The 103,139-nt window shown below is 38.3% G+C and overlaps 8 protein-coding genes across 16 annotated transcripts; 5 read left to right on the top strand and 3 right to left on the bottom strand.

The window, feature by feature from the left end:
* The first annotated feature begins 302 nt into the window (after positions 1 to 302).
* LOC137126145 (AT-rich interactive domain-containing protein 3A-like) lies at positions 303 to 11,067 on the top strand. Of its 2 annotated transcripts, XM_067502627.1 has the most exons (10): positions 303 to 937; positions 1,593 to 2,204; positions 6,044 to 6,115; positions 6,210 to 6,282; positions 7,148 to 7,331; positions 7,883 to 7,977; positions 8,065 to 8,133; positions 9,049 to 9,309; positions 9,391 to 9,480; positions 9,815 to 11,067. In XM_067502627.1, exons 1-10 carry the CDS (start codon positions 914 to 916, stop codon positions 9,952 to 9,954), a joined length of 1,620 nt encoding a protein of 539 aa, XP_067358728.1. In that variant the 5' UTR covers positions 303 to 913; the 3' UTR covers positions 9,955 to 11,067. The 2 variants fall into 2 exon arrangements, with proteins under 2 accessions (XP_067358728.1, XP_067358727.1); XM_067502626.1 differs by having other exon boundaries at positions 306 to 937; positions 7,883 to 8,133.
* A 5,253-nt stretch (positions 11,068 to 16,320) lies between these two features.
* Positions 16,321 to 24,399, bottom strand: LOC137126295 (early endosome antigen 1-like). Of its 4 annotated transcripts, none has more exons than XM_067502916.1 (24): positions 23,855 to 24,399; positions 23,715 to 23,779; positions 23,343 to 23,616; positions 23,126 to 23,223; positions 22,903 to 23,041; positions 22,679 to 22,804; positions 22,494 to 22,598; positions 22,252 to 22,398; positions 21,942 to 22,156; positions 21,570 to 21,834; positions 21,415 to 21,482; positions 21,262 to 21,325; positions 20,889 to 20,994; positions 20,359 to 20,401; positions 20,192 to 20,261; positions 20,027 to 20,100; positions 19,850 to 19,934; positions 19,658 to 19,745; positions 19,491 to 19,573; positions 19,321 to 19,407; positions 18,583 to 18,714; positions 18,317 to 18,469; positions 17,300 to 17,360; positions 16,321 to 16,997 (listed from the first exon to the last, which is right to left on the bottom strand). In XM_067502916.1, exons 1-24 carry the CDS (start codon positions 24,005 to 24,007, stop codon positions 16,786 to 16,788), a joined length of 2,913 nt encoding a protein of 970 aa, XP_067359017.1. In that variant the 5' UTR covers positions 24,008 to 24,399; the 3' UTR covers positions 16,321 to 16,785. The 4 variants fall into 4 exon arrangements, with proteins under 4 accessions (XP_067359017.1, XP_067359019.1, XP_067359020.1 ...); XM_067502918.1 differs by having other exon boundaries at positions 23,126 to 23,220; XM_067502919.1 differs by lacking the exon at positions 18,583 to 18,714.
* Positions 24,400 to 25,038: 639 nt separating this feature from the next.
* On the top strand, positions 25,039 to 28,054 carry edc3 (enhancer of mRNA decapping 3 homolog (S. cerevisiae)). The gene is made up of 7 exons (XM_067501640.1): positions 25,039 to 25,197; positions 25,439 to 25,604; positions 25,708 to 25,934; positions 26,038 to 26,376; positions 26,576 to 26,729; positions 27,049 to 27,266; positions 27,419 to 28,054. Exons 2-7 carry the CDS (start codon positions 25,441 to 25,443, stop codon positions 27,751 to 27,753), a joined length of 1,437 nt encoding a protein of 478 aa, XP_067357741.1. The 5' UTR covers positions 25,039 to 25,197; positions 25,439 to 25,440; the 3' UTR covers positions 27,754 to 28,054.
* A 730-nt stretch (positions 28,055 to 28,784) lies between these two features.
* Positions 28,785 to 46,199, top strand: LOC137125731 (tyrosine-protein kinase CSK-like). 2 transcript variants are annotated; one of them, XM_067501642.1, is made up of 13 exons: positions 28,785 to 30,015; positions 38,851 to 38,948; positions 39,052 to 39,165; positions 39,344 to 39,456; positions 41,552 to 41,771; positions 42,859 to 42,952; positions 43,083 to 43,148; positions 43,419 to 43,518; positions 43,608 to 43,698; positions 43,778 to 43,851; positions 44,248 to 44,443; positions 44,525 to 44,611; positions 45,132 to 46,199. In XM_067501642.1, the coding sequence occupies exons 2-13, from the start codon at positions 38,934 to 38,936 to the stop codon at positions 45,339 to 45,341; spliced, it is 1,380 nt and encodes a 459-aa protein (XP_067357743.1). In that variant the 5' UTR covers positions 28,785 to 30,015; positions 38,851 to 38,933; the 3' UTR covers positions 45,342 to 46,199. The 2 variants fall into 2 exon arrangements, with proteins under 2 accessions (XP_067357743.1, XP_067357742.1); XM_067501641.1 differs by lacking the exon at positions 28,785 to 30,015 and adding an exon at positions 30,324 to 30,809.
* Positions 46,200 to 47,171: 972 nt separating this feature from the next.
* Positions 47,172 to 51,236, top strand: adal (adenosine deaminase-like). Of its 2 annotated transcripts, XR_010914249.1 has the most exons (11): positions 47,172 to 47,327; positions 47,415 to 47,545; positions 47,743 to 47,803; positions 47,906 to 47,993; positions 48,309 to 48,390; positions 48,575 to 48,701; positions 49,915 to 49,995; positions 50,080 to 50,218; positions 50,301 to 50,401; positions 50,725 to 50,846; positions 50,994 to 51,125. XR_010914249.1 is itself a non-coding variant. In XM_067502323.1 (10 exons), the coding sequence occupies exons 1-10, from the start codon at positions 47,283 to 47,285 to the stop codon at positions 51,234 to 51,236; spliced, it is 1,098 nt and encodes a 365-aa protein (XP_067358424.1). In that variant the 5' UTR covers positions 47,173 to 47,282. The 2 variants fall into 2 exon arrangements, 1 of the variants encoding a protein (XP_067358424.1); XM_067502323.1 differs by lacking the exon at positions 50,725 to 50,846 and having other exon boundaries at positions 47,173 to 47,327; positions 50,994 to 51,236.
* Positions 51,237 to 51,313: 77 nt separating this feature from the next.
* nat10 (N-acetyltransferase 10) lies at positions 51,314 to 60,457 on the bottom strand. 2 transcript variants are annotated; one of them, XM_067502321.1, is made up of 29 exons: positions 60,319 to 60,457; positions 59,987 to 60,113; positions 59,810 to 59,901; positions 59,541 to 59,712; positions 59,312 to 59,434; positions 59,163 to 59,224; positions 58,965 to 59,079; positions 58,421 to 58,528; positions 58,091 to 58,224; positions 57,908 to 58,001; positions 57,718 to 57,816; positions 57,496 to 57,632; positions 57,072 to 57,196; positions 56,847 to 56,997; positions 56,144 to 56,240; positions 55,918 to 56,034; positions 55,523 to 55,624; positions 54,656 to 54,730; positions 54,450 to 54,566; positions 54,205 to 54,338; positions 54,063 to 54,111; positions 53,601 to 53,697; positions 53,412 to 53,519; positions 53,158 to 53,330; positions 52,962 to 53,081; positions 52,738 to 52,836; positions 51,950 to 52,023; positions 51,746 to 51,826; positions 51,314 to 51,650 (listed from the first exon to the last, which is right to left on the bottom strand). In XM_067502321.1, exons 2-29 carry the CDS (start codon positions 60,098 to 60,100, stop codon positions 51,506 to 51,508), a joined length of 3,114 nt encoding a protein of 1,037 aa, XP_067358422.1. In that variant the 5' UTR covers positions 60,101 to 60,113; positions 60,319 to 60,457; the 3' UTR covers positions 51,314 to 51,505. The 2 variants fall into 2 exon arrangements, with proteins under 2 accessions (XP_067358422.1, XP_067358421.1); XM_067502320.1 differs by having other exon boundaries at positions 59,987 to 60,110; positions 60,319 to 60,454.
* Positions 60,458 to 61,209: 752 nt separating this feature from the next.
* Positions 61,210 to 73,771, bottom strand: caprin1b (cell cycle associated protein 1b). Of its 2 annotated transcripts, XM_067501742.1 has the most exons (18): positions 73,612 to 73,771; positions 71,963 to 72,127; positions 71,733 to 71,795; positions 71,529 to 71,615; positions 71,189 to 71,427; positions 71,000 to 71,082; positions 66,993 to 67,154; positions 66,823 to 66,875; positions 66,649 to 66,732; positions 64,791 to 64,958; positions 64,611 to 64,719; positions 64,445 to 64,506; positions 64,251 to 64,343; positions 63,885 to 64,031; positions 63,368 to 63,521; positions 63,055 to 63,231; positions 61,869 to 61,975; positions 61,210 to 61,769 (listed from the first exon to the last, which is right to left on the bottom strand). In XM_067501742.1, exons 2-18 carry the CDS (start codon positions 72,125 to 72,127, stop codon positions 61,683 to 61,685), a joined length of 2,040 nt encoding a protein of 679 aa, XP_067357843.1. In that variant the 5' UTR covers positions 73,612 to 73,771; the 3' UTR covers positions 61,210 to 61,682. The 2 variants fall into 2 exon arrangements, with proteins under 2 accessions (XP_067357843.1, XP_067357844.1); XM_067501743.1 differs by lacking the exon at positions 73,612 to 73,771 and having other exon boundaries at positions 71,733 to 71,790; positions 71,963 to 72,103.
* A 5,352-nt stretch (positions 73,772 to 79,123) lies between these two features.
* lmo2 (LIM domain only 2 (rhombotin-like 1)) lies at positions 79,124 to 83,815 on the top strand. The gene is made up of 3 exons (XM_067502539.1): positions 79,124 to 79,775; positions 81,118 to 81,333; positions 81,864 to 83,815. The coding sequence occupies exons 1-3, from the start codon at positions 79,735 to 79,737 to the stop codon at positions 82,087 to 82,089; spliced, it is 483 nt and encodes a 160-aa protein (XP_067358640.1). The 5' UTR covers positions 79,124 to 79,734; the 3' UTR covers positions 82,090 to 83,815.
* The last annotated feature ends 19,324 nt before the right edge of the window (positions 83,816 to 103,139 follow it).

The following is a 103,139-nucleotide window of genomic DNA, read 5'->3' as shown; positions in this document are numbered from 1 at the left end:
GTTTAAAACAGCCACGCTGCTATACTTTCTTTATCACAATTTTTTTTATTGTATTACAAAAACCCATTTCAAAGTGTAGGCCAATACTTTTTATTTTTCCATAAATTTATTTTGGACTGTAAAAACTATCAGTCCTACGAGTCAGTGTTAAATTGGCAACTGGAAGTTCGTACTGACTTAGGCTAAATGCCAATTAGGTCAGAGTACAACACATATTTACCATAGCCTAGAGTATTTGATTGTGACACCTCGTGTAGAAATTAATGTTGGACCCTTTTGGAAATTCACTGAACGTTTGGTAACACATGACCCAAGTGAGTCTCCAGTCATTTCGTTGGGAGACTTTCATCTCAGCTAATTCAAAAATAATGGACAGTGACTAACGGACTGTGAATTTCCATCCAGGCAGGATACTATTCCATCCGTGTTTTGGCTGTGAAATGCTGCCAGTTTAACAGTTAGAACAAAAACAATATCATGTGGGTGTAGAGGTCAGAACTGTGAATGTGAATGAAGACGCTCCACACTAAAATACACCTTTTTGTGTGTGAGCTCGGTTAGCCCACAGACGTACACGATACCAGCAGAGGATTCATCTTTCGTCTGCAGATGCTGGAAAGAAAGCCCACTTCCCGAGTTTTACGCACGGGGCGGGCCTTTTCATTCATCCAAGTTGGGGGTGTAGACCACACAATCCGACAATCAAAGATGTTTCCATGCGCAGCGACCAGGGAGGTAAAGAGCATTTCACCCCTCCTCCAGCTCCGATCACTCTCCCCTCCTCACTACAAGGATTTTTATTTATAATCACATTTGATCAGAAGAATCATTTCTGTCTGGAAAGGACCTGGTGCCATGTGATTTACGCCTTTCGGAGGAAAGAGTAAGAACTAGATAAGACCTTGTCTCGGTGATGAATTTCTCAAAGGCACAAACGGTGAGTGTCGACGACTGCTTGGTGGCGTGTCCACTCGTGTTTGTTACACTAACAAAGCAATCGAGGATTAATCTGGACTTTATTAAATGCATTTACACTTTTACGGTGACATTTTTGTTGTGGTTGTTAATGGTGTTAGTATGTTGGTGCAGACGTTCTGTTTAATTGAATCCACTCTATGAAATAAAAGTTGAATTTCCATTTAACCGAAGAATAGTTTTCTAAAATGGGTCATAGCTGTTCACAAACTGTGGACGCAGAAAATCTTTCATGAAACATTTGTATCATGGAACTAGTGTATTCTCAACTAAATTAACTTGTTTCTGTTAAAAATTATCTCATGTCATTAACCTTTGTTTTGCTTTAATCTTCCATTAAGCTGGTTTCTGCCCAGACAGATTTTCTTTAAAAAGTTTCATGTAACCATGTTTGAATAAAAAAAACACAAAAAACAACAACAACATTCTTTTCATAACTTTATTCAAACAAAACAATTCAGTTATTTGGATTTACATCGTTAGTTTAGGCCTTTTCCTGCAGCATAACCAAAATTACTTATTTAGGATTTGAGCTATAGAGTCAACTTCTCTCTGAAGTTGGTCAATATTATTTATTATTTTTTAATTAATTTGTTTGTTTGTCTTTGTGTCTGTAGTCAAGCTTATCTGAGGAAGGCAGTTCAGCTGGGTTTCTTCAGTTCAGTCCTGTTGGGCTTAAGCTGGAGGCGGTGATGGAGCAGCTGCAGAGACAGCAGGAGGCCAAGCTGGATATGAACCTGCAGGAGAAACATCTTCTTCAAGCTCAGCTGATCCTCGCTCAACACGCTGCTGCAGCAGGAGCCACTGGCTCCAAACTAGACTCCGCTTTATTTGGCAAAGCAGGTGGACAGAATTACCAAGCAGCTCAACACACTTTAAACAACCATCTCAGCAGAATAGATCCAGGGGAAGAAGAGGAAGACTCAGATGAAGAAGGACAAGAGATGATAGAGAATGATAAGATGGATGATGATGACGAGGAGGAGGAGGAGGAGGAGGAGAACGGGCTTCATCAGCAGGCAAATAAGCCTAGACTCCAGCAAGTTCCAGGCTTCTCCTTCCCTTCTTATTCCATGACTCATTCATCTGCTGCGAAGCAAAGGTCTGAATCTCCACCTTCAGCAGTGAAACAGAAGCATGAGGAGAATGGACTGCTGTCTCCTGCAGGTCAACATACCTTCACAACACCGAACAGCTTCACTGACTGCTTCGACGACCCATTTAAACAAGTAAGTTACGTTTGTTTTAATGTCTCTTTTGAAATGTTTCTCTCCATAAATCCTAGACACATTGACTCAGATATATTACATTTATCCTTAGTATGTGTTCTGCATCTTATAAATTGTGGATTTCTGATTCCAGTTTGCTCATGTGAAGGAAGGAGTGCATCCCATTTGGAAAGCTAATTGTGTCAAATCACTGGCCATGGCAAAACTCCTCCTGCCGCCATTCTTTATCTCCTGTATCAGAATTTTTAGAATGTAGTCTCACCACGAATTGACCTAATTGGTCTTGGCCATGGTCCAGTTCCAGGTAGCTAGTTCAAGCCTGCAGAGTTTGAGTTAAATGAGCAGAGGATTATTGAAATAGCTTCAAGCATGTAATTATGGAGAAAGTTTGCTTCAAGGAAAAACTGCTGCAATGACATGCAGGTTGGGTGTAAGATTTTTAAATCTCCTTAGCTCACATTTATATGCGTGTTTTTCAAAAGATGTGTTAAACTGCTTTTGGAAACAGAGTGTCTAGTCGTGGATTTTTTTTCCTTATATATGTGGGACGATGTGATTGGTTATTCAGTGTGTATGTTTCCCTTTTAAGGCCCCACTTCACTACAATGCATTATGATTAATGAGGCCTGTGGGCAGGGGGGGCAGCTAGTGCCTCACAGCATACCAGTAAGCAGTGACCCATAAAGTTTACTTAACTGTAGTTTCAGCAGAGCAGAATGGCCTTTACAGACTTCTTATCAGGGGTTGTACACACCTCTTGTTCATTATTTACAGATATTTCATGTTCTCTCATGTTTTTCTTTCCCCCGCTATTACCTGGTTCATGGGAAGTGTTACAAACAGAGTCATCAGCTCTCTTTAGAAATGTATTATCCCTGATAAGTCAAAAACTTGGATGTTTATTAGCCTCTGTAAAAACCTCAACAAGTCCAGAAATCCACTGCTGATTCAGCTGTAGCTCAGTGGATAGCTTTGCATAATTTAGCTGTTGCTTGGCAACACTAAATGGCCCCTTAATTCAGCTACAAATAATCAATACCTTATTACTGCAGTGAGAATGTGTTTTCTTTTTCACGGCACAGCGCACAGAACATTTCAACAGGTTTGATGAAAGCACAATAATCAGATGTGTGACTATAATATGTAGCCCTGGAATTCATCATCAGTCAACTGTAATTTACCATCTTAAAAATAGGAGATGATACTTTTACAAACATCTTCACAGCAAAAAATGCATTCACATTTACTTTGGCAACTTTGACATAATTCAGCACATGTAGGTTTTAGTTTAGTAAAAACTGCAGCCTAAAAACCATTCAGGACATTGAAATGTCATCTTTCCTAAAATTTAGACATTAAAACAGGGTCCATCCCTGTCTCATCCTTTGGTTAGCAGCAAGTTTAAACTTTAAAATGGGGATATTTCAGTTGATTACAGTGAAGACCTGCGATGTGTGTAAAGTTCAACTTGCTATAAATAGACTGGAATTGTGTATTTTTGAGGTAATTAGTGGCTGCCCTAAATAATTGTGATGTTTACACGTCTCCTACTTTTTTCCCTTTCTTTTTTACTTCTTCACTTTATTTTTTGCTCATTTTGTCAGCCAGTTGTCTGTGTTCACTAGTAGACGTGATGTACAAGCCACAAGCTGGACAGCCATTGTTCACTCTCTGTGTGCTGTCACACTTAAATGTAGCATGGGCGGAGACAGAGACATCTCAGCACAGCAGGGAGACAGATAAATGATTTGTGGAGGTGACTAAAGGCCTAATAATTTGATTTGAATTTAAAAACCGGGTCATGGATAGGGATTGGTGAGAGAGGGGTTTTCACTGTTGCTCAGCTGGAACACATTAATGGTTTAATTTAAGCAATTTATAAAAATTAGTTTTCCGTTGTGGTTTTATATTTTAATGGGACATTTCAAATGTTTGATTTGTTTTTATCCTGGTGGCCTGGTAACTGGCTTTTCTATAGTAGTGAGCACCCCCACATAAAGTTGTAATTTAAATACATACATTCTACAACCCAATAAAAACAAGGCCTTTTTAACAAAACAAAAGAAACCTTTTCCTGACCTGAAGCTGAATACTATCAGGATTCCCAGGGCCAGATGTGTGAAAGCTTTGTGAGCAATTAACTGAAAGCTCTTTGTTAATAGATCCACAGTTGGTCTCAGTTGCTCATCAATAAGGGGGGGAGGGTTTTATTTCCATTTGATGGTGAAAAGACTGGGATGTTTATCTACCTTCACATCAATAGGCTTTCTGCTGGGGGAGTAGACATCTTTCATTAGAAATTCGAAGCATGAAACAGTTTATGTTACTTAGATTGATGAACAGCTTTTAGTTTCATTACTAAAGTGAATACATACAGTTATATTATTAAACTATTTAAACAACAAAGAACAGAGGATAAAAAATAAGTTTCTTGAGAAAAATTTCCTGTGCATCACTTCACTGAATTCACTGTGCATTAGCCAACTTCTGCAGTCAGGGTTATGTGGAAAGCTTTTGGGTTTACCTCATATAAAAATAGGAAAAAAAAAATAGAAATTTAAATTTGTGCTCCTCTATGTCCTGCCCAGGGATTCAGGTTGTTATTGTTAGGAAATCCATGTAAATAAGAATGCTGCAATGCTGTCACTGTGTGTTAAACTGTGTCAAAGGTTACAAGGCAATATCCACTAAATAATAATGGTTGGGAATCACTTTAAACTGTCAGTGTGAATTATGTTTTTTGATAAACGGCAGGGTACAGTTAGTCTGTTAGCCAACACGTATTTATTTTATTGTGTTTTCTAGCTCAGAGGATGAGATATTTGATCAGGTTTCTATATCAAGCAGTTAAGTAATGTAATGATGTAAAATAAAAAATGATACATTTAAATGGAACTAGGAAGGAAAAACAAGGAAACCTGCCCAGTATTTTGATTAACCACATGCTTCAACCATTTAATTTTGCCACAAACAAAAACATGTTATGTTGTCCAAAATACTCAGTCCTTGTTATAATATAAAACAAGATAGTGAACTGAATGGTACATGGTGCCTCTCATGTGATGCAACCCTAGATAAGAAAAAAAAAAAACACAATTTATAAGCCACAACTAATACTAATACACAACAGTAATCCTGAATAAATGTAATTTAATTTTAATTATAATAAAGGTGATGGAAAAAAAATAACCTTCTTAGTTGTAATAACACACTATTTATATGCTTGATTTTCATACTTAATCATTATCGTATGGCTCTCTATGCACATAGCAGGACAGTAACCTGATATAGTTGTACACACACTAGCCTCCACTCACATTTCTAACTGTCATGTTAGGGTGGCGGTGATGAAGGAAGCAAAGAGCACGCTTCCCTTTGGCCAGGTTGAAATCCCTTTTAAAAAACATGCGTAAACACAGTGGTGCAGGCAAAACTATGCTTACACTGAGCAGCTGTTTGCTGCAGATGGGTGAGACTGTGCTGAAGGAAAAAAAGCGTGCATACAAGACTCAGGAAGCACGAAGTAATAAGTCAAATGTGAGTTACAAAATGTGATAATTAAAGAGAAGCTTTAAAGAAAAAATTATGAAACTGACGCAACATTACATATTATTAATTTTGATAGTTTACTCCTTATTAATATTGTGTCAACCATACTACATTGTCCAATTTCTCTATTAGGTGTCTTTGTGTCTGAAATGAACCACTGGAAATCTCTTTCAAACTTGCTTGTGTTTGTGCTACACTCTCCGTATTAATGTGGTCATGTAAAGCAGACCTGGGGCAATCTGGAAGACACCACTGCTCATTGCTGTTACTCTCTGTGGGTGTGTTTACAGAGAAGTGCCATCTGGGCTGAAGAAAATGACGGTGGAAAAGTAAAAGGAGAGCCATCCAGGGACTTTGCCAAGGTCAGTAGACTTGTTTGGTGTCAGTAGAAAATGCTTGAAATCATCACAGGTTTACAACGGACTTGCTTGTTGTTAATGGGGTTTTCATTTTTAGCTTTACGAACTGGATAATGATCCACAACGGAAGGAGTTTCTTGATGAACTCTTTGTCTTCATGCAAAAACGAGGTCAGTTTAGGCTTTTTGGTCCTTTGGTTTTGTTTTGGGTAACTAAAGCAGCTCATGTTCTTTATTGCACTCAAACATCATCAATGTGCTTTTTTTATGTTACTATAGTTTCCAAAATGCCTATTTATTAGTATTTCTTTTTAAAGTTTGTGCGTTTAAATCCTTCACTGTGTTATCTTGTAAATGTACAAATAAATACTGCACAACGAAATCAGAATCAAATAACTGAGTACAACCCCTATATAAAAAAAAGTTGGGACGATGTGTAAGAAAAGACAGAATGCAATGATTTGCAAACCTCATCAACCCATATTTTATTCACAATAGAAAATAAGCAACATCTCAGATGTAGAAACTGAGATATTTTACCATTTCAAAAATATTAGCTCGTTTTGAACTTAATGGCAGCAATGCATCTCAAAAAAGTTGGAACAGGGGCAACAAAAGCCTGGAAAAGTAATTGCTGCAAATCAAAAAACTAATGGAGGAGCATTTGACAACTAATTAGGTTAATTGGCAACAGGTCGGTAACATGACTGGGTATAAAATGAGCACTTCAGAGAGGCAGAGCTCAAAAAAATGTCCCTCAACCTAAAATTGTAAATACTTTGAAGACGCCGCCAATGACCAAATGTCTCAGTTTCAACATCTGATATGAAGTTTATGTTCTATTGTGAATAAAATATGGGTTTATGAGATTTGTAAATCATTGCATTCTTTTGTCGTCCACGGACCAAAGGGGCCGGGCTTCTGTCCATTGTACTTCTCATTAATTGTGGTTTTACAAGAAAGCTCTTGTTTTGTGCCAATGTTTAAGAAGGAGAATTTAAAAAAATGAAATGGTCTTATCTTCCCTTTTGTGCAGGAACTCCTGTAAACCGCATCCCAATCATGGCAAAGCAGGTGCTGGACCTGTTCAGGCTTTATAAGCTTGTGACAGAAAAAGGAGGCTTGGTGGAGGTTATTAACAGGAAGATCTGGAGGGAAATCACCAAAGGTCTTAACCTACCCACATCCATCACCAGTGCAGCCTTCACACTTCGCACCCAGTAGGTGTCTTACAGAAACGCTGAACCATTGACTGACTGGGGTAAAAATGAGCTTTTCAGCTATACTGAGGCTGATTATGTAATGCAACAAATGACCTTTTCTAAAATGCAATAAGAGCTACAGTTTGATTTGTTAATTTGCTTGAAACTTTATTTGACAAAATTGTATTTTGGAAATATATGAACATTTAAAATTTGATGCCTGCAACACATTATAAAAAGTTAGGGCAGATGCATCTGGCATATGGTGTTTTTGTGCCATGCTACCCTCACCTGTTATCACCTCATGTTAATTCATTTCAGAATAATCCAGAATGATGGTAATTAAGTATTTTATAAACCTTTCGCTCACATCTGTGCTGACCTTTTTTGAGTGTGTGGCTAACATCAAGCTCAAAATGTGTTTATGTATATAGAATACAATCAGGTTGTTCAGAGAAAACACTGAAAATCCTTTCTTTGTACCTTTTGTATAAAAGATGCATTGCATTTTTAAATATTTCAAATTATTTAACCCAACAATGCGACTCAAATGAAACTTTTTCTTGTAGGTATATGAAATACCTGTACCCGTTTGAGTGCGAGAAGAAGGGGCTGAGTTCTCCTGGTGAGCTGCAGGCTGCAATCGACAGTAACCGCAGAGAAGGTCGGCGTCCCAGCTACACAAACAGCCTCTACCGCTACTCTCCCTCTCCGAGCTCCACTCCACATGCTCTTCTCTCTTCTCCCACAGTGCAAACCAACCTGACTGGACAGAATGGTCTGAATGCGTCTCCTAGTCCAAATCTAAAGAGAAACACAGGTATGATGTTATTCTGGCTGTGTACTAATGGCATTTGGAGAATTTCTATTCTTTCACAGTAGAAAAGAAAAGTAAGATCACAACATTGATCTGCAGTTCAAAGTTTTCACTATGGCATTTAAACTTAGTGTAATCACAGAAGCACTTACAGTATACTGTTTTGGCAGCAAGATGAGTGGTCTGTCTCACTAGAATAGAAGCTTTGTCTTTGAGCACATATACCTGTACCCGTGGAATTCATTATGTGTATTTAACCCATCTCCCTGTGAGAGCGATGGCCAACTAAAGGCAGGACATGGGGAGATTAAAAAAGTACAAAAGTAATCCAAATTTCTTCTTCATTGCACTAATTTTTAATGTCCAATGGGATATGGAAACCCTCCCATTGTCAGATGGGCTTTTGTTTTTTGACTAGCTGCAAGCCCCCCGACACAGCTGTTATTTCTCTGAGGTCAGGTGGCAACTGAAAAGCTGCCAGGTCAGTTGGCGAACATGGAGTGACCACTGTTGGAACAAAAACTGGATTAGGCTTCATGGTCACCCCAAGGCTATCAGGGATAAACTGCATCAGGATGCACAGACCGACCGGGAATGTCACTCACATGTTAAGCTGTGACTAACACTGCCTTAAGAAATGACATTTGCATATCACTCAGCCAGATGGCCAGAGAGGGCCTCTGGAACGACAAGCAGCATTCTTGGTGTGTAAGGACATTTGGTTACATTCCCCATCTTACTCATAAAAAGTCCTACCCTTGTGGTGAACCAGGGACCTCTAGTGGTTTCAATTTCCACATTTGTTTGTAGCACAAATACCTGTATTTGTGCTACAAGTTTGAAAAGAAATTAGCAATTTTCCTTTTCTAATTTAATGACGTATTTTATAATGATTTTCACTTGCATTTTCCCCCCCAGATGAGACACCTACACCTCTAATACCCAGTCGGCTGCCAATGACTATGGCACTGGGGCAGCAGGGACAAGCTGCAACATTAGAGCATCTCAAAGAGCGGCTGGAGCGAGGAGCAGGAAGAGCTGCAGCTGAGGGTCCAGAAAAGAAAATGATGAGGCTGGCAGAGGAACAGCAGCGCGTCCTGCAGCAGGCCCTACAACAAAACCTCCTGGCCATGGCCTCTCACTTAAATCCCATGAATGTCAAGATAACAAATGGACATGGTGAGCCGCCTCAACATTACAGACGGTATCAGACAGGTCCATAAGAAAGTCTAATAACTATGGATTTTTGTTTTCCCACAGAAAGCAAACAGGATTTGTCTGTGAGCCTCTCCACTAATGGAACAGCCAGTATCAGTGTGTCTGTGACAATAAATGGTACCATTTACTCTGGTAAGTCATTAAGATTCCTGTGCAGTGAATCAAAGCTGACAAAAAACAACAACTTTGGTTTACTCTTTTCCCAAAACATCACACTGTTCCTTTTATACTACTAATACCCATTATTTTCTTTGGTGTGAAAGCTCGGGCTATAAAAATGGAGATGCACTACTGAATGCAGAGGACATTGTATTGAGAAATTGACAACACACAATACGTGACATCAAAAACTACAACCAACATTTTCCATTAAAATGAGTCATTTATGCAAAAACAAACAAATAGTACAGGTCACACTTTCTAAAGGCTATTGTTTCAAAAGTTTCCTTTGATTGCTGCCCTCTAGGTACGCTGTTTGCCCAGACGTCCGCTGCTCCTGTGGTGTCTCAGACTGTAACTATGGCAGGGACGAGTGGTTTTAGTGCACTCTCCTCCTCCCACAGTCCATCACCTTCATCATCCACCTCCTCAAAAGGACAAAATTGAGGCTCACTGGCTTTAAAATCTGTTCAGGGCAAACATATTACAAATAACATCTCTTGTCAGGCAAGAACTAAATAAACTCCAGGGAAAGTCAGCTGCAACACATGATGTAATTCATTTTCTAGCATTTCTATTAATTTGACTGCATGTGCTTTAATTAAGACTTGTCAGGAGAGCATTAATATTTCCCCTCAAAATTTTAAAACCGTAATGCATATTCCTATCTAAGTTTGCCTTAGTGCCTGTTTATTAAATGTAGTGACAGTCATATCTTAAGGGCTTTACAAGGTTTGCTCAGTAGTGTCTTTGGAACAGAATAGCGTTTGTTTTGAATCAGTATTTAGGCTGCTGCTTGGGTGTTTGCTATATTTGTGGGTAAATAATGAACAGTCCTGCTGCTGCTTTTTCCCCATTCAGAAATCTATCTGCTGAAGCCATTTTTGTACCACACCTTGTACAATATTTTTCATCAGCAGGTTTCAGGAATCATGTGTATCATCACTTTCCACAGAACCGGTCTCATGAACTTTAAAAATGTATTCCATCTTTGTTTATATTTTTTATGAATTATTTGTTTTGTGTTTTTGTTTTCTTTTATTTTTTATTTAATCATTGGGCATGGCCTTAAAATTGAGGAATATTTATCTCACATCAGCTGTGAATCAAATCCAAAATGAGAATGTTAAGCTTTCTGCTGAGAGCCATATGTAGGGGGGAAGTGACAACACTGTTGGCTGGTAGGTTTGTTTGGAATGTTTTCTGGACAGAGGAATGTCCTCGGGACTGTATGTCACAATATATTGCTGTATTGCCTCAGTATAAACGCAGGGAATGTATCGTTAATGACTTTAAGCTTTTGACAATTGAACACTGAAACAGTGCTACCTCACTCTCCTAGATAAATATGCAATACTTAATGCAGCATGGGTTTATTTATCCGTCTGCTGGAATATACTGTATGTTGACAATCAGGTAGACTTATCATTGCAAACGATTGTCATTGCAAACTTGACAACTGTAAAAATCAAATATCAAAGTTTATGTTGAACTCTGTTTTGATCTTGAATTAATGTATGTTGCAATGAGGAGTAAAACTATTGTGTGTTGTAGAAAGAGTGTGTCCTTGTCTCTGACTCTGCCTTGGTTTTGCCTTCATAACTATAAGTCAAATGGTCATAATGTTTGAGTAGAATGCTGAGCTTTAACTTGTGTACACAGACAATGATTTAAATCTTTTTGGATACAAATACGTTTTGCGTATAAATCTTTGCGTATAAATTTGAATAACCAACATATTAAGAAAATGTTACACCTGTTTCTTCACAACAGTTGGTTAATGTGATGGTTTATTATAGATCAACTTTCCAACAGCACATCAGATTAAATTGGCTCCATCTTGAAAAGCCACAACATTAAAATGCTAATGATGCATCATTAATTGTAATCAAATAATGCAATTATGCACTAGCATCACATTTACTGTGTCCATTTTCTGCTTTACGAATACTTTTTATTTCAGGACTTTAAGTAGAATATTTTTACACATCAGTATTAACATTTTTCTACTACCTTATGAGTTCCTCCACCAATAAAAAGAACGTTCAAAGAATGCGTGATTCAGTGGCCAGATGGGGGTAGCATTTCCTCCTCTATAACTTGCTACTCACCATCTTTTGTTCAGAAGTTGTATTTATGATTATTTTTAGAATTTAATTATTGCAATAATGATAATAACTGATTGTCAGTAGTGATTTTCACCTGACATCACACCTGAGACCTCCAGTAAACAATAAAGAAGTGGATTGTTAAACAATTCTTGACCTGGATTTTATTTTAAGTTAGGTTTTGTTTATAATGAGAACACTGATGACAAATTGAATTTGTTCATGGTTTTTTTTCCCCCATATATATGATATGTATTTCATGTCAGATTAAGTACATCTATAAGGGGATGTACAGAAATACAGTCTTTACTGAGATGTTAATTCCTGAACACTGATGTGCATTAGACTGGCCATACTAATGAAGATAATAGCTCATGGGGCAGAGGATAAGGATGGGGGTTGGGTTGCAGGATTTACTGTTGGGTGGTTATTCTATAGCAACACTGCTAGACTGACATCTGGACCAGTATGGAATCATTTTTTAATAGAGATGAATTGTGTTTGAAGATTTTCAAATACCTTATGTACATTATGTTTCGTCATACTTCATATATTTTATTATGGTTGATAAGTTGGGTTTATGTAGTTTGCTCATATTATGTAGTTTGCATGAATTCAAGTTGTATGGCTTGGCTAGTTTTGCATTTTTTGTTGTTTTGCATGTTACCTAATGTCACATAAATGGGCAACTATTAAAAAATATGCAGTTTTTTTGTGCGATATTATGAAGTTATGTCCCCGCCCATGGTCCCCGCCCATCAAAGGGGATTAATACGGGTCATGTCATTCAACAGATGAGGAGATCACCAACTTGGAATAAATACACCATAATGTACTGTACGTAGAGAATTCTGACAATTCACTGGCGCTTTTTCCAGCTGTAGTTGCCGAAGAGTGCTTGATTCCAACTTGTGGAAGGAGGTCCATCCTGACTGATAAATCCTTTTTATGGAAAATGAGGACATCATGTAATGTGCAAAAACTAAATCTAAATGTTCTACATGATTTAATGGGATATAGAAGTTTTTGTGCTTTGTTTTGTCCAGAACAATGGATTTGGATGATCTTCAATAGAAGAAATGTATGAAGAGGTCGTCAGGACTGGCAGCCAGAATGCATTTTAATAAGAAAAGCAAATGATCTTCCTTACAGGAGCCTCAGTGGATATTGTGTTTGTTTAGGAACCATTTCTACAGACTCTTAGCACACAGTGTTCACCATGCCTTACCATGATGAGGAGTATCCAGGTCAACCTCTCTGGCAATCTGTTCTGCTCTTCTGCTGTAAGGGTATGATCGAGGGAATAATGGTTATTCTCTTCTCCTGGCTTCTGGTACAGGTCCTATTCACCAAAAACCTAGAAGGTATGGTCTTAAAGGACAGGTTCAACTTCCAAAACCATATATGCATGCCAATATTTAATTTGGAGTTAAGAGGATTGTCTGAGATAAGTGTAAATTACATTAAATGAGTCATTATTCTCTTTTATGTTTGCAGTTCACCTTCAAGTTCTTCTTTTGGTCGGACTGATCATCTTTTGTCTCTCTTTGATTCTGGGATGTTTTCTGTGTTGGAGGAAAAGTCCCATTTGTCCAGTGTGGGCCAAAGATCCTGTGACATCAGCAGCAGCTCCTCTGGATCCTGTGACCCTTGCCAGCGCCCCGCCTACTTCAATGGCAACGACACCAGGCAGGCAACAATATGAGGAGCTGGATGGAGATTTACTGGACTATCCCTCTTCATTCACCAGTCCTGGTCCTTCAGAAGTTGTTTTTTCTTCTCAGCAAATTTCTGCTCAAGCTACAGTTGCCTCTGAGCAGAAGGAACAGCAAAAATTTAATTTCTCCCTGCGCCGCCTCAGCACACCACTGCTGACATCACCCCTTTATAAGCCAATAGATGCCAGCCATGAGTCCGTGCTGACATTTCCGAAAGTGGGACTGTTTTCCAAAACACGTAGGCCTCTGCAGAGACGCTGCACTGTCACTGGGGATAGTTTATCTTATAATGAACACAGCAGGCTTACTAGCTCCAGTGCTGCCTCTTGTTCAATGCTGGAAGAAATGGTCCCACTGACTCCACTGAGCTATGGCTCCAGTGCTAGATACAAACAAGTAACATCACCAAAACCTTGCCTCCATTTCACTATGGCCTTCTCTCCAGAGCAGCAAACCCTGACAGTCACTGTCCTCAGCCTGAGTGCGACAGCATATACACTAGAGGACGTGGTTGTGCTGGGTAGCTTGCTACCTCTGTACCCCTGTCCCATACAAGCCTCTGTTCAGTGCAGCCTAGGCCATAAGCGTCACAGCCTGGTGCTGCTTTTGAAGGTGAGCTCTGTGAGTGAGCTCCAGAGGTGCACCCTCAAAATCACTGTATACTCACAGGAATCACACAGAATGAGAGACACCGCACTGGGTGAACTGGAGGCTGACTGCGGAGGAAGAGACTGGAGAGCAGAGCATTTATTTCATGTCTTGCAAGAGCTTAACCCAAATAAGTGGACACTAAAAAAGGTATTCGATTTATTTCCATTAGCAGGTGCTGACTTTACTTCTAAGCTATACAAAGGTTTGGCTGTAGATTATCTACTTAGTAGATCTCTTGAGCATTTTTAGGACCTAATCTTGAGTTTGAATGAATATTCAAGTTACATTAAAGGTCTAGTTAAACACAATGAGCCAGGGGTCCTTTGGTGTCTGGGTTCTTTGCTGTGTACTTTTCACAGACTAAGATAAAGGCCACAAGCTAAAATGTGTTTAATAATAAAAATGCAGTCTGCAAGTGTAGCTGTTTGATTATTTCAGGCGGGGCCTGGGTACCCAGAGTCCATTGCCTGCTTTGCTCAGCTTAGTATTGCTAAAATTTGCCAAATTTGAATGATTTTAGTTTACTACAAAGTAAATCCTCATGCTGCATTTCCACCTGACTGAGGTTCCCTCTCTTAACTTTTGTCCTGTGTCTGATCACCCAGGGTGCACCAATGTACAGGGGGCTTAGCTGTCCTCCACAGATCTTCATTTTGCTTCAGTATCAGACTCAGACCCACCACATCAAAGCCACGGTCCTGAGAGTCGATAATTTAGACAGCCTTGTTCACAAGTCAGCAGCAGGTAAAGCCAGAGTTGAAAAACAGTGTTTTTGAGGTACTATGCAGACATACATGAACAGAATACACTTCTTTCTTTGAGGGGCTGTGTTGAAGTAATGCCCTATGTTTGCTTTTAATGTTTAGGGGATTAAATGATGTCTTACAGGATGTGACTGCAGCAGAAGATGATCCCTTTTTTTAATGACATTGTCATTTAATCCCTTACTATTCACAGTTCTCAGGAAAAGGTTCCAATTTTTCTCTGGATCTCTGATCTGGAAAATCTAATCTTTGTTTCCATTAGCCTTTCTAAGCATTATTTTTAGTACACAGAAGTAAATCCTGTACACCGTGCCATTAGATTTTATATCTGTTTCATGTACAGTATGTCACATAAGAAGGCTCTTTTTGTTTTACATCAGATTTCAAAAGTATTTGTTCAGAAATATTTAGACATCATAGACTTGAATTGCAATGGACAACAACAGGGAAATAATTCTTTATCTTTTTGAGCTTCGCTTTGTACGTGACTACGTGTAATATTGTCTTTAGCGGAAACCAGTTGGTGTATGGGGCACTAAAATGTGTTTGAATTGTGTTAAATATTTGTAAATGGACTGTGATTTTGCAACATTTGCACCTTTTGATGCACATGACGGACATTAATTTGCAGATCTAAATAATTAGAACAGAGAATTTATCCAACAAAAATGTTTCTGGCCTTGTGGTATGTCAACACAAGGACTTTAAACTATCATATGGTGTTATCTCATCAATGACTGTTTTCCTAATATTCCCTTTTAATTTCCTATTAATTTTAAATACTTAATGTTTTTTTACAATAAATTTTATCACACTTACTTATACCCACAGGTTACAAGGTTGTGATCAATCTGCATTATGATGGAGTTGTGATCAGCAGCAGAGAAACTGAAGGAAGGTCCTGCACTGTGTGGAATACGTCTTTCCTGTTTGACCTTCCTCCAGGAAACATGAGTCAGTTGCCCCTCATGCTCGAGTTCATAATCATGCAGGTAAAGTCTCTTTAGAGCTCATAACGAATAAAAGGATGTCATGCCTTTTCATTAACTTAGAAAGCATGAATAATAAATAGCTAGCAGCATTAATAATGATCTTAATCAAATGTCCATTCTCCTTTCATATGTGAAAGAATCAGGTACTTTCAGAAGGAAAAGTTCTCGGTCGAGTCCTCATTGGAGCGGCAGCTGCAGATGCAGGACGTGCTCACTGGAGGGACATGTGCAACCTGCAGGTGGAGCAGGCACGCTGGCACACAGTTCAACCAGAACCACTGTAGACCTCTGGAAAAACTTTGCAACCAGTGGACCAGATGTACTGTATGAACTGAGCTGTCTGAGCTCACTGGGAAATCCATAATAAGCTTTGACATAAAAAAAAAACACACAGCTGACGCTTAGGTGTATACGAAGGGATTGTGTTTACTGACTTTGCAACTTAAATGGGTGGCGCTCCCAGCAATGCAGTTTTAAAACATGGCCTTATTTTAATGTAGCAGTTCATCAATTTTCTAAAGACTTGTGGAGTGACACAATGAAATTTCAGAGTGTGTATAGGCTTATTATATTTATATATACAAAACTCTGTTACCTTGGACAATGGTTAAACCTGAAGGTCCTTGAACTGTGAAACAGTCTTTATCTATTAATACTAAAGAGTTACTCTAGTATTGTGAATAAATCCATTTATTTATTTGATGTGTGAGTAACTTGTCATACACAGAAATTTACTTCGCACATTGTCATGTAAATCTGTAATACCAGCGTTATTTTAGGATAATTTTAAAATCATTTATTTGCTGTTTGGTTTTTTGAATGTAAAAATGATGTGAAGAACCTCATCATGTCATATAAATAAAACACACTTTGGCCTGGAGTAGTTCAAAACATCACAATGGTTTGACTGATGGTTAAATTGAATTAATGCATATCATCATATAGCAGATCATTTATACATTTTAGATATGATTTAGTTAAATTTAAATTAAGGAAAAAAATTGACATTACAGCAAGCTGTTTATACCAGGTCTACGTAACGACTTCAAGAAACAGTTAATTTGTCCCCACCTTCCTCTTCATCTTCATCAGGGCTACAGATATTCACAAGCTCAGCCAGAAATATTCCATCAGGATAGTGAAAATAAGGTTTTTGCTGCAGGTCACACTTGTTCGAATAGTCACGTAGGTTTGGCACCTCAACATGCGCAGTAGTCTCGTCCTGTTCAACCTGGAGTGGTTGTTCGAACCTTAAGGCTTAATCAAAAGAAAAAACAGGAAAATGGAACCAGATTCATATTTCCTTTGATAAATTGTAAGTATTAATATTGTATACACACATGAGCTGGAAAGCAAAGGCAATTTAATTCAATCCAGGGCCATGGCCACTAATGAGGACTATATGTTCTTCTATTTGTATTTAATTTAGACATGGCCATTTGTGGATATGTCCGTGTTTGAGAAAAAAATAATCTTGTAATCTATAGGAGCTACAAACATGGAACAGATCACAGCACACACAGCTAATCGACGGGTTACACAGATTCATGCAGTGTCACCTTGTAGAAGATTCTCATGTTTTGCCTTCACACTGATGTGTTCTGTACTCATAGCTGACATCTGGCAGAGGAGAGATTTATTTCAGATATATCAGTTCATCCTCATATTTGTTCCTTTGCACTTCACATTTTTTCTTTGTTTTTCAAAATTAATTCAAAATTTAAAATTATTTCAATTGCACATCTATCTTATCAACAGCAGCAAAACAGTTCATCCATCTGTCCATTATCTGTGATCGCGTATACTGTGCAGAGTCGTAGGGGGGCTGGAGCCGATCCCAGCTGTCACAGTGTGTACACCTTCGACAGGTGCCAGCTATAAAATGTGACTTCCACATTAATATTAAAGATGTACTGTTTTGCACACTGTGGTTTTTAGTCAACAGTATGTGCAATTTTTTGCAAAGATATTTTAAAAGTGTGTCAACTTTGAATGTCACTGATCTTTTATTTATATTTGTTTATTGTTGTTGACTGGTCCTCTGTCATCACAATGGTAATCACAGGCCTTCAGTCTAACACAGATGCTAACTTTTGTCTGTCTTATGGCTGAGACAGATGTTTTCCAGCTGAGCTTCTCAGCTTTAATTCCACTAATTCACAGAGTACGAAGAATCCTGTGTGAGATTATAGTTTAATTGTGTTCCACGTGAACCTGCAGTGCTTATATGCAGCCAGGCTCTTTGATTAAAGTAATAGCTGGGATTAGTGCGTATGTGTGTGTATATGTAATAAAACAAATGTAACTGTGGTTGTGTTACGTTCAGGATATAAATTGCGTGACATGGTTATTCCATTAATCTTATTAGTTTGCAAATGCAGTCAGACATGCAGTCAGACAAATATAAAGGATGTTTTGAGTGGTCTGTTCGCTTTATGTTTTAGTTATTTAGCTGCTGCTATGTACAAAGTGATGAAGGAACAACAGGAAAGCTAGGTTAACTGGACACATTAACGTATACACTGCCCAAGTTTCAACTTAGTAACATTTCTTGGTGTAATTTAATCATTTATAACCTGGTCTCTCTGGTTGTGGATGCTTTCTTGAGCACAGGCCTCTTCTTCTAGCTCTCCCTCCTCTTTTCCTTGCAACTCAATGTCCTCTTCATTCTCTTCAAACACTGGTGTCAAACTTGAGTTTGGCTGCCAGTTCCACCTGTTCACTGCAGTCTGGATGAAGATGATACAGCCATTATGTTACACTTAAACATGTTAGTGTTAACCCATTAAAACAGTGGTGGATTCTGATATTTATTTAGCCTTGAGTTGTGGAGGTTTTGTACCCTCACAACTGTAGGATTAGGAGTCCAGTCTTGAGTCAAGGATGCTCCAGTCTGAGCTGCTGCTGCTGCTGTGGCTGTGTTGTCAACCTTTCGCTTCTCTTTTTCCTCTCGCTCTTTAAACAGATTCTTTAACTGAGATAGAATATAATAAATACTTTTTTTCTTTTCATTAGCAGCAGGTATAAACTTGCTCTATGATGTTATAACCACAGTGGTGCTTTGGGCTACATAATATTAACATTTTAACTTGCCCGGAATAAAAGCATGAAGATATTTAAAATGAGCTGTTCAACTTTGTAATCTTCTTAGTTTAGCTTTTTAGCATATTAACATCTGCTTGTTAGCAATGGTGGAAAAAAATACTAAGGGCCTTTATGTAATGAAAAGAAAAACACAGAATGCCCTGTGTCCAAAATGTTCAGTAAAACAAAACAAAAAAAAGTTATTATAAAGTTATTACAGAATGAACCATTTCAGAAGACTGTGTATTGATCTGTTGAATTATAATTATTGGTTGCAACCGATACCAAAAATAACCATTTATGTGTTTATTTTATTTTATATTTGAACATTGAGAATCTCAAGAGAAACTACAGTTATCAACTGTAGTAACTGAGATGCAAAAGAAGTGCAATAAGAAGTCCAAAGGAGTCTGGACTGAAGTATTTTGACCATCCATCTTTAGAGCCACACTGCTGCATAAAAAAGTGAACTAAACTCCCATTTTACAGACTTTACCTGCTCAGTGACTGCCCTCCTCTGCTGGTCTGTCTCTAGATAAGCACTATTATCCTTCATGTCTTTCATAGCATTTTCATCTTTGACCTGTGGACAAAATGTTTGTTATTTGTAACATTTATCACCACACTGGCAGGCATCGTAACAGATGTCACTTTTATGAACTTTACTGGGTAAAGCTGTTTTAGTGTTTGAAGCTTCTGGACTGCCAGAATTTTCTCCTGTTGTAGCTGGTTTACCCTCCTCCTGCTCCCTGAAATCACATGGAGGAAGATGTTTTGGACCCACGAGGAAAACTGATATGTCATAAGAAGAATTTTCCAAAGCAGGCTCATACCTTCTAGCTGGCCCCTTAATGAGCCAATAGTTGAGACTTTTGATTCTCCTTCAGGATCTTGATCGTCTTCAGTTGCCTTTTTCATGAGCTTTAATGAGACAAACGACAAAGAAAATGGGGATCTGTTTGTTAATTTAACTCTCGAGACACTTTCTTTCTGATTTCACAGGTGTTAGATTTACATGACTGTACCTTAAGCTCAAGGGCAGAAATCTTGATTTGAGCTTCAGTCTTTTCCGTCTCTCTTAGCTTTTCTAATGTCTTCAAAGCTTCTGCCCTAACACGTTAAAGATGTTAGGGCAGAAAAGATTAAAATATGTAACGTACTCAATTCCTTATGCTCAAAACAGTTTTTCAAAGAAAACATACTTTTCCTGCAGTTCCTTCTCTCTCTTAGCAAGTGTTTTCTTCAGCTGTTGATCGTCACTGTTTTGTATTAACACCTATTAATCACAAAAGTTCACTTCAGTATTCTGAACATATTTTTACATAATAATTACATTTTTAAGTCAGTCAGGGACAAAGAATTGTTACCTGAGGGGATTTGTGTTGGCTGCTGTGGAGTTGTGCTGGTGGCACCCATAACAAAGACAAGTTGGATAAGCTGATAAACAGGATACAGACACAGATCACAGAATTTCATTTAGAGCATTTGCTGATGGAGCATTTTGAAAAGGAAAATCCTATCAAAATCTACTCACTCTGTCACCGTCCCTTTGTCCTGACTCTGCACTGCTTCAGCGCCTGTAAACAAAGGCTTGCACTAGTTCAACACCACCCCGTGTTTAACGGATAAAATAACAGATACGTTATTATCTGGTTTCGATCCCCTCCACTCTCCTTCAAGCAGGTGCACCCACACTAACGCCAGCCATTACACAAATCAGCAACACATTTACAACACAATATTCAAAAAACTGCGTGATACAGAACTGTTCCATACCTTCCTATGCACTTAAATCTATTATAAAAAAACTTCCTTCCTGCTTTTTCTTGCACTTGCATCTCAAACAGAAACATTTCTTCTGTTAGGACATTGCTTTGATGTTTTCTCCTTGACTTTTTGCTCCCTTGTACTTCACTTGTAAGTCGCTTTGGATAAAAGCATCCGCCAAATTACTAAATGTAAATGTAATTCTGGGGCACCTGCACCTGCAGTATTTGATTATTAATCAGTTTGAAAATATAGAGCCTGTTATCGCAGACAGCTGAAGAATGCGTTCACTTTTACCTTTATCTTTACATCTTTGAAGCAACATCTGACTCCGGCTTCTTTCCAACTCCAGCTCCTGTTTGCATGCATCAAGCTCAACCCTCAGCAATAATTCAGATTCGCTCTGCATGAAAAAGTGTTAAACCCATGTACATGCAGTGTTTACTTGATTAGACACAACTGTGCATTCTACTTGTTGTGTGTTTATATTGTACAGCAATGTCATAGCATTTGGAATGTAATGTAATGGTTTTGAACACTTATGCCATGTTGCTGAATTTTACTTCTGTAAAGGTACAATTCAAGTGGCCAGAGTTTTTGGCTTCATCATCTCATAATCTTAATATCAAAGAAACAATGCTCAAGCTCTAGTCCTGCAGTGATACTTTACCTTGTTGTCTGTCAGCTGCTTCCCCATACTGGCATTTTGCTGCAGCAGATTATCAATTTGTTCTCTAAGTAGGAAAATATGTAATAACAAAACAAGATGTGTGTGATTCACTGGTGGACTTGGCAGTTTATAATATAAAGCATATTGACTTACTTGTCTTTTTGGCTCTTTTCCTTAAGTTTTTCAATCTCAGATGCCAGATGTCCAGCTTCCAATTGAAGCTGAAATTAGTAGATTTTCAGGCACTGTAAATGTAAACTGTGGATTAAAATAATTATTCACATGTATGGTAAAGGGAAAAATCTTACTTCATTTCTGGAGTTGTTCTTCTTGAGATCCTTTAACTCTTCTTGTGTGGTTTGAAGGGTCAACGCCACCTTTTGCCATTTCTCAGTCCAGTGTGAGACCATAGCTTTTAGTTGCTCCATGGTTTGGACTCTTACTGCATGTTGTTTTTGATACTCTTCCTCCTGCAGTAGAAACGTCTTCTCCTTGTCAAGTAGTTTAGCCTCCAAATACAGACACTGATCCTGCAGTTTCTGTTTATCTAACTGCAAAAGGTCCATAGATTCACTGCAAAAATAATTCAGAATTTTAATAAAGAGAGGGTAATTTTACTATGTTGTGCTAAAAAGCTGATCTTCTATACATTGAAAAAGAGGATGTGTTCACATGCTCACCTTAGCTGGCAGCACTTTTCCTTCGTCTCACATTCTGTATTCATTTTGCTCAGCAGTTCCTCTTTTTCTCTAATCAGCTGAGCCTTATCTGCCTCCAGATCTGTGATGTGTTTAGAGGTATTGATCCTCTCTGCTGTTAACTCCTGTAGTTCACACTGTAACATCTCCATCCTCTGCTTAATCGTTTCAAGTTCACTTTCCAGGTTTTCTTTTATCTTGTGTAAAGACACAACAGGATGTATTTGATAACAATAATAACAAAACGAAATAACAAAACGAAACAAAAATAAGCAAACTTAAAGTCTTTAACCTCTTTAAGAGCCTTTGGCTCTTCCTTCATCAGAACAGTTTCCTTGTCCTGCTTGTTGCTATGAGGTTGTGCATGATCATGAAGCTCAACTCCCTCTGAACCTGGTTGGGTTCTGTCAAGCTGCAGACCCAGCACCTGATCTGATTTCTCCCATACAGTACACGTAAAGGAAGAATTCCAAGACAATTATGATTTTAGATGCCTCAGATATGATAGAAAAGACTCAAAGATTAGGACTATACCTGGATTAGTTCATCTTTATTAGACAGAGCCTCTGTCAGTTTGGCTTTTAGGTCTTTTATATTATCCTCCAATTTTAGCACTTGTGTTGACAAGATTGCTTTTTCCTGAAAACAATTAGAAAGACTTTTGTAAAATTGTTACTATGTTGGATAAGAAAATATTGAATAAGAGACACATTACTGACCAGGCATGTTTGGCTGATTTTGTTGTTTGCTTCAGTCAGCTGTTCTTGCATTTCAGAGTGATTCTGTAGTCTGTCCCCAAGCCTCTGATTCAACTTCTCAATTTGATCCAACAGCATCTTCTGTGTCTGGGTACACAGAAACAAAAGACAGTCACCCTGACTGTATAAAAGAAGTGAAAATGGCAGTACAATTTGACACTTCCCTTTTATATTTTTAAACTTACTTCTGCAGAACTCTGGACTTGCCGGAGAATTTGGTTTTGCTCTACCTGTTGTATTTTTGCTCTTTCAGGTGGTTCATCATCGCTTCCTCTGTCCAAAGTTGTCCTCATTTGCAACCAGTCCTTCTCAAACGTATGGACTCTTGTGAGGGAATATCAAATAAGGTAAGTCAGTGTTTTCTACAGTAATTTAAATTTTCCTTTCAGTGTGTTTTCTTATACTTACTTTTCATTGCTCTGTCTGCACTGTTGGCTTTTTTCAAATTCAGATGATTTAGTACCTTCCCTTTCCTGCTTAAGATTGCTCATAACTTCTGAAAGCTGCTGTGTTACACATTAATGCAAGTTATTGTGATGCTCCATATAACTGAAAATGAATGGTTATTTAAATATACAGTTGGTTTTTATTTAAATGTACTTTTTACTCTCCACAACTAAATTACCTTATGCTTCATGTCAGACAGCTGTGCAGTAGTTATGCGGTAGCCCAGCTGTGCATCTCTGGTCCTCAGCCGGTCGAGCTGAGTGTCTAGATGCTCATGGGCATCCTGCAGCCATTGCACCATTTCTGATTGTCTAAAGCTACGTTCACCATGGGTAGCTTGCAGCTCAGACCATAAAGATGAAGGAAAGGGTCCTGCAGCACCCTCAGGTGCCAGATGGGACAATGACTGCTGTCTCCTTAAACCTGGATCATTCTGCCTGAGCCCACATGTGCTAGAACACATAATCAGCCAGAATATATAAAACTATATTATTTGAAATTGAACTTTTGTGTCTCTATTGTTTAAAAGCTGTATAGAATTGTCTCCAACCTTGTGCTGGATCTGGACTGAAACCCTGTCCCAGAAAGAGTGGCCATACCACACCATGCTGTGGACTAAGAAAGAAAAGCCCAATTTTAAAACATGCCAGTTAATATGTTCTACCAGTAAAAAGCCTATCTGGATCTTACCTGCGCTGTGAAACGAGATTTGGTGTCCCACATGTTGTGATCCGTGAGAGAGAATGGACAACGTGAGTGTCTGAACATTTTAGACTGTCCTCCTGGATCCAAGCTATCACTTTCCTTTGTAATGGAGAGGCTACAATCCTCAGCTCCCGACATGTCCACCCAAGTGACAATAATAGATCTTCACACATAGGTGGCAGTTTGTGGTATGTGACTATTCTCCACAGATGACCTGAATCTTTCCGGTGTTTACTTGATGGTGAATAACTAGTTTTTACACCTCATGCTCATTAAAATGAATTTGCAATCTCCAAAACTTTTGGCTATTTCTACATTTTTAATGATAGTCTTTTCCATATCTAAACAGAAGTTTATCTGATCAATGTGAGTCACAGAATATGACTCAAACGCTTTTTCTGTCCTCACTGAGGTACATGTTTTTTTACAGTACCTTGCTGCAGAAACCCAGTGTCCACCTGCTCAGCTTAAAAGTCTTACACAGCTTTGATAGCAAGCTATTCACCATGCGCTCTTGAACTCAGTATCCATGGTTACTTGTGTGTACAGGATACAGTGGGGCAGGTGTGTCATGTGCCAACACTTCTGGGATAGTCTCCACATGATCTCACTCGGTCTGCTGACTGGCTGTTTGTTGAGATAAGAACAGCTCCCAGATACTGATTATTATACACATATATTTAATCACATTAATTATTGACAACAGTGAATGTGAAGTGATTACCTATAGACAAAGGAATAAATGTGTTTTATGATTACATTTGTAGATAGATGGTTGAATTTCATTTTAACTCCAGTAAAAAGCAAGCATGTGATGTCACGTTGTATCATGTCTATATATGCATGATGATACTCTACAGATCATTGTGAAATATTACATCCTACTGCCTAAATCTAAAATTGTTTAATTGCATAAGCTTGTCATGCCATCATTCCGAAGCACTGCTCTATGTTTTCGCACAAATACACATCCTGTCTAACTTACAATTAAGATTTGGATATGACTCATCCTTTAAGAAAATAGCATTGTTATTTATATATTTATTTATTATTTTATTTTATTTTTTTGTGATCAAACTTTGTCAGATTTCACTCACTCGGGTCAATTTTTTCTTCCATTTTAGGTCTTATGTCTTATTCTGAAAATTCCTGCGTAACGGAAACAGGAAGTGAACCTTCAGAAACAGCAGCAGGTTTTTGGGCATGTAAAAAGCTAAGAAAGCTAAGAAGCTAAAGGTTTAAAGGAACTTTCTTCCTTTCAGCACTTACCAATACAGTTTATTCTTAGTTTTTTTTTTGAAGAGCCAGATTTTCATTTGTTCTGAAAGGTACAATATTTTAATATCAAGTCTTCAATAAAATACGGGATTTGCCTTTTGAATGTAACTCTAACGTTAGCTAGCTAAATAACAGGCCGACGATAACGCTAGTCGGTTAACACAACAAAATTTCAATGACATAATTTCTTTTAGTCGTTGTTGCAGATGTCCTATTGCCAAAACATAATTTATATATCTTTTGTAATAACTACAAATATACTCTGACAAGTTGAAAATGTGTGTTTTGCAGACATGGCTGCGGATTGGTTGGGTAGTTTGGTGTCAATTAACTGTGGGCCAACACTGGGAGTATATCAAGGAGAAGTATCATCTGTGGATCAGTCAAGTCAAACCATCTCTTTAAGACAGCCTTTCCATAATGGAGTCAAGTGTCCTGTTCCGGAGGTCACATTCAGGTGAAACTAAGCACCAGTTTGTTTCCTTAATAGCTTTCATTTACAGATGGCCAATTATTGTTTTTTTATGTTTCTAAGAATGTGTTTGACTTATTTTCTGCAGTGCCATTGACATAAAGGAACTAAAGATTTTAGATATCAAATATGGAAACTCTAGGACCAGCTCTTCCTCATCTACAAAGGTCAGCAGTGCTCCAGTTGCAGTCCCAAAGGGAGACCCCAGATCTGTGGATAAACTAAATTCTCCGCTGCACTGCTCTAAAAGTTCTGGAGACCGTCATCTGGATGTACCTGGCCAGCCTAAAGCATTCCGTCGAAGACATAACTCCTGTAAGTGCAGAGTAGTGCAACTTGATAAGAATAAAACAAAGTAATACTGCTTATTAGCGTAGTATAGAGAATAACTATGTATTTTTATTTTTTTTTATCACAGGGTCGTCTAGTAGTCGAGGGGCAAACCAAGTGACACCGAAAAAGAACGGGGTGAAAAATGGTCAGATGAAGCACAGAGATGATGAGTGCTTTGGGGATGGTATAGAAGATGGCCTCGACACAGACTTTGATTTTGAAGGGAACTTGGCTCTTTTTGACAAAGCGGCAGTTTTCTCAGAGATTGATATCTCAGAGCGGCGTAATGGTGCAAGGTCACGTGGGACACCACAGGAGCAGACTCCCTCACGGTACCGTCATGATGAAAACATCCTGGAGGCCAAACCTATTGTTTACAGACAGATTACTGTACCACAGCCTGGAGCCAAAGAATACTGCACTGGTAGGTGTTTCACATTTCACGAATAAGTTAACAAATGGTAGTGACTGCAACTAACAGTGTTTTTTATTTTCGATTAATTATTTTGATTAAGTATTTCGTCAATAATATGTGAAAAATTGTTTTAAAATAATTTTCAATATGGATTCAAAATTCCAACAGATCAAGATGATCAACACTTGTGTAATTTTTTTCCATACAGACTCTGGGCTTGTTGTACCAAGTATATCCTATGAATTACATAAGCGTCTGTTGTCAGTTGCTGAGCGTCATGGTCTTTCACTGGAGCGAAGACTTGAAATGACTGGGGTATGTGCCAGTCAGATGGCACTTACATTGCTTGGTGGGCCCAACAGGTAAGCTTGTAGTGATTGGTTAGACTCAGATATTATATTAGATACATAATTGATATTAAATGAATTATTTGAAAAAATGCATTTGGAATAAATGTTCATTTTAGCTGAGTTGTAAAGCTATAAAGTAATTATTTTTTACATGGTTCATCTGTATTATTACACAAAATTTCATAATGTGGGATTTTTTTATTCTTTGATCTATATGTATTTCTATACTGTTAAGCCTATTTGTGCCAGATACAAATCTATTGCTGTTTCTATTTGGAGAACACAACATTTAGTAAATCAACATGGTTTCTTTTTTTATTATTTCTTCCAGATTCACTCCAAAAAATTTACACCAGCGTCCCACAGTGGCTCTGCTGTGTGGCCCTCATATTCAGGGGGCTCAGGGCATCAGCTGTGGTCGTCACCTGGCCAATCATGAAGTGGAAGTTATTCTGTTCCTGCCCAATTTTGTGAAGATGCTCGACTCTGTCACCAGTGAACTTACACTATTCAACAAAACTGGGGGCAAACAGGTGTCAAGTATCAAAGGTGGGCATATTTTTCTATGTTTTTAGTTTTTCTCAGTTTTACTTTTTGCTTTTGCAGCAATTTATGTTAATTGTGCATTTTTAAAATTGTATTCTAGTTGATCAAGCAGTAACATGAAATTCATCTGTCTGTTCTCTCTCTTGACACCACAGACCTTCCAGACACACCGGTGGATCTAATCATTAACTGTCTGGACTGCCACGAGAACACATTCCTGATGGATCAGCTTTGGTATCGAGCAGCTGCAGACTGGGCTAACCAGAACCGAGCACCAGTGCTCAGCTTAGACCCTCCCACCAGCGGCCAGAGCCAGGCGGTCGAAGCCAAGTGGTCCCTTTCTCTTTGTCTCCCTCTTGCCCTGGGTGAGGGGGCTGGCAGGGTTTACCTGTGTGACATAGGTATCCCTCGACAGGTGTTCCAGGAAGTGGGAATAAAGTACCATTCTCCTTTTGGGTGCAAGTTTGTCATCCCTCTGCACTCTGCATAATTGGCGTAATGATGAATATGAAATATCTCACTATTGTTGACAATTTGGCTTCGGGAGCTTTATTTTCCAGAGCTTCAGCTGATTTTCAGTGTGTTCATTCATTTTCACGTTAACATGTGTTTGGAACTTTTTTCTCATCTAAAGGACCAATGTTTGTTATCTAAATTCTGCAAGACTAAATGGAGATGGATGGAGAGGATAGAGCTTTTGAATTTTGATTGACGAAATAGATGTTGTGGCCAATAGAGGCTTTAGCACAGGGGTGGCGAACTCTGGGGCTAAAAGGCTGCAGCCCTCTAGGGCTGATTATAAGGTGTGTTAAAACAATCAGAAGCTGCAAAGTGAGGGTTGTAAAAAAGGCTGCAGCCTTTGAGGCCTGGAGTTTGCCACCTCTGCTTTAGCAATTATGTGGACATATCGTATTTACATGATGTGACAACATATTGTCAGGCATTTGATTCAAAATCAAAAATGCAACGTACTCAGAGTAATACGGGATATGACAATCTCTTATGTGAATTGTAAGTTTATGAGTGTTGTTGCAATCTAATCACCATGTGGTGAATAGGCATCTAACATACATAACATACAAATACAGTGTTAATATTTTATATGACCTCAAAAATTCAACTTACATTTGTGTTGCCACTACTAATGGCTTTAAATGTGACATGCCATACTTTGCAGCACTAAATAAACATCTGATGTAGTATAAGTATATAAATTATATCTAAATCAGAAATGTTCTTAAAATTTGTCAGTTACATGAGTAATACTGTGCATATGGGATTCAGGCACCTGCAAGAGGGAAGCCAGACATCGGCAGATGTTTGTGTCAGTGGTAATTTAGGTTGAATACTAACATGAAACCATGTAATATGAAATGCATTTTTGCTTTTAGTGACATGTGTCTAAAAGTCCCAGTTCCCTGACTGCAAGTTATTATTTTTTCTATTGAATATTGTTTTCTAATGCAGGCTTTGTTATTGTTTGTGTAGTTTTCCCACTGTTATGTGTAGCTATGGTTTCTATTTATTGCTTTACTATAGAAAAAGCTAACATACTCTAAAGCTCAATTGGATTGTTTAATGCTTTCAGACATCACATCTTTGATAGTTTTTGTCAGCGTGGTGTTATTGTTTTTGGTAATTCAACTACATCTTAAATTGGTTTTCAAAGCCTGTAGTACATTGCACTGGCAGGAATTCATTACACAACTTAATCCAGTTTCAGGAGAATGTAAAATATTTTTTCTATTTTATGGGGATGAACTGAAGCCAGCATAGGCCTGCAACTGTGTACAAAGTACATCAACATTCCTAAAACACATAAGCATTAATGGGCTATGAATCCCAGCTGTGATTCTTTTGTTAGCGTTTACGGTTCAGGAATGTTTTCAGATGGGAAATGTTGCTTGACACAATAAGTAGCATTTTCTAAAGTAGCAATGCTCTGTATGTGTTGAGTCGTCTTATTCTGCACTCTTTGATCCAACTAACCTGGCTCTTAGTGATTAAAAAATTGCAGAGAAAGTTGTTTTTCAGTTTGACCTTAAGTGTGCCTGGTGGTGCTTTTAACCACCGATATCTTGTTTTCTGCTGATATTTGAGGCCTTGGAGCCTCTGGAGGTGTCTCTACTGCCAAATCTCTTAGGAATCCTGTTTTATTGGGGTCAGGGTCGTCTTGAACAGACTGATTAACGCACAAAAACGCTACATGGAGGTTACAAATTGGTTAATCTTTGGTACGTAGTGTTTGGTTTGGTATTAAGGCCACACATTAACTTGTCTCAGGAGGATTAAAATGTTTGTGCTTGATGTCATTTCTCTGTGCTCACTAGTCTGCACATGGTTCTTTCGCTGATTCAGTGAAAATTACTTTAATACACAAACGTTTTGTCGTTTTTCCAAGATTCTTCCAACCTGATGTGTTGCAGCACATCTGTTCAGACATGTCTGGCTGGGAAACTTCAGCCAGTGTTACTGATTGTAAACAGAAGTTGAGTTATGTTCGTCCTTGGCCGCCAGGGGGCGATTAAACCACATTGTTTTGTGGCTCTTCCTTATTCTGCTGTAATGGCAGTTTTTCTATTTCCCTAATGAAAGCTGTTATTTCTCTAAAAAATGTGAACAGTCTGAAGCTGTATGATGATCTGACTTTGACAGGGAAGCGTCTGTTTGAAGTTCTGCGCCTTGCGATCCTTCACATTGGTTTGCATTCTTCGCATTCTCAGACCTGCAGTGGGTGTTCAGTCCATGCAAGGTCAGTTTGCACCGCATTGATTAGCCAGTGCGAGTTTTTGTCATTGCAGGGCTACAGTTTGCTTTCAATATTCACTGTACACGTTCTTGTGCAAAAATACAGTGCAGTCATTTTGTGTTATCTGCAGACTGAAACAATAAAAGTTTTCACCACAGTTTTTTTCTGCTGGACTTTCTGTAAACCATGCCTCATTGATTTTTTTTGTTATTTTTTTTTACCAACTTGACTGCGATGGAACCAGTAATGGCCTATTTTTAGCCACACTAATGTGTCGTTAACGCGCATGTGCGCTGAAAAATCAAGGTGGGGCAAAAACTTGAATGTTTCTGACGGGGAAAAGGAGTGGGACAGCCTCAAGCACACTTATATTAGTTTGAATCGATTGTAATTCGTCGCTGCAGTTTTTAACAATTGTAGTTATCACGTTTTTCAGGGCGTCCTAACGTTTTCAAAAGGAAGACCGTCGAGATTGCAATGATAGGTGGAAAAGTAAAATTTTAATTGCATAAAGCTGGTTTTGTTTTTTGTTTTTTACATGATGGTGACAGGAGACGTCCCAAAAAAAGCCTTGGTTGTTTTTATTCGGTTACTTTAGAACTTCTGAAGTTTCTAGTCACCTGAGACAGATTTCACTTCCTCATCAGGACTTGTTGTGTTTTGAGTTCGACATCAGCTGTCGGCTTTTTATTCCATGAATGGGAATTTGTCTGCTGTCGTTCAGATGAAAACGGACGTCTGGCAGTAGATCACTCACCTGTTATTGCCTTGAATCATTCGATTTACCCTGCAGACAGGTAAGATTTTTGTTTTGAAATGGATCGAAGATATTGTCTTTCTGCATATGTCTTTTAGTTTGTGCATTTGTCTGCACGCCGAGGGCTCTCATAAAATTAAATAGCACTGGGATTTGAACATGGTACTAAACACACTGATCAAGATTACCTACACTCACTTTTATATCGTGAATGCATCTCGAACACAAAGAGGCCTGATCAATATGTGATTTCATGATAGACGTGGCCTTATAACATCCTCCTCCTTCAAACTTTTACCACTTCCTCTGGTTTTCTGGGGTGCAGCAGCTGCATCACGTAGCTCACCATATTGTTCTGTTACATAGTGGCACATAATGGTACTATCTTAATAATTATGTGTGCTGCTTATGCTGCAGCATGCATCAGAGGTACCTCTGATACTGGCTTTTAAGCTGGCTGCACTTACACAAATGTGTTGAGGAGGTTATATGTGGCCATGCTTCTCAGTTTGATATTGTTTCTCACTATTTAGGTTGTCATTCTCTGGAAATAATCCATTTAAATATTTAGAAGGCCAAAAATGGATTAAGAGTGTCAAACTGAAAACAAAAGTTAACTGAAAGCAACATTTGTAAGACAGAGGAACTGAGGACCACCTAGGTCGGTTTCTGGGTGATGCCCATCCGGCTGAGACAGGATTTCCCTCAAAGGGCCACAACTCTGAAACAGATCAACTGGCACATACACGAAATGTTTTAACTGACTACTTTTCTCTCGGTGTGACAAAACTGAAGAACGATCAAGCTGGTGAAAGAAGTCGAAGAGAGCTCATGAAACCACAGCAAAGGGTAGCTGCTACCCTGTAACGTGTCATGCATGGCTGCTTCAGCAGAGCAGCATTGCACTGCATGGTGTGCATTGCACTCCAGCAAGGAAGTGTCTGTCCACTGTACAGGCATGGCAGTTTTTTGATAAGATGGTTTGTTAAAATAGTCAATTACCCACAGTGTCATGAGTTAAAAGACATTCATTGTGTCATTTGATCGTTGGAGAGTAATAAAATGCAAAGTTTACAGTAAGGTCTCGACACCGAACTAAAAGGGATTTTCCCAAGTTTAATCATGATTTATTTAATTTTACTCTGCCAGTTGCTCTGAAAGTGAACTTATTTTTGAGTTTTGTGTTTATTTATGATAAATACAGTCCAATTTCAGGTGTATACCCTGTCATTTTCCTGCTTGCCAGAACTACTGAGCCTCACAGGCACACTGTCAGTCATTATAGTGATACAATGATGGCTTGTACTGCAGGGCCAACCCCTGGAATACTACTTCCTCTCTTCGATCCTGTAGACAGTTCTTTCAGTGAGCAGCATTTCTGCATCGAGCCCAGCTGTTTTCCCAGAGGAAGAGGTGATTTCCTCCTCCTCTGAGAACATCTGCAGGCCCAGCTGGGTAAACTTCTGGCATGTGCTCTTCTCCCTGTTTGCAATTTGCCGTTTCCATTTCCCAGTGTTTATGTTTGTGTACCTCCTGGATAAATGCTCAGTGGATGTGGTGAGAAGTCACTGTGTGCTTCTCTCTCAGCTTGACCCTTCCACCATACTGCTGTAAGGGTGATGCTAACAGGACAGCAGCAGATTTAGAAGCAGCTGTAATGCATCCTGAGGCTCAAGGTGCAGGATGAGGGCTGGACCCTGTTGCAGATGGAGAATGTGTACAGGCGCAGAGACGTGAACACACAAACATGATGCTGATTGTGATACTCTTACTACAGGATTTCAAATGGTGAAAGAGGAGCCAGAGCCTTTATTTACTTAAGTACCAATACATACATTTTATAATGCTTTTTACAGATGTATAAAGAAATATATATTTAAATATTACATTAAAATCCTTGTTAAAAAAGAAAATGACCCTTTGGTTACAAAGATTATTCTATGATCTGCACCGTCATCGTACTTTGACTAGTGAGGCTAGAAATATCCAGTGGAGCAACTATTTCGCACAATCAGCATTGGCATATATTAGTGACATCTTTCTGTTTTTTATTTGTCACACGAAATGTGTGAAGTTATGTGAAGATTACACATGAGTGTAGGGTCACATAAAATGACTACATTCACATTAAATTGGATATTATGAAAATATTTAAGGTTGATAGCATAACAAGTTTGCTTGTGGTTTTACTTAAAAAAAACAACTTTTTTGTCTATTTTGTTTTTGTAAAATAATGAATACCTCATTGTGCACATAAAAAAAAAAATCTTAAAAGTTCAGGAAGAACATGTTTCTTTCACAGAACTGATAATAATCTAAAACGTGTCAAGCGGCACAAACTAGAAACTTTGTTTTTCTTTTTTAACAGCTCGCAACCCAAAAAAGACAAAGTACTAACAGTCCCAGTAGAACACAAGTGTGCTTCCACATTTCCTCTCCATCAGTGAGATGAGAATAATTTTATCTCAAATTTTTGTGTGACAAAAGTAGTTTTTAGGATACCATTAATTTTAAGGGAAATTAGACTCAAGTGATTTAGTCAACGGGATGATAATCAGATGCTAGTCTGGGAGGCCCTGTTGGATTTAAAGATGAGATGTCTGGATGCTCTTCAGATATCTCATAGGTTTGTAGAAGTTAGTCATAGCTCAAACTAATGACATTCTTAAAGACTTCAGAAAAAAAAGCTTTTGCTTTTATTATATTTTTAAGCTGGGGGCAGCACAGTGGTAAAATGGTTACAGCTTCCACCTCACAGCTAGAAGGTCCTGAGTTTGAATCTACGTGTCAAACTTTCTTTGTGAAGTTTGCATGTTCTTCCATTGCGTACGTAGGTACCTGCGGGTATTCCGTTTTCTCCCACAGTCCAAAGACATGCGTGTTAGGTAATTGGTGACTCTAAATTGTCCGTAGGTGTGAATGGTTGTCTGTGTGTGTCTCTCTGTGTTGGCCCTGATCCTCAATGGTGGTTGCAGATGTTGGATAAACTTTGCCCTAAGAGGATTAGACTGACAAATATACAGTGACAGAGGGTGAAAACATACAGTACTATAAAGGCAGTTGTTAAAATATTCATCAACATATTTTGATTTTGGATGCTATTCCAGTGTCTCCATCATTTTGGGCTTGTGAACCTCTTGTAAATATGTTTGTTAGATCCATCTGCAGGTGATGGCCAGTTAAAACAGGGATTTATTCCTTCCAGATTTGTAAAATGTTATATCTTAAAATTTTCCACAGATATATAATGTACAATTATACAGTAATGCACAAGTCAAAAGCAAAGACACAAATTGATTTGCTTTCACCACTAACTTTAACTTTACAATCTTAACCTCATAACCTTGTATCCAATCTTAGACGGTGATGTATTCTTAAAATACGCTTGTTATTGTTTGCACCTTTAGGGCTATAGCCATTGTGTTGTAAGTTGTGTAATATGGGTGTTATAAAATTACCTTCAAAGAGGGTAGGAGTGATCGGTATTTTCATTTTGTCCTGGATTAATATTTATATCTATATTTATATAAAATTATCAAATCTGTTAAGGCAAGAGCTGTCACCAGCTTTGTTAGGACTCAGTGGTTACAGATGTTGTTCCTGTCTGTTGCAAGATTAGTGAAAATCTTTTAAAAACGGGGGTTTTTGGAGAACGAGTTTACCTGCATTGTGCACCACATATACACACTTATCATGGAAGCATGGCTCACAGGCTGTATTGGTATTGTCTAATCACTTACCTCTTTTGAAAATATATTGATATACCTTTAAAAGTCAACATAACATCCAGCCCCACAACACCATTGTTGCCCTCAGGAGTCTTCTGTCAAAAAAAGTTCAAGCAAAGAACAAGGCATATAGTAGTCTAGGAGGCCGCAGGGACCATATAAAGCTCTAAATGAATCTAAAGCTGCATTTTGACCAGGAGTTACTCTGTCCTAAAGTCCAAAAACCTCCACCAGAGTAAAAGTTCATCCAGTCCATTATAACTTGCACTTCCACAGCAGAGCAAAAGCCCCTGGAAGATTAAACAGAGTATAATCAGAGCTATTATCTGCTATAGTGCAGTTCACTAATTTTTTGCAGGAACCAAAGCAAAAATCTTGATCAGCAGTGTCAAATGGTGGGTGGTATCTCAACAATTGCCTACATTCAGCATTACAAGCCCTGCCCTAAAAATTGCTGAACCTTTAGAAAGTTACTACCCCAGTTTAGAGAATTTTTTTACGAGGTAGAACTACAGCCCAGGACTAAATTTAGACCCTACTTCCATATGAAATGCTGGTAAATAAACTAAATTTCACAAAAGGTTCCTGGCCCTGGGGAAAAGTCCCTTTGGTGGAAACTGGGATTGAAGTTGCTCTCTTGCAGTGGCTAATTTCAGTGTTCATGAGCCCACCATCAGGAGAACACCGAACAACAATAGTGTGCATGGAAGGGTTAGAAGAAAGAAGCTATTACACTCAAACAACATTGCTGCCTGCCTGCATTTTGCTCAAATCTGTGTGGATGTTCTGTGCACAGATTAGATCAACGGTCTAACACTTAAATACAGTACTAGAGTAACGGTACTCTGAAGGTTACCTTGTTTTTTTTTAATGTGACATTTAAAAAACAAGTTTATTGAGGAGTTTTCTAGTGACAAATTTGCAAATATGGCCTCAGCACTTCCGACACTTCTACCCTCACTACATCACAGCGGGTTGCAACACCCAGCGTGATCAGAGTTTTCACCTCAGGTTTTGTCTGCAAGGGACTGGCAGATTAAACAAGGCCCACAAAGATATTTTGATTCCTGTCCTGTCTTGCTTTGTACAGCCAGGCTTCCACTCATTTGTACATTATGCACCATGATTGACTTGGATATGGCAAGAGTCAAACGTTGATCAACTGGATTTGTTTGAATAAGAAGATTGGATTCCAACAATATGCAAAATTGTACTGTAATAGTTGTACTTAGTTTTATGATATGTCTCCTATATTTATCAGGTATTTAAATAAGAGATTACCTGTTTTCCTACAGAAACCTCATTAAGGTTTAGTCTGTCAAAGTGTTTGCTGGTTTCCTGTTGCTGCTGGTTTTCCAGTAACTGATGTCATGCATCGCTTCTGTTGTGGACAGCCTCCCTATGTCAATCTTTTAGATGTACTAATTCACTGATGCAATCATTGTGCCATCTCTTTGTTGGGAATGACTCAGTTGAAAGTATGTTTGAAGTGGTAAATCCATGTTAATTGTTCTTGCAGAATAAATTGTAAAGAATTGTTCCTATTTCCAGAACTACAGCATTGAAACGGTGCTGCTGCACAGAATGATAATGAATTATTTATCAATGAGACGCGGGTCATTTGAAGCCCGGGGGTCAGAAGCAACTTGATTGACTCACAATAACAGCCTTGTGCGCTCTTAAGAAGAGCGAGCTTTGGTTCCATGGAGAGCTCTGGCAATGTGACTCCGTGACAGACTTAAGTTCTGTCCCATTCAATCGGCCGCTGGTGGATGCTTTTGAGCTGCATTCACTGTCCCAAAAGAGATGAATTAAAAACTGCTGTTGTGTGGCAGCCTCGGCCCCGATGATCCATTCCTCAATGGGTGATATCACTCTGCTTCTTCACCAAGGATATGACCAGACCTATTCTGTTGCGATGGATTCCGAGAGCTTTACTATTTTCAGATTATCATGAGTAAGAGTTCCTGCTTCAGACTCATAAATATGGATCCGGTCATAGTTGTAAGACTACGTTAGATTACATTAGATCATCTTTTAGCTCTTGAGATGACATCAGTTGGCCAGTTGGTCCACTGCTTTAGTTCAGAGTGAAATATCTCAACAGCTATTTTGGTGGATTGCGCTAAACTTCTTTTTTTTGAGACATTTTTGGTCACCAATGTATGTAACTCTGGTGTTCTCATTACTTTTCTATTAGAACCACCAGTAGGTTGATTTTTGTGGTTTAGAGTGAAATGTTTCAACAACTGTTGGATAGATCACCATGCAATTTGTTGGAGACGTTCATGGTCTGTGAACTCTGGGGGTCCTTTAATTTTCATCTAGTGCAGTGGTTTGCAATCCAGGATTCAGGACCCCTGTGAGAAGATTTGAGATGGGTCAAGTAAAAGTATTCATAATGATGGATGTGCAACTTGTAAATAGTGCTCACATCAGTGCCCAAGCTATAATTATGTCTGCATTATACTCTGATATAACTGGCATAACACTTATTCTGAAAATCATATGGATGGATCACATCTGCCAAAGCCTGTTGTTCAAATCCACAGTTAATTTAAAAAGCACAGTACTTTAATTGTCACCCTAACAACTGTCGTCCTAATGCCATTAACTGTCTCAAGGTGTTAACGTGGGGATCTTTCCCATCTTCATCATCTATCACATATAGTATGATGTGAACATGGAATCATGGGCTAAAGGCTAATGTATGCATTTTAATATGGCTCGCAATGACATTACTGAAACACTGATATTAAGCTGTTATAATGTTTTCATCACAGTTGAGCATGCTCACATTGATAGCATCAGAGATTCTGAACCAAAGTGGTGAGCCGGCTACTAAACCAATATTGCCAACCCTGACACCACAGCTTTAGCATGACAATAGAAATAGCTTTTACATTTTAATTTTTTTCCGTTTATTTCTCTCTGACTTTCCTTTTTTTCTTGTGAAATACACTGGCATGACTTTGACTTCCAGACATTTAAAAATGCATTTAAATGAAACATTTGAGAGAAAATGACTTTGGTTTAACTGCTCATGACTCCTAACAATTTTAATGCTGCTCTGCTGAGAGTGGTTGTTTCTTTTTGAAGAGATATGTGCTAGAAATATTTATGTATCCATCTAACAGTTGGGTCTTCTCTACAGCGATTGTCTCTTAAAGAATGGCCGTGAACCCTTCTTGCTAGTTTTCTTAATATAACCTCTGTGTGAAATGTCAGTGTAACATAGATAAGAAACACTGGGATGTGCAGGGGCAAGTGGGAGGTTTTTGCTGAGTTGTTAAGCATTGGAAATGTGTCTAAATAGTTTTGTCCCCCAATGCAGAAAGACAGCTGCAGCACTCCATAGGGGACAACAACTGCCACGTCCCCATCATACTGAGTGATGACAGTCCTCTCTGGGACACGATAGTTTTCAATTTAACATTTAGTGTCTGTAAAGCAGCTGGTTATTTATTAGAAGGACCCAAAGATTATGTATTTTTTAGTTGCGTGTTCAGATAGTGATCAGTGGCTTTATTATATGTTTGTAAGTTATTTTAAATTTGGGGCATTATACAGGAAGCTGACTCAATAGTAATGGACATGTCAGAGAATTTGACCTCATGTGACAGATCAGTCTGAGCCAGGAGTTTTCTTGACTGTGGGAAGCAATACAGGAAGGGGGCAATTGGGTTTGGGCCTGGGGGGCTGGGGCATTACTTTATCCACAGGTCATCATTTGATTATAATGCTCCTGTTCTGACATGTTGTGTATGTATCACGGAAACACTGCCCTGTGTGACTCAGGCTGTTTTGTTCATGTAAGGACTGATCTGGATGAGTCCCTCAGGCCTGGTCAGATCTCTACAGCATTTTTTCTTTCTCTGTTTTGAGGAGAGCTGACTTGATTCGGTCCAGACACTGGAGCTTAGCTAGACAACCAATAGATGGAGTTTTATTTGTTTTGTACATTTAAAATATCTAGTAATAAATATTTAACTTTTATTGCATATGTTGTTTCAGACTATTTAGTTACTAGTTTATCTTCCTAAAACCTGGTCTTTATGAATATGCTGTTGCGTCATGGAAACATTGTGGCCTGGTTGTGAAAGTTTGATGCAAAAAAAAAAGACTTGTTAGTTCTTCTTTCTGTACGAGTGAGTTATTTTTTACTGACACGGCCTTGTCTGACTACTCTCATGTGCTCTGTGAATAGCTGACTACCCAGCTATGGCCAGCTCAAGATGCATCCCTACACAGCAAAACCACAAATTCACTGTATTCCTGAGAATTAGTTTGTGGTGAAGTAAATAGTGTTGAAACAGGGGCAGCATACTGAGTAATTGCATTTGTTTTTTTCAGGTACTGTATGTGTGTGCACTTTTACTAGCTCTAATGGTAGCAGCTAGAAAACCTCACCTGTGAGAGGATCAAACCACCTCACCATGACAGAGGTCCAGGTAAGACAGTCCTCTAGATGAAAGACAGTGGCATATGTCAAAACAAATATGCACAGAGAGAAATTAAATTGTTTGCTAATGAGGGATCTACACGTCTTCATAGACTCCATGGCCACAGGGCACAGAGTGTGTGGCCAGGTACAACTTTAAAGGTACATCAGAACACGACCTGCCCTTCAACAAAGGCGATGTGTTGACTATCATTATCGTCACAAAGGTAATTTCATCAGCAATGTTTCTTCTGCAACATTTCTGCCTTAGATTATGATAAGAGTTTTGCATTGAGTCCACATGCATGCATGGAAGTACATTTGGCAAAGACATTAAATGTCTCTAAGTGTCTTTTCATGGTAAAATTTATTCATTGCCGTCAGTGCTGACATTTTGTGTTTCAGGATCCAAACTGGTACAAAGCTAAAAATGCTGCAGGTCGCGAGGGAACAATTCCAGCCAACTATGTTCAGAAAAGGGAAGGTGTGAAATCTGGAGGGAAGCTGAGCCTAATGCCGTGAGTACACAGATTTTCATGATCTGTTGAGTTCTGGTGATTAGTGTGTTCTTTGCTTTTCACAGAAAACTGCATTAAAAGCTATTGTATCTGCTGTCTATTTCTGAAAGTCTTTCTGCACTGATGATTAAAATAGCTCAATTTTACCCTTTTCCTATGGCTACGTGGTTGCTGAAGGAAGATGGCCCATTTGCCGTAGCAGCAACGCTATAGTTATGTGAATGAAGAACCACAGTTGGGTCGGGCTGTGTTGTAATTGCAGTGCACTGTTTGTATCCAGCTCAGCTTTGCTTGAACTCTGCACAGTTTCCTGTTGTTTCCTTTCTATCTCAGTCTTCTGTAATGTAAAAATAAATCTGTTTTTACGTGTGATGCATTACCCTGTGCGTGCATTTAGATCTGTTTATAAACAACACTATTAATTATAGTGCACTTCATCACAAAATTTGCGTAGATCTTAAAATAAAAGACCAGACCAGAACCCACCATCAATAACCAAAACATAGATAATATAAAGCACATTATTATCACAATAGCCATTAAAAAGATATATAACAGCCTTGCTTGAGTGTCCCTTAGCCCTACTCTACCCAGCTCTGACCCTAACCTGCAGACAGTAATTGTAAGACTATTCATGTTCACAGGCATGATTCTGTGTGTTTGAGCACCCATGCTCTTACACACACACACACACACACACACACACACACAAAAAAAAAAAAAAAAGTCAGAGAACACCAAGTAACCTCTTGTATGAATTGTAAAGAGATATAGGGGCGATTCTATACAATCTGTAAAATGGTATCATGTAATACACAGCTAAAAAGGGCAACTGCTTTCCTCTTCCCGCATCTCAGAAGGAAGCAGGTTTTGCTGAAAAAGCTCTTTGTTTCATATTTCTCTGTGATATTTTCAGCCAGTGCCAGATGCAAATGAATTTACTGTACATTCCTTGACCTTTTCAGTAATACAACAAGTCACAGTGGATATGCAAACACTCAAATGTAGACATCTGATTTAGAACAGTATTTGCATTATTTGAGTTAAGGGCCCATTTAAGGTCGATCCACAAGGAGCGATAAAAATCCCTGAATGGAAATTGAAAATAATTTTAAAGTGTCGTGGTTTTACATATTCAAAAAAGTTACATGGCTCTGAAAACTGTTACAATCATTGTGAAACAGACAAGCTGTAGTGGACAATCATATATATATAAATAAAATAACAATTTAATAAAACTTTAAATAAAAAGGTACAGTGTTCTTTGTTTTTAAATTGTTAATCAAATATGTGGTGATGCAGTGGTGGCTATTAAACTAGATTTATGTCAGTCAATTGTTGACAGTGATTCCAGTATTTTTTAACAGAATTAATTCGTACCAAAGGAATTTAATTAATATCTAGGGTGGGAGGAATAAAATATAATACAGCAAATTCAATTCATCATACCACATCCAATTTTAAGATTTATCAGATGTAAGCATTAAGTAGTTCAAAGAACAGATGTTAATGTTGACAGTCTATAATATGAATGCCAAATAGTATGTATGGAAAACATCAATTCTCAACACGACATGTAATAGATCAACAGTCCAGTCACTCTTAGTCACAACTTGCAATAATGCAAATACTTTTCCTGAAATTTTACTTTAGTTACTTTTTTTTTAAATGTCAAAAATAAATCCGTAAAATATCTGGAGGAATTGACGGATTAGAATGTGCATTACAATATTTAAAAACAAGAAAACCCCCAGAAAAACAGAAAGAGAACACAAGAGTGAAATGAAATGCAAATAAAAACCACAAAAACAAAACAGAAAATGCCTGAGAATAAATGGCTAAAACAGGAGGAAGTATACTGCACTAAAAATATACTGTATGTCTGATATGCTTTGTAACGATGCATGTAGACAGAAATTAGTGGAAAACAGACTGAGCTCAAGCGTTTCTACAGTCTAGATATTATGATCATGTTATGGATTGTTGGGCCGCATTCTCTAAACTTTAAATCTGTCATATGGTTTGTTTTTCTCTTTCTGTGTGTGTGTGTGTGTGTGCATGCACTCTGACACATCTCTGTCTCTTCCACTCCCAGATGGTTCCATGGGAAGATAACGCGGGATCAAGCAGAGAGCTTGCTTCACCCTCCTGAAACAGGACAGTTCTTAGTGCGAGAGAGCACCAACTTCCCCGGTGACTACACCCTGTGTGTGAGCTGTGATGGGAAGGTGGAGCACTACCGCATCATCTACCACAATGGCAAGCTCACTATTGATGAGGAAGTGTATTTTGAGAACCTCATGCAGCTGGTTGAGGTAAGACATAAAATTATGTTTTATGAATAAAGCCAGTTGGGTTTTTGTTTTTTGTTTTTTGCACTGATGCTATATTGAGCATTAGTCTGCTGTATGTTTAGTGTATTTTCCTGTTTAGAGCCCCTGTGTCTCTGTGCTACCTCATAGCCCACACACAGTTCCTGGAACAAATGATGAACAGGAAGTGTCAAAGAGGAAGAGTGAACTGTATACTGAGGTTTAGAGTTCTAACCTCAAAAAGCCACTGAGCTTTTTACCCTCTGACTTATTTTGAAGAACAGAAAATCACTTTTTTTACAGTGTATAATTGTTTTGCATGAGTAAATTCAGTATGACCCACTTGACATAGATGAATCAGTCGATTCTGTCTTTATTGACTGGAACAGGCCGCCCTCTATTGGCCAATGTGGATCACTGCTCCCTGGGTTTTTTTCGTGTCTAAATTGTTTATGTGCGTTTAGGACACGTTTTGCTCTGTACACAGAGCATTAGGCTGTTCAAAGTGGAAACGGGGATCCCTCTGTCGCTTCACTCCATTTTTCTCTGTTTTAAAGGCTTTCTTTGCGGCAGTTTGTGCTATTTTGATTCGATAAGATTTTGCAATAATGATCAATCTGTTTTTATGTTGATGTGAATCACCTTGAGTTGATGAAAAATGTTATCCAAACAAAACTGGCTCCACATATGTTTGTTATATGTCACAACAGCTGACAAAACACGCAGTCCATGAAAAAGGGAAGAGGATTTAAAAAAAACCTCAACCCACAGGCCTAAGCAGTACACTGTAGACTGATCCTTTAAGTCGTGTTTGACAAAGAATACATTAGTGTGTTAGTTTAAAATTGTAATGAATTATTATGAAGTCTGTCCTAACCTGACATTTTCAATGTGTGGAATACATGAGAATTCATTTGACCAATGCTGTATTAAAAGCAATTCGGGTATTTTCCTGTGCTGTTTTAAAATGTATTTTGGTTTTATAAGACCATGAACTGTTAACACTTCAATGTCATGTAATCCGTATGTATGATTTATAATTCGACTGTATATTTTATTTTACTCCTGGTTATTCTTTGTTTGTATCTAGCACTACACCAAAGATGCAGATGGCCTGTGCACCAGATTAACCAAACCAAAACTGGAGGAGGGCACAGTGGCCGCTCAGGATGAGTTTTCCAGGAGTAAGGCTTACTTCTTGAGTCTTTTACATTTCTTGCTACTATGACATCATAAAACATTTTGATTATGAGAAGATTGCATAGGCCCTTTGTGCTTCAGCTACATGTTGTGTCCTCTTTAAATGGCCGACAGGTGGCTGGTCGATGAACAGGAAGGACCTCAAACTGCAGCAGGTTATCGGAAAAGGAGAGTTTGGCGGCAAGTTCACATTTCAATTCTAAGTTTACACTGTGCATTACAAGTGACTTAAATAGTTTAAATACCTGAAACATAAACCATATAAAAGATGAGAAATAAGTAACGTTTTTATTTTATTTTTTTGTTGGTTGTAAATAAGAATAAACATTTCCGAGTACCTGAAAATTTCATGTGTATTTCCTGCTTAAAGTATATCTTTTATTAGCTCAGGGTCCCATAAATGCATTTTCCTAAACAGTTTTAACAGTATAATGTTTGTGATCCTTTCAGATGTCATGGTGGGAGACTACAGAGGCACTAAAGTAGCTGTGAAGTGTATCAAAAACGATGCTACTGCACAGGCCTTTATTGCAGAGGCTTCTGTCATGACGTAAGGAGCATGAAGTATATCGTGTGTATTCCTTTTTAGAAAAAGCCAAACACAAATTAACATGTCTGTGTTCTCTTCTTCTTTCTCAGACAACTACGGCACGAAAACCTGGTACAGCTGCTTGGAGTGATAGTAGAGGAGAACGGGAGTCTGTTCATTGTTACTGAGTACATGGCAAAGGTATGTGGCAGACTGTCTGTCTATTGGTGTGAACTTACAGAAAATAGTTATCAACATGTCAAATATTTGTTTATTTCAGGGCTGTTTGGTTGACTACTTGCGTTCCAGAGGCCGGAGTGTACTTAGTGGCGACGCTCTTCTTAATTTTGCACTGTGCGTATTTCTGCAGTTGTGTACAATACCTAGAATCATTTTATAGTAAAGTTGTGGAATTTCTGACTCTGTGGAGCACTGTTTTGATGAGGGGTTATAATTTTTTGCATTGCGTGCTTCACAAGCATGCACATAGCAAGTGTATAGCAGGGTGTCTTAAAAATCTATAGAGCAATGGCTTATAAAATGAAATTAATTATGCTGAAAGGATTTATATCCAAAGGAAAAAGACAGTTGTGTAAAGTCTCTGAAAAATAAAAAACTGAAAATAATGAGTTTTGCAAATGTTTTATGAGGCAGACTGTTGTTTGAACAGAAATGTGTTCAGCCTGTGCCAAAGACCAGGATTGAGAGTTTAATGTCCTTCGGGTTTGAAATTTTCTTTTTTGCGTTCAGAGACGTCTGTGAAGCCATGGAGTACCTGGAGGCCAATAACTTTGTCCACCGAGACTTAGCAGCCCGTAATGTTCTTGTGTCCGACGACAACATTGCTAAAGTCAGCGACTTCGGTCTGACCAAAGAGGCATCTTCCACTCAGGATACCGCTAAGCTGCCCGTGAAGTGGACGGCACCAGAGGCCCTCAGAGAGAAGGTTGTTGTTGAGTAGTGATTTGCCATTTGTAGCCATCACACAGAAAATAAATGACGTGTATGTTTTTCTCTAAATTGATAGAAATTTTCCACAAAATCAGACGTTTGGAGCTATGGTATCTTGTTATGGGAGATTTACTCTTTTGGCCGAGTGCCTTATCCAAGAATTGTAAGTATTAATAGCTTATTGGCACGTTGCATATATAATATATGAAAGAGGAATTAAGACAGCTAATTAGAAATGTGTTTTCTGTAGCATTAATTGTTGTGTGTGTTTTTTATTATAAACACACACACACACACACACACACACACACACACATATATATATATATATATATATATATATATATATATATATATATATATATATATATATATATATATATATATATATATATATATTTAAAGGGACATGGCTTTGTAAATGTAATAGCTACAAATTTACAGTACGTGTATAGAAAAGAAAAGTTGAACTCAATTCCTTGTTACCACAAGATTTAGATGAAACCTGTGTTGAATCTTCTACGGTATTTAAATGCATTTTTGACTGGTCGCATTTTTTTTGCCTGAGATTGCAAATTGGGTTATATAAACTACATGTTTCACTCTATTTAACAGACAATTATTTTTATCATTATTAATTACAATTATTATTTTCCAGTCAGAAACTTTTTTTTTTTTTACAGCCATTAAAAGATGTAGTGCCTCGAGTGGAGAAGGGATACAAAATGGACTGTCCAGATGGCTGCCCCGAGGTAGTTTATAACATCATGAAACAGTGCTGGAACCTGGATCCTGCTGCACGACCGAGCTTTCAAATGTTGAAGGAGTGGTTACAACACATCACCCAAGGGATGGGGAGGAAAAATGAAAGATCTGACAGAAATGAAAAGTGACTTTCCTTGTCCCTCATTTTTTACCCCTTTCACCGTAACCTGGGATGAAAAAACTGAACTCATGGGCTATATTATTTGGCAAAGGTTGTAAGAAATAGGTTTTTCATTAATTGTAAAAAAATATGTGGTTCTAATGTGTGTCAAGCTATTTAAACATCAAGGACTCTTAATTATTGGCTCAGTCGTCCTCGTAAGTTTCTGTGCTCTGTTATCAAGAGTGAATGATTAACTTTACATCATCGAGTCTTTCCTTAGAACACAGTTCTGCCTCAGAGCCCAAGTGCTTTGACCTGTTTGTTTATTTTTATATCCTTTAAGTGCTTTACATTGATATACTTGATCATATTGGTAGCATCATTTCTATGACAAAGGTAATGACAAAGAGTAAAAGTTCTTCAAGAGTAATGATACCGTTGTAATACATCAATATTCGCTGCATTTTTTAATTTCTTTTTTTACCTTTTTAAATCCTTAAAAGTTGAATTATTTTGTTTAAAAACTATAATAAAATAACTAGAAGTATAAAGATTTATGGCTGTATGATTTAAAAACTACCTTATTTTTGGATCCTTCAGTTATTCAAATGTGAAAGCACAAGTTTGGACCTTGACACTGTTCAGATCAGTCATTTAGTCATGTACACGGTTTTGCATCTGAAAAAAAAGTTTTATTTTGCAAATGGAATAAATTAAACTATCTGGACTTAGTAGGTAATGGAAAGAAAAGAATGTCAATACATTTACTGTGCTGCCATTTTCAACAATAAAAATAATTCATTTGGAACATAGTTTTGCAATAGATATACTTTTTGTGAAAAATGCTAATTTAATTTTGCTACAGTAAATTGTTTAAATTCAATCTGGGCTCTTCGCATCATTTTTTAAAAAGTGTACTGCAGTGTTACCCGAGTACTGGTTCTGAATTTTGAAAAATTTGTACCTATGTATTTTTATTTTGCTTTCAACTTTCAACCTACAACATCCTGATGAGTTATGTTGAGGTTCTTCACTTGTATTAAAGCACCAGTAATATTAGAAAATAGATTTCCTGATTAATTGGCTATTCTGCATAACAAATAAATGAATAGCAGTATCAACAATGTTGTACTTTAAAGTAAAAGCTATACTTTTCTTCTCAAATGTTGTAAAATAAAATGTTGAAATGTTTAACATAACCAATAACTAATATTTTCACATTCTAGTTAAGGGTTGAGCTACTAAGCATTGCAATAATGTCTTTTAGGTATGTTATAGATACCACACTCTGTTGGGGGCCTTTCAGAATTTTACTTATATGCTGCAATTAATGGCTTAGTAATGATTGACAAATTTTTAGCTATTAGCAAAATATGTGACCTATAAATATTAACAAATTATTATTAAATGGTATACAATAATCCACTAAGACAGTAATGGTACATGATTTACTAACCTGTATTATAAACGCTAATCACATTACATCTCTGAAATCTATTTCAAAACAGGCACATCCGAAAGTTGTAGCATTTAATTTAGTAACTTATGTCAAAGCAGGAGTGCCATCACGTAATTACACTTAACAAGGGAGTGGGATGAATACTTTTAGCAGTTCGGAAATATTTCTTAATAGTGATTATACAACGGTCCCATTCCTTTACATGTACAGCAATCAATATTTGCGTGGTACCAATAGGCTTGCAAATATATGATCATAGCTCTTATAGTCAATCTAAAAAAACAAATGAAAAAAGAAAAGAAATGCTTTCTTTTTGTCCCAAACAAAGCAAAACGTCAACGCATTCAGGATGGAGGAAGCAGTGGAACCATTAGTCTATGTGGAACCTTGACGAGTGCCGGACTTAATTTCGTTGTTGCACATCGTAGTGCAACGGAGAATTGCTGACTGAAAATAACCCTAAGCTCGCTCTGTAGCTAACTTGATAGTCTTTGTTTTAACTTTGTGATGGACAATGAATGTGATGTCTTTTATCGGGAGCTGCCAAAAGTGGTATGTCAAAGAGTAAATAACTTTCTAGGTAAAAAAAACTCAAAATAGCTAGCTATATGCTAACGTTAGCGTTGTTGCTGTCACCAGGAGCTTCATGCTCATCTCAACGGCTCTGTCAGCTTCCAGACGATCGAGAAGCTCATCCGCCGAAAACCACATCTCAACATTCAACACAGCATGACGGCAATCGGCAAAGGCCAGCGAAGGACGCTGGATGAGTGTGTATAACTTTATCTGCAATTATTTACCTAGCGGGAGAATTTGAACTCAAGCTGATCATAGTGATGAGATTTGTTTTTAAATTAATTAAAATTAATTTTCCTAATGCTTAGAAATACTGTTTGCTCAATTGGACGCTCAATTGTATGGTGTTGTTTCTTTGTTAAACGAATCAACAAGCCGCACATGTCCACAGGTGTTTTCAGGTCTTCAAGGCCATCCATCAGCTGGTGGACACGGAGGAAGAGATCCTGATTGTAAGGGCTGGCTGCTTGTCTAAATTAATACTTGCATTTGTTTTCCTTTGTTCTTATTTTGCACAGAATATCAGCCAATAATTACTTAATTTTTTTTTGCAGGTTGCAAAAGATGTTATCAGAGAGTTTGCAGCAGATGGTGTCAGATATTTAGAGCTGAGAAGTACACCGAGAGCGGAGAAAACCACAGGTAAGGATGATATATTTAACCCCCAGTATTATTTTATCTAATCATTACACGTGAAGATAAAATTATCTCCTTTGTCAGGAAGTTGATTGTCAAAAAATGACAAAATAATTATTATTTAAGGTAAAAAATAATGTCATTGTCCAAGCAAAATATGCCACATATTTTCAACTTCTCAGATTTTTCAATTTGGGCTGTTGATGATCTTTCAGATGTATTTTAGAGGGAAAAAAATCAAGGAAAATAGCAGCAGTTTAATTGTTATTGAAACTAAAACTTTGTAGCAGTTCTACTTACAAGCTTATTGTTTTCTCTTAGGAATGTCAAAAAGGAGTTATATTGAAACTGTCATCAAAGCCATCCAGCAATGTAAAAATGAGGGAGTGGACATTGATGTCAGGTAAGTGCAGCATCTATATTTGCAGCAATAACACAGTACTTTATAAGAAGTACAGTTGTGTGTGAGGGGCCACCATCACACGTTTGTGATAAAACCACACTGTGTAATCTTTTATGATCGCGACCCAGCAACTTTAGTGCCAGCCACAGTAGAACCTGATACTAAACCCAAACGTTTTGTGAAGGTTGCTGGTGGCAATTGACCGCAGGAATGGGACTGAAGTTGCCATGGAGACTGTAAAATTGGCTGAGGACTTCCTGCTGTCCTCTGATGGTTTGGTGTTGGGACTTGACATGAGTGGAGATCCAAAGGTCAGTGAATTAGTATTTGGGTTTATAGATGTAGAAAGTAGCAAAGATTTACTTAAAAAGAAAAATACAGTTTTAGTCTTATTATATACAAGTAAAGACTGTAGCAGTTTTTAGCTTTTGGCTTTACTTCAACATTATAAGAAATGGTAACAAACACATAACAGCTAATATTGGGTACGGTGCCCAAATGTTTGCAATGCCACAGTGATGTTTTTACTTTTCTGTGTTGTTAGCCCATATCCTAAAAAAGATTTTAAAAATACCTTACATACAAGTGTAGTTTGACAGAATTAGTATTTTTCCTTATTTGTAACTTTAAGGGATTATTGCGTAACAGTGGTATAGTATAGTATATTGGCAGCATGTAATGGAATGTAAAAATTGGTTTGTATTTCTCTGTGGGTAATGGGAACTCATTAAAATGCAAAATTAAACATAGGTGCCAAAAATGTGTTTAGTTACTATCGCATATCCCGAAGGAACCATAAACTAGCTTAGTGAGCTACAGCCACCCCCCTTCTTAACACAGTGTGCTTTCAGTTGTCCTATGCATTCACTACAGGACAATAAAATGCAAACCGCATTAAATTTCATTTCAGAATGTAATAAAGCTAATTTTATCTTTTGTTAATGTAAATAATAATAATAATAATGGGCGGCAGTGGCTCAGTTGGTAGAGTGGCTAGCTACTGACCATAGGGTTGGAGGTTTGCACCCTGTTCTTCCCAACCACATGTCGAAGTGTCCCTGGGCAAGACACTGAATCCCCAACATCCTTTCCTCATCCCCGGCCGTGCAGGGAAGGCCCCAAGCCCATAGAAATTAGAAAGTGTCCCGTCAGGAAGAGCATCTGGCATTAAAAACTGTGCCAAATCAACATGTGGACAAATGATCTGCTGTGGTCACCCTGAATTTACAGGATAAGCTGAAAGGACAAAAAAAGAATAATTTGTGGGTGCTGGTACAGTTGATTAAAATGTTCTGTCATATGTAATTGTGTTTTGTTGTATTTGTAAATTAGCATAATGATGTTCAGATGCTCAATTTTTCCAGACATTAAATACCAATTGTAGGGTTTTACAGTCTAGAAGCATCCTGGAACTCATAATTAAAATGAGCACTTTGTAGGATATAACAAAGTTTTTTTTTTTTTTATAAAGGGGAGCTGTAGTTAAATTATGTCAATACTTGTTAATGTAATTTCCATTCTAAGGTGGGACATGCCAAAGATCTGCTTCCAGCTCTACAGAAGGCTAAAAATTCTGGACTGAAGTTGTCACTACACCTCTCAGAAGTATGACCATAACATTTTTCACAATATTTGATTTTATTCACATTGTGTGTGAGTGTGATTAGTATGTAACAACAATTGTTGCAGGTACCAAACCAGCTGGAGGAGTCAGATTTGCTTTTGAATCTTCCTCCAGACAGGATTGGTCATGGCACCTTTTTGCATCCAGAGGTTGGGGGATCTCAAAGCCTTGTTGACAAAGTTCTAAAGAACAATATACCACTGGGTAAGACTGATTAATATTCTGTGGTTTACATAGTATGTTGATCTGGGGTTTGATTTCGATGTCTCTGCTTTCTTTGTTGTAGAGTTATGTCTGACATCTAATATTAAAGGAAAAACCGTGCCGTGCTACTCCAAACATCACTTTCAATACTGGTACCAGTTGGGACATCCCGTTGTGATCTGTGTAAGTATCCTCTTTGTGCACGTCACAATTAGCACACAGTTTTACAGTTTTGATTGTGTTGGCTGGGGGTTTGAAAATGTGTTTATCAACATGATGAACAAACTTGCACTTTATTTGGTACCTTTGATACAAAATGTCTCTGGGTTTTTTAGTGAACCAGTTAAGCCAAATGGATTAAATTCATGCAAACTGAAGTATTAGTACTAGTACTAGTATTTAGTTTTAAATACTGTGGCATAAACACAATTTGGGCTTATAAAGAAACAATACTGAAGTTCCTTACTCAGTCTGAACTAAGTTTTGTTTGCTTTTGGTTTAATAAGGGTTGAAGGGCTACTCCTATCAAATTAGTATTGCACATACTAGGGATTTTGGAAAATACTGGATGGTGCACTTCCCATGATGCAACTCACTGGTCTTTACTCTAATGTCACCACTTTCAAAGGCAAGTTTCTGTTTGACATGTAAGGGCTCATTTCTCTTTTCAAAGGCCTAGTAATAGCAAGTGGACCTTGATGTGTAAGATATGAGCATTTATGTAGAATCCATCATGTGAAGCAAGGAATCATTTTTATTCTTTGTCACTTTACAGACTGATGATAAGGGGGTATTCTGCACAGACTTGTCTCAGGAATATCAGCTGGCAGCTTCCACGTTTGGTCTCAGTCATGAAGCTGTATGGAAGCTCTCCGAACAGGCCATCGACTGTATCTTTGCATCAGAGACTGTGAAACAGCAGCTAAAACAGAAGTGGACTGATATAGCCTCTGGTATTGCAGTAACACATTTATTGGAAACTAAAGCTAATCAGTTTAAGAAAATGTTAAAACTGTAAAATTACTATAAAAGGTTAATGTTTTTGAAATAAGTGACAGTAAATAATAGTAAGGTGTGTTATTTTCTGCTCATACAGTGTCTATGCCATGTTGCATACAACATCAAATAAACATGTGTAATGGCCATGTATTTAGACAGTACATTCAAATTCTCGGGTAAAAACATGCTAATGATATCCAGTTTGTGGTTTTCCTCTGTATTTACGTCCATCTGGGATATCCAGGGTCCTCTAAAGTACTGAATGTGTCAATGCAGCACTGCTTATGGTCACGCTTTCTTTCCAAATTTTCCATGCTTGTCCTTAGTCTTCTTGAATTTGCCGTGATGCATTTTCTTCTGTTTTAGTTTCCCGTGGTCAGGACTTCGGTTGCTTGCTAGTATGTTTTCCCCCTCCAGCTTTCTCTTCTTGTCACTGTTGGAAGTAAGACAACAATATAACAACAATATTTCTACAAATAAACAAACAAAGCCACAGAATACTTCCAAAGATCCTGATGGTCACTGCACCTCTTTATGCTGACAATGGCTGTGTTTCCTGCTCTCTTCAACACCTGGTCCCACTCCTCATCATCTCCACGGATCTTGTACCTGAGAGAAAGAGAAAAAACAAAAACAAACACTGAGTCATTAAAACATCAATGAATATTGCCCTCATCCAAAAATGGCTACATGAATAATGTACATTGGCTTTCCTCCCAACCACATACTCACCCTTCAAGGTCCATTTCCTTCACTTTCTCTAAATCCTGCTTGTGTTTCTCTTCAAATTCTTTAGCTGCCTCTTTCTGTTAACAGGAAAAACAAATCTAGTGTTTAAGTATTTGAAATAATACATTCTTACATGTGTACATTTTCTAGCAATTAAGTAGCTGAGAACTTGATGTTTAGTGTCAGTTGTGTCATTTCATAAATTCAAGGTTGTGTCTTTAAATTTCTTATTCTGTCAAATGACATTCCAAAACTCTACTCTGCCCAGCCCTCCTACTACTCTACCACATGATCTGCCCAGCACTTTTAGCTTTGTCATTATAAAATACAATAAAAGAGTTTCAAAAATTTACTAGCAGAAAATAGAAATGAAGCTGAAATTCTTACATTGGCCAGAAGGCCAAACCTTGCTCAAAATGTTTAGAAGCAAATATCTCTGCACAGCTGTTCAATGAGTCCGTGTCACAGGAGGCTTCGACACCACTTCTACGTATACATTAAGTTTTGGAGCATATTTCTAGTCAGTTATAAAAACTGTACACATATATCTTCAAGACTAGACTTGATATTCTTTGCTTTACATATATCATTTATATTTTCAAGCTTTTTCAGAGGTTGAAATGAGTAAATGTTTGGCATTTTTGCATTAGAATCCTTAGTGAATGACTAAAGGAATTGTTTCGATGCTAATAGGCATGTAGACCCTTTTACTTTTTGCCCATTAATCTACAGTGTGTGAAAATTGAAGTGGTATGAAAACTTCCTGAATCTAGTGCTGAGAGACCACATACTAGATCATCATTAAGGCTTCTGACAGTTGGTTCCATGGCAATATCTTTAGTTGCTGCCATCTGGGCTTCAATTGCTTTTTCTTGGATACTGGTGAAGACCTTAAAAAATATGAGAACAGAAAAAGTGTTAATGTTACCGCAGTAGTTAAAAAAAGTTTGTATAAACTTTTCATACAGTAAATCTATATTCATACAGTAAGTCTATAGTAAACAATATAACTCACTTGCACAAATTTACGGATTAGACGGTTGAAGAGGCCCATGAGCTGTGAGCTTGGGAGATCAATTTCCTTTTCTAGCTGTTCCACTGACTTGTGCTGCAATCCTATACCCAGCAGTAGTGCCTAGAGAAGATCAGGCAAGTCAGTCAGCATCTGCATGCAATCGTAACTGGTACCTCCAACTAGAGCGGACACTTACACACTGTGCTGCTGAGAGAGAAACGTCACCAAGCTGCTTTAGAAAGAACAGTCGCCCCACAGCTGGGATCAGGTCCATGATGAGGTGGTAGTCCACCATGCTCCTTGAATACAACTCAAGGCGTTTGAGGTCATAAGGGCTAAAGTGGATTTCCAGCTCGGAGCTCCTGAGAACTGCAGAGGCCAGAGACAAGTCAGGTCAGATCAGAGAAGATGCAGAGGAAATTTACAGTTTGCCAAGTAGCAGAGTCTTACTGCTTGTCTCTTCCTTGAGCTTCTTATTCTGTAGGATGCTGAGTGCCAGGCTCGGAGTGAAGCTACTGAACTGGTAGGAGAGGAGGGAGAGGAAGCGGCGGCGGAAATCTGTAGAAAACCAAAAAACATGTTATATCAAGACTATAAATTTGAAAACTAAAACCATCTCTCTTGAAATAGTGAGTTCACCTTTCCAGAAGGCAGACAGCCACTGGCTCTGCTCTGGGGCATCATCTGTATTCAGCTTCTTTAGCATCACACAAGAGTGCTCTCCTGTCAGGTCGTTCTAGATAGAACCACACACAGAAATAAGCAAAAACATAAAAGATTTCGTTTTATAAGAAACAGGCAAAAATGCTTGTCAAGTTGTTTTCCATTTTCAACAAAAGGCAGAGCTAAGCTAATAGATTCATGTTCTGTTAAACAAGCTTTAGTTTCAGGATATTTTTCAGATTCTGCTTCCTAATTAGAACCTCCCATGTTGGCTTTAACGGAATTATTTTGTTAAAGAAAAGTTTATGAAAATGTGTCACAGACTTTTTATTTCGTGACCTTTAACCTTGACATTTCATCATTTAACATTGTTATAAATAGTTTCAGAAACAAAACAGTTATGGATTGGAATAACCTATTCTTAACTAAAATACTTACAGGGGTTTGTCTTAAGTAGACTGGAGTATAACCTGCTTTCTTCCAGAACCTGGCAAGTAGCACAAACATTTTCTTTAACCTTCTAAAATCTTAAAAAATATTATACGACCAACCTCCTCTCTACAGCTTTTAGAAAACTCACTTCAGCAGCTGTGCAGTAAGGCCATAGGACACTCCTAAATAGTCCAGTCTCTCTGCTCTCCTTTCACTCAGTTTCAGCAGCAGAGGAGGGAGCTCCTTCCGCGGTGTGATAACTTCCTCCAGAAGACTGACAGCCTAGACGACAACAGAGCTTAAGTCATAAAAATGTGCTTTGGTACATTTCACATGCAGAAATAATGTCTTCCAGATGTTGTTGAAGACTTTCTGTTTCTTTGACGGCATTACCTCACTGCTGATGGAGGCGATATCATTGTGGTTTGAGTGCGTGTTCTCATCCATTGTGGGAAACTTGCCCTCATAGTACATCTGCAGTAGTTGGAGAGCTCTGGATCCATAACCCATCTGTTGTAAGAAGTTGAAAATAACAATTACGCAGGCACTATGGCTTATTTAAACTGGACAAACAAGAAGAGGGCTTTTCAAGTTCTTACCCCCTGGTAGTCTGGATTGACAGCTATTCGCACCACTCTGCCTCCAGAGAGGCTGCCAAACTCTGGGTCTTGGAACTATGAAAACAAAACAAAAAAAGACTAATGATTCATAATCACACGATTTATGATTATTCTACAGTACACATTCTACAGTACACAGTCAAAATTATTAGTTACTTTACTACTTGCTCCCTGGCAAAAGTAATTCGTTATAGTACTTTTCTGAAGGGTTAGGGTCTAAAAGATGGATGGAGTGATGAAGTCAATAGTGGGCAACATTTCATCCATCACATATGCAGCCACACACTTTTGTAAATTTTTTGTTGCTTGAGGTAGCTGTCGATGATTGAAATCTAGTTTTAGTTGTTTTGCTACTAAAGAACTACTTCTATCCTTTGTGGCCAGACCCGGCTTATCTTTGTTGGGTTTTGTCTGGGTTTGTTCTGATTAAGGTTGTGGGGTTTTTCCTGCATCGGTAAGAATCTTATCACTATCTGCACCCAACTTCCATGTTACTAAATTGTTCCCATTACCTAAAATCAAGGAAATGTGAATAATTCCAGCGGCTGAATGCACTTTCACCTTCCATGCCAGCGCACCGCTTGTGTTGCAGTTAGCGGTGAGCTAATTTCGGATTTCAAATCAACCTTTGGTGTCATGGCAACAAAAGTAATGCTGTAACAAGTTGTTTCTGAAGGCAGTAAGTGTAATAATATAAGTATAATAAGTCTAATATAACTTACTTACCATTTTACAGTACTTATTACTAAGAAAACTAGCATTTCTGTAATAATGCTTTACTAGTAATGCATTATGGCCCAATGGAGCTGTAATTATTCTGTTAGAGGCTTTAGAACCAGTGTGTACCTGTTCTGAGACAGTCCAGGGAATGAGATCACCAGAGGCCTTCTTCCCTCTGGACAGACTGTTGAGGATGGACTGTCGAGATATTTCTCCTTCCAGACACACCTGCGCAAACAAACACGAACAAATATTATAATAAACAATAAAAAAATATTAAAAAAACATCATAAGACATGTGACTTGAGCTTCTGTGAGTTTGCTTGATTTATTTATCTTTTAGACAACAGAGGCTGATTTAGTGCAAGTTAAGGTAAACTCTAATGTCGTACATAAAATCTTTACATCTTGTAGGAAGACTATTCTGTTAAATATACTGTCTCACATTTTTGTCTTCAAGTACAGCGAGAACCTTTTGCAACTAATAATAACTATTTCAAGAGGAGTCCCAAGTGTCTTACCTGCACCACAGCAAGGACCTCAGGTAGTGAGTTCTGCGTGGGGGGGACAGGTGGCAGTAAGCAGAAGAGGTGATGAGCTGGAGCATCAGACAACAGTTGTAGGTCATTGGGGGAATTCTGCAGAAAGAGAAAACAGTAAGTTAGGGAAAACAAACAAAACAAATAATATTGAGCACAGTCTGGAGGATTTTCAAATCAGATTTTACTCAAAAGGTAATCGTCCCACCTTATAGTGTGATGCCACATAAAGAGCCATCAACCTCTGCAGGAAAGCCTCGGATGCCTTGTGGTAACAGAACAGTGTGTCTCTGTTCACATAATATCTTGACAGTTTGAGTTAAGGACACAGCAATTACGTGCGCTGTAAATTAATCCTGATTTTATTTAATTAAATTCACTTCATTATTTGAGTTTAATTTAAAGCAACAACAAATATTCTCTACTTCAACTTCTCTAATGTGCAGATGTCCTTTCCTTTGTCTTAACAGTGAATTTAATAGGCTTAGAATTTGGATTTTGGTTTATCTGAATCCACCTGAAGATGTGCACCACATGGATTTATAGCAATGATACAATTCTTTATTGCAGCTCTACACTAACAGCTTGTGTTTACTGTGTTACTAGTTTATTACAGTCTCACCCTACAGTAACTTAGCAAAGAGTTATGTTAGGATTAAATAAAAAACTATTTTAAATGCATAATTTAAGTGTATTGTGTCACTCCATGTTTCTTTACATTGTGTTAAGTTTCTGCTGACTAATTATAGCTCCTGTTGTTTTCCTTTCAGCTTTGTTGGGATTTCTTTACAAATCTGTATAGTCTTGACTTAATTACGTAAAGCGCATTGCGCTATATAAATAAGGCTGAATTGAACTGCATTATATACACGGGTTCTAACAGTCTAGACAAGGGTCAACTTTAAGGATACAGATCGCAGTTTTGTGGAAGTGGACAGCCAGAAATTAGCCTGGGAATATTGAGACAATCCAGACAGAGCAGATCATTCAGCCACTTCTCCACAAAGTCTCCTGGAGCGTACCGAATTGACTCATGAAGAGAAACCTCATGCAGTGTGCGAGCTGTGTGGGGAAACATAAACAGTCAGCAGGTAAAAGACACACACGAGTTAAACACGGAGATAAACTGTATTTACCTGCTGCTAGCCTCTCTGTGTTGGTGGTCCTGTTCTCTGCTGTCGTGCTCTGTTGACTGTCTGCACTCTGCTGCCTCAGCTGCTGAATCAGTTTGAGGGAGAGAGACCGTCCTGTCCCTTCATATCTACAGAAATAAAGGAAAACAGTGGTCAGATGTAGAGATAATTAGCATTAAAGATCTAATGATTGATCATTTGCTTAAGTCACAAACTCCAAAAATTCTCTGGTCACAGCTTAAAGGGGGAATATCTGCTTGTTTTTTCAGCCTTGACTAAATTGAATATGTTGGGGTCTTTGAAGACCAATATGAATGAATATGTAAACTTGAATTTAGGATAACATGAATACTATGCCAGAAAAATTCTCAAAAAGTGACATAAGCATTATTAATTTATAAAAATGCCATTTGGCCGTTGTACTAACCCATTGATGGTGGAGGCCATGAACACTAGATAAGGCCCCAGCAGGTTCTTAACTAAAGGAAGGGGGATAGCTGCAGCCTCATCAATGACCAGCAGTTCAGCTTGACCCAGCTTCACTGCATCACCAGGGTGGATGTACTGTCAAAGAAACAAAAAGATTAGATATGTAGATTTGACTTACTATAAATAGAGTAAACATACGAGAGGTCTGATTCTCTTTTACCTGTATTGTCTGTCGATGCTCTTTAAATATGTTGACTCGCACCACTGCTTTGTTGAACTCTGGGTTTAAAGACTGGATGATTTCATAGTCAAGGTGCTCCTACAAGTGGAAAAGAACACGTGAATTTACATTAGTTCATTGCAGGAATGTAACAGTCACTGCTGCAAAGAAGATGCTCAACACAAGCTACCTGATACTGCAGAGCATCAAATCCTTTGAAGATGAACTCAAACATAGTGTGCAGGTTGTCTGGGCTCGGTGAAGTTACAAAGATGTTAGAGTAGCTGTGCAGAACAAAATCAGCTAATTAATACCAAACTAAAGACAATAAACCACAGTAAGTTAATATATGTATCTTGAAACAAATCTATACCCAAAGGCTACAGCTGCAGCAACAGCCAGCCCCATTGCTGCAGACTTCCCTCGACCACGGGCAGCTGTCAGAGCCACGGTGCTCCTCAGGGTTTTCTCCGAGATGGCTTCAATGAACTTCAGCACTGCCTTTGCCTACAGGACAAGACATGCCTTAAAAATGACAACTAAAGCACCTTTGGTGTCTAATTTACCATAACCACTGTCAGAGTCCTTGAACAGCAAAAAGCTGATTACATAACGTCACTAAATCCATCAATAATATTGGTACTTTAAACTAAGGTTCTACTTGGTAAATGTGTGAAATAGCTCTTCAGCAGGAGGTCCTGACCTGGTCCATTGTCCTACAGCAATCCACTAACACGCCTACAGGCTGAGTGTCCTGGAGGGACTGTTTAAGATCTTTGAGCTCCTGTTCTCGTGGAGACAAACCATCCTCCTGGAAGGAAAGAGACAAGAATAAGGTCTACATTTCATTTGTGTGGTACATTTCAAAGTACTACACCGAGAACTTTGCAGAAGTGAGTAAAGGCAAAGGGAGAATTAAAGAGAAATTTCGGACACTATTTTGTAAGGCTTTTCAAACCAGAATTTTATACAGAAGTTTTAAAAAAGCACAACAAAATAGATGCTTCCTAAAAATGCCAGGTGGCAGCAATTCATTTTAACAGAGATGTGAAAAAATACTGGCTTAAAAGGATAAGACAGGGAGCTACAAGAAAGTAATTTTTGGCCTACAAAAAATATATAAATGTTCCTTTAACTGTTGCAGATTTTATTGTGTGTATAGAGAAAAAGCAGAAAGTTACACTGCAGTTGCTGAAATCAGTTAATATTCTATATTTTCACATAATTTGTTTTGCTAACACAGGTACCTGAATCTTTGGAGGAACTGGCTTAATGTTCACCATGTGGCTGGAGATGGGCAGGATGTTAAGTTGGTCATCAATGACAACACAGTTTTTGCAAGATGCAAGAGACAAAATGAACCTAAAAGAAAAAAGTAATGTTAACATATTATTCAATTGTACAAAATTACTCTCAAATTCCACAAAAACCTGCCAAGACCATACCTCTCATTGAACCGTCCCACCACATCCTGATGAGCCTCAGTCCTGTATCGAGCATGAACATCCTGGAAAATAATCCGCAGCTATGCTATATCATCTGATTGGCTAACAGAGTCGGACAAGAGTGTAAATAAAACAGCTTGTCGGCTTACCATGGTCATGGTATACAGCTGCTTGAGAGAGTTCATCGTCCTCAGTAGTATGACCACAATCCCACCTCCTTCTACTGTCTCAATAGTTCTGGCTAAGAGGTTGGGAGTCAGAGCTTCAAAATCCTGTATGAATAGAAATAACGCTTGAAAACAGCTAATACGATGACAAGAACTTTATATTAATCTACGTTTAACTGTTGTCTACAATTGAAAGAGTAGCAGGACTCACCTGTAAGACACACATGCCATAGGTGTTTCCGAGGATCTTGTGTGTCTCATTGTAGTAACAGTAGCGGATGCTGGTAGCGGCAACGAAAAGCTCAAACGGGTCATCCTGATTTAGATTCAATGTGCCTGTTTTAATTTTCTTCTGCAGCTGTCTCATGCGCTTCTTCCGATTGCTGTGTCAGACATTTTATTTAAATGATCAAATAGCCTCTCATCTTTTACACAACACATGATCCAACATTTACCTCTCTGCTGGGGGCTATCACTCACCTGCTGAATCCCAGGTCTTTTTTATAGCACCAAAGTACAGAGGGTCGAGCTCTGACAGCAGCTTTAGACAGCATGTGATGTAGGATGACAACCTGGATCAGAGACAGCTGGTCGGTTTAATGCTTAAAGAAAAGGGAAAATGCGCTAAGTGCATTAGGAGGTCACCAGCGAGATTACCTGATCTCTCCCACGATCGCCCACCACCACAAACATGGTGCGATGCTGCAGAGCGACTCCATTTTCGATCTGGACCCGAATTCGGTTGTCTACTTTTTTGCGGACTGTTGCCATAGTCTTCCTGCTACTGATGACAAAGGAGAGAGAAATCACCGACACAACTGCGTTAGCAAACAAAGGCAAACATCAGCAAAACACAAACGGCGCATTTCTATCGATTAAGAAAGATTCACTAGAGCCAAAACAAACAAGCTTGTGGCAGCAGACATTATAAAAATGTACTTTTAAGAAGTACAAAGTCACAAAACTCAAGCCCCATTTCTGATACTCACCGTTTCCTGATATGTTTTTACAGACAAAATCTTTGTTGTTTAATCGTCATAAAACAAACAATCTAAAGTTACAGTTACAGGCCAGCCATCATGCTGTTGATACCCTCACGTGGAGACACCGGTTCGTGGAGGACCCTGGGTGTGACGTAAAATGTGCGCGACGTTAAAAAGAAACGTCTTCCTCAAGTTTTGACTCCTAGGTATAACTTTAATACAGAAAAGCAGCCAGGAACGATTTTTTTAACGAGTTAACAGTTTACATTGCGGGCTTTCAATGTAAAACTGAAATTTGTCAATCGTGAGAACATTATAATACACGCATTTTTAAAATGCATTAACTATTCTTACCTATGTTTGAAAATAAATGCTGGTTCCCTCTCAGTCAGCATACAGATTTAGGTTTTCTCTGTCTTATACAATTGTGGGACCCTCTATTATTTGGGATTGTGGCAGGAATTTAACCTCCAACCAATGATACCGTCCTTTTCAGTTTATTTATTTTAGTATATTTCAGACATTGGAACCGTAACAAAAAAATAAATAAATAATGAGTACAAGAAAAATAAGTGTAACAACTATCTTAAACCACAAAGCAACAGTTAAATTTGTCGTCGAGAATGTCACTGCCACTGGAGGGTGCTGTAGGCTGCCCCCCCGCCGATGACAATGCCTCTCCATAGAAACGGTTGTGGTGTGGTTTGTTGTGAATTATTACTAACTCAGACCAATTGTCATTTGCAGGATTGCAGCAGTTTCATGAACCCTTCGAATTAACTATGACAGCTTTCAGTTGTCATACTATAATTTGTGAAGGCAGTGAAAACTTATATTGTTACATATAATAGGAGATACTTTGTCAACTTTAAAGCAAAAAAAAATTCAAGGCTGAAGCATGGGTATGCAACACAACTTTATTGAAACTCTTGAAGCAACATCAATTTACAAACAAGGAAATGGGAGCTCCTTGAACATAAAATGCGCTTTTTTTTTTAAGAACCAAAATGACAAGAACCGATAGAGATTAAACTCCCAATGGTTGGACCAGCAGTGGCAGCTGCATTTTTATACAAAAAATAACTTATGAAATCTTTCAAGTTTACAGGAATATTGAAACACATGGCTTCTGTAAATCGATGATTGGATTTACAACTTCAGCTCATGTTTTAGACTTTAAATGATCTAGAATTCCAAAAAAATAAAAAATAAAAATCAAAGCAGGCCTTACTTTGATTAAAGAGACAGAAAAATACCACTGATGAACAAAGAAAGAGAACAAAAGTGAATTGGGGCAAATGTATTCTTGAATTTCGATTTTTCAGTGTGGTGCAAGTTAAATCAGTCACAGTCATTTTAAAAAGGCCTTTTCAGGATCGCATCGCCTGAATGCTGCCTCTTGACACTCCTCTAGGTCCCTGACCAGCTCCTCGCTTGTAGTTCTGTTGGTAACCATCCTTGAGGAAAAGAAATGAAGAAAAAAGAAAACACATGTGAACCTTTTCAAACACACACATATAAAAAGGCACTGTTTGATCTGAACACTTCTTTCATACCCTCTGATAATTGCCATTTGAGTAATCCCGAGGTGTGTTGAACTGAGTCTGTCCATAACCAGAGTTTGGAGTGTTAGCAAAAGGAGGACGATAACCATCATAGCCACCTAGAAATAAAAAAAAAAAAAAAAAAAAGGTTTAAACTGGCAATGCTCCCATTAAGATTAACAATAAAATGGGAGTGGACTTGGTGCCCCATCATGCACTTCATATTTAATGTAAATGCGATAACAGCTCTAGGCAGAGACGTGTCCAAGTCACTTTTAGATAAAAGTAATATTACCACAGTAATGTTTATAAAGATGGGCCTATTAAAACTGTCAGTCTCAAACACATGACAGAGCTTGAAAAAGAGTTTGCAAAAACAAAAGTTCAAATACTCAGACACCTTAAAGGCACTGCTATCTTATTAACCATATTTTTGAATTATTTATGCACAAAGAAAAAAATGGTTTAATTAAATAAAATTATTTTTATACAAGATTGTGTTAAAAACACTCTTGCATGAGTTTGCAATAAAACAAAAACTGGATAACAATAGGAAAAGGAGAGAAAACGAAATGCTGAAGATCCTTGTATTACAGTAATCCAAACTTATCTTGTCATAGACTGCATCTACATGCACTTAGGTAAAAATAGCTTTCTCTGGTAATAGAAGAAGGGGATTTACATGAAGGAATACAGTTTACATACAGAAATCTACCTGGGGAAACAAGGTTTCCCTAATCCCCTACCCCGATTTCAGAAACCAGCTTTCCCTTTATATGACACTGAAGAAATCAGCTTTCCCAAAAAGGCCAACTGTAACCTGGTTACTTAGGTTAATGTAAATGCGTTGGCAGTAATGCTAATAAGAATTTAATTTACTGTGAGAAGCTAAAGTAAGTGTTTCTTGAATGTACAATGGTGTTGTAAGGTTGCAGCAGAAAATCTGCTTTAAAATCCAAACAAATACAGCCTGCAAGAGAAGTGAAAGCACCACTCTTTCTTGATATATATGCTTTCCAACACAGGTGCCATGGCTAAATACTGCACAAGCACTGTATTTTTATCTGTATAAGGTGCTGACTGAATAAAGTTATAATATGACAAAAGCCATTATTTTAATAGATAAACAGAACAGTTGCAGTGTGAAAAGTGCTGAAGGTAAAATGATTTAACTCACGGCTGTAAGTTGTGAGCTTACCTCTGAATCCATTTGATGAGCCTCTGTAGCCGTTGATCATACCCCTGGCATTGCGGGGTCCACCACGAGACATGCCTCTGCTGTTGTAAAAGGACTGAGCCTGCCTACCAAAGCCTGGGCTCTGCTGAGAAGGCTGCTGATGGCCTCCCGACGTGTCTTGGGAATGGAAGGCACCAACTGCCAAATAAAATAACATCACAAATCAGTTTTTATTCAAACTCAAAAATACAGTATTTAAATAAAAGGTTTTAATTGGAACACAACCCAAGAAGACACAATCCAATCAATGAAAAACATCATGAACTCTGCCCACCAGACTGCAGTTGTTCTGTTTGCATCTCTGTCTGCTCCACAGTATGCTGCGACTGGTTGTTGAAGGCCTGGTTGTAACTGTTCTGGTACTGGCTGCCCGGGTTCAAAGGCTCTGTTTCATTATTTGGTGGGACTGGGGCATTAAGGTTGAACACCTGTGGGGTGAACAAGGGCCACATTGTGATCAGGCCGAATCCAAGAAAAAGTCACAGGCTCAATAGGAGTGAAGTCCATTTATCACCACTTCCTGGAAATAGCAGCATGGCTACAAACCCATACAACAGCAATATGAGGAGAACGCACTTAAGGACACGACATGCTAAATGGACTAAATGGAAGTTATTAATGCCTTTCTACCTCTACTGCTGCAAAAAGTTGTTTTATGTACATGACAGAGCAGATACTCCAGGCTTTAACTTAATCATATGATTTTAATAGAGGTAGGATTTCAGAACTTAAGGCACTGTTCATTGGGTCTAAATACAACATAAAATGAGTGAGTGTCTTCAATGTCTTACTGTCTGCATTGACTGGAATGGTGCTGCATTGACATTGATGCCACTGCTGTGAGGAGCTTTGGAAACAGGTTGGAAAACCTGTGTCTGAGAGGCAGGGTGGAGAGCCGTAGAGGGGGGAGGCTGCTCTGACGACAAGGACAGCGAGGTCTGTTGAAGAGGGGAGAAAATAAAAGTTTATTAACACTAAGTTTTCTTGGCTGGAATGAAAGATTTGTGCTCAGTCAATTGATGTATAAATTAATTTCAGATAACTACATTCCAGACCAGAGGTCAATTTGTGATTGAAATGTTAGAAGTTTCATTTAAAAAGGGATTCTTTTAGAAAATGAAAAAGAAGTGTTTATAATAATAACAATGGAAGTTTACCTGGACGGGGTCAATGGATTCTGTCGAGGGTCGAGGGTCAGGTGTATGTGAGGTCTGATACATAGGGGGCGGCGTTGGGGAGACGATAGGGACCTGTGAACAGGCAGAGCAACTTGGATATGTTCTATTTTAAAGGATGCATTCATTCAAGCTTTTGTCCAGCTCCTTCGTTTTTTGTATTTCACATTACTTACTTGTGTAGGCTCAGGTTGGACAGGAACAGTGTTGGGTTGCGAAAGCCGGGACTCAGGGTGAACTAAGAAAATGTAAGTATTGCAAATGAGTCAAACTACCATTCAGTTTCAGTAGTAATAACTGCACTTTACAGGACAGAGACAGAGAGTTTCTCTTAAATCCTACCTTGAGGACACACCATCTGTGGTAGGTCCATGTTCTGGGCAGGTTTCATGGGCTGTGCTGATACAATAGCTGGGTCAATAGGCTGCCCATCAAACTCCAGCATAGAGTCCTGAGAAAAGGAGGTGATTAACATCACACTAAAACATTTGCAGTAAGCTACCATTAGCAGCAACTGCTCACCTGCATAAAGTTGTATGTGCCCTGCATCTGTGCCATCAAGTCCTGCACCACCTGCTTCCTGACTATGGGGTCAGTAGGCGGTACAGGGGACGCTAAACTCATTGGGTGGGTCTCCAGGGCCACAGGGGGAGCTGCAGACTGCATGGGCTGCTGCATGGCATTGACTGCCTGGGATTGTAAGACAAAATGATAGGGGGATCAGAAACATACATAAGGCAACAACTGCAAAATGGTCCAGGTTGTAATCAGACATTTTCCCCAATGTTAAAACACCACAACACTGGTGGGAGGGTGGCTGAGGTTAACCAGTAGCAATAGTTTCAGCTTCAGCCATAGTGATTGGGGGTACATGGCCACCATGTTAAAGTAATGCACCAAGAATGCATGCATGCCAAAAAAAAGTAAGTGTGGCTGCAGCCTTAGAGCTGTGAGCATCACGCTATATAAATCATCTGTGTGTGAGAGGCAACATCCTCGGCAAAAAAAGTCAGCGATAAAAAAAAAAAAGTCCTTTATGAGTTTCTGAAATATCTCCCTGTGAAATGGGACAACTGTTTAAGTCCCCTATACATCAAACCCAAATGGGCAATCAAATTTTCTGAGGACTCCCTGGTAAAACCATGGACTGTAATAAAAGAATAGCTCTTTAGAAACTATTGGAAATGTGAATAGTATTAATCACAATACATTAGCAGTTAACAATTGGCACAATACAGAAAGAGTTAAATATGATTAATCAATATGAAAATGAGGGACTGTCTTTCACCAACAGCCATTTTGTTAGTTAGCATTAGATGTTAATTTGCAAACTTGCTTATTTAAATCAACGGAACAGACATAAGGAATTTTTGTTCCATTATTTTTTTAGGAAATTTACACAAAAAATGAATCAACAATAAACAAAGAAAAGGTGCTTAATGTTCTTTTTTCAGGCCAGTTAAAGAAATACTGATTTATTTATAACCTTTGTTTTTAAAGTTACCCTGAAAACCCTTAGCTTAAAGGGCTACATAACCCTGGGGGGGGGACTGATAAATCTAGCATAAACATTGCATAACCAGTGTAAGGTGAAGAGAAAACTATGATTTAATGGGTTGACAGTAGTAGCAATAAAGCCAGGGTTCTCATAGGTTTTCAGACGGTCACACATTATCTAGATTTCAGGGGGGTAGCTACAATTTTTTGCAAACAGGACGATTCACAAAGTGTTGTGTCCCATCCACTTCCATAATCAAGCAGACATCTAATCGACGTAGATCTATGTCAGGCATTGTCAAAACATTGGTGTCAATTAGTCAAAAGAAAGTTTATGTTATCTACATTTTGTTTGTTCCACTTTCTTTGACCATTAACGTATCCATGTATTTAATCAAAAGTTCATTCATTTAACCAAATCAACAGCTTATGACAGTATTCAGTCAGCAGTGCACCCAAAAACCTATCACAGTAAGGAAAATACATTTAATAAAATGCTGATATTCTGTGGCTACATTTATAGTAGTTAATGTATATCCCACACCCCCACTATTATATAAGAATGCAATGCTAAATTCAAGTTACAAATACTTTACATCTTCATTTAATCTATTTAATGCTGCTTATAATTAGCCATCAACTCATTAAATTACAAAGCAATCAAGTGTTCAACTCCAAGGTATAAAAAGTTTTAACATCAGAGTATTAATTTGTGTCCCACTCGAATAAAATCTGACTTAGCAAAAATGTACTTCCTTTAAAAATTTGAGATCATTCAAAGCCATAATGTTCTAATAATGCAATAAATAAGAAAATCAACTCCTAAATTCAGCAACACAAGAGGCAATATGTAAGTTCAGTTCTGTAAAAAGTAGCAGTATACCTCTGTTTCTGTGGTCCACTCATCTCCCTGCTCCTTCTCACTGCCGCTGTAAGTGCTGTCTGGAATGAACTGTCTATTTACAAACTGGAGGGGAAAAAAAGAAAAAATCAACACAACGCTTTAAATATAATAGAATCAGTCCTAAGACTTCACTAGCAAGAACATTAATCTCACCTCTGTTGTTTCCACAGCAATGGGTTCTGTGAACTCTTCAATTATTTCAGTCTCTATAGAGCAAAAGACAATTTAGGGAATGCAGTGCTGATCTCTCCATTACTTGATTACAGTAGCATTTTAAAAATAGCATAGTCTGGTGCAGATTGACTTCACAGAATGGTCCCGACCTTGATCAATAGTCTGCTCTTCTGGTTCTGATAATTCAGCTACTGCTGCTGCGACTGGCTCTTCCTCCTCTTCCTCCTCACACACTCCGTTTTGGTGAGATGGAACCCGGTCAAAGTACCCACTCAGCAGAACCTGGTCCAAAATCTCTTTCAGTGCCTTGTCTAGAAGAGGAAAAAAGTCAGTACTGTAGTGGACAGTCAAATGATGAATTTAGACATGCAATCAGATTTAACAAAGTCACAATTATCAAACCAATATGCTGACAGTTCTCCAAGATATTGAATGTAGATTTAACAACTCTGCTTTAAGAGTAGATATGTAGTAAAGATGATAATTATGACCAGGGCCTGACACTAATGTCCATTAACGCGTTCATCAACCCAAATGTGGGTTGAGATCAGCATTGGCAGGTTACACTAACCACTCCCACTAAAGTTGGGCAATTTTATATATGGCAAATCATTGTAATGCCATTTTTTGATGCCCTTTACCCAGATATGACCCATTGCCTCCCCAGTACAGGGCTGAATTGTCCAAGTGACCCAGAGTAGGAAGACCGGTCGAGTCTCAGCATTTTATTTTTCAGTTTTTTCACAAGTCTCAGCATTTTATTTTTCTTCACATCCACCAACTACTTCTTTAAGAAGTAGTTGGTGGATGTGAAGTTATAGTTGTTGTGGTCATGCTGCTGATGCTCTGTCTGCTTTCAGTCTCAAGGAGGAAAGGACAGCTCCACCATTTAAGTTGTTTAACTCAAAAGCAGGAAAAACAGTATTGTCATCTGTGTGTACAGTCTTCATCCAAAATAGATCTATGTTAAAGTGACGTTTAAACATATTCATATTTCAGAATTTTCCACATTAATGTCACTGAAAAGCTGTGCAATTTAAGTAAAAAGCCTTTTAGGGTAAAACATTAAAAATAAACTTAACCTGTGCACAACCTAAAACTAATCCTTTGTTGAAGCACCTTTTATGACAGCTTTCAGTTTTTTTATGGGTAGGAGCCCTCTTCCTCGGAAAAGCTTTCTGTGAGATTGTAAGGGAATCTCCTGTGCACAGCTCTCTTCCGGGCACCACACTTAGGAGGTATGCGTCGGGTCATTGTCACGCTGAGAAGGGAAAGCCCTCTTCATCTTCAGCTTTAGCTTTAGCTTTTTAGTAGTGTTTTGAAGAGTGTTCATTATTCCCTCCACCTTAACTAAAGCCCTCATTCTAGCTGAAGAAAAACAGCGCCAAAGCACAATACTGCCACCATCATGCTTCATGCTAGTGTGGTATTCTTTTGGTGATACGCTTTTCTGCACACAACATGTTTTGTGGAACTGTGGCCAAAAAGAAAATTCAATCATAAATCTTATCAGACCATAACACATTTTCCCACATGCTTTTGTTAGACTTGATACTGCAAAGTCTAGACATACAGTGAATATAGAAGATTGCTGTCACATGAAGCACACAAGCATTACTTGACAGAAATTCCTGCAGCTCCTTTAATGTTGCTGTAAGCCGCTTGGCAGCCTCCCAGAGCAGTTTCCCCCCAATCAATTTCTGAGGGACTCTCAGTCTTTAATGTGTTCCAAGGTATATCTAATGCCTTGGAATTATTTTTGTATCCTTCTCCTGACTGATGCCTTCCAACACAAACATCCCTTTGATGCTATGAGAGTCCTTTCACGGTAAGAGGCAACTGAGTAAATATCCAAAAATGGCTACCAGAACAGCTGTGGGGTTGTTATTTAATAGTAGCAGGTGTGCAATGACTACCATTTAACATTTGTTTAAATCCGAATGGTTAATTGTGGGCATAGGCACATTCATCCATTAAAGAGTTTTTTTATTCAATTGAATTGCACAGACTATATGCTACAATAACAGATGAAAAAACATAAAAATAATTACCTTGGTATAATGTTTTTATTTGCATTTCAAAGAACTGTCACTTTATCAAGGGTGTGTACACTTTTTATATCCACTACTTTATAACTGAGCAGCCTCCACACCAAACCAGCCCCCTCCCTCTGCCAGCTGTACCTGCTCAGTATTGAACTATATCAGAGAGAAGAGAAAACAGATCATTCAGTGATTTCTATATTCTTCATTCTTAAAACTTCACCCAGTGATTCATGTCAGGACTGTTTGTGACTTTACTGTTATAGAGCTAAATTACTTTTGACTCAGTTGTCATTCTATTAGATACACAAATTCATTAGGACCATTACCATGAGTACATGTGGATAAGAGTAAAACTTAGAAGAAAGAAAAAAATCCCTTTGCAGTAATTGTTTAATCATTAAACATGTAAGATTAATTTGTGTGGGTTAACATGGATTGATAATTTAACAATTAAGAGTAAACTTTTTAATCTACTGACAGCCCTAAAAATAAATAAATAAATGTATGTATGTATGTATGTATGTATGTATGTATGTATGTGGCTGGAACATAATCCAGCCAAGACATTCATGTACTGGTCTGATTCTAGGATATACGACCGTAAATATATGATAACCTGTATTGTGGTAAATCTTACGTAATCGAAATGCAAGTTTATACAGTGGTCATTCACATTTAATAGCGTTTTAAATGTAGCAGAAGTCAATTTCAGCACATAACTTAGATTATATTAAATTGATTTCCCCAACAATAAAATTGTGGCCAGTGAAAATGCTGAATGTTTAGTAATTTTGGAAAACTGTTAGCCACATTGTCTGGTGTGTCAAAAAGGCAACATTAAGCCCTGATTATAACCATTAGTAAGGGGGGAAAAAAATTGTATTTATATTACACTGTTGACCAGATCTGGGTGATCAGGTACTGCGGAAAAAGCAGGCCACAGGATCAGGTTAACAAGTTCAGCTAGCCAGAAGCTAGCCAGACTGCCCACACTGTGACAATCTAAGCAGAAAACTGTGCAGACAACAAATTACACATTTTAATTAGGTTAATTCTTTTTACAGATGAATATATAAAAGTCAAAACTACAATTTAATGTTGTTTGTTGTTTCAAATACTGCATAATACTGATCGGTGCATCTTTGATTCCTCAGATAAAACACAGAAACATCTTGTGCAAAAACCTAAATCAAGCAAAGTGTCTTAAACTAGTGGCTGATTACATTTGCAATTTGCTGCTATAAGAAAAATAACTTGTAACTCACTAGAAATGCCTTTAAACCAGCTCAAGTATTTCCCCTTTTTGTTCCTCAGACAAAGAAGGCGTACACTATTCCTTTAACAGCCTCATGCCTAAGGGCCAAGAAGTCTGCTGTTCCCTGAATAAATATCACCCTGAGACCTTACTGAGGTGAAAAGGGTTGGTTAGTGCCACTACTGTAAACTGGGTCACCAGTATCCCACTGTGGCTCCAAAGATCTGACCAGTGGAATCACAGGCGACAGGGCCACTGGCACCTTGCCCCGCTGCTGACTCAGGATAAGCCCAGAGCGTTCAGCCCCAGAGTAGAATGCAGCAGTGAGAGTCCCAAGGCCAGACTGCTGAGAATGCAATACGCCACAATCCCCAAGCCCCAATTATTCACATCACAGCACTGCACACAAGCTGCATTAGCAAAACAACTAAAACTAAAAGCGGTGTTTAGAAATGTTGCAACTGATATTCACCTTGGTTTACTCAAAAATAAGTGACAAATTACTTATGACCAGCTTTTGATAAAATGCTTCCTGATGATTGATGTGTCACCAACCATCTGATAAAATGTTCTGCCAAACATTTTCACCACAAGCTGGGCTTCTAAATAAAGCCAATTTGTCTTCAATAATTAATCCATTTATTTTTGTCATAATTTACAGCAAAGCAATAACAAAACCCTATTCATTAAGCTGATATTTTCTGGCTGCTGACTGCACTTCTCCTTTAAGGGACATAATAAACCAGGACAAATTCTGAAATTAACAAATGGTTGAACTTCTTTACTCCATTATTAACTAAAAATATGACCCTAGTGTCTGCAGCTAAACTTAAAATTGAAGTTGAAGTTCACTTACATGTTGTTCCAACCACAGCCTTGTCTCTCCCTTCCAGCAAATCCCAGAGGTGCACAGATGCTTCTTCATACTGGACAGCTAACCTGTGAGTGTAAGGATAAGTTGCAAGAGTTATTCTCATTAAGAAAGAAAAGTAGGATCTGCCTTATGCATGTCACATTGCTGCATATATCGATGTCTTAGACAAACCTGACATTTTGGTCACGGTCCGGCCCCACTAACTTGTAGAACTCATCAAAAGCTGTGAGATCTGCATCAGAAAGCAGCGGAGAGCCACCAACTCCCTGCTTCAGGTCCTGTCGCACAGTGTCGTCCCCCAGCCGGTCCAGGACAAACTGCAGCTCCAGAATTGTCTTGAGCCTTCTCTGCTCTGCCTCTTCCCGCTGCAACTGCTCCCGCCGCGCAGACTTCTTCACCACCTTCTGGATCTAATGATAACACATGATACATGTCACACATAAAGCTAACTTACTTCCTGTCAGAATGGACATTAATCTAAGGCAAGACTTAAAACCAGAGTCAGTCTTACATCTTGTCCCAGTGTGAAGAACGTCTTTTGCAACTCTCTGGCAAATTCCAAATTATTCATGACTTCCTGGTATTTGGAAATGGCCTCCTAAAAAGGAACAAAGGGGAAAATAAGACTTTTTACAAATCAATCCCTTAATATCTTCATAAGAATCAAATAATTATTTTTATGTTTAAAAAATTATCAAGCCTTTTATGTACCCACCAACTGGTCCTGATTGAGCCGCTCCCCTTTGTTCTTCCTGCCTTGATATTCATCTAGTCTGCTCTGTGGAATAACATCCAAAATGCAGCAGAATATTCTCAATTTTAACTTATTTAATGAAGAATTTAAATGTTGTCAATGCCAAAAGATAATGCTAAAAGATATAGAACAAAAGAGATAGCTATACATTATCTACAAGGATCTAAAACACGTCTGTGAAAAGTGCTCACCTTTTTCTTCTCCATATTGCGGACCTTCTTGTCAATAACACAAAGCACTTGCTTCAAAACTTCAGACTGTCCACCAAGTGCAAAATTGCCCATTGACCCTGGAGCGGATCCCACATCTGGGCTGGCAGACTGCACTGTCCTATTTGCATTCATTGCTGAGGGCATCTAGAAATTAAAGCATGAAAGGTTACTATTTGATTGTGAAGAGGTGTTTTATTTAGAATAGAAATGAAAAACTGTCAATAAATGGAGTAGGAATCACCTAAAGCCTCTGAAAACTACATATTACTTAGATTTCTACATACTAGGGCTGTGGATATTAAATATATTTATTATCGATTACTCTGCTAAATATTTTATCAGTTCAATAATTTAGTGTATAAAGGTAATATATAGGCAATGCAATGATGATATAATTCTAATGTCATCAGTGTGGATACAGGTTCTAGTTTGACGATGTAAGTTTACTGTAATCAGCCACAAAAGATGACTAAGCTGACAACCCCTGGCCTCATTTTAGCTTACACCAAAAGAATTCATAAACTTCAGGCCTTGAAATATACACTATTTAAACTGAATATATAGAAAAGAAATGGACTGTAATCAAAAGACTTGCATCAGCAGGATCCCTGAAATGAGCCATTAGCATAAGAAGCATTACATTGATAGAACTCTCGAGAATACTAAAGATTGTATGAAAGCCCATAGTCCATATAGGCATTCGGATATCTTGTTTTTACCTGGCAAAGAAAATCCCTTACGTATTAGTTTAGCTTAACGGGAACTTAAATAAATCCGTAAACATTTTCAGAAGCTGGAACAACAACAACCTGATTAGAAAGTCGAATAAACTGTATAGGTAGCGATTTCTATTTGATGCTTTCTTGGTCTCAAATGGTCAATGTCGTAATTTGTCCATTTGGAGTTTTTCGGAGTATGTCGAACAAAGAAATACATTTGATCACACACAATGTAATTACGACCATGGGTAGTTCCACATTTATCATCGATGAAACGACAACAGCGTAGGTAATCGTCAAGTTAATTGACGGTGAAAATAAAAGTAAGTTGCAGCCCTTACACGCATTTTTTAGTTAAATCAGATGCCCTAGGAAATCTGTGTCGCGACACGATAAGGTAGTAAATCATGATGAGTAATCTGTGGAATAAATACAGATGTGATATTATAAATGGGGATGTGATTTATTAACATAAGATGAACACCTCAGCAGGGTAAGTACTGCAGGCGGTGCATTATCTATGTTAACTAGATGTAGACGAAATAAAGACACGAGGTATAGCCTAACAAAGTAAGTCGCTAACTTTAGTCCGAACTGTATGCTAACTGAGTGGACGTACTAACCCCCCCACCCCCAAATTATCTCCTACTCGATATATTTTCTTCATAACTTGAGGTATAAATGTGTACTTCGGTCACCCCCTCTGTCTCTTAGTTCCCTTGTAGTGCGGTCAGTTCGCTCGTGTTATGTCTGCTGTTTGGTAAAATGGCCCTGGCCTCACTACCGCTAGCGCACACACCATTAACTTAGCATCTTCTCTACCAACTTGTCTGCTAGCAGCGACGCGTGCTAGTTCGCAGCCGGCCGGGAACCTTTGTACCTTGAAAGCACTGCTCCTGATTCACCCACCTTGTTGTTATATATCCACAGGGGAGCTTGCTAGCAAAATTTACGAAACGGCCAAGTGTTATTATTTATTGTTGTGTTGCTTTATTTTCTCTAGTGTGGGATCCGCCCCGCCGGCCTCACCGACAACTGAGACGGTTCGAAAGACGGACAAACTCTTTATAAAGGCGAAGGTCCGTTTATAGACGTTAAAAATATGCCTGACCAAATTAACTACAAAAACAAATACTAACAAATTATATATATATCGTTTTAGAATACCACACATAAATAATAAACGCGTTATTCCAGCTGTTTAATAAGTGATAAATCTTGTCGCAGCTAAATAGTTTAACGTTGCAATTTATGGTCAGGCAAATAAGTCTACAGCCTTTTGGCAGAAAATCTGCACAATCATTAGCTTTGATTAGGCTATCCCGTGTCTATCCCTATGCCTTATACAGTATTTGTTATGTAGCAGCTGTCCCATGTGCTGTAAGCACTGGTATGTGTTGGTTAACAGCTGCATGACAACACAACATATTAATCCTAAAAGTACAATACAATAAAAAACAGGTACAAACTTTTTATGACATACACTTATGCAATGCATACAGTTATGGAATTTAGTTTCTATTCACGTTTTCTATACGTGAACTGTGTTAAGAAAAGAAAAACCGAAAACAAACCAAAAAGACAATTCATGCTCAACCAAGAAATCTGAATAAGTGAACTAGGACTGACTGTCGGTTTCAAGTAGCATAAATACATTCAGTAACAAAAGGGGTTACTGTCCTTCATACACTGAAGATCAGTTGCAAGTGCATTGCTTTAATTCTTTCATTTTAGGGAGTTGGGGTGAGGGGGCGGGGGTTAATCTTAAAGGATTACATCTGAAATCAAATTGTTTAAAAGAAAGTGAAAGCTTTTTGCATCCCAAGTATGTTCATGACAGTACAGAAGATAATAGCCTACATTTTTTGCTTTAATTTGAGGTTCAACTGCACAATGGGGCATTTAATTACCTGAAGGTAAATGTCACCAAGTTATACAGCTATTAATGCTATCATAGTAATACCACTTTGCAAATTATTAGAACACCAACCCTATGACAAAATCCTAATTTCAAATCCAGTAAACAGATGCTACTAAAACCCAAATAATGATATTTCAAGGGTCCCTCCAAACTAGTCTGCTTTAAATAACAATTACTGTCTAATAACACTTTCAATAAAACAAGTTCAACTCCCTTAGCAATTCCTAAAAAAATGACATTTTAGAATCACAAAATCACCTGCATCCCACTAACTTCTCTGGCACCAATGATGTAGCTGCAAAGTTTGTCAAATTGAGAATGAATAAATTATGATATCACATAATAAACTCTGCAGGCACTCAAGTAAATGGAAAGTTTCAGACTGTGCCAATGCTGCTGTCAGATCCTGTCCAAAATTGGTTTAGTTATTTTCATCAGCAGGTGGCAGTGAAGCTCAGCAGTATGTTCAGCCACACAATACTGATAAATTTAAAGTGGTCAAGTGATTGAAGAGAACGCTCAGTTTCTAAGTCTCTACCAACTCTAAACTATACAGCACAGACTTTTGTTTCATAGATTAAATGACGAAGTCTTTGTATTCATACAAGTAGTTACATATAAAGGTCTCATTTTATGAATAAATAGAAACCAAACTGAATTGAGGACATCTGCACAACTTGAGGATTAAACCTTTTCAGATGTCTTTAGAACTAATTATTACTCGTTCTTGTTTTTACTTTACCTTTAATCACACTTTTAACCATAAATATTATTACCTTAAGTTGTGAATACTTACCCAAAAGTCCTAAGGAATGTGAAACCCCCTTTCTATTGTTTTGCCAAATACAGGAAGCAGTTAACATGGCTGCACAGCTTTTTGATTGCACTGTTCCACTGACAGTGTTTTCTTTTGGGATAATGCTGATTATGGGAGGATCCCAGGGGTAAGTGAAGCTCCCTTTCAACAAGTGACTAATTTCCACAGCCTGCTGTATTTTAGTCAAACAACAATGAAAAGTCTCCATTTTTTAAAACAAGGGTGGTTCCTCGTCTGACCTCTGACCTTTACACCTTGACATTTTTAAGTCTAAAAGCAATCTCACAACTCTTCAGTTTGAATCACTGAGGTAACAAGAAACAACAACCCTTTCCTACAACCCTTGACAGGTGTGGGACTTTGAAATAGAAGCCAATTATCATTTCATGCCAGATTAGCCAGAAAATGGTGGGTTTTGCTATTGATGATCCAGATTTCATGCTATTAAAAAGACAACATTATGTCCTGAGTCCGTTTATTTCAGGAAATGGGCCTGCCAGCCTGTGTCCATAGTCCATTGTCCAAAATGTTTGGATACCCAACTTTGTTCTGTTGCTAAATATGAGATCTATTTAACAGGAAATCTCTAATGAAAATCATGAAATAAGGTGGTGACTCAATATTTTGCATTGACTTTGCCATATTAAGAGTATTACCAAGAAGAGGAACTTGGTAATAGTCACCTTGTTGGGCAACTAATGAATGAAGGGACCAAATAGTTTTGAAGTTTTACTGTTGTGGTACTGTAATACCAAAGCTAATTTTCCAGCTGGCTCCAAATTCCACATGGCTTTCAACTCCATATTGTACTCAGTACCAAACAGGCATAACAGGAAGCTGGAAATGAGTTGACACCACTTCCCAAAAGGTTGTCTACATTCTTAACTATTTGCTCCCCAAATTATACCTCAGAAACGATAACAAACGAAAAATGATTGTCTTTGTAGGCTTTAACATAACATATATCATTAAACATGAATGGACATAAATGGTATACACACTAAACATCTTCACTCTGAGCTTTTCTGTTGCAGAAGAGGGCTAACAAATTAATGTCAGGTTTAGAATAAAGACATTTAGGAAGCCTAAAGACTGAGATAAGAGTTTTATGGCCTATGACAAGTTTTTATGTTGCGCAGTAGGCCTTATTTCTCCTATCATCCTGAACCATCTGTAGTGGACCTGTCTGAAGAGCCATGTGAGAGGGGTGCCAGCAACATGGGGAGGTGTAGGAAATGAATGCACTAACCCCTCAGGAAAGCTTCATCTCTGTGTGTGCCAGCTGCACATCCTCTGGGCCTTCACTGTGAGCTCCACAGGAAGTAGTGGATGACTTGGGTGTCATATCAGCACTGACTTTCTTCTGTCTTTTTTCTTGTGTATAATACATTTGTTTTTGAGTTTGGCATTGGTGCAACATCACACTGTCGAAGTTTAGACAGCAGAGCATCGATGCGCAGATAAAATTCAGATGCTTTGTTGGATCAATCATCAAGAAATGTATTTCTGCTTTGTTTTTTGCTATTGCCATTAAAATGCCATGGTTTTAATTATATAAAACATATCAGACTTAAATTCAAATAGAAAATAAAAATGAACGCTATAAAAGTATCTTGAGATTGAATACACTCAAAATAAATGCACTGATGAGAAAAGCAGATGAGCTTTTATTCTAAAAACATTTTATCTACTTAGAAAAAACATAACAAACCTTTAGATATAGTTTTTCAATAATTAACTGTAAGTCTAATTTTTAAAGCCAACTTGAACAAAAATACTTTGATGTACTCATGAATAATGAAAATTCAAAATAAATAATTTTAAGACAAGTGGACAAACTCTTTCTGCTGGGATGTGATTTGATGGAAAGAACAGAGAATAACAGAACAGCTATTGTAGAAAGGTTGTGGTAAGATTGTTTTTGCCTAAAGGAAGTTAGACGTTAAAGCATAAGAGACTTGTTTTAATTAGGGATAAAAAGCTACCAAAGCCCATGCGCTGTGCTGTACAGAAGACAGTAGGCGAAAATCTTGTCTTGAAAAACAATTTGATCTTGTTTTTCATTTCAAGGATATGTATTTTGAGTTTCATCTCCATCGACCTTCTCTGCTTTCTTTGTGGCTGGCACACAACAGTGCCATGCTCACCTTGCTCATGGCTTTCTCAGCTTGGTATCAATCCAGTGAGGCTTCACAGTCCAACAACTGTGTAGCCCAGGGATGCTTTCAGCCTATATTCAGAGTTTGGCTGCGATCTTCCTCCACTGCATCTGGCTGAGGAGCTGAGGTGCTTTATCTCTCTGCCCAGTCCAACTGCTTGTCTGCGTCCCTCCCTCCTGCAGGCACCCCCGAGGCACTGGCAGTAGATAAGAAGCAGGGCCCACGGCAGCTCTGGTTTGAAAAGGAAAGGCTGTGAGGACATGTAGAAATATCACTGAATACTTTTCTTAAAGAGAAATAAAATTCTTTTGGGGTATTTCAGCATTAGTCATCTGGTCTCTTCCGCCAGTTTACAGATCAATAGTTTCAGAGTGTCATCTGAATAATAGTAACAGGTAAAAAGTAACAATTGTCTCAAAAACTGTATACTTCATACTTCATAAACGAGCTATAAAACAGTAGTTGAAACAAACCACATCCAACCAACTACAATATTTAAATTATGATAATAAAAGTAAAAAAATATCAGCGTAACCGACTGCAAAATGCATAATGAATACTGTTCATATTAGCTTTTTTGTTCAGGTCTTTATATTCGGTATCAGGGATGGATGTAGAGAAAATAGGAACCTGAACACAGACAGATAGATAGAAATTTTAGACATTTTTTGTTTTGTTATTGAGGTTTTTCTTCTTTTGTTCTTTTGTGTCTGTTTTTGGTCTTTTCTTTAAAAAGAAATCAAGAGCAACTTGACCCGTTTTGGCCCTTGGGCCACCTGACCTCTTGGGCCCATTGGCCCATTGGCCCAAGAGGTCAACTGTTTCATTAATTAAATTAAACTGTTTCATTAATTAAATGCTTTTTAATGCTACTTTAGTATCACATGCTTGTTCTTAATAACGGGATTTCAAATAAAAACCTATACGTTAGGATGTACATGATTAGACAAACTATTCAAATTTTGTGGAAAATCTGAAAATTGAGAATCTGAGGCCAATGCAACAACAACAACAACAAAAAAAAACTGACAAAAATTGTATAATTTAAGTTTATTAACTGTTTTAATAAGACATCCTCCTTAAAGAGTTTAATTCAAATCAATTAAAAAACATCAATTAAAAATAATGTTATACTGTTCCAGTATTTAGGACTTTAAATTTATTTAGGACTATTTAGCATGTATTTTTGTAAACAGTCCCTCTGAAGAGAAGAAGCAGTAGTTGTAGTAGTGGCAGTAAATTTCCACCAACATTAAGGGCTGGACAGTTATAATTACAAGTGGTGGACAAGTTGTTCAAGTTAATACCCCATAAACGACCCATAAAATATTAAATCATCATTCGTTACACTTTGACGTTTAGAAAGTGGGTCCAAATGGTTTTCAACATTTATCGCTGAGGGAAGTAATGAGACAGGTTGTGGTTCTAATTAACGGAAAACACACACAGCCTGCATCGTGCAGCTCTGATCGTTTGCCTTATCGGTTCCTCGGCCAAACAAAATGAACTCATTAGTCTCAGTCACGACCTGACTCCACGCCTGACAGAGCAGTCGGTGCACTGTTTAGCTGTCGCTTTAAGACCCATTTCCCCCCATTGTCAAGCAGTCGTGAGCAGGAAGAGGGAAGCGAAAGCAGAGATCGAGGGGGGCCGACGTATTTAAACACGATGCTGCTGCACAATAACGGTGACCGCGGCTTCTTAAGGAGGAGCGCGTCTGCAGCCCGCTCACTTACAAGAGACGCAGGGTCACGGAGAAGCGACCTTCTCATCGGACCGATAGTGTTTTGATCTAATGAAGCGCGGACGGTGCGTAAAGTGGCTGCTTTGAGATAAAAACACACTTGAGTCATGGAAGTGTCTACACGGGTTACTGCCTCAGGAAATGATCACACTGTCCTCCATCATCGTTGAGCTGCTTAGGGCCAAATTTTCTTGTCTTGCAGCCATTTCCACTGGACTCAAATTCCTTTTAGTTTATCACACGAAACCTGGGTGTAAGTGGCGTCTCGGAGGCTGCGGGAGCAGGTGCAGCGCGTCTTGGCTCCATTCTGGCCGCAGGCAGCTTCACAGGTAGCCGTTGAGCTGGTTGCAGACTCTGATCTGGATCAGGCTGGACATCATATTTTATAAGAATGACATCCACTATTGAGAGAAAGACGCTGGAAGCCAACGAGTAAGTATCTTATAACGAGATAATAGCGATAATAGGGATTTCTGATTACAGCAGGAAATTCAAGGACATTCATGATTGAGGCAAAAGCTTAACTCTTATGGGCAATAACTGCAGACATGGCTGATATCATGAGCTCAAATGTTTAGCTTTTAGGCTAAGAAAATTATTAAGTTAATGACGAATTATGTCTTCGCAAAGAGGAGTGCACAAAAGAGTTGTGACCTGTGAAAAGTGAAGTGACCTACAGCTAAGCTCTTCAGATGCGAACAATTAAGGCTTATTTTCTTTATATTGTTGTAGATTTCACATGCTGGTAATTTTACGAGTTAAAAAAAACCCAATTAAAATAGCCTTATCGTTTTGTGGCCACATATTTAACAATGGCTCCCTCATGTGGACAGGATCAAATCGCAGTTGCACGAGTCACTATATTGTAACCACAGACAGCAAGTTTACATCTATATTCATTTATGTAGCACCTTTGATATCAGAGCATGCAATACAGTGTCCTTCACAAGATAAAAACATTCATAAACAAATCATCATGTTTAGCATTACCTCATTTAACTTCATCTCAGTTCGTTTACATATTTTTTTCTGAAGGCCAGCATCAATATGTTTATTCATTGGCAGTGTGACATCACTTCACATCCAGGAAACCTGTTAACAAATTAAGATTTGACTTCAACAGACAAATGCAAGAACATGGAACATAACAATATAACAGATAAACTACAAAATGAGTTTGGGCTGTGCTAAATCTGATCAGATATTGTCAACAATTCCTTTCCAGGATAAAAATGCATCATATCAAGATATAAGACATTATAGCTGTGTGAACACTTTTGCATACATGACATTAACGTGGACATCTCACAAAAGGCTACAAACAGAGCAGGGGTGGTAGAAGTCCAAAGTCACAATCTGAAAGAGTTTGGAGCAAAGTAAATTCCACTACACCACTTCAAACACAAACACCACCAACATGAGCACAGTGTGGCAGATCCTTGAACAACAGCAACAAACTCCTTTGATTCAGAACAGCATTTTTAATTAGAGAATAATGTGATAACTATCTTTATTTTCCAACCAACAATTTGACCAACCATAAATGCTCAAAGTCGCCAATTTTAGCTTCTCTGTTGTCAGGATTTGCTGATTTTCTTTTATGTGATAGTAAACTGAAAACAATTCGAAGATATTAGCCTGGACATCTGAAAATCGTGCTATGCATTTTGATTATTTTCTGATATTCTATCGACTACATAATTCTTTAAGTACATGAGAGAACAATCGTGTGTTGCAGGCGGACTGACTTCCTAACCAGTTGTCTTTCTTGCAGGGAGCCGGTGGATGAGGTCCTGCAGATGCCACCGTCCCTGCTGACGTGCGGTGGGTGTCAGCAGAGCATCGGTGACCGGTTCTTCTTGAAGGCCATCGAGCAGTACTGGCACGAAGACTGCTTGAGTTGCGACCTGTGTGGTTGTCGGCTGGGGGAGGTGGGCCGTCGGCTCTACTACAAGCTGGGAAGAAAATTATGTCGAAGAGATTACCTCAGGTTGGTGCTGTACACCAGGATTTAATTAACACATGTAGGAATCTGCAGCTGTAAGAAAAATCCATTATTTCCTTCTGTTTAAGAAACATTTGATAAAAACTACAATGCTCAGCTGTTATGTGAATATAAACTATATGTTTCAAATGTCTGTTTAAAAAGGTCTGTCAGCAGCAAACAGTAGACAGAATACAGATGTCAGAAAGTATTGATGGATAGATTAACATGTTGTTGCGGTTAATCTTTTTTCATGGGATTTCAAAACAATAGACAGAATGTGTAATGTAGAAATACACTCCACTTATTAGGACTAATACTCTCTAAGCAGTTCTTCATGAAGTTGTGATTATTGAAGTTATCACAAACCGATACACTGGAAACTTGCCATCACTACCCTGAGGTTACCGTGGTCATGGTTAGAGGAAGATTTACAGTGGCTTAATGGGGACATTGCTATTAAAGTTTCACATCAGCAAAGCAGGGAAATGTTTCCATCTTGCTCGTACTACTGTGATCCTTTCTTATCTACCCAGGCTTTTCGGTCAGGACGGTCTCTGTGCTTCCTGTGAGAAGAGGATCAGAGCATTTGAGATGACAATGCGTGTGCGGGACAAGGTTTACCATCTGGAGTGCTTCAAGTGTGCTGCCTGCCAGAAGCACTTCTGTGTGGGTGACCGCTACCTGCTCATCAACTCAGACATTGTGTGCGAGCAAGACATCTTTGAGTGGACAAAACTCAACAATAACAACATGGTTTAGGAGGATCATCTTTCCCTAGATTAACACACTGGAGCAACATCTTGCCTAATTCCATTGGTTTAAAAGGCAATTAATCATATATAAACAGACTTTTTGTAGCCTGTGAAGGCATTGTCATGCATCTGACATTCACATGGAATCATTTTATTCTGAGACGAGGTGACATCTCAACTTTTTTCTCTGGTGGAGACTAATGAGGACTGTAGCAGCAATAACAGACAGATTGTCTTCTTTGGCTTCATCTTTAAATGCAAAAAATTAAAGAAAAACATCCAATAATAACACAGAGCTTTTTGAATTCTAGGAAAGAACAAAAACAAAAAAAATCTGTTGCATCACAGTCTGTCCTAAAATGTTTGACAAGAGTTTCAGTAATATTTTTATTTTATGGGTCTGTAATTTTCTAATGATTGTCTTGTAATTTTTATAAAGATTAATATAATTTTGGAATAAACTGCACCACATAAACATAAAAAGTAATTTTTCATTTATTATTTATTTACTTTTGAAAACTTTGATGTTACTGTATGTTTAACTGTATTTATGCTGTGTGCTGACTAATAGACTGTAGGTTTTCATGTGAGTTAACTGAGTTAATTAATTAGAGATGTGTTCAGACATTGTGTGCAAGCATTATAATTAGTATATTATTGGATTGTCCTCTCCAGGACTAGGATCTCTCCAGGCTCTAGAAAATTTGAATTAAAACAACGCATTGGAAAACTGCAGACCTGTAAAATGAAGTGTTACTGGAATTTTACAGTATAAATGGAAGATGCATTTGTCCTCATCAGAATGATTGCACTGTATTGCCAGGTTGAACTGATGGTGCCCTCTGGTGATGGAGGGAAGCCATGCAATATTCATTTTACTGACTTTGAAGTTGTTTGCAGTGTCTGTTTTGTAATTTTAACAACTCTCTGGACATGCATCTGAGATTTTTGGGAAATTTAATTGTTTATCAAATAAATGACAATTTAGAAAAACAAGTGTAGTCTTTGGCTTCTGTGTCTTCCTGATAGTCACAAAGAAATTAGAGCACATTTGTGACATTTACTTAGACATTGCTCAAGGTGGTTTGAGTGTTTAAATTTGCAGTGTTTAAATTTTGGACGGTATTTGTTCTTTAGAAACACAGTTTAGATTGTTGCTGGTAAGACGAGACTCAAAGAATCTAAACAAATTGTGGAAAAAGAATCATTTATATAGGAAAAAGAAGTCATGCATATAAGCACATGTACCTCGAGCTCTCTTAAGTGATTCAAGAAACTAAGTGCCCTGTTTCATTACACTATCATTTAGCCACAAGAGGTCAGTAAAATGTTTATAGTTTACAGTCGAGTGTTAGGTTCTTGCCAGGTCATAGAACAAACCAATCTTTATTAGATTGATGTTTTGGGCTGTAACATTCACTGTCTTCAATTTTTATTCCTCCTCGCTGTCTGTATTTAAAGCTGGTGCCCTTCTGACTATTTCATCTTTCTTCTTCATGTCTACCAGCTGTCAGCTCTAAAGTGGCCACAAAACGTGCTCCTCTGCTGCCATCCCACAACCTCCTGCTATCCACAGTTGTCTTTACAGGCGAACATCAATAATTGAATCCATGAATTACTCTTGCATGTGAGGTCAGGAACGAAGGCGCCTAACCGCAACATATTAGTGGGTGAGAAAAGCTGCATTAACCGACATAAAAAAAGTGGTTGAAAAATGTGATCGGGCAGCAATTAGAAACAAAGCTGAAGGAGGGAAGAGGGGTAGAGGGGGGGTAAAGGAGAGAAAGCAAGCAGAACAGCTCGAAATTGATGTCTTCAGCTTGATCTGACAGTAGTTTATTCTTAGACGAGGGAGGAATGAAGGAACAGATAGTTAAAAACCCACCCAGGCTGAGATGACGCTCTTGCTGAAAGAGATACTTATGGGGAAACTAATGAGTTTTTCCACAATAGAGACGGGAAAATACTGTATAGGCACACGGAGGCATGCTGGGCTTTAACTCATTTGGAGGTCTGAAGATTGAAGAATCAATGTGGCATTAAGTAATGCTTGAGGAATGGCTGTGTAGAAAAAAATATCTACTACACGGTGGTCTCAGCAGAAAAATCAGCTCCATATTGAAGATATGTATGAGTAAATAACATATTAACTATATAAACTAATAGAATTTGGCAGCAACCTAAGCAGACTACCACTACTACAGCCCTTGTGACTAAGACTGTTTACCCTTGTGCAGATGTGGTAATGCTTGTCTTTGCTTTAGACTGGGCTTATGTATTTGAGGCAGGTGAAAAAATATAAAGCATTGTTATTGTACCAAATGAAATACATAAGATTATCTGGTTTGTCTAAATATCAAATAGATAAAAAACATTTATTGTCATACACTGAGACCTGCTTGTGTTTGTGTTGTGTCAACTGACTTCATTATAAATCTCAAACAGCAGACACCTGAACAGATGTGCATTTAACCCATTTTAGCCCTGCAGTGAGAAACTCTCTGGATGAAAATACCAGCGTGTTGGTCCTCCATTTTGGTCCAGAATGAAATAGCTCAACAAGTGAATAAATTAAAGTGAAATTTTGAGCAGACATTCAGATTCGCTCCACAGGGTTAATCTTAATGACTCTGGTGATCATATGCATTTTGAGCACCGCAGTGGTGGTTTTGAGTGAAATACCTCATCAACTATAACATTTGGCACACACGTTTATGTTCCTCTCAGGATAAACTGCCATAACCTTGGGGATCCCTTAAATTTTCACTTGGTGCCATCATCAGGTTAAACTTTTCATTTGTTGGATATTTTTATTTATAACTAAATACCTGTAAAACTAACTATACTATTCCCATTAGGCTAGGCTGTTTATGTTCACTGCTAATTGGCAAATGTTGGCATGTTATTGCACTAAAGTGAGATTTGTTTAGCTCAAAGCACCACTGTGGCATTGTGCACAGCCTCACTGAGCTGATCGCATGGCTTTTATTTACAGCAGTGGTCTAAAACCCCAAACAGAGGTAATGCATCATTTTGTGTAATAGATTTTGAAAAGATGTTATCAGTTCATATTATGATATTTATACACAGTTCTATTGCAATTACTATCCATGAAGTATTAAACTATATATGTTAAACTAAGTGTGTTTAGAGCTGGCTATGGAAGTTTACAGGATCCACACACAAAACTTTACTGTAGGTTTAAATTACCGTGTTCTACTCTTTGTCTCCTGCTCCCTTGTGACCGAGAGTGTTACGAAAGTTTGATGAGAGCTGACAGGAGGCCAGGTCTCATCTCAAGACATTCAAACACAACCCATCGGCCTGTGGAGACCATCAGTGTCGACCAAGCGGGTTGTGTTCCATTGGCCTGTTCTGCTGCCCGGCAGACTGAGCTTTGCCAGAGCACTGCCCTGACTCAATAAAGCCCTGTGCTTCTTGTGTCATCCCTACCAGCTGTACACAAGGCAGAGAGTGTAATGCTCTGTTTGTGTGCTGAGGGAGGCCTGCTTCATCTCCAGTGCCCATGTCACAGCAGTCCTGCAAGGGTAAAAACATCCAGCTGTGTGCACGGAAACCAAGGAGACTTTCTGAGGACGAAACCGCAGTGGGCTGCAGCTTGTTTTTATCAAACATCTCAAGCCAGTGAAACAGCCACCACACGTCGACATCACTCTGCTGCAGTGTGCTGGCTAGACAGTAGATGGCGGTTCAAGTCCAGGTGCAGGTTTGTTCTTGGCGAAACAAGAAAAAAAGGGGTTTGTGTGAATGTGTGAAATAACTGACAGGAAGATTAAGGAAAAGCTGTTTTCTGTATGGATGTCAGTTCAAGAGAAGATTAATTAGTTCTGAACTGAAAGTGACAAGCCATATTCAAAGCACTACAGACATGACAGTGAGAGTTCAACGACACCTGCAAAGGAAGATGTGGTCGGACAATTTTCTGCTGCACCACAGCGATTAATCACAGTGTGGCCTGTCAGTGTCAAACCCATCTGACAAAATGAGTCAAGTGCTACTGATTGTGCCCGCTTTGGGTTTCACTTGCACTCACACTTTATCAGATGGGGCTAATTGGGAACATATTCATTCTGTGGTTCTGAGAGATGTGTCTGTCAGGAATCACATTCCTGCTCCGATTCTCTGATAGCCCATAGCGCCTGGAGTCTGGGATGGAGGACAGGCTGTGGGAGTAGAGTTTGAGGGAGGGGGTTGAGGGGTATGGCAGCACATTCAGAAGCAGACAGATGAGTAATAAGCATGCATCCTTTAACTCTTGTCAGGCATGTCCCTCTGACTGGATTAAATATGTGCTGAGGATTTATTAGGCAGAAGACCTCTGGGGTACCGGAAAAACGGGAAGACTGAGCTCCACCTCAACTTTTCTCCCATCATATTTTCTCTCTTTCTACCTCATACAATCATTCTCACGTACCTCCCCATCCGTTTTTTACTCCCACTATGGTTTTTGTATTTAAGGCTTTTCAAGCTTTCCTCCCTTTCATTGTCCTCTCAGCCAGCCATGTGTATAGATGTGTGATATGATGGATTCTGTGATTATTATCATGTTTATTGCTTTGGCTTGAAGGCCTGCAGGCCTTTATGTCAAGCGGAGAGCTCAGGTACAGGAGCATGAAGCATTCAGAGACTTCACTTCAATAAAAGTAGCATGTAGAACTTTGGTACAGTAAATACAAAACTTCTCTGAGCAGCTAGTTAGTAAAACTTGGTACAAAGAATGAAATCAAGAGATGGCTATGTCTGACAGTAATTTTCCGAATATGAGCCATTAATGCTGGAAATATTCCCCAATGAGAAAAAAGGTTTTGAAGTTCCCTTTCTTACATGTAATTTAGTATCAGTTTACGAACGCCAGAGAATGTTAGATTTATCCAAGCTAACGTGCATATTCTTGTAATCAACAGTGTCAAGTATCAACTACGTGTTAGAGTATGTAGTTCGACTTGAGTAGAGAATGTATTTTAGGGCGATTACTTGCACTTTTACTTTTTGTTAGAGATGAGTTTGTGTACTTTTGATACCTTTAAGTTAATGCACTTACATTATGTTCACCACTGTCCAAGCAGTTTATATGAACACTGACAGTTTTCAACACAGTGTTCTTGGTTTCTAATGAACCTTCTCTGTGATACATCAGGTTTATGACATATCTGGAAAACATTTTTATTCACAAATGCATCAGTACATTTCCCTCTTTCTATTGTGCAAACATTAATAATTTCTATTTTGTCTGTATATATTTGACTGCAAGATTCCACACTCAGTTTATAATGGAAGACATTCTCTATATCTGCAAAGATGTGTTACCCAAGTGCAGCAAATCTGCTTTGAGCCAATCTATTGTATGTTTTTTACATATGTTGCTTTCCCCATAAGTCATATCCCCCCTAAAATGATCACCATATGGTAAACAGTGTTCCTGGCTTCTGATGAACCAACTATTGCACTAAAGGCTCTGTCCCAAGACCTGCATCAAACATGCTTGGGAGAAAGTGCTTCCCTTGTGGGATGGGTGGGGTGTTGAATCAACCATTTTTTGTCTCTGGCCTGACAGAGGCAAGCAGCAATATCGTAGAATAATAAATGTAGTGGCGTGTTGTGACCACATCATATGGATTAGAAACAACAGTCATGGGAATTATGTGCCTTATAACTGAAAAACCACTACCTTGTGCTTCATGGCTGAATAGTTGAGAAAATGAACAAAAATGACACATGAAAACATTCTTGAGTGTTCAGTGCGACTGTGAGTGAGTAGATATGGTGCTGCCAGTCAAAGTTGAACTTTTATCTGCACTGCAAGGAAATAGAACTGCACATTCTAAAGACTTAACCTGTCCAATAAAGTAGAAAAATTATTTTCATAAGTGATAATCTTACATAACATGTGATTTATTCTTTTTTACATGTGAATTCTTAGTCAGTTTAAGTTATTAACAATAAAGTGATTGATTCTTCTCTTCTTCATTCAGCAAACTATCTCAATTTTCTCATTTTAACCACACCTCCATCATGTATGACATATTGGTCCAGTGACAATAGGTGACCCCGTGCCCCACAAATCATGGGGACCTAATGAGTTTAGACCTGCTCTGTTTGGATGAGCATAAAAAAACCCTCCTGGTATAAATCTAAACCTGGCTCAAACCTCCTTCTCATCATACATCAGTAAAAAGTCAGACCATTACCAGGAAGCAGACCGTAGCAATGGCAAGCAATCAATGGTGGAAACTCCAATTAAGGTGATGGAAAAAGGTGGCTACTGCATTTGAAAATCAGCGCAGATGTGCAGGTAAGTGACCATGTGGCAAACCTTGCCTGCACAGCAACCGCTTCAGTGCAATTTCCCTCTCTAATTGGACTTCCCACTCAATGCCTGCTTCCAATCACTGCAGAGAGCCAGTACAGGCAGGCATATTGGCAGGATGGTGAACCACACTTAGACAGTATGTGAAGAACTACAGAACAGCAAGTCAGATGGCCAGGGATTTTCAGTGTTCCAGTAAAAATAGGCAACTACAAGTGAACGTCCTGCATTTAACCACAGACCTATGTTTATGTGTTGTATTTGTTTGTGACTTGGACTGTTTTACGTGCTTTGTAGAGTTTTATCTAAAATATGCCCTACGTTATATTACGCTGCCAATTAAACAATTAGTTGGCTAGTAAATTAAGGAAAATTCAACCTATTTTGGATGAATCATTTAGGATCAATTCTCTACATTTTCTAGCAGAATGGCCAAACATTTGGTTTAATGGTCCTAGAGGCTCCAATGCAACAAATACAGAATTTTTTTGGTCTCACATCCAAAAACCGAATATGTAATTTCACTTCATTTCTTAATTTGTTAGAAGAGAATACTTATGTAAAGTATATATACGAAATACCTATAAAGGTAATAATTTACTTTTTACCAGTATATAGGAAGATTGTGTCTGTGAAGAAAGACAATACCGACACCGAACCACCCAATGAAGATGCCACCCAACACAACATAGAATATTTCATCCTCATCGATTCTACACCTGCTGTTTTAAATCTTCCCTTAATGCTTAAATCCTGGCAATGCCATCCATGGTTAAGAATTTCTCTTTTCCCTTGGATTTCCTCCCTTTCAGAGTCGCCTCACCTGGAACCAATCTGTAGCACAATCAAAGTGTCCTAACATGAAAGCTCAGTTCCTCCCTTTGATAGTCCATTTCTCTCCACACTTGTTCTTTTCTCTATTCTCTGGTAGCTCAAACAGCCGTGTCTGGAAAAAATTCAGCTCAAAATAGAGACGCAGTCACTAAGCATTATGCAAATTTCCTTGAAACAATTCACTGGTGCTCTGCCTTGTGCTATTGCAGACAACAGAATGGGCTCTTTGTCTAAAAATAAGCTCTGCATAATGAAAACTAAGAGCCTCACTTGTTGAGAAATTGAGAACACTGCTGCAAAGGCCTTGAGTAATTTGAAATAATAAAATATATTTAGGTGAATGAATAACTTGGACTGGGGACTCAAGTATCATTTACAAGTATAATTTAGTGGTTTCATGAACCCTGTTCAAAAGCAGATGAGTGCCCATTTTTAATAGAACATTAAGTGTGAAAAGTGGAAAGACAAGTGTAACATTACAATTTTTAAAATATTATTCTGTTCCCTCATCATTGGATTGCACTCATCCATCCAAAGTGTTCTGGATGAGTTGATGCTTACGGTTTACATGGTGCTTGCGCATCAGTCATCCCTCTCAGCTTCAGAGTGTGTCCACAATCGCAGGGTGATTAAACTCTAATAGCAGCCTTTGAGAACTCCAGGGAGATTTACCCCTGAGTCAACATGCCAGACCCCATTTCCTCCTCACTCACTGCTGCCTCTCAACACCAAAACGGCTGCAGCCACAGTAGATCTCCACATGGAACTTGTATATGTTGACGGAACCTTGGAAGTGACCCTACATAGAGGCTTAAACATACCCAAGGAACTGTGCCAATAAATTACCTATTTCTCCCAAACATTAAGTAATTTACCTTGTTGCAATAACATTCAAAAACATGTACACATTACATGTGATTAGACGGTTTTCTTGCCTCCTAATAAAGACAAATATGTGGTTGTAGCAGGTCCTGCTTATAATCCTACAGGATAACTAATTGCACATGCTTCATAATGTTTTATGATGCCTCAATATACGCGAAAAAGCACCCAACTTGCTTTTATTAAAATTAACTAATGCTATTTAAAAAACAAAAAGAAATTACACTTGCTCTAGCATCTTAAATGCTAAAATCTGCTTCTTTTTCTGGTTTCCATTGATCATTTTTTTGGATAATTTGTAGTTTGTAGTATAATAGAGCATGTAAACATTATTTTAACACAACAATGACAATAAAATATCTGTTTCTTCTGACATGGTCTTGTGCTCAGTACTACAGTCCAACATTGTGTTTTGCTGTAATGAATGCTGTCTTTTTTTTTATAACACATTAATAGTTGCACTCACAGGATGCTTTTCTTTCCATCATTCTTTGTAAAGTCTGGACGCTTTAATGCCAAAGTATATAGGATAATTAAAAACGATGCTTTGGCCGTGGATACCTAAAGTGGCGTATGAATGGGGTATAGTTGCACAAAATGCCTGAGTGTGACGGAAATTCATGATGGTGCTTTCCCAAGCTGTCGTCAGACAAACCTGATTGCAGCCAGGGATCGAGACGCCTGTCATAGTGCTAACATTTCAGACATTTTGTTTTGAAACTTCCCACGAACAACAACACAGCGTTCGTTATCCGGAGTCCAGTGGCTCGGTTGAGACAACGTATGCTGCTCCTCCATGTGACTTTAATTGAGTGATTAGATGTAATTCAATAAGCTTAAGTGCAATGCGCGTGAGTTTGAGGCGTAAAGCAAAAGGGCACTGTTGAGAGAAGCCTTTGTCCGTGACCCTCCATCATTGCTGTTCCTTTTAGGCTAAATCACGCGCCCTGATCGGCCCCTGGCCAGCCACTGTGGACCCCTCCACTTTAATTGTCTGGGACACCAATTTCAGGAACCACGCAGTTTACAGGTTTAATGTTAGCGATTGTGATGTCTTGTGTTTGTCATTTGAACCACTATCTTTAGACTGGGATCAACCACACAAAAACATCCCACTTATTATTGTCTGCGAGTAGAATTTCCACCAATCCCTTGGCTGTGATACATCAACTTTAGGGAAGTCTGACGAGCCAATATTCAGTCCAAAGCCACTGCACCAAGCACATCGACATGACTGCTTTCAAAAACTGAGAGAAAAAAAACTTTAAATTTAAAAAACATCAGTGACAGACAATTGTGAAATTACTCTGCAACTTATCCTAGTATGAATAATTACCCCTGCCTGTGGACCCATTAACTCTATATTCACAAAGCTGTTTACCATCAATCTGTCCCAGTGCATGCAAATTTGGCAGGAAATGGCTGGCATTATAAGAAAGAAAATGAAAATGGCCCATTCCATAGCTTTACTATGATGCAGTGAAATAGTTCCATAAATTACTTCAAGTCTGATTTACTCTGAGAATTAGCAAAGTCCCAGAGGAGCTAAAGTCTGTAAAATATGGCTCATTTCTAAACCAAAGGGACACAAGTGCTCAGTGGGATGTGAAAGCCAAAGCTGGATATAAAATATAAGAAAGAACATATTAATTTTAAATCAAAGATTGTAGAAATGTCAGAAAATTCTCGCCTTCATATGAGGAGATGACTGGGGGAAGTAATCTTGGCAAATGTGGGGGTAGACAAGTGTATTATCCAACATGTGTCTTTAATGCCTGGTCAGCCCCCTTGCCAACTGTCATATTGTTAAAGATAGAGTACACCCGCTTGGCTTGTGCCAAGAAGTCCCATAGATTTACAGTAATCCTCTACTGCACAACAGTAACAGGCCAGAGGCCATATTCTCAAGTTATATGTCGTAAAGCTTTGTTACCATAATTGTTACAGACTCCTGGATGCAATGATGACTACTGCAGTTGAGTTAGATCACATCTGAGTGAACAAATCATGCCTAAGTCAGCATCACATGTAGTGCATTTGTATCCAGTAAATTGGTTTGCAATCATAAGTCAGATACTAACAGTATATGACTGACAGTCACATGTGATAATAATCTCTTTGCACAATATGGAATGACCTTCAATCTTTTTAAATAATAACATACTACAAATATTAAAGAACGTATATACAAAATACTGCTAACTAATTCTCAGGGCCCAGCATTACATCTTTTTTTAAACGTGATAAAACACTAAAGGGTCATTTCTTTTCTCAAAATGATGATAAAAACCTTTCATTACAATGTAGAGTAAACATATACACAATTAAACAAATATAGGATAAAACCAGATCAATTAGAACCAGGAAATGTTTTGAAAAACATATATAGTGTAAGCAAATGCTAGACAGTGACATAAAATCGCAATACATTAATAGAAAATTATACTATTTGCAGTTATGAACATACAAAATAATCACTTGACGCTGCAGTTTCCTAACTTTTTTATTTCTACCAATCCTGTAAGCCTCTTCCAAGAGGTTATTGTTTTGGTTTTATGGTCCGTAGCTTTACAGTTCTGGTTCAGTTTCACGGCTTTTAGTTTTATTTTTGATTGCAACAAGCAGGTGTTTCAGTACAAAAGCTCTGATAATACCAATGTAGAAGAATACAGTCTTACATTTGGACTGCTATTTTTCAGGTGACGAGAAACACAACTCCAAATGGATGATAATGTTGCTCCATGTATCCCAAATGTGAACTGTTTGGTAGCATAACTTTATACAGTCATTAAGGGTTATCATTGTGTTCACAGATTGCTGTGCTGCCTTCATTTATTAGCAGGTTTAAGCGTAGCTTCTGGAAAAAGGACCACCATGGTTGAGACTGAAATGAGCTAAACATCTTTTAGTTGGACAACTAATACATTTTGAATATAGTGCCACAGAGAGGTTGATAATATCCATGAAATATCTTGACAACTCTTTCATGGATTGGCATGAAATTGGGTTTAGATGCATGTCACACTCAGGATAAACTGCATCTGCTCTGGTGGCTCCTAACAAGCACCACCATAACAGTATACAGTTTATGACCTAATACTTGCAAACATTTCACCAGACATTTCCATTTGACTTGGCCTCAGCCAATGGAAATGTTAGATTTAGAGACAATTAGGAAGTGCCAACATGCTATCACACTGAACTGAGATGATGAACATGACTAGTATTAAAGAGCTGGTATGATCGAGAGATCTGTTGTGTTACTGGACTTTATTACCACTGTTTTCCAATTAATAGTTTTGTATCTTCCACCTGGAGAACGAGCAGTGTTGAAGCTGCTCCCACTGTGACATCACACTGAGCAAGCCCCTAAAATGACACTTAGACACAATCCTACCATCCTACCATTCTGATACATCTTGATAATGTCTGAATTTAGCATCAGTTGGTTCTTCCTCTTTGGGATCCGACTCCAGTTCACAAATTGCTATATGCCTACTGTCTTACTCTGTTTACCTAGTGTCTGCCATTATGTGACTGTAGCTGCAGTTTAAGTGAATATTTACTATTCATCAGGTTGCGTTTCCATTAGATTGAGAGTAGAGGCTCATGGATATTGTAAACGTTATGTTAACAGCTTCCAAATGTATTAATAGAAGATCCAGAAATATGAACAGCTTTTACATTGATTTAAAAATATACTATATATACACTATAATATATAAAAAGTATTTATAAATATTAGTCAAAAAGAGCTAAAAAAGAATACCAGCTCTTTAAAGTTGCGATAAGTTAAGTAGCAAAGAAAAGGAGAGGTCAACTGCTAACTTGACACGAGTCACCAAAACACTTGGAGGTGGATTTAGAGATGCCCAATAGTCTGCTTTACAGACATTTCAAACTGCACAGAATATTATTTTTATAGCTCTGGCCTTCAAAAGTTCATCAGAAGATCTGCTTGAATGTGTTTGCTAACATGTGCCTTTAGTTTTAACCCATGTAAAATCCTAATTAACTTAGTCTGGGGTATTGGTAACTTCTTTTTGAGCGTTTTACCCATCATTCCAATTGAATCATAAAAAACAAGACAACGAGAGTAAAAGGCAACACATTGTTGGGGGTGGCAAAGAACGGATGTGGCATTACAGAGATGGTGACATGGGCCAGGTTGTGAACTCTCTTGTGCTGGTTTGCAGGCTTCAGTACTCTCTCTGGCTGTTTGACGGAGGACAAGGCAGTTGTTCAACAAGTGTCCTCCAAAATTAAGTGCAGAAGGCATGACTCTGATTAAGGACCATGTGAATGAGCTTCTTTCTTGTCTCCATGAGGAAATTCCTGATAATTAGCAGGATGAGCACAGCTCTGTTTGTCTCTTGGAGTCAACCATGTCTGTTGGGTCAGTGACTACCTGGGAATCTAAGATGCACAGAAACCATGTGATCCATCTGTATGCAGCAGTGCCAACATTAGCAAATAGCAAGTGTTAAGTAGGATGACCAATAACAAGAGGGTAAATTACACTAATTACTGTAAATGCTATTATTGTTATACATGTCAATTACAGATTATGAGCGGCAGAACCACGAAACAGATAAGACTAGTTTTCAAAGAGAATTTCGATCTTTTCATGACAGTTTATTGGGCCAATGCAGCCTCTAATATGACTTGAGATGGAGGCTTTATGCTCAGCTGCAAAACCAATCAAGAGCATAAACGAGAATGTCACTTGGGCAGGATATTTTAAGGTACAACCACAAAACCAAATACGGAAATTTCATACTGGGTTCTGAAAGCTTTCAAAAATGTCAAAAGCTGGCACCAGTAGGGAGAGAAAGAATGTGAGCGATGGACTGACAAAAGAAAACTGACAAGTACAAAAAAATGTTAGGAGTAAAGGAATGTGTTTCTTCAAGATGGAAAATAAAAAAGTAAAAGATTTTAGGCAAAGAAGGCAAAAACATAGGATTTAACTGAATAAATGTTTTTCCCAAAACATTCTCAAGTGTAAAAAAGAACTGAAGAGTAGATATGTTTTAAAGCCCAGAAAACAACGACGATGACCAGGAGACCCTTGGCTTCACCTCCACTTCACCAGAAACATTTAAGCCAGACAGGCATTTAACTTTCTTTAGGTCATAAAACACATCCCAAATCCACCTTTTAGTCATGCAAGGGCTACGGCATTGGGTCTTTTGATCAATCCCCCAGTCTGGTCTAGACCCAAATATCTCACTACTATCTAACTACAGTAGAGCATTGAAATGGGATTCATCCAATGACAGTCTGCTAAATAATAAACAGGTCCAATAAATACTAAACTCTACTTTCGAATCAAAAAGAAATTGTTGAAATTCTCTGAATAGAAGGGCGAGGCTAACTCTTTGAATAGAGTATCTCTCCACTATTGCCAGTGTTGAGTGAGTTTGACTTGCCCTCTACTGAAAAAAAAAAGAAAAATATAGCTACTTGTGCAACTTTAATAAAAGCTTTGGTGTTTTCAATCACATTTGCAGTTTTCAACATTATTTTTTGTAATGTTATTTTATGACTTTGAGATGCTTTTTGGTGTTCATTTGACTACTGGATTTGCAGCCTCCTTTGGATGCTGGCCATCAGTGTGTCTAATTGTAACTTATTAGATTTAACCATCTTGAAAAATATAAACAGGCTTTGATGAAGGCCCTGTGCCAAAATTCTCCCAGTTAGTCAGCAAGGGTTATAGTGCTGTCCATGGCACATCTACACTTTTTCTCTCTGACAGAATGCACCACAATTTCCCTCTGGTATTATACACACTTTCAATAACAGATATTATATATATTTCTCAGTTGGTTAAAGATAGATAAAGAAATTGTAATTAATCGTCACATTTTCTCTATCAACAGTTATTTTTATGTTCATCTTGTGCCACATTTGGCATGATCGCGTTGCCCCACACATGAACATACGCTGGTTAGTGGGGGATGAAAAAAGGCTTGGTCAGTCAACCAGTCACCCACAGTGTCTTCCTGTTACGCCTCCTTTAAAGTGAACTCTCTATTGGATTAACGATGGCCTGAGGGTAAGAATGGGTAAAGGTAACCCAAATAGAGGGTAACAGAAGGTCACCCAACTGTTTCAAGTGAGAGTGGAATTTGGGGCATCTGTGTTTGTTTGTAATTGCATGTGTTAAGGGCTGACTCCAACATCCTGGTGTAGGGAAAAGGTTAGTCATTGTAGCTTCATATGCATGGGGGACTCACACCTGGCAACTGAACAATGCTGCGGTTGAACTTCCTTTGACTACCTTTAACATGTATCACCATCAGGTTTGGCTATAAAAGTGATTTTTGTTGACCTGCGAACCTGCATCTCTCCTCTCATCCCTCGAGCAAGTTATCAGAGCCTGTGATGATGTCAGCACACCATCGCTGACTGAGATAAAAAGAGCAACCAGGTTTTTGATGACAGCTTCTCTCCTCGCCTTTTCACAAAGATTAAAAATTTCTGCCTTCACTTTGCTGAGAAATGCCAGGATCTTCTCAGCTTGGGGGAAAGTAAAATGTGGACATCGTGTTACCTGAGCAATAGACTAAAATCAAATTAGTGTGATTTGAACTCAGATATAAATAATTTTAAGCAAATATTAAAATCTCAAACTGTGTTTTGAAGCAAAACACAGTTCTTCAGAGTTACTGAAATATTAGTGTGTTGTAAGGTCTGACATGGGATAGCGCCGCACTCCAGGAATGGCCTCCTATCTGAAACTCCTGGGGTGAAAGGTTACTGCTGTGACAGTGCCGACTCATCTGAAGGGCTCTCTTTACCCCAAAAGCAAAACACCACAGGGCAGAATGGAGGGCTTGTCTGGCCACCACCAAGCCGACTCCCCAGGAACCTGGCAGGGAGGCAGAGAACCCAGGATCAGGGCTCCCCCCTGCACAAATACAGACGGGGTCGTGGGTCATCTGGGGAGCTCACACAAGGCTTTCATCCCAGAGAAGCTCATTTCAGGGGAATGTGGCTCTTTCCCCATCTAGATAGGAGTCCTCCTTTAGCCCTGTGAGGCTGCACTGAACCCTGGATCGACAGACATGGTCCCCTCAGACTCGTTTGTTTTGTTTTTGTCCTGTGTCTCTGTGCATATCGCCTCGCCTTGTCCAGACACTGCTGTGGGAAGATCAGGCTGGGTCAGCACACACATGGTGTAGTGTTACAATCCAAACACTTACTAAAACTGTATCAAACGGGCAGATAGAGGAGACCTGGGTAAAACAATAATGGTGCAGAATTTTTGGGCCATAACCTTCCATGGTCCTGATATAAAACCAGTGACTATATATAGATTCAGCAAAATAATAAAAACATCAGCAACAAACATTTGTGAACAATTATACAGTTTAGATGCAACGATAATTAAATGACCTCAGCCATTTTCCCTGCAGACAGTAGACAGCATAAACATGAACACCAAATAGATAATCTTGGTAGGTTATTTTGTAAAGATCTGAAAGGATGCGGGTTTGAAGTGTAATCCGTCCTCCAGATAAGTAGATCTTGTAAAAAAAAAAGACATACCTGCCAGTTTGTTCAGCAGTATATTATTTTGTAAATTAGAGCTGGGTAAACAATTGACTTAAGTGTTGTTTCAGCGACAACCTTTGAGCGGCATCAGACTGGACTTGAATTTTAGTCTTTGTATTGCTCCGAAGGTGCATTGCAGCAGCTGGAAACAACTTGAAAATGTGTTTCTAGAAAAGGTTTACAAGCATAGTAATATAAGGATTAGGGAGTATTAGAAATACGATAATTCCAGTAGTAGCGTTATAAAATTGTAGTGTATGGTTTCTGCATTGGTACTTCTCATGATCATTTGGGAACAAAGCACATCTGGCTTTTTCCAACAATATTAAAGCTAACGTCAAAGGTACGGGATATTAGTGTAATCTTCCCAGGATGCTTGGCACATGGCACAATTTCTGTCTGCAATCAGTTTGCACAGCATTAACAGAGAGACTCATTATCTTCATTATCTCCCGTATTTCATTCATGGTGACTGATCTTCCACAAGCTCATGCTGAAGATGCCCTCTAGCTGTCGTCAACTAGGGCTCAATATAGGAACATTTAACACCAGCACAGAGATCTTTCTTCTTTTGGAATACATTACTGTTCTTTGCATGTCTTTGTATACGTGTGTGTCTGTGTGCGCGTGTCTATGTGTGTGATCTCTGGTGATATTTGCAGCATGTGTCCTCAACTGTTCAACCTTGCCTTCTGAAGCCTTCCATATGTCCTGTGTTTGAACAGTCATGAGCACTGCTTTAGTTCTTACATTATTAGAGTGAGACACCGCCATGAATATGTTAACACTGTGGAGTGATAAATATATTCCACATTCTTGCAAATTGAAGACATTTGATCTATTGTTAGCACAAACCCTTTGTAAAACCCAATTAATTATGTTTTCTTCTGAGGTGATATACATGTTCGCATGTAATTGTTACATTTTTAAGCTTTGTAGTTTGTCTGTAATAAAATGATTTATCTCTTTATCATGCATGGAGGGCAAGATTACAGTTCATGAGTGATTACGACTTTATCTAGCTTGATAGAATTGTATGTGCACAGCTGGGTTTTGCATGTTGTGATCTCTCTTTTATGTGACTAACAATGGTAACAAGGGGAACTGTAGCCATGAAAGGATTTTTTTTATTATTGATTGATCTGCAGATTTTCTTTTAATGTCAGAATTGTAAAAACTCATTTTTTGATTAATTGTCTATAAAATGTCAGAAGAAAGAGAAAAATCTTCTACATAATTTTTCAGACTAGCTCGAGGTTTGTTTGTCCAAAAGTCAAATTCAAGAGCAGCAAATCATCAAATCCGTGGTGCTGGAATAATTAAACATTTAGCATTTCATCTTAACAAATAACTAGAATGGTTAATCCAAAAGAATAGCAAAGCTCAAAAGTGGTCAATTCTAAATTCCAGAAAGAAAAACACTTTAAATAATAATCAACCGACCCAAAAAATGGACCCTCTCAAAACTGCTCTCCTTTATAATGTACAGCTTGGATCATTTCAGCATTTTACCAGTATGTCCAGTACAAACAGCACATAGTAAAGGGTGTGTATGTAAGTTAATTATCACTGTTCACAAAGGTGATATAAGTGACATCTTGCTTGTTCTGTCTAAAAACCAAAAATCACTTTGAGCTGTATCAATTATTTCAATAATCATTTTAGCTCTAACAAAAACAGTTCAAAGTTTATCTCACTTCATGCAACAGTGCAAGCTGCAACTGATAATTATTTTAATTAGATATTTATTTGCCACATTCACCCTTTAGCAATCAATTAATCTAAATTTCAAATTAAATTTCTGTTTCAGCTGTATTATGATACAGTATAAAGCACAAATATGAACGAACTGAGATGTGTTCATCTGTATTTATATTCTGTGTCAGCTGTTGCAGTGATGATGGATGGTGGAGTACTCCTGCACAACTCTCCCTCATAAGTTAACTTTCTGGAGTTGAGAGATGAAGCAGTACAGCCCCTGTTTGGTCCTGTTTATTGAATTATACATCAGTACAACCGCTGCATCTTTTTTCCTCTCCCCTCATCTCTGCATAATTTGATCAGAGAATCTGCTGATGGGGTGTGTGCTCAGCTCATGTGAAACCAATTTGAAGCTACACAAAAATTATTGTGTCTCTTTTGCTCTCTCACACATATGCAGAGTTTGTGGTGCTTGCTGTTTGAGAGCCCCCCCAAGTTCTTGTAATACTCTGCCTGTATGAATCTCAGCAGCAAGCGGCAGCTGCAGGTTTGTCCACAGGTAAAAGTTGATGGTTTCTCAAATTCAGCACATACAACAATATGGCTACAGCTGCCAGTAGAGTGTTGTTTACAAATTGTACGTGATTTGTGAAGTTGTGTATTTTTACCATATGTAGATGAATAAGCTCATCTTCTTGTTGCTGTGGCAACAAATCAACATTTTTTGCTGATGAAGCAATGGCCAAACAAAAACACTATGACTGGAGATAACTCTGGTGTAACCAGTCGTCATAACACTAAAACATGGCTCATACTTTTGCCTCTGTCAACCTGTAACGTTTAATACACAATTCCAAAAAAATCCACAGTCAATTACAGCAGTAAATTCTTATGTGCTGAAATCCTCAAGCCATGAAGCCTCAGAGTCCCCCACCAGAATGTTTCTAAAGATAGAAAAATACTTTGTTTTGAAAATCAGGATAATTTGTGTCTGTTACCATTGTTTTTAAAAACAAAAGTCTGATTCCTAAGTTACAAATTCTACATCTGTTTTCTCTCCCTTATTAAAAAAAAGCCCACAAGCAAATATTGTTTTTTCCAAAATTTCAAAAGTTGAACACAATACTCAAGTCCATTTAGCATATGTGGAATGTTTGCACTGGACTTAGATTGGCAGATTTAAGGTAAGCATAGAGAAACATTTGATCTTTAGGAGATGAAGTTGAAAACCAGTTGTCAAACAGCCCATTTATGTTCTGTGCAAGGGTTTTAAGGCACTTTAGATTCTTATCCATCATGTGGTTGCATCGAGGAGACATCAAATTGGTCCCAAATTCTTTCTGCTGTATGACAACAGCACGAAATATTCAACAAGAGTCAAAAAAGAATTATCTTCTGCAACAGGAAGAACAAGAAGTCCTGGAACAGACTGTGCGGCCAGCACTGAGCACTGATCCCAACGTCACTGATTTAGTCTGGGATTGCGTGAAGAGACTGAAGACCATCAGACAACCTAAATATACAGAAGAATTTTGCAAAGTTCTGCAAGATGCAGGGAATTAACTACCTGCTCTGTACTATGAAAAACTGTGCACAACAGCTGTTTGAAAGATGAAGGGTGGTCCCACTTACTGGACTTCCTTGCTACACTTTATATGTTCATTTATTTAAAAAATAAAAAGTACTTAGCATGTAAAACCAATGCACAATATTCTGCACAGCAAAGGTTAAACATCTAAGTGAAGTAAAAAAAATTAGTAAAACCTAGTTTCAAGCAAAGATAGACTTTGATATGACAACAAAGTATTTTGTAGCAGCAGCCTTGCATACAACATCACCTCTAAACATAAGAGTCTGCAACAAATAACACTGTGATACTTGATCTACAGCCTTGATGTGAGGCTGTGGAGACTCAGCTGGTTTATGAATTTCCTCTAATTACCTAAAACCCACATCTAGGAGCAGGAAAGGCATCACGGCAGATCTGTTCAAGTCCATCTCATGTTTCAATAAGGTGTATTGTTGTGGAAAGACAGGGGAGCATCTGCACAACCCAATATAAATGTCATACAGATGACTGCAGACTAAACAATGCTCCCATTAAGCATAAAAAAAGTATGTAGGCTACATATTTCCCATCTACATGGCATAACTGAAAAATAAGGTCTAACCAAAAGCACTTTCTCCAGCCCATTACCTGCACTACCACACCTCTCACACAAGAAACCCGTAGCCAGAGGAGTTTTCAAGGATCCTGCTGCTGCTACACAGGAGGCCTGTGCCAACATAAACCCCATAGGCTCCGAGCTGCTGCATCAGTGGAGAGCACGTCCCCTCAGCAATGAATACCTGGACATGGTTCCTGCTGCAAGTTAAACAGACAAGTCTCCATTTAGTGGAAACCTCTTACAGAGTATGCTATGCTTGAGTGATGTCTATCTGTGACAGCTGAGACTTTAGCCTGCGGCTGTGGCGTGGTTTATATTAAGGGAGGCTACCATATACACTGCGCTGAAAGCACAAGTCTGTTATTCCTGTTTGTTTAGCTGTGTGACAAATGTGCAATATCTAATTTCTGGTTTTATTTTAAAGGCCTGTATTAGCATTTTTTGTAGAACAGCTGCTTCTAAAAAGGAGACACAAAAACTAAAAAAATGCAACTAAACATACATCTCCCAGTTTATCCCCCCTCCCAGTTATTTCTAATATTATAACAAATTGGTCTCATATGAACACAAAACTCAACTGTGTGCAAATCCTTTCTTTATTTACATGCCTGTGCTACTCTATGCATGCAAGTATTAGTATAACTTACAAATAAATCTGTTCATTTATTTACTAGCTGTTTGATGACAGACGTACAAAAAATCAGAATAAATCTTGTAATAAACAACGCTAAAAAGGATTATTTAGAAGTCAAAAGCAAAAGCATTCTGCTATTTAAGCAAACGAGTATGATTGCTACTCCCAATGCCTTTCTAAACAAAGTAAGACAGATCAAAAGATTTGTGTCAAATTACCCACATTTATTTGTAAGTCCCAAATTACTGATGATGATACTGATACTCAGACACATGCAAATAAATCACAAACGTTCAGGTGCCTGTTGATCACTGAAGGAACCCTTGAAGACTTTGCACAAATAAACTGCAGAAGAGGTTCAATTAACTGACACATTAAAAACCACAACGTAAAAAGAAAAAATGAAGTGAATGATTTAAGTTGGAAGTCGGTGTGGTGTGCAGCCAAAGTGTAACTCATTTTGCTGCGCAGAAAAAGCCCTTTATAGGATACATTTACCAATAAAGTGATAAAATACAGTCAAACAGTCCTGCTAATGAATTCCTGAAAAGCCAGAGATGCCGGTGGTGAGAACCGAAGAGACTACACTATTCTAGTAAATATTTGTTTTTTTTTACCAACTGAGCAGTTTTATTTTCAAATTTCAAACTGTGACAGAAATGTATTAAAATAAAATTGCTCTGTTTCAGTTTTATCATTAACCTTTAAAGAAATTTTAATAGTCGTCCAGCTGAGTTAAAATGCAAAGATATGCGTCCGACATGATGCCGTGTAATAGCGACAAGCCAGTAATAATTAATGCGTTAACTAGCGTCTAACCAACTAACTAAACAACTAAATAAATAAATCAAGCAAGGAAAGAAAAAGAAAGTAAGTAAAAAAGGTTTCAGCATTTACTCTAATTTAATCTGCATTTAAGATTGACAGAAATTATTTAATTATAGGCC

The sequence above is a fragment of the Channa argus genome, chromosome 4 (genome assembly GCF_033026475.1).
Source record: "Channa argus isolate prfri chromosome 4, Channa argus male v1.0, whole genome shotgun sequence".
Classification (NCBI taxonomy): domain Eukaryota; kingdom Metazoa; phylum Chordata; class Actinopteri; order Anabantiformes; family Channidae; genus Channa; species Channa argus.
This window is presented reverse-complemented; position numbering and strand designations above follow the sequence as displayed.

What these genes read in the sequence shown, in the direction of transcription:
- edc3 (XM_067501640.1), top strand. Translation starts at nt 25,441, where the DNA reads ATGGCTGCGGATTGGTTGGGTAGTTTGGTGTCAATTAACTGTGGGCCA. An exon ending in CCGTCGAAGACATAACTCCT is followed by an intron (nt 25,935 to 26,037) that starts GTAAGTGCAGAG and finishes TTTTTATCACAG; the next exon opens with GGTCGTCTAGTAGTCGAGGG. An exon ending in ACAGGTGTCAAGTATCAAAG is followed by an intron (nt 27,267 to 27,418) that starts GTGGGCATATTT and finishes TTGACACCACAG; the next exon opens with ACCTTCCAGACACACCGGTG.
- nat10 (XM_067502321.1), bottom strand. Translation starts at nt 60,100, where the DNA reads ATGGCAACAGTCCGCAAAAAAGTAGACAACCGAATTCGGGTCCAGATC. An exon ending in AGCTGTATACCATGACCATG is followed by an intron (nt 59,225 to 59,311) that starts GTAAGCCGACAA and finishes ATTATTTTCCAG; the next exon opens with GATGTTCATGCTCGATACAG. An exon ending in GCTCAAGGAAGAGACAAGCA is followed by an intron (nt 53,331 to 53,411) that starts GTAAGACTCTGC and finishes TGGCCTCTGCAG; the next exon opens with TTCTCAGGAGCTCCGAGCTG.
- caprin1b (XM_067501742.1), bottom strand. Translation starts at nt 72,127, where the DNA reads ATGCCCTCAGCAATGAATGCAAATAGGACAGTGCAGTCTGCCAGCCCA. An exon ending in GCAATATGGAGAAGAAAAAG is followed by an intron (nt 71,796 to 71,962) that starts GTGAGCACTTTT and finishes GTTATTCCACAG; the next exon opens with AGCAGACTAGATGAATATCA. An exon ending in AGAGCAGACTATTGATCAAG is followed by an intron (nt 66,876 to 66,992) that starts GTCGGGACCATT and finishes TTTGCTCTATAG; the next exon opens with AGACTGAAATAATTGAAGAG.
- LOC137125731 (XM_067501642.1), top strand. An exon ending in CGGAAAAGGAGAGTTTGGCG is followed by an intron (nt 43,149 to 43,418) that starts GCAAGTTCACAT and finishes TGATCCTTTCAG; the next exon opens with ATGTCATGGTGGGAGACTAC. An exon ending in GCAGAGGCTTCTGTCATGAC is followed by an intron (nt 43,519 to 43,607) that starts GTAAGGAGCATG and finishes CTTCTTTCTCAG; the next exon opens with ACAACTACGGCACGAAAACC.
- LOC137126295 (XM_067502916.1), bottom strand. Translation starts at nt 24,007, where the DNA reads ATGTCGGGAGCTGAGGATTGTAGCCTCTCCATTACAAAGGAAAGTGAT. An exon ending in AATCTCGTTTCACAGCGCAG is followed by an intron (nt 23,780 to 23,854) that starts GTAAGATCCAGA and finishes TTTCTTTCTTAG; the next exon opens with TCCACAGCATGGTGTGGTAT. An exon ending in AGCAGCTGACAGACAACAAG is followed by an intron (nt 20,995 to 21,261) that starts GTAAAGTATCAC and finishes TTTTTCATGCAG; the next exon opens with AGCGAATCTGAATTATTGCT.
- adal (XM_067502323.1), top strand. Translation starts at nt 47,283, where the DNA reads ATGGACAATGAATGTGATGTCTTTTATCGGGAGCTGCCAAAAGTG. An exon ending in CGGAGGAAGAGATCCTGATT is followed by an intron (nt 47,804 to 47,905) that starts GTAAGGGCTGGC and finishes TTTTTTTTGCAG; the next exon opens with GTTGCAAAAGATGTTATCAG. An exon ending in GACATCCCGTTGTGATCTGT is followed by an intron (nt 50,402 to 50,993) that starts GTAAGTATCCTC and finishes GTCACTTTACAG; the next exon opens with ACTGATGATAAGGGGGTATT.
- LOC137126145 (XM_067502626.1), top strand. Translation starts at nt 914, where the DNA reads ATGAATTTCTCAAAGGCACAAACG. An exon ending in ATTTCTCAAAGGCACAAACG is followed by an intron (nt 938 to 1,592) that starts GTGAGTGTCGAC and finishes TTGTGTCTGTAG; the next exon opens with TCAAGCTTATCTGAGGAAGG. An exon ending in TCGACGACCCATTTAAACAA is followed by an intron (nt 2,205 to 6,043) that starts GTAAGTTACGTT and finishes GTGTGTTTACAG; the next exon opens with AGAAGTGCCATCTGGGCTGA.
- lmo2 (XM_067502539.1), top strand. Translation starts at nt 79,735, where the DNA reads ATGACATCCACTATTGAGAGAAAGACGCTGGAAGCCAACGA. An exon ending in AAGACGCTGGAAGCCAACGA is followed by an intron (nt 79,776 to 81,117) that starts GTAAGTATCTTA and finishes TCTTTCTTGCAG; the next exon opens with GGAGCCGGTGGATGAGGTCC. An exon ending in TGTCGAAGAGATTACCTCAG is followed by an intron (nt 81,334 to 81,863) that starts GTTGGTGCTGTA and finishes TTATCTACCCAG; the next exon opens with GCTTTTCGGTCAGGACGGTC.